The sequence below is a fragment of the Gymnoscopelus microlampas genome (assembly GCF_963454915.1).
Source record: "Gymnoscopelus microlampas genome assembly, chromosome: 12".
Classification (NCBI taxonomy): Eukaryota; Metazoa; Chordata; class Actinopteri; order Myctophiformes; family Myctophidae; genus Gymnoscopelus; species Gymnoscopelus microlampas.
The window spans coordinates 11,344,241-11,456,740 of record NC_139949.1 but is presented as its reverse complement, the minus strand read 5'-3'; the positions used below and the strand labels follow the sequence as shown (position 1 = coordinate 11,456,740).

Sequence of the window (112,500 nt, the reverse complement as noted above, 5' to 3'; positions counted from 1 at the left end):
AACACCCACATCTTGAACAATCTGATGGTAGAGAGAAGTGAGTTAGAAACGTGTTAGAAACATGTGGTTAAGTAATGGAAGTACACCCTTACTGTGCTTCCAACTATTTTACTATCAGTGAAAGTCCTATATGTATGAAGTGTACAGGTACAGTATGTATCAGAAAGCAGGTGTGTTGTTTTGTCTGTCACACAACCTCACAGGGCCAGTGCAGGCTTGCTTGCAGGGGAGGTGCCACACCCACACTGCTCCAGCTGATTTCACAGTTTTCTCCTCTGGCTCTGTCCTGTTAATACCATTTTTAAACACCAGTGTCTTTTGTAGAGATTCTCAATTCTTAACTCCCCCATACTCCCCGTCTTCAAATGAGTGCAGTGACTCTGATTGGTGCAGGGCTGAGTATGTATGAACTTTTGACTCAGGAGTTTCTATACAAATATTGTTAATTCGTACATACCATTACCAATACATTATTTTGTGAAATAAAGAGCTTTTTTATTTATGTATTTCACTGATAGCTATACTATTATGTGTTAAAAAAAGAAATATACATTAAATTAAAATGATTATTTCCATGGACATATTTGATGGCCATCCTGCCCTGACATTTGGCCACTTTTGCCCTAAAAAACTAAAACAAGACATGACACAGTCATGTATACCAGCTAGCTGCACACTTTGTTTTGCCCCGATCCAATCTTTTTTCTCTCTGTGAGAACTGTGTGCACGTGCGTGCGTGCGTGCGTGTGTGTTCTGTGTATGCACGGCTTGTTTTCATAGACCTGGTCGGTTATTTCTCTCGCAGAATCTGGCAACACTGCTAGGGTTCTGATACCACCATAGCATGGGAGGACGAGACCGCCGTATGCCTGCGGTAAAAGTAACTATAAAGTACATTTACTCAAGTACTGTACTTAAGCACAATTTTGAGGTATTTTTTACTTTCCTGGAGTATTTCCAATTAACTTTCACTTAAGTAAAAAAAGATAATAGTACTTTTTAAGCCACTGCTCGTCTGTGATTACTCTGTTGGGGCGGGGGGAGCAATATGGATACCGCTGTGATTTTAGCAATAAATAAGGTGGCTATTTTCAAATAGCCGTAGCCTAGTCGCTTCTTTTGGGCTTGTTTTCATAGACCTGGTTGCTTATTTCTCTCGCAGAATATGGCAACACTGCTGAGCTATTATAATGCCATAGCATGGGAGGACGAGACCGCCGTTCAGAGTATGGGATGTCTCCCCATTGGCTTAAAGGACGGCCAATGATCGAAAACATGTTGTATAGGTGTTGAATAGTGCTTTGTTTGTTCCTAGACCGGCTGCTCTTCGAGCTAAATGGTAAAAAAGTGTGTCCGTGCCCCTAAAATTATGGAATTACAGGCCTGCTTTGGTGTGTTTGGTATGGGATGGAGTGGAGAGAACGAAGGTGGCGAGGAATTCTGCATCAAGATGTTGAGGCAAAACAAAGTCACAGGCATGTTGTATTTCTGAGATAGAAGTTTTATTACATGACCAGTATAGTTCTCCAGACCATCGTTATATTGCACAGTACTCACAACAGCATAATACAGCATGAAGGGCCATTTTGACTCTATAATATTCAGCTTGTCAAAACATGTAAGGCCAATGATGATCATCAGCATGTTGTGCATCACGTGCACACGCTAGTCTGTTAGGCTAATACAGTGAATGGAAAGACAGTAAGGCTGTACCTAGCAGTATATGAAGACATTTCACTTAATGACAATGAATGTAAAACAACAAAGCAGTGGTGGGAAAAGTACTCACATTTCTTACTTAAAGGGATATTTAAGTAGGCCATTACACTCGTATGACGGGATACGAGCGCGATACAGTAACAGGCTCTGTTAATAATAACCATGATACTTCATGTTATTATTCATACTGTACTGTACTGTGTGTTATTCTTTAGTGTCAGGGCTAGTCTTCTTGGTCTCGTTCTCCGGGATGTCGGTGACCGTGATCGTGATGTCAACATCAGAAGGAGCTCTGCTTGGCGACGCAGGATGGGGGCCTGCAGGAAAGAACGCAGTTTAACCCATTGGTTCTCAAAGGGGGGGGGGGGGGGGGGGGTCGCCAGCTAAATGTCTTATCATAGCTTTTAGTGGTGGAAGAAATACTCAGATATTTTAGTAGCAATACCACAATATAAAATTACTCTGTTAGAAGTAAAAGGCCTGCATGTTCAGAATGTTACTTGAGAAAAGGAAAAAAGTATTGGCATCAAAATATACGTCCCAAAGTAAAATGTTTGAAAATAGCAGATCTACAAGCAGATCTACAAGCTCATCTACAAGCAGATCTACAAGCAGATCTACAAGCAGATTGCATGGCGACGTGTTGTGAGCTTGTAGATCGGCTATTTTCAAATATTTTATAATAATTATAATATATTCTGTTTACTAAAGAGCTGGAGAGACCCTTGTGACCGAACAAACGCTCTGTAGCAATGATTACTATCAGAATATAGTACTTAACATTTTTAACAAACAAAAAATATCACTTACCCTACCTTTAATTTACGAGAAAAAAAACACAGGTTTGACGAAATGTTGTCGAACCCCAACAGTTGTAAAATACGTACTTGGAACCTCTGGGTCATCAGACCCATTCACAGATGGGGAAGGGTCCGATTTAGTGTCAGGGTCAGAAGGCACACGGCCTATTAGGGGAAAGAGAAAGAGAAAGTACAGTACTTGAGTAAATTGACTTAGTTACTTTCCACCACTGTACTCAACCGAACCCAAACAGCCTAACAGTGACACAACAAACACAGTCGAAGCTCCTAAAATACGTACCGCATGATGGATAGAAAAGCCAAGGCTGTTCCTCACAGCAGGGGGCAGGGTCTAGAGAGGAAAGAGTCCAAACTGTTAGCTTTCAGGAAATGGGGAAAAATAATTCCTCCAGTGGATCCAATGTAGTTATTATTTAGTCACAAGCTCTTCTTAATACTTTTCATTGGTTCAACATTTATAAAACCCACACACACGCTTAAAGGGATAGTTCACCCAAAACATTACTTTTTTCCTATCGATGGTCATCAAACTATTGGCTTAGGAATGTGACAAAAACTAATGTACTAAATCTATGGATTCAAGTCTCCATGAGGTGACTAATCGGTAGAAAATAAGTCATTTTGGGGGTGAACTATCTCTTTAACCACTTTCACATTCACTTAAAAAATAGCAGATCTACAAGCGCCACATCGATTGTAGATCAGCGTTTTTTGCTACTTTTGTGTGACACTGTAGTTAGTATGACAAAGTAAGGCATTCATTTACAAGAAAAGTTGTTAAATACGTACCTTTAGGATGCGTGCATGGAGGTTCATAATACTGGCCTGGAGGAAAGACAGCAGTTAAAAAACACAATTTAGTAGATGCGTGCTGGTGTCACCACGCACTGAAAATAATAGATCTGCAAGCTCAAAACACTTCACACTGCTTTTGAGTGTCTTATAAGCTTCGAACACAATTGAGTGTGTGCTGTGTACATCTGAAGGTGTAAAATGCTTACCGTTGCTGTTGCTAATGCTGATGATAGACTGATGTCCAATCCTGAGTGACAGAGGTTATACACTGTTAGATTTCACAACCAGCAGCATTAAAAAAGGTCAATGGTGCATTTATATTGCGAAGGAAACCATGCAAGGCACCAGCCTGGGAGCAGTTTAGGGGTTCCGTGTCTTGCTCAAGGACACCTTTGCTCTACCTCCTGAGCTACTACCGCCCAAATGGTTCAAATGTGACCAAAATGTCAGCTATATTGTTGGTTAAAATAGAGCCTTGTTGTCAATAGTCTTATAGCCAGGCGATCGGATCTCTCCACCCCAGAAACCCCAGGCGGAGATCTCTGGAAGTCTGGCTATATGTGATACTATGTTGTCACACACGTACACAATGTTTTAGCAGGTGCTTTTGTAATGAGTAGCACTGCCTAAAGATCATAAGCCTAACATCTCCCGGGGCAGATGGGGGGATTCCCGTTTGGTGTGAGCGGTCGGTATATGGTCTTCCTACGCAGGAGGACTGGGTTTTTTTTAGTACATGTTTTCAACTTCTTTGTTTACTGCATTGGCTCACAACATGGCGGCCCCCACCATTGAGTTCAGTGGACAGGTGGCGCCATCTTGTGAGGTTCGCCGTTATTACTTCCAATGGTGTGACGTCACGTCGCCCACCACCCCATGTGATACGATATGTATCTCTGGGACTTCAATCTAAACTGTAAAACCCTCCGTGGTAATTTAACTTTGAAACTGAACAAAATGGAGCCAAACGGACCCGTAAGCGCACTCTCAGAGTTACAGATCCTTAAGGGTTTTTTTTTGGTTCCTAACTATCAATCATTTACCTGGGCCCCCCCCCCCCCATGGGACCCCACGTTGAGAACCAGTGGTCCATTGAACATCGTTAACCATTTAAATTCCAGGCCAGGCATTCACCTCCCCTCCTCTCCCTCCAGGAGTTTCCCGTAGGTGGCGATCTCTATGTCCAGGGCCAGCTTGGCGTTCATCAAGTTCTGGTAGATTTTCATCTGTTTGGCCATGTTGTATCTGTCGGTCTGCAGACCCTTCTGAAGTTCCTCGATGCGTGTTTGTGCGTCCTTCACCGCTTTCTTGCCGCTCTCCTCTGCCTCTGAGATCTTGTCGCCCACCTTCTTACACTGAGGACATTGGAGATGCAACGGTGCAACGGTTAATCGAAAGAATCAATTTAATCGATTACAAAAGAAATATGAATAATCGATAATTGAATTCAAATAATCTATGGATTAAAGGATTGTTGGGAAATGTACTTGTTTCTATGTTAGTAGAAACACCAATACTGCAATATCAAAATACTCTGTTACAAGCAAAAGTGTAGAATTCAAAATGTACTTGAGTAAAAGTACAAAAGTATTGGCATCAAAATGTACTTAAAGTACCAAAAGTAAAAGTACTCAAATATTTGAAAATGGCAGATCTACAAGCTTTTCAAATAGCCTATGTATAAAATAAAGTGGTTAATGTATGTTTTATAATATAATAATTTATATTTCAAAAGTAACTAGTAACTAAAGTTTTCAAATAATTGTAGTAGTATTGGGAATTGGAAATACTCAAGTAAAGTACAAATACTTCAAAATTGTACTTAAGTACAGTACTTAAGTAAATGTACCTAGTTACTTTCCACCACTGTCCTGTACACAAGACATAACAATAAAGAACTTTGAACCCTTGACACCGTGAAGTCGTGTGACATAAAAAACAAATACAGACTAAAGGGCCATTCACACCATGATACCAAGCACTATAACTATAACTAATTTATAAAGATATCGTTTTTTAAATAGTTCCAACAAACCAAACAAAGACAATGGTGAACTAAATAGATTATAGTTATAGTTCAGTTGTTCAGATACCAATACGGAAAAGCTGCCGATACTCCCTAAAATGCTGATATAGGTATTGTGAAGGAAAAAAATGGTATTGATACATTTCTAGTTATAGTTACAGTGCTTGGTGGGAAAGGCCCTTAACCGTATGCATATACTGTATGATTTGATCACATCCCTGTCACTACTCCCATGTTAATCATCAACATCATCAACACAAGCATCATTCAGTGGCGTGTACGGTACTCACCTGGACCTCCACATATTTGATATCGTTCTCCTTACGCTTGATCTGGTATTTGATCTCCTCGATCTCCCTCGTGGTTTCACTAAGTTGACCGTCGGTCTTGACGGTCGTGGAGGTAATCTGGTCAAACTGGTGCGGGCAGGGGATTGAGTAGAGGAAGTATAGAGGAGGTTTAGTTGGTTACTACTAGTCTACACACACCTGAGGTTTGTGTAAAAAAAAAAGGTACAAACAACACAAAAAACCTCACATCGGCTATTTTCACTGCATTTGAAACAGGGCTTAAGTGGTTAATTCACAACATATTTGTGTATAAGTTCCTAAGAAATGTAGTGGAGTCAAAAGTACAATATTTCTATTTGAAATGTAGCGGAGTGAATGTCATGCCAAAATGTGCTTTAGTAAAGTACTCCAGTAAATGTACTTAGTAACTGTCCACCATTGCTCTTCTCCTCACCTTGACCTTGTACCAGCTCTCGACTTCCGTGCGGCTATGTGCGGCGATCTCCTCGTACTGGACCTTGACTTCGGACACGATCTGGTCGATGTTCAGACCGCGGGAGTTGTCCATCTGGACGACCACGGACAGGCCCTTCAGGTGCTCCTTCAGCTCACACAGTTCCTGTGGCAAAACCAACAACGTTGTGAGCAGTGGTGGGAAAGGTACTAAAATGGTTTACTTAAGTAAAAGTATCAATGCTGCAATGTAGAAGTAGCCTACTCTTTTACGAAGTGAAAGTCCGGAATAAGTAGTGAAGTAAAAGTACAACATTTGCCTCTGAGATGTAGTGGAGTAGAAGTTAAAGTATAGACAATTGGAAATACTCCAGTAAAGTAAAAGAACCTCAAAACTGTACTTAAGTACAGTACTTCAATACATGTACTTAGTTACTTTACGCCACTGGTGAATTGTGTAAAGATGCTTTACCATGTCATAGAGTGTCCTGAAGATTTTGATATCCTCCATCAGACTAGTGACCTTCACCTCCCGTTCCACCTGGGCCATATAGTCCTTATCCACTTCCTAGAAGAAGACACCATTTCATCAGATGAATATGTGTTACATCAGGGGTGGGAAACTTTGATGATGGAGAGGGCCACTATATTTCCACACTCATCAAAAATAGCAAAAATAGCAGATATACAAGCTCAACGCATTTTGAGCTTGTTGTTTGAGCTTGTTGTTTTTGCTATTTTTTTAATTGGAATCCTGTTTTTTTTTGTTGCTATTTTTCTTTCAAATGCATTTAGTTATACTTATGTTAACTTTATGAACTTCAATAAAAATACATTGGACATAAAAAAGACAATAGAATATTATTACTAGTCATTAAGCTACTAATATAGACTGAAGTAATTAAAGCGGGTCATGTTTGCATGTTTGGAATTGTAACAGCTGAAATCAATAATCTATCAGTATTCCGATATAAACCTGCAGGCTGCATTAAATGAAGGTCGGGGGCCGCATGTGGGCCCCGGGCCACCAGTTGCCCATTTATGTGTTACATACATATACATCATGTCACACTTTTTTGCTGTGATGGTGTCTGTCACATTTTATGTGAGTTGATTGACTCAGTGGTTCTCAATCTTTTTCATGTCAAGGACCCCCAAGAAGATTTATGTTTGAAAATTAAAAATTATTCAAAATGTCAAGAATTTATTTTCCAAAAGAGCAGATGTACAGTACACGCTCGCAGCACGGCACAAAGTGATTTTTAGGTTAAAGTGGTTAAAATAATTGTGATGCTCCATTAACACATTTAGCTGGGGCCCCCTGGAAACCCCCCCCCCCCAAGGACCCCTGGGGGTCCCACTTTGAGAAACAATGGGTTAATAAACATTGCAAACGACACACAGTAAAATCCTCAGTTTTAATTTGAACCCAGAGAATGTAAAAATGTATGCAAATAGATCTATTTTTTTACACTATGCAGATATTTGAATCTTTCCTCTCAATGAAAATTGTCTGCTTGTTGAGGTTAAGAAAGTGGTTTAGCTGTTATATAACTAATGCACTTTCCAGTACTGTATAACAATGATTACCTTTTTAAGCTTTTCAAACTCTTCCTCTTTTTTTGCCCTCTTGATGACCTCCTCCTTATACCTGAAACCAGACACAGGAAAACAAAAACACACCTGTTAGTGTCATATTTACTTACATTTATGTGACTAAGAATAACGTTACAAACATACAATTCTGTATATATGTATTTCAAAGCGAACATTTTTAACTCAAATCTTTGCTTCTGGGGGATTCTACAAATGTCTTAACAGTTTTTTGAAAAAAACGTATGTCTTGGAATCCACCCTGGAAGATGGCAGGTTTCTGAACCGTTCACACTTCACAGCCCTCCTCTGAGACAGAGGGAGTAAAACACAAATGGTACCAAGTGAAGATAAGCAGTGGTGGAAAAAGTACTCAAATGTTTTACTTAAGTAAAAGTGTCAATACTGCAATGCAGAAATACTCTGTTACAAGTAAAAGTCCGGTATTCAGTACAAAAATATTGGCATCAAAATGTACTTAAAGTACCAAAAGTAAAAGTACTCATTATGCAGGGTTATCACAAGTTTTCAAAAATCTTTTTAAAATAGCATATCTACACACAATGTGTCGCATCGTGACCCACTGTGAGCTTGTAGATCGGCTATTTTCAAATGGCCAAAATAACATAGAGGGCTGAAGTGGTTACTGTATGGTTTGTATTAACAATCTAAATCTACAAAGTAACTAGTAAATTGTATACAAATAATTGTAGTGGAGTAAAAGTACAATATTCGCCTCTGAGATGTAGTGGAGTAAAAGTAAAACTGGCTCAAAATTGTTCTTAAGCACAGTACTTGAGTAAATGTACTTAGTTACTTTACACCACTGAAGATACAGTTGAAAATGGGGTGAAGTGCTCCCTTTCTTACTTTTTCTCGTAGTCTTCCGCACTCTTGTTAATGCTGAGGCTCTCCAGGTCCAGCCTGCTCCTGTGCTCCCTGACCATGTCCAGCTTGCTTTTCAGGGTGGAGATGTAGACCTTCTTGGTGGGCTCGATGTCGGACGAGGCAGTGTCCAGCTCCTGCAGCAGCTTCCATTTGGTCTCCAGCTCCTTGTTCCTCTTCTCTAATTCAGGAAAATCCTGGAAAAACACAAACAAACAAACAAACAAACAGTGGTGGTAAAAGTTACTCAAATGTTTTACTTAAGTGAAAGTATCAATACTGCCGGGTAGAAGTACTCTGTTACAAGTAAAAGTCCGGAATTAAAAATTTACTTGAGCGAAATTACAAAAGTTTTGGTATCAAAATGTACTTAAAGTACCAAAATGTTTGAAAATAGCATATCTACAAGCTCATATGTACAAGCTCACAACGCGTTGCGGTGCGATGCATTGTGAGCTTGTAGATCAGCTATACTTGACCATAAATCGATGCACAAATCGACATTCAACTTTCTCAACTCGTGATAACATCGGTGGAACAGGCCTCTTACATTAACAATTAATCCAAGAAATTCGCTGTTGAGTTTCCCGATCTTGTCCTTCTCGCCCTCGTGGAGAGTTTTTTGGGCTTCGTCCAAGTCCAAGTTGAGCGGCGTCAGTAGGGTACGGTCGACCGATACAGGAGTGATGTGACACCCAATGTAGGGTCCACAGCTGACCTTGGTCCTGTTCAAGGACCCCAGAGACATACTACTGAAACCCGCTGCCCTGTACAGGCCGCTGCCGCTGCGCTGGTTCCCTTTGGAACACATGGTTGGTTGGTTGGTGGTCGTGGTGTGTGGTGCTGCTGGAGAAAGAGTCCCTGTTTGTGTGGAGAGAGGATAGAGTGTAGGTGAGAGCTGTCCTCTTTTATACACACAACACAGGGTGTGGCATTATGGTGAAGGTACGGTATGTGGCCCACCAATGTGGAGGAACCTGTCAGTCACATACCACTCATGGGTGGTAAGTGGCCCACCAATGTGGAAGAACCAGTCGGTTTGTCACATACCACCCATGGGTCAGCTGTCTGGCCCCCAGCTACCCATCGCTCTACAAACAGGTTGCATTGTTCCTGCCGCGGGCCAGAAGGAATTTAACCACAGGTGTTTCCCAAAACCACTTAAGCCCTATTTCAAAAACAGTGAAAATATCTGCATATCGGCTATTTTCAATATATCTTAAAACAAATAATAATTAACTATAATATTTATTTTTTTTCAATTGTAGGACACATAAAAAAAAGAAGAAAGATTTAATCTAATTTTGGGAAACATTGATGTAACCAACATAGACTGAATTCTACATCACTCGCTCATCACTTCGTCTCTCTTACAGTAAAATCCTCAACATTAATTTAACTCTGATGGTACAAAATGTAACCAAAAGGATCCTTAGGGGTCTATTTGGTTACATTTGTACACTCTCTGAGTTATAAACGGATGAATTAAGTTAATGTGACGCAAACAAAATGTATGGTAACATTTATGTAATATAAAGTGGGGTCCACGCGCATATGGTGGACTTTTTTCCACCACCTGGTTTTTATAATTCCTTGAAGTCTGTATTTTAAGATTCTGCCAGGTAACAGGCTGGAATAATGTCCCATGGGGTCATTTTAACCCTTTATTACACATTATCCTGAACCCAAACCAGAAAATGGAAAAAATAGAAAAGAGCGCAACCTTTGAAGGAAACAACCTACAGAGACAAATTATTTTCCCCCTACAATTTGGACCCAAGGAATTGTGTGTGTGTGTGTGTGTGTGTGTGTGTGTGTGTGTGTGTGTGTGTGTGTGTGTGTGTGCGTGTGTGTGCGTGCGTGCGTGCGTGCGTGCGTGCGTGCGTGCGTGCGTGCGTGTAGTGTGTGTGTGTGTGTGTGTGTGTGTGTGTGTGTGTGTGTGTGTGTGTGTGTGTGTGTGTGTGTGTGTGTGTGTGTGTGTGTGTGTGTGTGTGTGTGTGTGTGATAGAGCACTGCCTTCCAAGTAGGCTATGAAGGCTTACTTTAAGGCTCCTAGAATCTCCAAGAGAGAACTTTCAACTATATCAGGCACTTCTCCTGTGGAACCATCTTCGAGGTTTGGTCCAGGAGGCAGACACCCTGAGTTTAAGAGCAGGCTTAAAACTTTCCTTCCATTTGGGGAACAACAGCACCATCATCATCCATAGTCTCTTCTATCATTAAAGCCAGTGCAGTGCCACGTTTGATTACCTCAATAACAAATGACATGACCTGCCCGGTTAAACATGTTTACAATTTACAATTTAGCTGATGCTCTTAATCCAGAGCGATTTACAGTAATCAAGGTAAACACAAGGTAATACATCAAATGCATAGAAATAGGAATCTAGGATCATATAGGTAAACCAAGAACCTATAATCAGTCAGTATAATATAAAAAAATCTATAATCTGGATATTGAAACTATACACACTACTGTATATGCCAGGTCTATCTCCCTTTGGAGTTGGGTGGGCTCGGGATTCCCAATATGAAATCATGAAATATGAAATTATTGGGTAGCACAATTAAAGTCATTAAAACAATGGTTTAGTGAACCATGTGCATGGGTCAGAATAGAAAATTACAATACTGTATGTCACCGCTGGATTTGAACTATGCCTTGTACTGTGGAATGAACAATTTAAAGAAAATAACAAATAACCTGTGTAGTAGTAGTAGTAGTATATCTTTTTTTCGGTTCATTTAAAAAAGCAAATTTACATACATACATTTGCGCCCACTAATGCTAGTGGCACCGAGAAGGATTAGGCTGAAGCCGAGGCTTATTTTGCCTTCCCTTTTTGAAACAAACTTAAGTTTAGAAAAAGTAGTAACACTTTTTCAAATATGGGTTTAACTAAGCTGAAAACATTGGACAGATTGATAGAATAAAAAGATAAATCTAAGCAAACATTGTTTTAACAAAACTGAAAGCATTGGGTAATTCAAAAGGATTCAAGCGAGAGACTGTCCAAGAACAGAGAGAGGAAACAAGTCAGGTTTCACTTAATACAATTTGTTTCCATGGTTCACCATACTGTATGGCTTTTTGAACACAGAATATGGGTCCATATCTACATACAGATGCACCTTCGATGCTTCACCATACTCTGTGGCTAATTGGTCACAGAATATGGTTCTAGCTCTACACACAGATTTTCATACACATACACACCTAAGCACATACATACACCCATACCATGCTTACACACTTATACACATACATACAGTAGATACACTCACACGAGCACGTAACTTTGTAAAAAGAGAAGCACGTTATACATACACATTACTTACATTCCGTACATATACATGCATATACATACTATTCATATATCCCAAGCTGGTGCCAAGTTTAGTTTATACAAATGAATGCACCTATTACTCCTTAATAATAGATGCATTAATCCCTGTAGTAAGTTAACTTTGTCTACTGTGCATTGATATATTTAATTATTACGAACTATTGGAATACTTTATCATAATATTGTTTTATTTTGGTTTTTTTTTTTTTTAAATGTAGTGACTGTTTTGCACACAAATTATTCCATAAGTTAACCCCCTTTACTGATATACACCTGCCTTTTGTGTTGTCCTTGCACTTCTTTTTTAAACATACACGCCCCCCTAAGTGCATACTGGGACTCCCTAACTTTGAACAGCTCCTGAATGCTTGGTGGAAGTATATTATTATGTGCCTTATGCATGATTACAGCAGTATTTAGATCCACTAGATCTTCTAGTTTTAGAGTTTGTATCTAAAACCGTGTATACTCCACTCTGTGAAAGTATGGGATTCTGTTCAAAAGTTTCTGAATCGGAGAAGACCTCTATCACCCTACACTCCCATTTGGAAAAACCCTACATTACCTTTTATTTTCAATGGTAGTATATTTAAACAATTGGTGGACAACGGTATTTCAACTTTCACAAATGTACATAAAAACTGAATTTTGCTTTCTTTTAGAGAGATTCAAGAAGAATTGGATATCTAATTGTTTTAGTTTTCCACAACTAAGATTATTCAGTTGTTTTTGGAGGATATTTGTTCCTTTATGTTATCTTGTCTTGACCTTAGGCTGATACCCTCCTCTTGTGTCTGTCTGATCGGTTTCTAATCACATTTCAAATGCGGCGACAGACAGTTACCAAAGAAAATTGAGCAACCTGGCATTCATCGCTGCCAAAAAAATGTATCGCTGTAAATTGGAAGGCCCCTTCCCCCCCAACACTGGCCCAATGGAAGACAGAAATATCAAGTTATATACCTCTAGATTACTTGCATTTCAAAATTAAGGGAAAGTTGGACATTTATGATAAAATATGGACTCCTTACATATTCTCAGATGGACTGATGTGAGGACAAGACCCTAGAAAGTGTTAGAAAGGCAGCTGCGTCCGTAAAACCTAGCAATGTGTTTGTGTTTGGTGTCTTTTCTTTATTATTGTAATGGTTTGTCTGTTTTTGGTAGTGTTATGTTTTTTTTGGTATCGTCTGCTATACATTGTACTCTATACAATATGTATCTCTAAAATAAAAATAAAAAACTATTATTAAAAAAAAACGTGTTTCCAGTTAAAGTATTGGAGTAGGTGCTTTTAAAAATGCATAAGTATTAAAACGTACATTTTCTTTTTAACATCAAAGCATGCTGTATTAAAATGTAGACACTTTAGGCACTTTTTCAGAAATGTAAACTGCCACAAGCTTTAACTGTGATGCGTTGTGAGCTTGTAAATCTTGTATTTTCACATTTTTTTAAATAGGGCGTCAGTGTCTAAATGTCCCTGAGCAAGACACTTAACCCCTAACTGCTCCTCCCTCCACACTCCTCTGTGGGCAGCACAAAAAGTTATGGAATGCCCTTCTACAGGTCTTGCAAGCTGCAGCCTCAGTGGACATTTTTAAGAACCACTTAAAAACACCATTGTTTAAACAAGCATTTGTGGAATGTCTTAGATTTTTTGTTTTTTGATGTTTGTGTTTTTGTTGTCTTTAATCATTTGAATGCTTCGTGCTGTGTCTTTGTTTGTGTTGTATGTAAAGCACTTTGAGTTCTCTCTGTGAGAAGTGCCATACAAATAAAATGTACATACTTACTTCACCACACTACACGTTCGTAAGAGTTGTTTCACCAAGCAGGTGATGTCATTTGTTAACGAGGTCATCAAACGTGGCACTGCACTGGCCATGACGACATTAGAGACTATGGATGATGATGGTGCAGTTGTTCCCCAGATAGAAGAAAAGTTTTAAGGCTGCTCTTAAACTTAGGGTGTCTGAATTGTATAAATCTAGGGGGAAATTAAACGTATCAAAAGCTGAAGAATTCCTAAACAAAATATCTCTACCTAGGTTATCGGACAATTTAAAAGAAAAGCTGGATGAAAGGATCACAGCAGATGAAATTATAAAACTAATGGAACACTTACAATTGGGAAAGGCGCCGGGACCGGACGGGTTTACAATAGAGTTCTTAAAAAAATTCAGAGGCAGGTTACTCACACCATACTTAAACATGCTTAATGACTCCTTTCAAACAGGGAGACTTCCGCCTACACTCGAACTGGCAACAATCAATGTTTTTCACAAACCATCGAAGGATGAAACCTTATGTGGGTCATGCAGACCGCTATCACTACTCAATGTTGATTTTAAAATAATTTCTAAAATGTTGTCTCTAAGACTGGAAATGGTAATAAGCTCACTTATTCATGAGGACCAAACGGGATTTATCCAACAAAGACAAGGAGCAGATAATATCCGCAGACTTTTTCACATTATAGAGCTATCCAAAAATGAAACGGAGCCTAGATTAGTTATGTCAATGGACGCCTGAAAGCCTTCGACACTGTGGAATGTTTTTTTTTAATTTAGTACAACATATGAATTTTGGCGAAACATTTATTAACCATATAAAATTATTATATAGAGCACCCAAAGCACAGATTCTTACAAATGGGATTCTATCAAAACCTTTTCCCTTGGCAAGAGGAAGCAGACAAGGCTGCCCATTATCACCATTACTATTCGCTATTGCTATTGAATCATTGGCAGCCGCTATTAGAACAAATTCAGAAATTAAAGGGATAAAATTTGGTATGGAGGAGACTAAAGTATCTTTATATGCGGATGATTTATTGTTATGTATTTCAAAACCAGATCAGTCTCTACCAGAACTATTTAACACAATAAAAGAATATAGCAATCTATCAGGATACAAACTTAACTATGAAAAAACTGAAGTAATGCCACTAAATAGCCACACCCACCTTAATAATTATCAACTGTTATCCTCATTCAAATGGCAACCAAAGGGATTAAAATATTTAGGAATAACTGTCACAAATGAATTGAACAAAGCCTACCAAGCTAATTACATACCGCTTTTGGAGAAGGCTAAAAGTGACCTGCACAGGTGGAAAAACCTACCTATATCGTTAATCGGAAGAGTTAATATAATCAAAATGAATGTCTTGCCAAAATTCATGTATTTTTTTCAATCAATCCCGTTAAAATGTCCTTCTAAAATGTTTATAGAAATAAATAGAACCATCTCACGGTTCTTATGGGCTGAAAAAAAAATCTGAGTAAAGATATCAACACTGCAAGCCCCAATCTCAAAAGGAGGATTAAATTTACCTAATTTTAAATTATATTATTTGGCATCACAACTACGAACCGTCTGGTCCTGGCTCCAAAGAGACAATACAAATCCAGCCTGGTTAACTATAGAACAACAACTGGTGAAACCAATTCCATTGAGATCAATTCCTTTTTTAGGCTCATTAAAAAATTTGCATAGGATCACAAAAAGCCAAATCATTAGCCACACATTCGAATGTTGGCAGGAAAGCCATAAAATGCTAGGACTTCGGCCTGTCTTATTCAAACACACACCTTTATGGAACAATCCTTTAGTCCCAGATATGGCATTATTGCAAGCTGGAAAGACAAAGGAATCACAGAACTAGGGGATCTCTGTGTTAAGGAGATATTTGCGGACTTCACATTCATAAAAAATCTGTATCAGATACCCGGAACACACTTTTTTAAATTTTTGCAAATAAGAATCTGGGTGAAAACCAATATAAATAAGAATTTTCCTAGTATTAAAGAAACCCCAATTGAAAATACTATATGGAATGCAAAATCACAAAAAGGATTAATTTCAAAATTATACACCGCTATGAATTGTGAAATAAAACATAACTCTGGACAGCATAAACAGAAATGGGAAAATGATATTGGATATGTATATACGTTGAAAGAATGGGAAGATCTACTACAGAGCTCACAGAAAACTCTGGTTAGCACCAATCACAGACTTATACAATTTAAGATACTCCATCGTGTGTATTACACCCCACAGAGGATGCATCGATTTAGCCCCAACACACCACCTACATGCCCACGATGTCAATCAGAGAATGGGGACCTCATACATATGTTTTGGAAGTGTACACATCTGAATAGCTTTTGGAATAATATTTATAAATATATGTCTGAGATTTTACAAAAAGAGGTTCCCCCTGACCCCCGAATATCCATATTGGGAGATGTAGAGATGCTCAGGGAATTTAACAAGGATGAGAGGAAATCGATACTATTAATAATGACAGCAGCAAAAAAATGTATATTGACCAATTGGAAAGCTAACCAACCGCCCACACTCACACATTGGTGGAGAGAACTCCTGTCATACTCCACCTCAGAAAAAATAATACAATGTACAATGTGAAAGGGAAACCAATGAAATTTGATAGGATATGGGGAAACATTATCAATAACATAAGAAATATTGAAGGGAAGTTATCCCAATAGGAAAAGAAAAACTACAAAAAAAAAAAAAAACTATATATAAAAAATAAATTAAAAAAATCCATAACAATAAAAAAAAAAAAAGAAAGAGAAAAGAAAAATAAATAAATAGTGGTATCGATCTTCTCAACATCCAGGTCCATGGGCGACAAACAGCATACAAAGTCGAACAATCATGTATAAACAATTAAGTACGAAATGATAAAAATGCTGATTTCGAATGATATCTGTTACTATGCTTCTGTTTTTTTGTTGTTTATTTACTTTTTTTTTTTTACTTTTTTTTTTTTCTTTTGCTTTTTTCTATGTACCTGGCTTTTGTTTTGTTACGTATTATTATTATATCACTGTTATTATGGCTATTATCATTAATGTTATTAGTTAAGTATTATTGTTATTAGTATTATCATTTGTTATTGATTTTTTTATTTTATTTTTCCCTTTTTCTTATGTAAAATAACTGAGGGTATGATGAAATGATAAGTTAAGAGAACAAAAAGACAAAGAGAGAAGAAAAACAGTTAACTTGTATTTGTGCTGGGGGGAAAGGAATGGGGTAACGAAATGTTTTTAATGTTGAAAACCAAATAAAAAGATATATAAAAAATAAAAAAAAACTTAGGGTGTCTGGCTCCTGGACAAAACTTCGAAGATGGTTCCACGCGCGCGCACGCACCCACACCCACCCACCCACCCACCCACCCACCCACCCACACACACACACACACACACACACACACACACACACACACACACACACACACACACACACACACACACACACACACACACACACAGACAAAGACACACACAACCTTATTTCAGCCTCCAAGGATTATGAGAAAATAGTAGGCAAGAAAACAATCAACAACAAATATTTAGTAACATTTATATTTATCTATTTTGAAATTCACTGGAGGATAAGCCCCTTGAGATGCAGCATCTCGTTTTCGAGATGCACAGAACAAAGCAAGTCAAGGACATTCACAAAGGCTCTTCCACCATCTCAAACCCCACCTTACGTCAGTTATATATATATTTTTTTTAATTTGAATAAAATAACATTTAAATACAATTTAAATACAAATAAAACAATCAATTCAAATAAACAAACATGATGCCAATATAGGATCATCTTAGAAATAAAATAAATAAGTAAATAAATACAAGCAGAAACAGGAACAGCTAGATGTAAGGTGAGCCAGCAATGAAGTCTTGTAAGCGTTAAAAGAATAAATTGATCTAATTGAGGGCAGGTTGTTCCAGTCTGACAGTGCTTTGAACTTAAAAGCTCGTCTCCCAATTTCTTTAGAAATGCTGTGCACATTGTGTGCACAGTGACTGCAGCGACACATTCCCTGTGTATGTCTAAGAGAATATGTTGATGGCTGATGGTTGATGATTTGAAGACGAAAAGCAACCAATGAAAATGTCTCCTACTGTAGCTTGGGGTGATAACCAGTTCAATGAATCATACATAACACAATGATGCTACGATAAGGACGCCTCAAAACAAATCTACAAATGCTATTACAGACAACATTTAAGGAATGGAGATGTGTTTCAGAGGTGTTCTGGTAAATGATGTCCCAGGTATTTAAATGAGTCAACAGAATTGAGGGGAGACCGATCTGCAAAATTGCTTGACAATTGATAAATGACTGAGATTACTTCTAGTACCAAACAGCATGCTGCAGGACTTCTGCTTGTTCAATATAAGATTGTTATTTGAAAGCCATTCCTGGACCAAATTCTGACTGCAAAAAGCTTTGAATTTGAGCTACATCAGAGTGAGATGAATGTGTGGATAACCGTGTCATCTGCAAATAAATGCATAGAACAAAGTGACACCATTTTGGGAAGATCATTAATAAAAATTGAAAAAAGTAAAGGACCTAATATTGAGGGATCCCCTTATCGACCACTAGAAATTCTGAATGAGCTTGGTGAAAAGAAACACACTGACAACGTAACCTTAGCACATTTCCAGACAGATGGAAGCTAACAGGTAGATAATGACAAACTAAACAACTCAGCTAGGGGATAAATAAGTACTTGAGAAGCTAATTTGATACATTTTGCATCCAAACCACCAGGACCAACCTTTAGGTCAGAAATTACTTGTGAAATTTCTGTGGGTAAAATAGATCTAAAGGTAAATGATCCAGGAATAGTAGGATTGCTATCATAATGTTTTAAGTAGGGTGAATGTTAAATGTATGTTTTCAAATAGTTTTTTATCACTTGAAGAAGAACGAGCAAGCTAGCTGATATTAAAGTTCCCTAAAATAATCAGTTCTGAGGGACAATTCAGAGAGTAAATTGTAGACACTATATCCCTCAGGGTTATAGTGGTCAGGGACGTGCTGGCCACTGGGAAATGTGGGACAACTCCCAAACGGCCGGTCCATTCCACCCAATCATATTACAGCTGATCTACAAGCCCATAATGTGCCGCTGACTCGACGTGTTATGTGCTTGTAGATCTTCTATCTTCAGCACACAACAGTACGAGGGATACATTACACATGAGTCTTTGAGCAGGAAGAGGGAGAAAAAGCATACGGGACACTTGTAGAAAGGACAGTTTACCATGTGAAGGAAGGAGGTAATGTGGTAAGCAAACAGAAAGGCTGTATGCCTTTCTTGTCCAACATCATTAAGCAGGGATAAACTTTTCAAGCACAAACTAGCGACGCATGATCGCATCACGTTGTGAATGTAGGCTGCTGTAAAAAATGGTTTCTATCACAAAAGAGTTCAGAATGATTGCTTAGCTATCTGAAGAACGTTAAACTGCAAACTGCATGTTGTTGGTGTGTTGCAACTGATAACTATGAATTATTGCTTGTTTGTTAATGATTTGTTGGTATAGGACATATTATGCATAAAGGTTTTTAACATCACGTGAAGGCCATCTTACCACCTTGGACATTACACAAAGGCCAGACTGCCCCAATCCCAGTGTGCAGCCATGAATTTAAAGTTGTGTCTAACCCATCATGAGACCCTGTCTTGTTATGGATGAGGTTAGGGGGTAGGCTCCCCAATCCCTTGTCCATAACAGGCGGCAGCGGGGTCGCAAGGCTCCCAGAGCACGTTAAAGACAACATATAGTGCTGGGGAGAGGACTGAAGGGCCCCCGTGTTCTGTCAAGGATGAATCAACATCCTGCTGTGGAACCGTCTAGTCGATGTGCCGACTGCCGCTCTCTCCTAGGGTTGGCAGCACATGGTGCGTGGATGACAGTCCACACCTAACCGGAAGGGAGTTCGTGACTCACCGGTTACAGGCAAGGCGGGTGAAAACGGTTAAAATTCTGGTTCCCGTAGCGAAGCGGGGCCAGGACAAGACCGTCGGTTTCCTTCCTGGGGCGCCAACCACGCCAACGGGTAAGGGATCGCTATCGACTGGGTCACCCGCCGGTCGGATCGCAAAAAGCATTAAATCCATGGCGTGCTCCCCGACAGGAGGCGGGTGTGGTTGCTGCGTTCGGCTCAATGTACAGTCAGGCCATCACAAGCTCAAAGCGACCGCCGGAGTGCAACAGTTATGTAAGCGAGTGATGCTCCTGTGATCGGTGGGCTTTGAAAAGAAGACGCCGGGAAGCAGGAGACTTGAACTCTCTATCCAGGGTGACCTGGGTGTAGACCTCAAGTGGAAAGGGGTCTAGCCTGGGACTGCGCCCCGGTGGGGAGGTTCGAAAGACTTAAGTGTCCTGACTTCTGCTATCAAGTTTTGCCCCGAATCATGGATATGATTCACAAGGCCTTCTACAGCAGCTACCAGCCTGGGTCCTCTGACGTCAACCTACTGCCGGGAGCTATAGGAGATAGCTTTGAAGCGATGCTGCAGGGTCAAACATGCCCCCTTCCTCCTCCTCCTACTGGAAGATAACAGACTATTGCTCCTTTTATATATCTAAATCTCTCTCCCATAATCCAGTTGTGACATTTTATTCTAACACTAAGGAGCTATTTTTGTTTCGCCTCTATATCTCGCAACTCTGTGCAAATTCAATATAACTGTAATTAATAACTGTAATTACTATAACTCATATTTAATAAGAATGACCCTATTTTGATCTGTCGTTGTCGTCTCATTTATTATAACTATACCTTTATAGTCGATCACCTTTTTACTAATTACACTTTCACAGGGTCCGGGTTTCAGTGATAGCTTGGGCTAATTAGGGCATAATATTGCCATAATTATTCTAAGTTATCAGCAACTATGTCTAGTTATCTAAGGTATGGCAATAATTCTGGCGCGTGGCCTTTGGCCTGAGCACCTTAAGGGCCTCTCTATTTCATTTGGCTCAGCTGTGTGCATGCAAGCGACTGTGGTGACGTCACGCCACCTACAAGTGTGTGTGGGGTGGATACGCTGCATTTGTATGATTGAATTTGTGTTTATTATGTACTTGAATATTATAAGATAAAAACTAAAAACGAGTCAAACAACCCAAAGACTACATTTCCCATGAACGCTGCTGCTGTGGGGACAATGATTTCAGACCCGGAAGTAGTAATAGTTAAGGCAGAATGAATTCAATTTTCGCCAGAAACAGGCTGTATCAAATATGAATGAATATCATAAACGATGCAGAGCCAACCCCCTGACAAAAACGCCAGGGTGGTGTGTTTATGTTTGGAACACAGTTCTTATGACGTGATCTAAGATTCCCAAATGGGGATTTCAACACAAAAAATAAAGCCATGAACCCGTGGAACAGCGTGGCAGTGACGTCAGACTTCGGTGCTCTATTGGACGTCAAGTCCGCTCTGCTTTGTGTATTCTTAATTATTGAGCCAGGTAATAGAAATCTGATGATTAAATAAAGGGGAGACAGGTTTTTAATAGGCTATCACAACACAATGAATGTGTAGGCAGAGGCTTCAATACAAATGATCTCGTCTTGATTTCGTTGACCTGTGTGATTCCCATAGCGGTGCGTTCATCCAAACACAGGCAGCTGATTTTAATTACAGAGGCAGCGCTAACTCCGTTTTGAATCTCATTCAAGATGACATCCAGACAGTGTAATACTCATTGTAAACTTAATCAGCACACTAAAATATGTATGTGAAAACATTTTAGATTAGAAATAAGCAACTTGGTAACAAATATTCTGCACAGTGGCCATTTCTCTCCCTTGGCCAGCTGCACCTGCAGGCTACAAACAATAACATTGTGCACCATGTGAGTGAGATCCCACTGTGCCATAGCCTGAAGGGATGGAACCTTCTGATTGGTTGTGAGGCCGTTTCAAAATAAAATGACTAAACATGTCATTGCACTGGATATTTAAGAGCTGATTTGATGGGGTATTGTGTGTTGATCAGAGTATGACTATGAGAGACAGCCAATTTGAGCCAAGGTCAACAAAACGAGCAAAAGCTGAGACCAAACCATTATTTGATTCTCTCTCTCTCCTTCGCCCTATGAATAACTTATTATTTATCTTATCTTGTCATATTGCTTATTTTGTATTAAGTGCATGACTGCATGTACAGTGAAGTACATGTCTAATTGTTTTCGCTCTTGTTTTCTACTCTTCTTTATGTGAATGTAACAATGCATACATGTTTTCGGGCAGATAGTTTGCCTTTGCATGTTGTTTTTTTACGTTTTCGTTTTTACGTCATAGTTTTCGCGTCACCAGCCTTTCCACCACGGAGGAAAAGAAAGCTCAACACATCTCTGGTTCAGCCATGATTTATTTATTGTATGATTCACACTTTATCTTTAATCTTTGTATCTTACCCCCCCCCCCCCCCCCCTTTCTTTTTATTTGTAATTGTGTTTGTCTGCATAGTTGTCTGTTTTGTCCATGCACTTTTATGTTTTAAAATCAATACAAAATAATTAAAAAACACAAAAAAATGAGCTAGAGGCTGTAAATTCCGGGCTGCGGCGAACGCACCTCCCTTGCACTCCACCGTGCGTCAAAAAGAACAGATATACAAGCTGTCAACGCGTTGCCACGCAACTCGTTGACAGCTTGTAGATCTGTTCTTTTTGACGACAGCTGACGCACGCGCAGTCTGCGGCGACAGCAGCAGGAAAGAGGCTGTTGTTTACATTCATTCTAGAAAGTCGTCCTTGAAAAAACAAAGACAGGTGAGAATGAATGTAATGACGTGCATAAACGCCGTTCTAAAGTAATGACGGTAGTCAGAACGCGTTGCTGTTTAAACTCCCGTCAGTTAACTAGCATGTATGTTTAATGCAGCTATGTTATTGTTGTGTAGCTTAGCATTGTGTAGCTTAGCCGGCTAAGCTATCAGTGGGTGTATACTGCATTTCTAGCTCGAAATAGGGTTGTTTTGGTACGATATACTAAGTAATCCTACCAGTAAACCTCAATGTAAACATGTATTTACTGTTTGAACCCACACAAAACAATAGGCTCTATTCACAGCAGCCATATTATGAAGAAATTCACAGGTGTTACCAATGATACTAATGAAGGCTCTGGTCAAACAGAGTCAGGGTGCTGATGTTGTGCATGTTGGCTCACTGGAAACACTCTGCTACACCAGTGGGTCTAAAGTTGGGGTCCAGGGACCCTCATGGGCTTCCAAATGGCCCCCCCTTACGGGTGTGTAACTCTGAGAGTGTACAAATGGAACCAAATGGACCCATAAGGGACCATTTGGTTCCATTTGTACACTCTCAGAGTTATGGGGGTCGTGGAAACCACTGTGCTACACTAAATGGAACAGAGCCTTCATTGGTAACACCTGTGAAGGAAGTGATAATATGGCTGCTGTGCACAGAGCCTATTAACCTCATGTTAAGTCTACATGGGTTGGTTGAACACCATATGGGTTTAAAAACGTGGTTATAACTCCCTTAAGTTGCTATGCAATGTATAAACTTGGATCAAGACTATCATAGATGTACTTTAGCGAGTCTGACTTTTCCTCTCAGATCATAATGTCAAAATCTGTCAAAATATATCTATAGTCTTGATTTGTATTGAGAGGAACACATTCGGGCAGGGATGCAACATTTGCACCTGTTGACCTGCATTGGGGGGGAAACAGGGAACACATTTTGACAGGGATATGTATTTGGCACGCCAATGGGACCGTACAATGAAAGCATTATATTCTAGTGTAAAGCAGTTTTGCCTAACCCTTGGCTCCATGGCCTAGTACAGCTCTGGGTTTCTACCATGCCAGCTAGATAGTTAATTACTAGCCCTGAAACATGACTGTCATACTAGTTAATTACCTGCTTGCACAAACCAACAAAATCCAAGCCAAACTCAACTAGAGAGGGGTGCTCTGCAGAGCTCGGATCTCCGCCAGGTGCACTTATGCAATGTGTCACTGCGTTTAACCAGTGAAAACATATATACTTACAGTAGTTGAACAGGGTTATCCAGGTCTCTATACTAGGTTTGCTCCTTTTTTGCCATCAACACCAAATGTCCTCGCTGAAAAAGCCGATCTACAAGCACACCCACACCCAACCCCCAGCTTTTAGATTGGCTATTTTCTGCGAATGTTCGTCCCAGAATAGGAATCCTAAGGTTCATGTGGTTAAGCCCCAGTTATGTCATTGTACCGCAGCATTGCAGAAAATAGAGATCTATAAGTTCACAGTACATCACGGATAGGACACGTTGTGAGCTTATAGATCTGCTATTTTCTGTCCACGACGCCATCATATGATCATGGAGTGGTTCATTGGTCTCATTCAGATTTAATGAGAGTGAGAGGAGAGGGAACTGGGAGTACTGTTTCTAGTGTGTGCAGTTTCAACAGTTTTTAAAATAGACTTAATGTTGTCTTTGTCTGAAATGGTTAGTTGGCATGTTTGGTATTGTTGGCTATTGCGCCCCATTGTTCTATTTGATATCTGATAACTATGAGTTGCTTATATGTATTGATTATTGAGTGATTTTTCTATTTATGTGTAGTTATACATTAACTAAGGGTCAGGATGCTACATCCACTGGATACACTGGAGTTTACTGAGTACAGAGCTTGTAAACACTAACTTTAAACCAGGGGACTTCAATGTTTTTCAGGCCAAGGACTCCTTAGCTGAGACAGAGATGAAGCAGGGACCCCCCACTACATATTGTATAAAATTGTGTTGCAGATTAAACTTTTTCATAGATGGCTTCATAGACTTGTTTGACAGCACTACAGTATCATCAGTGTTATGTACATTTTCGAATGTTGGATTTACAGTATATTAACGAGGATTGTTAGACATTAACCACTTAAACCCTCAATACTTGGTAAAGATTCTGATTCTAATTCTGAATCTGAACTTGACGTTTGGGTGAATGTTCCCCCCAGAATAGGGATACTAGGGTTCAAGTGGTTAATGTAAAAAAATAAAATAAATACTATCACACAAAGGTTTGGCGGCCGCCAGTAGTAACTCCGAGGAACCCTGCTCTAAACTAAAGATAATACAGTCAGTCACAAGAATGAATAATTATCATTACAAAAAATGCATTAATAACTACAGTATGTATATAGGTTACTTCTTTCCAAAACAAAGTCACAAATGGCTTTGTGGCATAACTAGAAGGACAAATAAAACGGTACAGTTTCTAAATGGTACTTTTCAAAGCGAATAAGCAATCAGAGGATGTGAGGATTGTGAGCTAATGGTTTTCCCTCACCAGGCAGGCTATCCAGCACCATGAGTCAACGGACGGAGAGGCGTGGGATCCACGTGGACCAGTCGGAGCTGCTGTGTAAAAAGGGTTGTGGTTATTATGGCAACGCGGCGTGGCAGGGCCTGTGTTCCAAGTGCTGGAGAGAGGAGTACCAACGGTCCCGCCAGAAACAGATCCAAGAGGACTGGGCCCTGGCCGAGAAGTAAGACCGGCTTCCACATGTACACGCTATGAAATTGTGTGATTAAATATGTTGTGTTATATCTGTTGTGTTTTATTTACAATAGAGCACCGAAGTCTGACGTAATATACGCATCCTACCTGGGTCGCGTTTTGTCCCCCCAATTGAATGAATTCCCATAGAAGTGTCTAATAGCGCGTCAAATAAGATTTTTTCAAATAAGGTTTGACTCTTATGGATATGAAACATCAACTGACGGTGAGAAAGCGCTAATGTTACTTCCGCCGAATTTGTAAAATCTTTGCCAGAAACAGACTGCATCAAATATGAGCGACTGACTGTCATAAACGGTACGGAGCCACCTCCCTGACAATATCGCAGAGACAAAACAATAAGCCCTCTAGAATTGGCAAAACTAACTGTAAAGAACGTACTTGATACAGTATTTTTTTCACTTTATATCTCTTTGCCAAAATGAATATTTGCTATTTATGGCAAATGTTCCACCTCCAGACTATGGATGCTGGGGTTCAAGTGGTTAACAATAGTGGCATTTTAAGAGTTTTTAATAATGGCGCGATAATATCGTAAATCGAAATGATTTTGGTCACAATAATCGTGACATGAAATATATATCGTCCCATCCCTACTCCACACAGGCTGCAGAGGGAGGAGGAGGCAGCCTACGCCAGTATCCAGGGAGCCCAGGCTCCGTCCCAGGCCCCGCCACCTCAGGCCCAGCCCAGCCCGGCCTCTCTGGGACCCTTCTCCAAATTCGAGGAGAAGAAGACCAACGAGAAGACTCGCAAAGTGACCACTGTCAAGAAGTTCTTCAGCCCGTCGTCCCGCACAGCCCCCAAGAAAGGTAACCGACAACTTTATCTTTTGACATGGGTACAAAAATACCATGCGTGACAACTTCATTTATACACACAGGTACCAAAATGCCAATTCTGAGAACTTAATTATTACACATAATGTATACCAAAATGCCAAGCCAGAGAACTTACTGTATCCGCAGATCCTTAAAATGGCTTAGAATGGCTTACATTTTTTATTCAACAAATATTAGGCTTTCAAAGTTAATACATTGTCTTACGTTTTACCTGAAATTATTTATTAATTTATCTTTTATTTTTTTTGTCAGAATCAGTCAAATTCTTCTGCAGAAGAATGAGGCTTTATAAAGTCCTAAGCCTGCCTAATGTAATGCTGTACCTAATATATTGTTTTCTGTAGGGAAAAATGCCTTTTCTACATAAACCCAACTCCCTTTTTACTTAACTGTAGAGAGGAATCCAAGTGAATAATCACAGTTCCTTTGGGGGGGGGGGGGGCTAACCTAATTTTTTCTACCTAAATTCAATGTTGTAACTCTCTGATCCCTGACTTTAACTCTTGGGTAGCTAGCCTGGGAACTTACATTTGGGTACCAAGGTACCAAGCATGACAACTCAAAGCGGCAATACTTAAGGTCCATCTCCGTTGTCTCCCTCTCCCGAAGGAGAGAGGTAATTGCAACGATGTTTACTGGATTACAATAAGCTCCCTGGATAAATGATCTAACTGCTGGTCAGTGCTGTCTGGGCATGGTCCCCAACCAAAGTACAGGGGCATCAGGGACAAGAATGAGAAGAGATTTGTCAAGGAGTAGTTGGTGCTAATGTAGCCTGACTGCAAACGGTAAAAGATATCTGATGACATTATTTAGTAGGGTACATTTATCCACCATTCATCACATTTCACCTTTGCTTTCATTCTTCCTTATTTCATTAACATGCATTCAATTTTTTTTTTACTCATGTCTTCCTTGTGTATGGTTTCCATTCTTTCTTACTGTTGCATCTCTTCACTTTTAATGAGTTCTAACCACCTCTGTGTAATTCATTCCAATCCCAATTGTGTGTGTGGCTTGACCATTGTAACCGTTCATTCCCGTTATCCTAACCCACCTCACCCCCGTCTCAAAAAAACCTGTCTCCTACTTCGTCCCACATCATGCTCTTTGGCTTTCCCTCACGTCTTTCCTCTCCCGGCCCCTCCATTCCTCCCATTTTGTTCTCAGCCCCCTCTGAGAGAGAGGAGAAGAGCCATAGAGACTGGAGAGGAATATTTACCCCCTCCTGGGAAATGGGTTCCCCCACTGAAGGTAACGGCTTAACCCCCGGAGAAAGGGAGACACTTTTGAGAAGCTCTTGTCCTCTCAAAGGTTTACTTACAGTAGCTGGAAGACTATTGGTTCTGCTGTAACTGCAGTAACTCTTGTTTATTTAGATGGCTCGGTGTAGAATGTCATTCAACTTTGCAAACGAAGCTGAATGGCATAGATAGACGGATTGCTGGTGCTTCCTATGGTTTGCAGTGGGTTTGGCGTGATTCAGGCCTGCCGGCTAGAGTCCTGGCCGTGTACATAACATAAGCTTATGTGCAGTAGTGTGTCACTTTGTTTTGTGTGTTTTCTGTTTTATTGATTTGGATATGGCTTACTTATCGTTTACTGTCATTGTATCCCCTCACATTGTGGCTGTACTGGCAGCGTTGGTGGCCAGACTAAGAGGTGGGTGTTTGTTGCACTGGATCTCTTTGTCCCTGATTAACCCGCCGTAGGAGTATAGCCTCTTGACAAAAATACACCACACGATGTCCTAGAGGCCTTGAGTCATTCTACAATATTTCTTCCAGTTAGCTTCCTGTAATAATGTGTCATTATAGGTGTGAAGTTGCCGAAAAGACCATGTAGTGCATACAGTACATAGCAGCCATGTATAACATCTACCTCGCTGAACTAGTCTGACTCACTAGAGCAGGAGTCTTCAATGTTTTTCTGGCGAAGGACCCCCTAGCTGAGAGAGATGAAGCAGGGACCCCCTCTACATATTGGATTCATGTTGAATCTCACTCTTTTCCCTTCTACACTTCTTTGCCGAAAATAGCAGATCTACAATCTCAACGTGAGCTTCTAGATCTGCTATTTTCGGCTAATGTTCCTCTCAGAATAGGGATGCTAGGGTTCAGGAGGTTAATGTAAATAAATAGGTCCTTTTACAGAAAGATTTAGCAGCCCCCCTTTAGTATCTCTGAGGACCCTCTAGGGGTCACGGACCCCCTGTTGAAGACCCCTGCACTAGAGTATTAGACCCCAGATCATCCCTCTGTGAGAAGCCATTAGTATGTCATCAATTTGTCTCCATTATTATTTGTTTTTCCTCCAATATTATTTACTTAGTGCTTTATTAGAGACGGGACAATAGAGAGAGATAATAAATCAGGGGGCAGGGGGGCATGACCTTCATCATAGGTCTCCAACCCAATTTTTTATTTTTTATTTACACATTTATTATACATGTGGCTCTCAATTGCACTCCAGCAGTTAGCAATGAAGAAAACCGAATCACAGTGTAAATTGCGTACTTATGACAGTCCAGGAGATTAAAAACATCACAATAAAAAGACATATTTTAACGATTGGCATAACCCTTGGATACACACACCCACGTACAGTAGCATCTTTAAGCCACCCCTCCTTGTTATTTCTGTACACTTTAACAGATTTTTTTTTTTTTAACTCCGACCCAAATTTGATCCAGGGATGTTGGGATTATATGATGGATACACTAGGTCTAGGGCGGGGCAATATATTGATATTATATCGATATCGTGATATGAGACTAGATCTCATCATCTGGGATTTCGTAATAAATATGATATTGGATTCAAATAGCCCCGCCCCAAAGTACAGTCCCATGTAAACAGAGAACAAACCCCACCCATTGATTTGAAAATATCCCTTAACAAAGACCATATACTGTATGTAGTGTATCGTGTCATCGAACACTGACAGTTGAATGCTTGGTGTTCTGCTCCAGACATCTCATTAGCTGCTTTGTAAGTCTTGCTAATTCTTCTGCTGTGAACAACATCCCATCCCAGAGGTCTCAATAATGTCATACTAGCCATCCGTGAAGATGGACGGTTCGAACTAAACAAGCATTCCCCCTCCACAGAAACCCAAGAGGGCAAGACACCGAGCCCGTCCATCAGCCGCCAGGCCAGCATGGAGACGGACCGGGTCTCCAAGGACTTTGTGGACTTTTTGAAGAACCTACAGAAGCCTGGCCGGGAGATCCACAAGCAGTGCCGGGCCTTCATCGAGAGCATGGGCAACAAAAAGGTCTGCCCTCATGCAAAACTAGCCACTTAATCCCTATACACTTAGTTGACCGGGGTCCCCCTCCCCCAGGGCCCTTTACTTGTAGAACTTTCCAGTAACATAAGTATTGTTGTTGTTATTATTTGTTAGTTTTTGAACCGAAGTTATAAATGAAGAGGTAAATGTCTGCATATGTAGAATAATCCATTATTATGATGATGTAACGGTGGCGTTTGTATTGACATGTTACCTGCACATGTGGCCTTCTAGCGCCTTCCTGTATCTTATTTTCAGAAGGATATTTAGTCATAATAGATACAAATATATACAATTCTGGAGACCGCAGCTCTGACCTGTGGTGTTGGGGTCCACAGTGGGGTACTTGATTGTGTTGATTGATTAGGTCAGATGAGGAGCTGGGGGACTGTGGCTACTGTTTTAGAACAGTGCTAAAGCCTGTGTTTCCACATTTAAGACGATACACAAGTCACATGATTAATCAACAGAAGGTTACACCCACATGGGTAGACCAAACCCATATAAATGGAGAGAATGCTCACTAACAGGACGAAGTGTTCTATGCATGCATCAGTGTTACTAGTTACCAGGGTGTTATTGCTGCGTTCGTCATTTTCCATTGCTGACGGTGAGATATGAGAGCGTGTTTACACAACGATAAATGTACATATTTCTACATATGTTTTATAGTTTTGTGTGTATATTTCATGTCAGTAATTTGTCGTTGTGATGGTCTGTGTTTCCCTTTTTAGATTTATAACCTGGCCTAAAATTGCTAGTGTGTGTTTGTATTGTGTGTGAGTGAATAATAAAACCATCAAAGACACAGGTCTGAGTTGTCCGCTAACTCGGTTTGCTCAACAACCCTTTTTCATGGGAGATCTATTTATGGCATAGTAGGTGTGATTGGTAGATAATTGTACATGACTAGATTACATGAAACTTGCCTTGTGAAGTTACACCTCATAATGTAATATTTAAAGTTATGCTATTTAACATGTTTTATCAATGATCTGGTCATTATTTTGGTATTCAATACAAAATCAACTAATCAGACCGATGTTGAATTGAACTGCCCATAACTAGTGTGTTTTTGATTGTTGACCAGAAGAAAGAATCAAAGAACAGAGGCATACTGTTACCTTTTTTACGCCTGTCTTGATGCTATGTCTGACTGTCAGTCTGTATGTCTGTCTTGACATGCACATCAGGGTAATATTAAGTACAATGACAGTGATTTACCAGTACATATGGCTCATATACTTGTGATCTTTTGTCTGGTCAGGACCTTGGTGCTGATGAACTCTCAGAGTGTGTTCAAGACTTCTACCAGAACATGTCGGACCGCTTGATGACCCACTTTAAAGGTTGGTGCTTTAAGGATTCTCACCTTCTGACTCAACCAGGAACCGTACCTATCACATGATTAATTATTACTAAAGCTGATAACAAGGATACACTATCGGGTAAGGTAAGGTAAGGGCGGACATAGCTGAGAGGGTAGAGAGGCTGTCTGGTAATCGGAAGCTTTCCCTGTTCGCCCCCCAGTCTGCACTGTCTTAAGTGTTGAAGTGTCCTTAAGCAAGACACTTAACGCCTGGCATTGTATTAATAGAGCCTACTGCTCCTAATAGTTAGGTTGGGTAAATGTAGAGCAGTAGTTCTCAAACCTTTTTGTGCCAAGGGCCCCCCTAAAATTAACATGTCAGACCCCCTCTGAAAATATATTTGTGCCGCAGCTTGGTACGAAGTGATAAAGTAGACTCACTTAAACAAAATTCATCTCCCTTGAAACAAACAAACGTAACTCACCTTCTATCATGTATAAACATAACCCACGTGTGTAAAACTCATGAACGTGCACAAGCAGACAGGCACGGGCATGTTCCTACAAAGCCACGGCCATTGGCTCATTCATACAAAAGACTCAAACATAGAGTGTTACGTCACTGGCGTGACTGAGCAGGGACGCAGAGAATCTTGGGTAATGAAGTCAAAGACGTTGGCAATGGCTGCCATGTTATTTTGTGTCCAAAGCTACATAGTTGCGACTTTAATATGATGTAATATTACAAATAATCACTCATGAGCCATAATTACAAAGGTTACTGTACACTGTTGTCTTTTGTGTGTGTGTATTTGTATCTGCATCTGTTAAGCTTAATGATTCTCAATCGAACGGCGGTGTCGCTTTCCGCAAGCTAACAACATGTTGCGTGCGACGTGTTAACTTGAAAATCTGTTCATGTCGGCAAACAACACCATTGTACTACAGAGTATAAATTAGGCTTTACGCTTATCTGATATGGTCAATAGAGCAGGGGTCTTCAATGTTTTTTCAGGCCAAGGACCCCTTAGCTGCAATAGAGATGCCACCGCCACTACATATTGTATAAAATTGTGTTGCAGATTAAACTTTTTCATAGATTTCATAGATAGCTTCATAGACTTGACAGCACTATCATCAGTGTTGGATTCATGTTAATGTTTATTTTCAGACAGTTAACCACTTAAACCCTCAATACTTAGACAACTTGTACTTGGTCTGCTCTTTTTTCCCCCTACACCAAATCTCTTTGCCGAAAATAGCCGGTCTCACAACGTCTCGCAGCGCAAGGCGTGTGAGCTTGTAGATCTGCTATTTATGGCTAATGTTCCCCTCCAAAAAGGAATTCTAGGGTTCAAGTGGTTCATGTAAAAAAAAAAGAAGTTCCTATCACACAAACATTTGGTGGCCCCCCTGTAGTAACTCTGAGGACCACCTAGGGGTCCCGGACCACCTGTTGAAGACCCCTACCATTGAGACTTTGATAGAATAAGTCAGTAATATGGACTGTGTGATCCCTAAGGCAACTCAGAGCGTGTGGAGCGAGTCATGGACCAGGTGGAGAAATACATCATGACCCGTCTGTATAAGACTGTGTTCTGTCCAGAGACTAGCGACGATGAGAAGAAAGATCTGGCCACACAGCACAGGATCAGGTGAGTCGCCTTGTAGAAAAACACAGTTCATTGCTATTCGCGCGCGCGTGTGTGTGTGTGTGTGTGTGTGTGTGTGTGTGTGTGCACGCACGCACGCACGTGAGTATGAGCTCAAGAACTAATCTTCCACAACTACAAGGTGGTTGTTTTTTTTCCCTCATATGTGAATACCATGGACTGACTACAAAGACCTGAAACTTACAAGCTATTACAATATACTGTACTAGTTAATTTCATTAATACAACATTTTAGCATTTTAGCACGCGCGTGTCAAACCGTTCCAAAGGAGAAAAGCGAAGTAAATTATATATATAGCCCTTAAATGGTTATTAATCCCTGTGCTGTTTCTAATCACACTCAGAGATTGTGACTCAGCAATGGCTTTGTGCAAAACATGCCATAATATGAATATGTAGATGACAATTTGTGGCTGTATTTTATCTAACACATCCTCTGTGTGTGTGTGTGTGTGTGTGTGTGTGTGTGTGTGTGTGTGTGTGTGTGTGTGTGTGTGTGTGTGTGTGTGTGTGTGTGTGTGTGTGTGTGTGTGTGTGTGTGTGTGTGTGTGTGTCCAGGGCGTTGCACTGGGTGGACATCCAGATGCTGTATGTACCTATGGACGAGGAGCAGCCAGAGGTGTCTGACAACGTGGTCAAAGCAATAACAGGTCTGACAGCACAGTGCTGGCGTTACTTGTCATACTGTATGTCAAGGGTTCCCAACCTTTTCAGGCCGCGACCCCCCCCAAATAATCATATTTGAACTGGGCATTACATTTAGTTTGACTCGGTTCCACAGATAGATATTGTGAAAATAGCCGAACGACAAGCTCACAACGCCTTGCCTTGCAACACCAATGCAAGGCATTGTTTGATCGGATCATTGTAGATGGGCTATTTTCACAATGTCTTTTCTTATGTAATATTTGACAATTTGGCCAGTTTGGTATTAAAAAAGGTCTTAAAAGTTACTACATTTTAACTTTAGAAATGTGCAGATACCCTGTATACACTTATACTGTATGTTGGTTTGTTTACTGTTGAGTGAGATAACAACGTTGCACATGTCATGTCATGTGTAGAAAGTGGCCTCAGGACGAGGCTAACCATTCCTCATTGAATGTCCATAGCATGGCATTGAATGCTGGTCCATTGTTATTCTACTCCTTGTAAAAAGACACAGTTTGGTTGCAAGTTTCCTGACCACCATCCATGTCATTCCGGCTTGTGACTCAAGGACTAATTCAATCAAGTGAATGTAATTAACTATGTTGGATAGAAAGCCAGCAGTATTATCGGTCCTGGTAGGATAGAAAATCAGCAGTTCTAGAGGTCCAGGTAGGATAGAAAACCAGCATTACTGGGGTGCTGGATGACCAACAATTTTGGGGATCCTGGTCAAGGATAGACAACCTCCCTGAGGGCCAAGTGATGTGATCAGCCAGCTTCATTGTAGCTACTGATGTGCGTGAACCCTTCACTTCCTCCTCAGACATCATAGAGATGGACTCCAAGAGAGTACCCCGAGATAAGCTGACGTGCATCACACGCTGCAGCAAGCACATCTTCGCCGCCATCAAGATCACCAAGAACGAGCCGGCCTCCGCCGATGACTTCCTCCCTGCCCTCATTTACATCGTGCTGAAGGCCAACCCGCCTCGTCTGCAGTCCAACATCCAGTACATCACACGCTTCTGCAACCCCAGCCGGCTGATGACTGGCGAGGATGGATACTACTTCACCAACCTGGTCTGTATGTGTGTGTGTGTGTGTGTGTGTGTGCCTGTGTGTGTGTGTGTGTGTGTGTGTGTGTGTGTGTGTGTGTGTGTGTGTGTGTGTGTGTGTGTGTGTGTGTGTGTGTGTGTGTGTGTGTGTGTGTGTGTGTGTGTGTGTGTGTGTGTGTGCCTTCATGTCCTTTTAAGTATATATACTAAACTTCAATATATGAAAACAACATTTAACTTAAAGGTAGGGTAGGTTAGGTTTCTTTGGTTAAAATAAGTGTTAAATAGAGCTATATTCTGATAGTACTCATATAGAGTGTTTGTTCAGTAACAGGAGTGTCCATGTCTCTCCCCCTCTTTATTAAACAGAAACATTTTCAGGTCGGGATACCAATTTTATCCAATCAGGATAGAGAACTCAGACCGTGAAATTGGAAGTGATGACACAAATAAATGAGCAGACAAAATTGGAACTGGAACACTATAAAAATGAAGCTGATACTCTCCTGATTGGCTGAGATTTTGTCACCTACCTGAAAATGTATTTTCTGTTTATTAAAGAGCTGGAGAGACAGAGAGACTCCTGTTACTGAACAAACACTCTATAGCAATGATTACTATCAGACTATAGTGCTTTAACCTTTTAACAAAAACCTTTTGTTTTAATCAAAAAATATCACTTACCCTACCTTTAAATTATACAATGAACAAGCAAACAAGTAAATATAAAATACACATAAACTGAACTTTTATTTCATTTAACCACTCAAAAAAAGATCTAATAAGCTCTACAAGTTTACAAGCTCACAAAGTGTCAGGACAATTTACGCCTATAATGACGTGACTCCAGTTTGAAAGTGGTTAAAAGCCAGGACATATCGGCTGCTTAAGTGCCGATTCCGATGTCGTCAAAAAAGTTAAATAATAATAATAATTATAGATCGGCTAAACCGATATATCGGTCGGGCTCTAGTCATAAGATCCTAATATTTGTAATGACATGTTTTCGTGTGTCACACGTCAATGCAGTGCTGTGCCGTGGCCTTCATCGAAAAGCTGGACGCCCAGTCTCTCAACCTGTCCGAGGAAGAGTTCGAGCGCTACATGTCGGGCCAAGCCTCCCCGCGGCGGCCCGAGTCGGAGGACGGCTGGCCGCAAACCGCCCCGGCGGCGCCGGACCGCGCCCCCGTGAACCCCGCCCTGGCCGAGCTCCACCAGAACCTGGAGCTGCTGTCGGGCCTGGACAGGCGGCAGGAGAAGCTGACGGAGGCCGCTCAAAGCCTGCAGAGCGACCTCCTCTCCTGGCAAGAGAGCGTGGAGCGGGAGGTGCAGGGCATCCTGGAGAAGTACCCCCTGGAGATCCGGCCGCCCGCCCCCTCGGCCATCGACGCCGACAACCCAGAGAACGACCGGCTGCCGCCACCTCTCACGCCCCAGATGTTCGCTGGGTAAACAAGTTCACAGAGTTAACGTCTTTTTTTAAAGATGTAACCACTTACACCCTAGCTTCCCTGTGCTGGGGGAATATCTGGGCAAAAATATGGAGTGTAAAGCGAAAACAGGAGGGAGCCTATTATAGAGCCCTAAGGGACTCCAGTCAAATAAGTATAGGGTTTAAGTGGTTAAAAAGCAAGGGGGTCGATGGTCTTTGTATTGCACTGAACCAAAATATTAACAGGACCACAATGCCTTTGAATGCTAAAATGTTGTAATAATGAAATTAACTAGTACAGTATATTGTAATAGGTTTCCAACAGCCCCGACATTAGGCTGCAAATATCCACAGCTCGTTCTTGTCCTAGTTCATTTGAATTAATTTCTGGCCTAAATCTTGTAAGTTTCGGGTCTTTGAAGTCATTCCATGGTATTCACATATGAGGGAAAAAAAACAACCACCTTGTAGTTGTGGAAGATTAGTTCTTGAGCTCATACTGCTGAGGGAAACTGGGTTATTTATTTTTAGACAGACATTTTGAGAAATTGCTGACTGCCAAACGATGCAGTATGAGCTCTGCAGAATGTAGTCGTCTTCTGCTGGTGATTTCAGTTTGTATCACTGACGAGGGAAACAGGTTTCCCTAACACGTTTACCATTTGCCGCTGTTCAAAACCGCAGGTTTGTCAAACCTGAATACTCTCCGATCATTTGAACACTAGCATCCCTATTCTTGGGTTGAACTTTCACCTAAAGTAGCAGATCTACAAGGTCACAAGACGTCAAGTTGGTGTAGGGGGATAAAAAAAAGCCAACCCCAGACAAATGTAACCCTAACTCCAAGTATTGAGGGTTTAAGTGGTTAACTTGACACTTGCAATTTTACAGTGTTTAGCCTTAAGAAATCAGGAAAGGGAATTTATTGTCCTACAGTATATTGTTGACACTGTATACGCATATGATGTTTAACACTGTGTGTGTTTACATGGACAATATTTTCATTCTGAATGAGCTATCATCATTCTGATTATTAGTTGAATATTGTGGTCCATGTAATTCATTCAGCCCCAGAACACTCCTTGTTTCTTTAATGTTGCTGAATTGTTTTATAATTTGATTATTTTCTCAATATTGACTTGAGATATTGCCCACACTGAACATTACTCATATACTGTACAAAGTAACATTTTAACTTATTTTAATAATATGAGAGAGAGAGAGAGAGAGACCAAACAAAATTCAAAATTGGAGTGGAATTAATCACTGTTTTCATGTTTATGATTCTGTTTCTGGTCTGCTCATTGATGACAAATTGACCTAAATTTAGGACACACGGGAGGTTATAGGATTAAGGAAATTTGAAGATCCATAAATATCTCTGTGTACAGTATGTGTGAAATACAGATAGTCTGTGATATTATTAGAGAGGAGTGCATAACTCAAAAAACGTATTTTCAACTACATGAGTTTGTCACATGTCTTCAAACAATATCATCTATGTGTTTTCAAGAATATGATACAATATGATAGGATACACAACTAAAACCCATGAACATAATACTGGGCTGTACAAATAATTCACAACTTTAAAAGGGATACAATGTCACAGAGTCACATAGTTGCTATAAGCTAATGCTAACAGGTACTCCACTAAAGACACTTTGAGCCTCAGTCCATAACTGCCTTATTAAGCAGTAGTAGATACTGTATGTAAGCCTCTTAGTCACTAATACTATTGGCTTTGTTAATTTTTAAATAAAACCATTTCCTTTCTTTGTTCTTTTTTAAAATTTTAGTTTAGTTTTAATACAAGAACTGACGGCATCAGACAGCTTAAAGTTGTTCACCTATATGTGTATAATCCGTACCTGAATTGTGGGTTGAATCGTATTATTGTTATATTATTATACGGTATATCTGTAAAAAAAATCTGTTTGTGTTTTGGGACTATACAAATATATGTGTATTTGTCAGGTTATGAAATCACTATTTATAATGTACTCACCACAAAATGATGTGCTGAATGCTTGTGCTATGAATAAAATGTCTTGGATCCAGGGTTTGCAGTCTTACCATCTTTGTCATATTGACACCTTGTGGTGGTATGGAAATACTACAATGCATTGATTTATTATTGAAAAGGAATTGATAAAGTACTTGTAAGGAGGAAATGGTTCACTGATGTACATAATGTCTTGCAAATTGTCTGTCTAGCCATTTTGGCCAAGTTTGTTTTCCCAAACACTGATGTGTTCATGCTTCTCCGGGCACATGAAATTAGGCATCTCTGTTTTATACAGTAAGCTCTATGAGTTTAATTTTACCAACATGTCTTTGACTTCACAGTGATTAAAAACAGACAAGATGAATTATCACTATATATATATATATATATATATATATATATATATATATATATATATATATATATATATATATATATATATATATATATATATATAATTTTATATAATTTTATATATATATATAATTTTATATAATTTTATATATATATATAATTTTATGATATATATATATATATATATATATATATATAATTTTATATATATATATATATATATATATCATTTTATGTATGTAAAATGTTTGCTGTATATACACCGATTTCTTTAAGCTAGGTTGAAGTTCCTTATGGCCTAAAGGTGGCGCTACAGGAAAGGCCATGGGCTGCCAAAATCAGTCGGGACATCCTCCTCTGAGGAGCGTGCAGGTGCATAGTGAATTGGTTGCTTGGGACCAAAGTGAGCAGACCCGACCCGACCGACATTGCAATCCTTAAAAAAAATTGCCAAGGTCAGTATGGGATAAAAGACTGTTTCAGGACATTATTTTGGTTAGGGTCACTCTTTAACACTTCCCTAAAGGAGACAGCTTATGTTAAAGGAAAGATGTAAACCATGTCTCAAAATATAGCCTACTTTATAGCCTTTTGCCTGGTCTGAACCAAATGCATCTGTGACTGTTGTCTGTGTGTGCAAGTGATCTTCCAACCTTTACCAATGCACTCTTTCTATCTTTGTCGAATTAGATTATCCACCTAAGAGGATGGATTTAGGAAATCCTTTTGTGCCTTCTGTGAAAGAGTTGAGGGAGAGGAGGCTTATCCTGATACTAAAGTGCACTGTGTGAACTAGGACAAGGGCCTCTCTCTCTCTCTCTCTCCCTCTCTCCCTCTCCATCTCCCTCTCTCTCTCTCTCTAGCTAGACTCAATCTATTCGGGTTCACCAGGGACATGAAAAATGAAAGACATTCTTGATTGTATATGTAGGTCAGTTCCACCAGTGGTTCTAGTGCCTTATGATGAGTTATTTTACTGTGCTGCTCCTTGCAGTTCTGTAGCCTATTGCAGTGGTTCTGAAGGTGGGGTCAGGTCAGGGGTGCTTTTTGTCAACACAAATGTTCTCGTATGGGGGTTCCTGGCACCACATAGTTGTGTCCGCAACCAAATACAAATACATTTTGTGGTCTTTGACATGAAAAGGTTTGAGAACCACCATATTTCTCAGGGTTTCTTTTTTCTTTTCTTTTTTTCCATTTTGCATCTTTAGCCTCCACTTGTATAGTACCACTTTCATCTCTGTCTGATCACCAAACAAAATGCCTTACAGCTCCATACTGTTGGGTCAATCAATGTTACTGGAGATATGATGATATACAAAATCCTTAATACAAGGCATAACATTAATGTGTGGATGGTATCAATATGTGATCTTATCCAAAGAATCACTATTCAACTACAAATTAGGTACAGTAGCTTGTGATGACTGAGACAGTGGATATGAATTGTTTTTATGCAAAAAAAAAACGTCTAACAAAGGGCACATATTACAAATAAAGCAAGAATTCACTCAATTTAAGTTATAGTAGCAATTATAGCATTGAATGCAATTGGATAAGTATCCATCAGACTTGCCTGTGGCAATGGCATTGCTTTGTATTACATTTACACCAGCTCTTCAACGTTTTCAGGCCAAGGACCCCCTAGCTGAGAGAGAGATGAAGCAGGGACCCCCTCTATATTGTATAAAATTGTTTCAGATTCAAAACATTTTGTTTTCGTGGTCTGCTCTTTTTTCCCTCTACACCTATAGCCTCTTTGCCAAAAATAGCCGATCTACAAGCTCACAACGCCTCGCGCTGCAAGGCGTTGTGAGCTTGTAGATATGCTATTTTTGGCTAAAGTTCTCCTCAGAAAAGGGATGTTAGGGTTCAAGTGGTTAAGGTCAAATAAAAAAATCCTATCACACAAAGATTTGGCGGACCCCCTGTAGTAACTCTGAGGACCCCCTAGGGGTCCCGGACCCCCTGTTGAAGACCCCTGATTCACACACACACACACACACACACGCACACACACGCACACACACACATACTCTTATTGTGGAGGACCAGGTGGTAAAAGCCGGAAGTATTGCTCCTAACTAGCTGCCTCGTGTTGTTGTGACAGTTGATGTTGCTGACCTGTTATTATCAAAGCATAGAATGCGTGCCTGAACACTGAGGGGACCCACGGCTAAGTGTGTGTGTGTGTGGAGGACATGATGCAGCATTTGTGCTGATGATCTGATGCTCAGGGGTCAGGCAGCTCGACAGAACAACAGAGAGAGAGAGAGAGAGAGAGGAGGGAAGAAGAAGAAGCAAGAACAACTGAGAAAGGTAACCTAGCTACCTGGCTAATGGTGACGCCGCAAATAGTGACCTATAAAATTATGTGACGCGAGATGTCGCTGTGTCTTTGTAAAACGGTCTAGTACCAGTGAAGTACTGTACTTTAATATAACTTTTTAATTTTCAATACTTTTTACTAATACTCTACTACATCTCATGCCATCTTAACTTTAAGGCCGTTGAGTAATGATATTATTTCTAAATAATGTTCTGGCACAATTCTATTCACGTCAACCCCCATCTTTGAGCCATTGTGTGTTACTGGACCTAGCTAGCGTTAACCGGTAACATAATTCGATAGGTCACCAATTCAGGTGCAACACAGCTTCGTGCTAATCAAGATTTTAATGCGATACATGCAACATTTCTCTAATGTTTTCCTTTGTGATGTACAGTAGAAACCCATTGCTTTGGCTCCATACAAACATGAACAACATGAGTTTAATGTGGAGCTGCTGTAGCAGTGGTTTCCAGACAGTGTCAAGGCTGTCAATGCGTCGGATGCTGCAGTCTGCAGGGTGATGGTGATGTTTGCAGGAGGTAACCAGCAGTGATGTAAAGTAACTAAGTACATTTATTTACTCAAGTACTGTACTTAAGTACAATTTTGAGATGCCTTTACTTTACTGGAGTATTTTCAATTTTCAGTACTTGTACTTCTGCTCCACTACATCTCAGAGGCAAATATTGTACTTTTAGTCCACTGCATTTATTTGAGAACTTCAGTTATAGTTACTTTGTAGATTTTGATTATTATTACAAAACATGTAACCACTTCAGCTCTATGCATACTTCGGCTATTTGAAAATAGTAGATCTAAAATGTGAGCTTATCTTAGATCCTAGATTTCTTCCCAATTTTTTTGGGGAAATGGGACATTCTGCATAATGAGTACTTTTACTTTTGGTACTTTAAGAACATTTTGATGCCAATACTTTTGTACTTTTACTTAAGTCAATTTTGAATTCCAGACTTTTACTTGTAACAAAGTAAATCCACATTGCTGTATTGATACTTTTACTTAAGTAAAACATTTGAATACTTTTTCCACCACTGGAACCAGGTTATCTGCAGGGCCCAGTGATATAATTTGCAGGTAACCAGGTTATCTGCTGGCCAGGGCCCAGTGATGTTTGCAGGTAACCAGGTTATCTGCAGGGCCCAGTTATGTGTGCAGGTAACCAGGTTATCTGCAGGGCCCAGTTATGTTTGCAGGTAACCAGGTTATCTGCAGGGCCCAGTTATGTGTGCAGGTAACCAGGTTATCTGCAGGGCCCAGTTATGTATGCAGGTAACCAGGTTATCTGCAGGGCCCAGTTATGTTTGCAGGTAACCAGGTTATCTGCAGGGCCCAGTAATGTGTGCAGGTAACCAGGTTATCTGCAGGGCCCAGTTATGTTTGCAGGTAACCAGGTTATCTGCAGGGCCCAGTTATGTGTGCAGGTAACCAGGTTATCTGCAGGGCCCAGTTATGTATGCAGGTAACCAGGTTATCTGCAGGGCCCAGTTATGTTTGCAGGTAACCAGGTTATCTGCAGGGCCCAGTAATGTGTGCAGGTAACCAGGTTATCTGCAGGGCCCAGTGATATAATTTGCAGGTAACCAGGTTATCTGCAGGCCAGGGCCCAGTTATGTTTGCAGGTAACCAGGTTATCGCCAGGGCCCAGTTATGTTTGCAGGTAACCAGGTTATCTGATCTCATCTGTTAACAAAAGAAAACAATGTAACCTAATTTTGCATCATGGTGGTGCAGCGCAAATGCAGGAGAGCTAATGCAGCTCCCACAATAAATTCCATTGTGGGCTTTATTGGGCTACTGTACACAATAAAACCCATGCACCACGACAGCAGTAGAGTGGTACTCTACCCAATAAAAACCATGCATCACCCACGGCAGCAGTACAGATAGGCTAGTCTAAATTGCAATACATTATCAGGCTTTGAAGTAGAAAGGAATGGGAAGTTTAAATTGGAATAAAGAAGTTACTGGTATGTACGCAGAATTAAACCATTCATGTTTAGATCGAATTGAAGTATTGAGACAGAAACATGGCTCGAAGACAAATCTTTTCAAAAATAAAATGCTCAATGCTAATGTGTATGAAACACGAGATTAGCACTGTAGAATATGTTGGCCATCACCCCTGGCCCTCTCCGTGGAGGAACGTAAACAGTTGTTGAACTCTTTGTTGACATTTGGTGCAACCAAGGGAACAAGTGGTGGGAACAACATTGGGGCTTCCCCGATGGATTTAGGCCAAATCTATGTCCATGATGGCAGCGGCACCTAATTAAATCGTAGAACCGACTGTTGCCTATTATTTCTATTTAACAGTCAAGGTGTAGAGCTGTAGCCCGATAACCAGGACCCAGTCACACTCCTGGAAAAGAACTCGGGGAAACCAAAACACAGCGCCTGCTGTGTTCTCAGCCAACTCCCTCCCCACACTGTTGGGAAATCCCCGTAGGATTACCATTTTGTTCACTGGGGCTGGGGCCGTTTTTCATAGACAGTTAATGTATTTATTAACTAAACATTTTGATCAAATGCTATTTTCTTGTTGTCGTTAAGGCTATGGGTATGTAATTGTGTTTATCCCCTGACGTCCGTCATTGCCCTCATTATGTCACACATGGCCACCCACGGTTGCTGCAGTGATGGAATGCTATCTATGTGATGAATAAATTATGTCTTTGCCTGCGGTCATACAGTTTACAAAATACACTCTGCATTTAGCAGACGCTCTTATCCACAGCAACTTACAAAGTGCAAGATCAGAGTAAACTGTTACTGCATGAACCCTAGTCAACAAACGATGGTCAACTCAATTAAATGCAGTGCAAAGAAAACAATTAAGTGTTCAAAACTAAAGTAACTAGGATACCAACAACTGTTTAAACATCTAAATCAGTGGTTTTCATCCTTTTTCATGCCAAGGACCCCTAAATTGATATACATTTGGCCGTGGACCCCCATCTGAAATGTTTTGTGCCAGGGACCCCCAGAAGAGAAGATTTCTGTAAAGAATTATACAAAATTCTTCAAACAATTCAAGATTAAAAAAAAAAAAATCGAAAATAGCAGATCTACAAGTGACGCGCTGCAAGCTTGTATATCTGCTATTTTTGAATAGCCAACGTATACAATATGGATAAAAGGAGTGAAACTGTATTAACACCTTTTGCTGGGGACCCCCTGGAACCCCCTCAAGGACCACTGGTGGTCCCCGGACCACTGGTTGAGAACCACTGATCTAAATAACATTCAACTTCTTAGCATTTGTGGTCAAGCAAACGGTATCTATCAGTCTAAATAACACATATTAACATTACCAATATAGCTTATATACTCTGATCTCACAGAATGTAGTATACATTGCACGGACCCAGTGCACCTCCGTGCATAGTTGCCTAGAAAACCTGAAGATCTGTGCATATGTACGGCGAGTCCCACGGTGGGCGTAACCAGTTGCAACCCGGAAAAACCCAGAAGCAGAGCATTCCCCACAACAAAAATGTACGATTCTGTGCCTATCGGTACATAACTCAAACGGCGCCGAGTAGGCTCAAGGGAACGTCGCAACGTTCGGGACGGCAACTTGGTCGTTCGGTGGTCCCTTACGTGGCTCCAGTTCCTTTGAGACTGCACGCCTCCGATATTGTTTAGTCACAATGGGGGAGATACGAGGCGGCTATGCACAGATTTTCGGGTTTTCCAGTTGTCTATGCACGGAATGACACCTCCGTGCAATGTATACTAAGTCGTGTGAGATCGTGTTGTATATACTATGCATACTGTACGTAGGCTATTGGTTGCAATATATAGCTTTACAGTCAGTGAGTGAACTATCTTGTCACCTTTTTAATGCTGGTTTTTAACTTTTGCGCTGAAGCCACAGGAGCAGTGAGGAGTTCTTGGAGTGTTCAGGGCTGGTGTACAGATACAGAACAGAACAGAACATTACACTCAGTTTCATAGTATGTTCACCCAACTTAACTTATCTTATCCTTCTTTCTAGGCTCTTGTTTGAGACAGCCTTCGATTTCTCCTCCATCAAGAGAACCAAAGTGGCGGAAATGGACGAACAAAGCGTTGAGGTATGTGTCACATATGTGACATCCTATTATGATGGAGAATTGTCACGTTTTTAGATTATGCCTAGCGGAGTTGATGGAGAACCAATCCCTTAGGTACTCCAGAAGTAGAACATGTAAAACAAACGCAGTGTAGCACGTTTTATTATGGGACAGCTTCTCTCTTTTTGTGGTGAAGATCGGTAAATGAATCTTAAAACGATCCAACACACATCTTTCAGAATTCTATTTCATACATAAATGTTAAACGATCTGCATTTCTAGAGCACCTTCATCCAAAGCGCTTTACAACGTGCTTTGACATTCACCCACACACCAACAGCACAGAGGCAACCACGCTCATCAGAAGCAGTTCGGGGTTCAGTGTCTTGCTCAAGGACACTTCAACACTAAGGAGGAGCCAGGGATCGAACCCCAAACCACTGCTCTACCTCCAGAGCCATTGCTGCCAGTCACCAGAATACTTTCATGTTCTATTATTCCTGCTGTTGACTGTTAGAATTTGAATGACGTGTGTCTTCTCTGTGTCCTGCAGAGCATTGCGGAGGTGTTCCGTTGCTTCATCTGCATGGAGAAGCTGAGGGACGCTCGCTTGTGTCCACACTGTTCCAAACTCTGCTGCTTCAGCTGCATACGGGTGAGAATCAAGTCAACACTCTTCTACACAACTGCTATGCTACAGTATGTCTTAAAGGGACACTTCACCCCAAAAAAAACTTTGTTTCAATGGATTAGTCACCCCTTCCTAAGACAATCATTTGATGACCGGCAGCGGTTCCGGTAGGAGACACAACGACTCCTACCGGAACCGCTGCCTACCGGTCCGCTGGTCATCAAATTATTTTCTTAGGAATGAGACAAAAACAAAAAAATATCCATGAATTCAAGTCTCCATGGGGTGACTAATCCATTGAAACAACGTTTTTTTTGGGGGTGAAGTGTCCCTTAAGCAGCAACTTCACACAAAAACACTTTTTTTCCCGAGTATTCATTGCAAAGGCACAGGAGGTCTCACTGTTCCCTGTACAAATGACAGTAGTCCTGCCCTCACACCTGCCAGTGGTGTGTTCTAGGTTTTTTCGGAGGGATACGATAATCATTCCCTGCACGGCATGCGCGTGGTTGTGGAGATACGCTAGCGTGTTTTCAATGGATGAAATGGTTAGTAGAGGGCTACGCACTATGTATATAGCATAGTGTAACACACCACTGCTCTATGGATTGATAATGGTAATGCCCTTCTATGGTTTGAGTTGACTGTTGGCTCATTTAGCTTGGTCTGTTTTTGGCCTTTTGAACTTGCATCTAAACTAAATGCCAAAGTTTATTCCCCAACCCCCATGTTTAAAAATGACCAGTGCACATGTGTGTTGATTAATATTTGTCGCCATCTGATGTTTTACTCATGTTGAATTTGAGTATTGATGTCATACAGTGTTTTTTACTACAAGGTCCCTGGTGTTGTTGACATTTGAATTGGGGCTACACGATTAATCGGTCATCATAGCATATCGCCGATGTTTACTTAAACTTATGCAATATTGAAAAATCAGTAAAATAATCCCTGTTTTGGCCAATATTTTATTTTATAATATTTGTGCTTAATATTTTGTGATGATTGAAGCCTGCAGATTAAATCAGTGTTCCTTGGGGAGGCTTTCAAAAGGGTCAACATGTAGAATGAATAACATCATTTTTATACTATTTATTTAAAAAAATCTTTAATTAAAACATAAACAGTTTTCAGTTGTTTAAAAAGAGTGCACCGTTTTATAAGATGTCTGCATCTTCTGGACCCAGAATATCAGACAAAATTTAAATATTGTGTAATGTGTATCCATGATTCAACATTTGGCTATATTATGCTCAACATCATGTATACATGAACAACAATGCAGTGTCATCTTCATGAAAGGATTCATGCAACCTAACATTGTCCTTTTGACAGCGTTGGCTGACGGAGCAGAGAGCACAGTGCCCACACTGCCGGTAAGAACCAGTTGATGGTGACCTCTCCCTCAAACTCACTGCAGTCACACCACAATACAGCTGCACCTGTAAAGAAGCATTGATGCTCAGTTCACCATAGGTCACAGTCATGAGTTGATCTGTTTATATCCAATGCCATCCATCATAGGTGCACTAAAGCCTGAGTCATGCTTGGTTGCGTGTGGGTGTTGAGCACGGACATTGCCAATCTACAAGCTCGCAATGTGTCACAGCGCAACACATCGTGAGCTTGTACACAGTGGTGTAAAGTAACTAAGTACATTTACTGAAGTACTGTACTTAAGTACAGTTTTGAGGTACTTTTACTTTACTGGAGTATTTCCAATTGTCTTTACTTTTACTTCTACACCAGTAACTCCACTATATCTCAGAGGCGAATATTATTTGAAAACTTTAGTTACTTTGCAGGTATAAATTATTACATTATAAAACATGCATTAACCACTTTAGCCCTACTTTATACCTAGGCTATTTGAAAATAGCCGATCGCGGCGCGTTGTGAGCTTGTAGATCTGCTATTTTCAAACATTTTTGTACTTTTACTTTTGGTACTTTAAGTACATTTGGAAACCAATACTTTGGTCCTTCTACATTGCAGTATTGATACTTTAACTTAAGTAAAACATTTGAGTACTTTTTCCACCACTGCGTGTACAGCTCTGCTAAGCAGCAAAGTAAATAAATAAATATGGCATAAAGCTTATAGCTTTATCTTGTGGAGAGTACTTAAAACGTACGTCTGTCTGTCTGTCTGTCTGTCTGTGTGTGTGTCCGTCCATCCCCAGGGCTCCACTACAGCTGAGAGAGCTGGTGAACTGTCGCTGGGCAGAAGAGGTGACACAGCAGTTGGACACGTTACAGCTCTGCAACCTATCCAAACATGAGGAGAATGACAAAGACAAGTCAGTGACCACTGATCTGTTTCCTCCCCCTGCTATTGTTCTTCAATAGATCCTCTTTTCCGCTCCTGTCATCCACCATTACTGCATCTCTTATCAGGAAGCACATTTAGCGTGTTTTAGTCAAATTTGTGTTGGGATTTGTACAGTACATGTGTGTATATAGATTTCTATTTATACATGTAATTACTCTGCCCACAGGGATGCTTGGCAGGGTATTGCCCGCTACGTGTGTGTGTGTGTGTGTGTGTGTGTGTGTGTGTGTGTGTGTGTGTGTGTGTGTGTGTGTGTGTGTGTGTGTGTGTGTGTGTGTGTGTGTGTGTGTGTGTGTGTGTGTGTGTGTGTGTGTGTGTGTGTGTGTGTGTGTGTGTGTGTGTGTGTGTGTACAAAATAACGGGCAGATTTCACAAAACATGGTGTGAATGATCATTAACTTGAAAATGTCAAAGTTACAAATCAAGATCAAAATGACAGAATCAGTACCTGTCCCAGGTATAGAAAACAATGAGTTGATGTTCGGTGGTACGAACCATGCCTGCACTAACGTGTATGATGCTTCATTCTTGAGATATGACAGATTATGTCATTTTGACATTGACTTTCATTGTGGTCCTAACCTTGTGTTAAGACCACAATCTGCTCTTGAGTTGTTGGGTATCTCATGCTTGCAGCGTAACGATCAACCAAGTTGGTGCATAGCAAGAGATATTGGTGCGGCAGCACGGTTTGCACCCCCCAGGTGCATTTTTAATTAATGTTCCTACCAGCAGTTTTTCCCTGAGTGGAGTTTAACCCATTAAGAAATCAGTAATCAGTAGTTCCCACACTCAAGATTTAAAAAAAAGAAAAAAGAAAGAAATAGCCAACGCAAAACTCTAAAATGACACAGATGCCTTCTTGGTTTTAATGGGTTAATATCAAACCTGATCTGAACCATAAAATGTCAAATAACTTAAGGATAGGATATGGCATATTTCCCTTTGCCCGCACTATATTGATAATAGTTTCAAATTAGTGTGCACTGTATTTTCTATCACCTAGAAACATCTGTTGTTGTTGTTTTTAGTTTTTCTGGCTATCTAAGTTGTTTATGTCACTGTAAGACAAAGTATGAAATGGGGTTTAAGTGGTTAATCACACTAATCGATTCAATTGATGGAATGTTTTTGTTTACTTGATTAAGAAAAAGAAAAGGTAAAGTGATCGCTAAGAAAATTACCGATAGTTGCAGCCCTAATTAAATACAATTTTCCTGTTGTTGGTGACTAAATACTGTGAGCCTGTAGTAGTTATATGATTAACGATCGATACATTTATCTCCGGGGTTTCGTTGTCTGTAAGTAAAACTCCACTCTCTACAAGTGTGTATTTCTATATTCTTTTTATTCCAGATGTGAGAGCCACCATGAGAAGCTGAGCGTGTTCTGTTGGACGTGTAAGAAGTGCATCTGCCACCAGTGTGCGCTATGGGGAGGCATGGTAAATGCACACTCATTCCTGTTACTAAAGTGAATGCAGGACTTGTGATGAATTTGATTCGGTAGACTGTACTGAGGAGAAGTGGTGTGCATGAGTTATTGGCTGCTTAATAGATACAATGTATAGTTTAAAAAGATGGTAATTTCTTTTTCATACAGTAGTCTAGAAGCATAGCACACATAAAACTGAATTGGGGCAGACTGTTATCATCTCTGTATGGTTAAAGCAGTTTGTCTAGCTGACAAATGTGCCACGGTTAATGTCTTGATTTAACTGATCATTGTCTTTTTAGGACCTTAATACTCCCTCCCTTTGTCTCTCTCTGTTCCTTTCTGTTCTTCCATTTCCATTTCTCTTGAGAGTATGCATTACTTATCGTTACTTACTTGTCGTTATCCATTATTTGTTTTCTCAGTCTAGCTAAATGTTTTGTCCTGGACATGAATTTCAAACACATTTCCACTGAACAAACCTGTAAACAAAAACCTTTGTCCTCATACTAAGCAGCAGAGCCTGATCCATATACATCAGCCTTTTATTTGACCTTTTGACAACAGCCTTATCGGCAATTATACAGATTTCCGTCGATGTGTCATGATTTTTAACCACTTTCATATGTCTTCAGAAATGTTCTGTTCGTCTATTTTTGAAAAACAAAATGTCATATTGATTAGACTTCAATTAGCACTTTCTGACAACATATCGGTCCAAACAGCGTTAATAGGCTCTATGCACAGCAGCCATATTGGAAATAAATTGGGCCTCTTCTTACTTCCTCCACAGGTGTTACCAATGATACTAATGAAGGCTCTGTTCCATTCTGGTCAGACAGTCAGGGTGCTGATATCGTGCATGTTGGCTCACTGGAAACACTCTGCTATACCAGTGGGTCTCAAAGTGTGGTGAAGGTTCCTCATGGTTCCTTGAGGGGGATTATAAATGGCCCCTTATGGGTGTGTAACTCTGAGAGTGTACAAATGGAACCAAATGGACCCGCATTTGTACACTCTCAGAGTTAATGGGGTCCTTGAAATTAAAAAGTTTGAGAACCACTGTGCTGCACTAAATGGAACAGAGCCTTCATTAGAATCACTGGTAACACCTGTGAAGGAAGTAAGGAAGAGGACCAATTTCTTTCCAATATGGCTGTTGTGCATAGAGCCTGTGCATAGATCGGTCGGCTAGGACTCTCCACGATTGGCATCGGTCAGACTTTACTTAACAGTTTGACTGCAACGTAGTAACCGTCATCGAAGAATGCCCTCCATTTTGTTTACGTTTGCGTCTTGTGTTGTCTCGTACGTCCAGCATGGTGGTCACACCTTCAAGCCTCTGGTGGAGATCTACGAGCAGCACGTGACCAAGGTCAACGAAGAGGTCGCCAAACTCCGCCGCCGCCTTATGGAGCTCATCAGCCTGGTGCAGGAAGTGGTGAGGAACCCCAAAACTTCATTTATACGCCATTACTATTGTTTTCTGCAAGCGCCACCGACAGCGTTTTCTATACAAATGTATTTTACATGATTACAGATGTCAATATACATCAGATGTATGACCTAACACAATGCCTTTTATAGGGCATGTAATGTGTCTGTCCTCACAACAATACATCTTCCCCTCTAATTGTACTAAACGTGAATTTTTCTTCCTCTGTGTCATAGCCATAATTTGGCTAATTGTTAGAACTAGAAGTTTGGGCTCTGCGGCCCTCACACCAATATACCATAAATGGATGTCCATGTCCCTTTTATTCCCATATATGGAGATCCCTGATGTCGTCAGTGTATGCCGACATATGGGCATGCCCCCTTTAGTGCCTGTATGTAGCTGACCAATTTGTTTGCGCCTGATGCCTTGACAACACATTGAGGTTAGACAATACACTCCAAAGTGACTTGAGCGACGCGTGACAACGTGGTCCCCAGGCCCGCTGGCGTCCGCCTTTAAGCCAATTTTAATATAGGATAAGCTTTCCTACTAAAGTAGCTTCCCTACTAAAGAAGGATTAGTAAAGTACGTGTGAAGTTGTGGTAGACTACGCCAGGGGTCTTCAACGTTTTCCAGGCCAAGGACCCCTTACCTGAGAGAGAGAGATGAAGCAGGGACCCCCTGTCGGTGTTGATTTCGTCGACTAAAACTATGACGAAAATCTTTCTGTCAAAATCAACACTGCCCCCTGTGCATATTGTATAAAATTGTGTTGCAGATTACACCTTTTCATAGATTTCATAGATGGCTTCATAGACTTGTTTGACAGCACTATCAGTGTAAACTTCAACTTTTGGCTCTGTACTTGGTCTGCTTTTTCCCCCTCTACACCGAATCTCTTGCCGAAAATAGCTGTGACGTGTTGTGAGCTTGTAGATCAGCTATTTCCAGCGAATGTTCCCCCAGAATAGGGATACTAGGGTAGGGTACGGTTAGTAAAAACAAACGAACAGAAGGACAATAAAAAGTTCCTATCACGCAAAGATTTGGTGGACCCCCTGTAGTAACTCTGAGGACCCCCTAGGAGCCCTGACCCCCTGTTGAAGAACCCTGTTCTACACCAAACCACCCTCTACCCACCCTGGGCAAGACCTGGGATGTTGGTTGTCTAGGAAGTTGACAACCGGAAATGGTTGAATTTGGCGGAAGTGCCGCCCAAGGAAATGACGTTGATGCTTTACAAATCTGTTACCATTCTCCGTGAATGAAACGAGTGTTGTGATTGGTCAAAAAATATTGTTTCCGGGGGAAACGGAAATCCTGTCCACTCAGGACTTCCTAGACACTCGCTGCTTTAGGTCGTGACCAGGCTCTTCTCTTCGCAGATGAGTGAGGCTGGGACCGAGGTTACCCTCTACCCGGTCTGATTATTATGTTGCAATGCTGACAGTTTCCACTAGATGGCAGTAAGTTATTACTTTTCAGACATATTAAAGGGCTTGTGGTTTACATTGATTTTAGAACAGCTAAAGTGTGTTGTTAGGCACACCACAGAGCGGTGGACTGTCAGTCATTTTTTTTTTTTTTTTCTCTGTCTACAACTGTCTACAACATTGTTGTAAAATCACTGTAAAGAACTTCTTCCTGTGGCCTATTGCTTTCCAAAACGGTTAAGAAATGCAGCAGCTGTAAATCAGACGTATCCAAATAAAAAAAAAGTCTTTAACACATTCCATGCCAGAGGTTAATCTCATAATGTACTCACCAGTGCCAACGTTTTATTGTTGTTTTTTTGTTTTTTCACGTCGCCATAGACCTCTTTAAAATCCTTAAGATCGATCATTAAAGTGTTTGTAAACACATCCGCGATGTGTCTGCATCGAGCAGTGAAATCCATTTGATAAACACGGTCGCCATCTTGTAGTTAGAACGGTTAGAGCGAGGAGAAAAACTACAAAGAGAAAATGGCGTTTCAGATTCGTCATTAGAACGGAGGCCGACGGGATCGGCAAAACCGGATCCCGGATAATTCCGTTTCCGGTGGTGCTACAATGAAATGTGCCGTATCGAAAATTGAAAAAAGTGCAATGTGAACTTTTTTTTCGAAAAAAAGAAAAAAACACCACTTCGCGTAGGTCTATGCGACTGGCACGTGGCGGCTTTAAATAGGTTCGCGTAGCTCTACGCGATTGGCAGTCAATGTGTTAATAAATGTCAGAATAGACAATATAATATGCCAATTAAAACAGTTTTGAATAAATATCATGCAAAAAGAATGTCTAAATGTGGTCCAGATGTGTGTTTTATAGAGAATTGTACAATAGGACTCAGCCAATCAGAATCAATCAACGGAAATATCTGTTTTATAAGTAATAAAAACCTGAATAAAAAATATAGCGCAATGAAACCAAATGGACCCTTACGGGTCCATTTGGTTTCATTTTACGCTCTCAAGAGTAAAATGAATGTTAAACATCTGCATTACTTAATTTACAAGAAGTCGACACAATTAGGGAATGTAGAAGAATTGTTATTTTTGATCAATGTTTGCCTGTAATCTCTCCTATGGTATCAACATGCAATACAGCATGGAATTGTGGACAAAATCGTATCCAACGACAACAAAATATTCCAAGTCTTGGGTCTGAGAGGCCAAATCTCATCTAACTGTGGTCCGTGGCTCAAATGACAAATAAATAATGGACCTTGATATGAAAAGGGTTGGAAATCACTGTTTTTTTTTATCATCCCCCATGTCACCCGTCCGTCCATCCGTCAGGAGCGGAACGTGGAGGCAGTGAGGGGAGCGAAAGACGAGCGCGTGAGGGAGATCCGCAACGCCGTGGAGATGATGATCGCTCGCCTGGACAACCAGCTGAAAAACAAGCTCATCACCCTCATGGGTAAGGTCGCTCGTCAATCTCACCGCACATTCACCTTCCTCCTCCAGAGTCTGACCAAACGGCGGCATCGCGGTTCATACTACCTCTCCCCTCTGGGACGGTGTAGTGGGCAACGTGATTGAAGCACCATCTAGGAGGAAAAACAGAGCACTCTGAACTCCCACTCTCCCACACACTCATCCACAGATGCCCCTTTGATGTACACGTGTGCGCACACACACACACACACACAAAATCCACACACCCACACACTTGTGCACAGCTTCAGTTCAATATCGTCTCTTTCGGGTGGAAACCTTGTATGTCCAAAACCATTCCTTATTATTTTAAAAACATTTAAAAGAAAACGAGTATGGTGAAGTAAGACATTAATTTACAAAAGATGCAAAAACATAAGTTGAAGCCCGACAGCGGCGATATAAATAACAGTATGTTGGACTGTGTATTTGATCTATATGTTTGATCTTGGTAATGTGTGTACGGGGCCTCCAGGCTGGCTGCGCTTAGCTTACAATAGGTGATTGGTCGTTTGCTGTTTGAGTAGGGGGATGTCGATTTAACGGATAGTTTTGCAACAATTATTTGGTTAGTTAACATTTAGTAGCATAAGGCAGCAATACAGTTATGGCCCACATGCCCAACCCCAAATGAAAGAAAAATGCACTTGTACACAGATTAAACGTTTATCAGAATGGTTGCTATTTCTTTTGGCTCCTTGCGAAATGCATCATTTAAAATGGAAAAATGAAAAGGTTTAGACCTAATGATAATCAAATGCAGTAGCCTACACACACAGCTGGATTGGGGGCGTACATTGGGGGCGACCAGTCATACAGTGACATGTCAGAATGTGTTCTAGTGCGTAGTCTGTTGCACATAAGCCCAATGTATACTCTGTAGTACGATTGTGTCGCATGGCCAAAAGAACAGATTTACAAGATAACAATACATTGCGATGCAACGTATTGTTAGCTTGTACATTGTTAGCTTGTACATCTGTTTATACATCTATTTTTTGGTGCACGGCACACTTGTGCAATGGAGTATATCCCCATTGGAGTGTATCCCTGCCACACACAGATAACATCTGACTACGGTAGCCAATCTGGCTATTTGTTTCCACGTGTGGGGAAACGTCTCTTAAATAGCCCTTGGCTTCATTTACTAGCCCATTATCCCCGGAAGTAATGTAGTTATATCAGAGGAGCAGCTGCATGGTGTTCTTCTCTAGGTCCGGTCCAACCATGTCTGTGTACAAATGGAACCAAATGGACAACACTAACACTGAGCATTTCACTGTATAGTTAAACTACTGGTGCAGAAATGCAGGAAAACCAGCTGCGATTTCTTTTTGCGCCTATTTTCATTTATATTTTTATTGGCTTTCTATCTCCCCCATTACACTTTGTCAGCAAAATGCATAATGTGTTATTATTATGCAAATGAACCAATAAGCTGTTCAACTAAGGATGTCAATGTTTAGCCGAAAATACGCTAGAAATATCCAAATATCCTTGAGTAACCTGGACTTCAGAATAGATTCCGAAATGTGTTCGTTGTGTTTTAGTAGACAGTTTGTCTGTCTTATTTGTTTTTCTTTGTGCCTTTTTTGAATTGTGAAAGCATGCTGGGACTGTGTGCATTGAAAGTGGCTCTGTAATGCTGTGTTCACACTAGAGGTGACAAAACAGGCTACAAGTCATTTTCAATATGAAGACCGCGCCACCAAGCTACAAACTGATGCCCGACACTTGTCGCTGTGTGACAAGTGCTTTTTTCAGCATTCCAATGACGCTCAATCAATCGTATGTTTTTCTGTTTCATATCGTCGGGTGGAAACCTCATATGTCCACAATTGTTACTTTTCAGGATTGAAATTCAAAATTAGCAGATCAACAAGCTCGAAACGCGTCGCTTCGCGCCGCGTTTTGAGCTTGTGGATCTGCTACTTTTTGATACTTTTGTGTGAAGCTGTAGTATGATCTAGTAGGGCATTCATTTGCGAAAAAAAAAGAAAATGTATATGGAGGTGAGAGGTTTCCGGCAACGATATATTTTAGCTGTTAACCAGTTCCCTCTGCTATTAACCCGACCCTTTTAATGTACCCGGTATGGCTTAAGCAACACTTCAACTGCATCTCGGCAGCACTGTAGTTGAACGCAGCATTAGTAGATGTACTTCATTTCCTTTCTCCCTACAGGTCAGAAGACTTCTCTGACCCAAGAGACGGAGCTCCTGGAGTCTCTCCTACAAGAAGTAGAACACCAGGTTTGTAGCCAAGGAGTTGTAGCTTAACCTCTTAAACCCTATACTTCATTGACCCGGGGTGCCACAGGGGGCTTTACTTGGTCCACTCTTTTTTCCCCCCCTTTACGCCAAATGTCTTTGCTGAAAATAGCACTGTATCTATACTGTACAAGCTCATAATGCGTCGCGTTGTGAGCTTGTAGATCAGCTATTTTAGCTGAATGTTTGCCCAGAATAGAGATGCAAGGGTTCATGTGGTTAAAGGGCAGGCAGTATAACATTAATACCAATATTGCATAGTGCATAGCCTGGTAAACCCTCCCTCCGGAAATCTCATTTCCATTTGATTTCAGGAAGGAGTCTGGTCTGAAACGCCTTTCTGCAATAATCGCTGTGGGCTGGAGTTGGGCGGGAGTAATACCGTTGACTGACAACCCCTTCAACCAATGATCGTTTTTCCCCTTCAGCCAATGAGCAGTTCATTTTGACGAGCTCCAGACTATGTGACGCAACGGGACTTTTGGGACGGCCATGCCGAAAATAGGTTGCCTTATTGGGATACATGCGTGTCACTCCCCGCCCCTGCCGGTTCTCTAAATTTATATTTTTAAATAGGCTCTGTCATGATTAATTGACCACATATATGAAGTTAAACAACTAAATTCTATCCAAACGATATGTTAATAGTAAATTCCGTGCCTCAAAAAAGAAGTTTGAGACCGTTTTAAGAACGAAACTAAGAAGTGACGGCACTCGGACAACAACAATGGCTGCCGTTCGTCTTTTGTCGGCGGCTCTCAGGCTGCACTCGGGTTCATTCGGGCTCACTCGAACTCGCCACCTGATTGGCCAACTGTCGCTGTCAATCACAGAACAATGAGCGACGACGCAGATAGGCTCGTCGGCTCGGCGAGCAGAGCGATTATTGGAGAAAGGCGTTTCAGACCAGACTCCTTCCTGAAATCAAATGGAAATGAGATTTCCGGAGGGAGGGTTTACCAGGCTACATAGTGCATGCATGGTATCATATATCCCATTTTCTGCCGTTGGGGAGCGGTGAAAGACTCCATACTCGGCATCACTATTTGGCCATTTCTTCTACCCACCCCTCTCCTTTAACCCATTCAGACAGGGAAAGGGTCTGTGTTATTAAGATTTATTTGGCTATTCAAAAATGGCAGATATACAAGTTCATAGCTTGTATATCGAGTGCCGCGATATGATTGGTAGATCTGATATTTTTGAAAATGTGTGCAAATCTTTGTATTTTTTTAAACCTATTTTTTTTACTCCAATCTTTGCTTCTGAGGGGTCCCTGGAACAATATATTTTGAGATGCGGGTTCCGCGGCCAAATACATATAATTTTGGGGGTCCTTGACATGAAAAAAGTTTGAGAATCGCTGATATTATAGCAACATAAGTGTTTATTTTTTTTTAAATAGGATTTAGAAGACATTTGCTGAATCCCCAGAGGAAAAGATGGTAAAAATATATATATTCGAAGATTTGCACTCATGTTCACAATTTTTCAAAAATAGCAGATATACAAACTCATAGCGCGGCACTCTCTGTGCTGCGCTTTGAGCTTGTAGATCCGCTATTTTTGAATAGCCAAAGAAATCTTAAAATGACACGGATGCGTTCCCGTATTGAATGAGTTAGCATACATGTATTAGTGTAGGAGTTCATCTATAATGTTGTGTTTCTGTCACATTATTAGCCTGTATAGGCTGTCCCAAATGATGTTTGTTTGTTTTGTGTGTGTGTGTGTGTGTGTGTGCGTGCGCGCGCGTCTGGCAGCTCCACTCCTGCAGTAAGAGTGAACTGATCTCCAAGAGCCCAGAGATTCTGCTCATGTTCCAGCAGGTCCACCGCAAACCCATGCAGTCATTCGTCACCACGCCTGTCCCTCCTGACTTCACCAGGTATTAACTGTAACAACTGGCTCTTTTTGACCCGGAACCTTCCATAACCTGCAACTTTAGAAACTCAAAACGACACTTTTTTGAGCTTGTAGATCTGCTACTTTTGCTATTTTTAAATTTGAATCCTGAAAATTAACCGTTTCCACCCAATAGACTTAAAAAAAAAAAAAAATGTTTTCCATCATAACCAGAACCAGGGACATACTTCATTTAAAAAAAGGAAAATAGCTTGTGCTGTGAGCTTGTAGGTCAACTATTTTGTTCATACTTCACTGAACCCGCCACAGTCAAATCCACAGAGTTTAATCTTGCAATTAAGTTATATTGTTGTACCATGCTATACACGTGTGTGTGTGTGTGTGTGTGTGTGTGTGTGAGAGAGAGAGAGAGGGGGGGGTTATTCTGGTGTGGTGTAGGTACTGTATAGTATATCCCGGTGGACTTTTAACACTTCGATGACGGCAGTTTCTCTACCTACTACACAACCAGCCTAGCGATCAGATTGACCCTTTTTTCCCTGCGATTTCATTCGCCACCGTCCTCCCTCGGGGTCTAGCACTTCCTCCCCCACACAGCTGGATACCAGCGGGGATGCCATTGTTTTTTAAATGTCGATAAGCGTTGTTTACACAACAATGGAAAACACAAATCCAGAACCTGTGAAATATGTTGAAAGGAATAATGAATCGTTAATGAGAGAACTATTCGTTTGAGTTATACTTGTAGTTGTACGATGAAAAGTTTTGAAAAATAACTAAATAAATAAATAATTTTTTTAAAGTTTGTGGGGGCCTAGTATAGACAATGAAGTACATAGGGTTTAAGTGGTTATGGCCCTCATTTGTCCCTGTGATCCGTTTTGTATCCGCTGCGGTTGCATGTGGGTGGGGGGAGCTCTATGGCTGCGATGGGTGACATTTCCATTTAATATGGGCTTCTCAACATTACATGGTTCTGTATGAAATAATTATAAGCTATGTATGTGCGGATGTGAGTCTATAAGGCGGAGGAAATGATTAGTCTGGGTGGAGGATCTCTGCGTACGTACGGAATCGGATGACGTCGGTGCTGATTCGTGCGTCTCTACCAGTGGTGGAAGTAGTACTCAGATTTGTTATTCAACTAAAAGTAACCATACCACAGTGTAGAAATAACTCTGTTAAGTCAAAGTTACTTGATTAAAAAGTACAAAGGCATTGGCATCAAAATGTTTTTAAATTCCCAAAAGCAAAGTACATTTTTTAAGTCATTTGTCAAATTATCATTGTTTGGAAAATAGCAGATCTACCAGCTCAAAACGTGATGCATTATGAGCTTGTAGATCGGCTATTTTTGAATAGCTTAAGTATAGAATAGGGGCTTTGTATTAATAATACAAATGTGAATAGTTTAAGTATAGAATATCGGCTATGTATTAATAATACAAATGTGCAAAGTAACTAGCAACTAAAGTTCACAAATAATTGTAGTGGAGTACAACGTACGACATTTGCCTCTGAGATGTAGTGGGCTAGAAGACTGGAGATACTCAAATAAAGTAAAAGTACCTCAACGTTGTACTTAAAGTACAGCACTTGAGTAAATGTACGTAGTTACATTCCACCACTGATCTCTACTATGGCTGTTTCCTCCTACGCTCCTGTCTACAAGGAAGTGAAGATGCTACAAGAGACTTTACGTCAAGCATGAATGAGTCATAATGCACAGGAGATATTTTTATGCCCAACGTTAACCAGTATCCACAGCTACCGTGAATGTCTCATTTCTGTCACTTTAACGCCTCTGTCTCCATCCCTCTGTCTGTCTGTCTGTCCTCGCAGTGAACTGGTTCCCGCCTATGACTCAAGCACTTTCGTCCTGGCCAACTTCAGGTAAATCACGTCTTGTCACTTCCACCGTGGCTGAGTAATGGCAAAGGTTATATTTTGGCCAGAGAGTTTCTGATTTGCTGATGCAGACCAGAGAGATATCATACCCAGCAAGCTTCTTGTTTTTGTTTTTTTTAAGCAGCAACGTACATTTCTCTCCTCCAAGATAGTCGCGTAAAACCAAAAGTGGAGATGCCAAGGACACAGCCACAAAGTCAAAGACATATTGTGGCTGTCGGGCAGACACCTTATATCTCCATATTTCATGTTTTTACGTAAATTAAAGGTAGGGTAAGTGATTTGCGTTGGTTAAAATAATTGTTAAATGGCTCTATATTCTGATAGTACTCGTTGCTATAGAGTGTTTGTTCAGTATTAGGAGTCTCCTTGTCTCTCCACCTCTTTATTAAACAGAAAATGCATTTTCGTTTCAGTTTCAGTTTCATTTCCAATTTTATCCAACCAGGACAGAGAACTCAATCAGGATACAGATTAAACAAGTGAAATTGGAAGTGATGACACTAAGAAATGAGCATGCAAAATTGGAACTGGAACACTATACAAATTAAGCTTAAAAATGGGTACTTTCTCCTGATTGGCTGAGATTTTGACACCTACCGAAAAATGTATTTTCTGTTTATTAAAGAGCTGGAGAGACCGGGAGACTCCTGTTACTGAACAAACACTCTATAGCAATGATTACTATCAGAATATAGTATTTTAACCTTTCAACAAAATACTTTTTGTTTTAACCAAAAAATATCACTTACCCTACCTTCAATTCCCCTAATTTGTCATACAAAACCGTGATGCGATGCATTATGAGCTTGTAGGTCGGCTATTTTAGCTATTTCTAAACAATTTTGAAAGTGAATGTGTGTTGTGGGTTTTATAAATTAGACTTTCGGGCTGCTATGCTGCCTTTAAAATCTAGTCCTCTATTGCGCTGATCAGAGGAATGGTCACCAAGTTATGGCCAATTGAAGTGTTAAACACTGCTGTAACGCTGCTGTTGCACCCCATATGTGTTTTGGTGTGACTAATCTCATGCCAGACCCCTGAACAGTGTCAGTGCCAAATGCGGTGTAGATTCGAGCATCTTGGGCCCATGCATGGCCCCATGCATGGCCCCTAGTGTGACTGATCTCACGGCAGACCCCTGAACAGTGTTTGTGCCAAGTTTGGTGCCGTTTGTAACAACGGTGGCCCCCAGGGGCCACATATGGCTCCTGGTGTGGCTATTGTCGCGGCAGAGCCCTGAAACAGTGCATGTGCCAAGTTTGGTGCGAATCGAAGCAACGGTGCAAGTCCGTATGTTATGTTTGTGACATCCACCGTCCACCAAATAGGCGATTTTAATATACTAGATTTGAAGGCCTTCAAATAGACATATATTGCGCTGATCAGAGCAATGTTCAACGAATTAGGGCCATTTGAAATGTAGTGATACTGCTGTTGTGCCCCATATGTGTGCAAATTTAGTTTGTTTTTGTTGTGTATTTCTCATGGCAGACCCCCAAACAGTGAAGGAAACTAGTTTTCCTTCACCCTCTGTTCAACACATGGTAACTTGTGGTAGGCGCTTGTTGCACTTTGCTGTGAGGTCGCAGGTGCATGGCAGTGATTAAATACCACATGGCTCTCTGCTAATTAACCTGTGACTCATCATGAATTACTATCATTTTCATTGACAACACTGTGTGTGTGTGTGTGTGTGTGTGTGTGTGTGTGTGTGTGTGTGTGTGTGTGTGTGTGTGTGTGTGTGTGTGTGTGTGTGTGTGTGTGTGTGTGTGTGTGTGTGTGTGCGCGCAGCACTCTAAGGCAGAGGGCTGATCCAGTGTACAGTCCTCCTCTCCAGATCTCTGGACTCTGTTGGAGACTTAAAGTCTACCCGGTGAGTAATCAGTGTAGTAAAATGAGGTGCTGTTAATTTAACTCTGTTCAATTTTCCGAAATGTATCCCTGATTTTACTGATGTTACCCTTTTTACACTCTCAGACTTAAATTAATATTATATTAATTAATATACTCAATGAAATTTAGCTTCGGAACATATTGTAGTTCCTGTTCATCTGTACTTGACACCAATTTAAGAGCAGTTAAATCCTGCTTCATTGGCGTGTGCATAATAAGGCAAAAACACCAGAAATACGTTTGCTTGATGTCACAGAATTGAACAAATGTAGCACATCATCGTTAGATGGATGGTCAGACATTTACAGTAAATGGTAAGGTTGAAACATACATTAGATGGTCAGGTATTGAAGTGGTCAGATTAAAGCACTATTGCAATAATAGTATAAAGGGACAGGTGCCTACAGTAATAAATACATTATACTATAAACCTTATAGTTTCAGGATGGGATGTAAATATTGTACTCTGAGTTACTGATGCATATTGAATTTCTTCTCATTACAGGTCACATAATCAACTCTCCATTCTTTAGTTTCTATCAACGTTGTAAAGGCTACTACTATAGGCTACTACTGTACTTTGTAGTTACACTGTTGATGTGGGAAATGACCCCAGAGGCGGGGGCGTCACGGCCATTCACTGTGCGCACAACGCGACAACCTCACTCTCACAGATCGGTGATTTCATACCCCCCACTTTTTGAAAAAATAAAAAATATATATATTTTTGATAATAAATCGGTAAAATCTGGCAAAAATAAGAATTAAATAACCTAACCCTAAAACCAAAATAAACTAACCAAAACACGAAAAAAAACTAACAAAATCCGCCCAAAAAGCAAAATTTGTTTACATTTGACAGTTACAAATGTTTTTCACGCTTTTTCAAAAAAAGCAGATCTACAAGCTCATAGTGCGGCACTCGGTGCCGCGCTATGAGCTTGTATATCTGCTATTTTTGAATAGCCAAAGTGTAAAGTAAGGGGTATAGTCCACCGAAAGTCCATCCCCCCCACCTTCTGAGAGCCTGTGACTAGGGGTGTGCCGATATATCGTCCCGCGATATATCGCGATACGTTTTCGCGACGATATGTATCGTTTTGGGAAAAAAAAATATCGTTTTTGAAAATTTTTTTTTTTTTTTTTTTTTTTTTTTTACAATCATAATAATCAGGCATGCAAACGGCCCCGAAGTGAAAAGAGTGACAACATGTTTTTTTTTCGGGTCAGGTGTCATACTATTTGGATTCAAAACGGCTATTGTAGCTGAAAAGCTAAATAGATGAATAATGAATAATGCAAAAACAGAATTATTTGTTTGCATTTTCTTTTTTTCTCCTCCATATATTTTCATAATAAAAAAAGTGCGTATCGTATCGAAATCGTATCGAAGTTGTGAGCCAAATATCGTATCGTATCGTTTCGTGAAATTAGTGTATCGGCACACCCCTACCTGTGACGTCCCTGCCCAGAGGAAATGTGTTGCTGGCTAACCTTACGTCCCCCCAAAGTGAAGTCCAGTTCAAACAAGGGGAGGGGAGGAGAGACATTGGTCAGAATATATTTGTTGAAGTGAAGTCATCAAATGTAAAGTGTGTGTGTTTGTTTTGTGTGTTTATCCAGGATGGTAACGGTGTCGTTCGAGGAAACTACCTCTCTGTGTTCTTGGAGCTGTCTGCCGGACTTCCTGAGACTTCAAAGTATGTCCGTTACATTGTCAAAAAATTTAAAGAAAATCAACTGACGGCAACCAGTTGAATTGTTTTGTGTGTGTATTACTCATTTACTTACTGTATTTGTTAGGGCCAAATGTCCCCACAAGTATAGTAGAATTTGAGTAATAGACATTGTGAGAACAAGTTCGCTGGTCCGCACAAGAAAATGTGTTTTTTGGGATTGAAAAGAGTTTGGTTGGGGTTAGGTTTAGGCATCTAGTTGTTGGGGTTGTAGTTATGGCAACGTATATACTTGATTCCACACTGGTGTCACGTTGTGAGCTTGTAGATCAGCGAAGTAGATTAGTAGAGCACCTAAGTATAATTCAGGGGTAGGGATACAAATTAAGGAAGTTTTGTAAAAAAAAAATGGCATTGATAAAATTGCTGTCGTTTTGTGTGTGTGTCTCTCAGGTATGAGTACCGTGTGGAGATGGTCCACCAGGCGTCCAGTGACCCCACCAAGAACATCATCAGGGAGTTTGCGTCGGACTTCGAGGTGGGAGAGTGCTGGGGCTACAACCGCTTCTTCAGACTGGACCTGCTGGCCAGCGAGGGATACCTCAACATGCAGACTGACACCCTGGTCCTCCGGTAAAAATCTGAGTGTTTTACAGTGTTAATTTCGTAGACTACCTTTTTTCACTGATGAAAACTCAATAACAACTAAGCTATGATGATTAGCTCATTCACTGCCAGAATTATTTCTGGCCGCGTTTGCCCACTGCCAAGATTTTTCATTGAAAAAAAAAAGTACTCAGGAGCCGAGATACAGCATTTTTAAGTTTTAAGTTAACAAAGAAGTGGATGGGAGTCTAGATCTTCGAAAAATCATATCTCCTTGGTCTTTGGGTGAAATAAAAAAATAAATATGTAAAAAAAATATATATATATATATATATATTTTTTTTAAAGTCGTTTTAGTCGTTCTAGGCAGGCATGGCTTAGGGACAGAAGTCGTTTTAGTCGTTCTAGGCAGGGAATGAGTTAAAACTAACTGACTAAATATGCGTTTTTTTAACTAGACTAAATGTTAGGGAGGGATGAGTGGAGAAGAGATCCAGTAGAACTAAGAAAAGTCATTTTATGTTGGCTGCGTGTGGGTGTCACACTCCGAAAATAGCTGATCTACAAGCTCACAACGCGTCACAGGCACGCTGTGAGCTTGTAGATTGGCTATTTTTGTCACACAGCTAAGAATAAATCGGGCATTACGACACCATCATGGCCCACCAACATACATTTTAGTCGACTTAATCAACTGTAGATTTAGTTGTAAAACCGTATAATGTTTAGTCAACTAAAACTAGACTAAAATGGAACTAAATGGAATTTTATTCAAAAGACTATGACCAATTATTTGTGGTCCCACTTGCAATATCCTCACGTTCCACCAGTGGGCCCCGGCCCAAAGGTTGAGAACCACTGTGCTAAAATAATAACTTTTAGAGCAGTTTTCACCATGCAATGTAAAGCAATGAGAAGGCTATTTTTGGAACACCAATTTTAAACTCAACGGAGCAACTTGTGGAGTTACATCGTGGCAAGCTAACTAACCGTACACAACCCAAACCTCTACCACTGTGTGATTTGGCTTTTAAACCGTGGTAAGCAACGGCATGGGGAAAGCACATTTCAATGTGGTAATCATTTCAAACTCAAACAAATTGCAGTATGTTTTGGATAATTGTCAGCCGCAATGTCAAGTATATGGTGAGTCATATTCAGTGGGTAAACATGCCGGTATGGTCTTTTAACACAGTTGAAGGCTTTATGCTCTCATTACTGTAGATGTGAAATGATGCAGTGAGTGTTAGAACTGATGTAAATGCAAACATAATGTAAATAACCAACACAACTCAACATTTATTATGCAGAATTGGAATCGGTTAAGCATCTAATTTAAAAACCTATGTAAAAGGAAGCAGTCAAGGAAACAACAAGGTGGTGGTTTATCAACTATGTTCATACATTTTTGAAAGTAACATTATTAAGGATATATGTTGGTCGTGATTATTGGTACCGGTCATTGTCAGTCATGTATTTGTATATTGTTGCTGTTGGGCAGAAAGTTCTCATCTGTTAGTCATTTCCATCCACGAAAATATATTTTAAAATACATATTTTAATTATACTAAGAATAGTGCGTTTAAGTGGTCAAGTCACGACATGCTGTGGTCTGTTACTACTCAGCAACGCTGCTGCTCTGCCTCTGTTAACGTTGCTATGGAAGCAGGAACTTGTAAGCCAATAAAACGTAATATTTCATGTCAAATTATTGATTTTGTTCATAAGCAGCCATGTAATAAGTGGGATAATATACAGCGAGGCAGTTACTGCGAAATGGACCGCTTCAGGGATAAAGCAGGACCTCGGCTCATAGCTGAGAGTGGGGCTGGTGCAGCTCAAACAATCAACATGTCCCTTTTTTAAACTACACAGTAAAGTCCTCGCTGTTCATTTATCCATTTGTAACTTTGAGAGAGTGTATGTTTGCTGCATATTATCTGTAAATGTAACCTAACCAAATGGGCATACGTATGGTTATATTGTACTCTCAGACATAAATTGACACTTAACAATGTTTACATACACAGTAACATGGTTGCACGTTCAATAGCAGTAGAGGTCTTCACAGGTAAAAATATAAATACCCAAACCCGAATGGACCCGTGGAAATTTTACCCGGAAACGAATGGACCCGGCCTATGGTCCAATATGAAGGACCGATACCGGAATGGACCTGCGAAAATATTACCCGGAACCGAATGGACCCGGGCCATTATTAGAAATCTGAGTTCTGAGGGGGCACGGTGGCGCAGTCGGTAGCGCTGTCGCCTCACAGCTAGAAGGTCCTCGGTTCGATTCCCGCCAGGGACGCTGTGGGCGCTGGGGGCGTGTCTTCTCCTCCGCGTCATCAGCGCCCATACCCTTGGTGGGGTTGGCGAAAGGGCCTACTCTGTGTGGAGTTTGCATGTTCTCCCCGTGTCTCCTAGGGTAGTTAATACCCTCACAAAAACATGTAGTAATCCTGGTCACTATACTGCCTCCCCCTGGTCAGCCGGGGCGCCTGATGGAGGGGAAGGGAACTGGTTGGAATAACGTGTTCCTTCCACGCGCTACGTCAAACCAGGGAAACTCTCCCCTGTCGGGTGACAAGAAGGTCAGTTGGCTCTCATGCATTGAAGGAGGCATGAGCTCGGCCCTGGCCTCCCTAGGCTGGTGGGGGGGGTGTAGTGCCCAGGATCACTTAGCAAATTGGCACCGGGTGTAAAAAGGGTTACAAAATCGTGGGATAAAAATGTGTTAAAAAAAAATAAAAAATAAATCTGAGTTCTGGGCCCGAACAGTACCGAGAGCTGTCGGACCCCGACCCGGGGTCCGACAGCTGGATTTTTAACAGCAGATACTGTACTCTATTGTTCCGATGGGAAATTTGGATGGGCACAAAGTCTATTCTATCATAATGGTGACTTCAAGGTCGTTGTTGTTGCAGGTGCCAGGTGAATTGTCTGCTTGTATCGTGTAACTGTTGCGTTGCAGGTACCAGGTGAATTGACCGTTTGTGTTGTGTGCCCATTGCAGGTATCAGGTGCGCTCACCCACCTTCTTCCAGAAGTGCAGAGATCAGTACTGGTACATCAGCCAGCTGGAGGCCGCTCAGTCTAGCTACATCCAGCAGATCAACAACCTCAAAGAGGTTTGTGTGTGTGTGTGTGTGTGTGTGTGTGTGTCTGTGAGCCTGTGTGTGTCTGCACCGTACCATGATGATGAGTGAGCAATGTGAACCCTGCTTTTATTTCGAGCTTGGAAAATGAACCCATAGCATTTTGATTATGCAATGATTTTCAGTTTAATTTGCCAGAGACTCTGCAAAGTAGTGCTCTGATTAGCCTGGTTAGGATTCTGTTTGAAACATCATCTTCCCTAATAAAAGATTACAGTCTCTGGTGATTTGGAATTGGCAGTGGGCTGTAATTTAGTGTTTTTCAGACCTTCAAGCTACTAAGCTTAAATTATTCCATATCCCAGCCCATTTTAGAGTAATGTAAAAATGAATACACGTGTAAAACGATTGAATTCAATAATTCCATTATTCATTTATTTGTTGAGGTGGATTCTGGTACGTTTTGAAAGTTGCTCTGAAAGCGGTAAAAAAAGAAGTAGGCATTACCTGGCTTAGCATGACTTGATGTCACCATTGCTACAACATACATTTCACAAGCTTTCCTCTCCCTTGGCCTTTATTAGTGACGCTTCGCTTTGACGACGTAACATCTGCACCATGGGTTGTTGGCTAAATATAGATATATATATTTTTTTAATATAGTCAGTTGTCAGTCATTAACTACATGAACACTAGCGTCCCAATTCTGGGCCAAACATTCGGCGGATCTACAATCTCCAAACAGAGACCTTGTGTATCCACGTTTCAAAATGTTTTGTCGTTAAGTGAATGCCCTACTTAATCATACAAGAGTGTCGGACAAAAGTAGTGAAAATAGTCGATCTACAAGCTCATAACTCGAGAGCTTGTAGATAAGCTATTTTCATATTAACATACAAGGACAATACACATTGTTAATTGCAATTATTTGTGTGACAATTAATCATCATGTAAAATATCATAATCGTGACAGCCCCTAGTTACAGTGTTTTTTTTTTCTTTTTTCAGAGGCTGGCCATCGAGTTGTTTCGCAGGCAGACATCTCGCAGCTCGTCCCCTCCCGACATGAGGCCGGGGACGGGGTCCCTGGCCTCTGAGAGAGACCCCCGCACGGGGAAGAGTGAGGACGCCGTCCACCCGAGCGCCGGAGACGCCAAAGAGGGCGAGGAAGAGGAGGAAGACCAGAAGACGCAGCACGACGACTCCAACGTGAGTAACACCGCTGCTGTGTTACCACAGCTAACCAGATGAACCAGATTTAGCGAGAGAAATGAGCAACCAGGTCTATGAAAACGAGCCCAAAAGAAGCTACATGAGTCACAAGTGTGAGCTTGTTGACCGGCTATTTTGGGGAAAAAGTGACAACTTTGAAATATCTTTGAAACAATTTAACACTACAAATCTGGTATGGGGGGTCCCTGGCACAAAATGTTTTCAGATGGGGATTACACATTACAGATTCATTTGGGGGTCCTTGACATGAAAGTGTTTGAGAACCACTGGTTTAAACAACATTTAGGAAGCAAGCCCAAATAAGCAATAAGCAACAATTGGGCCGCAACTACCAATATTTACAAGCAACTTTACAGAAAAACAAGCCCAAAGTGCGGGTCAACATACTGTGCTGGTAGCTCCTCTCTGTCTCCATCCATTCTGTCTCTCTGCCTCTCTCCTCCTCTCCTGTCTGCTCTCTCCATTTCCTCCTGCAATCGATCCGAGCTTGCATTCGTTGCTTAAGTTATGTGCAGCGGTGTCTGTCACTATCCTCTCGTCAACTTCATCTTTGAATATGCCTTGTAATGTTGTAGTCCGCCCTTCTATCTACTTAATCCTTTAATGTTGGAATTTAAAGATAAATGTGTATTTGGCAAGGTTTTCCGCTTGCCTAACAGCATGTTGGCCTTTCGCTGTCTGTACGTCGTCGGTGGTGCTGAACCATTCACCAGTCTGTGCATGTAGTTCAGCGCGGAAATTTTATTGTCCAGTGCAGGGAGGTTCTACAGTGAGTGTGTGTGTAGAGGGCTCTGAATGTCATGGCCAGTGTGTGTGAAGTCCAACCGCCCCGAATACATCAAGTTTGTTCTCCTATACGGCTGTGAATTCCAGACCTTGAAGTCCTATTAGATGGGTGCTACTCCAGACAGCTGCGTGAAGTGCTGAACATAAACCAGAACCAGAGCACGTTACCAACACGCATCTGTATTTGGGTTTTTACCAAGAGTGAGTAAGAAGATAGACAGCCAGGGAGCTCCCAGCCAGCAAGCCTGTGCTGTGGGAGCCAACACACAGGCATCGATTCGGCACCTACCTACGTGGACGTGCTAAAGAAAGATGCGAGGGAGGAAAGATCAGGATGACTGGAGACACCGCCGGAGGGCTCGTCCGAGGATGACCCAGAAATGTCGGTTTCACGTCGGGCGAGAAGCACTGCTCAAAATGCTTTTCTGGGGTATATGCTTAGGATAATGCTTAAATAGATAATACTTCATCGTTCGAGGAAAATGTCATATATATTAGCTGATCTACAAAAATAGCATATAATTTATTTATTTTTTATTTTATTTTTTTTGGGGGGGGGGGGGGGCTATCTTGGCTGTTTTGGTGAGAGTATAGTATACATCAGGCTTAACACATTGAGTGCCAAAAACGGTCCGGACCGTTTTTCATAATCCTAACATGGTGTGCCAAAAACGGTTATGGCCGTTTTTGGCCAAAAATATGAAAAAATAAATATTTTTTTCTTTTTTTTTTTTTTTTTTTTTCAATTTTTTTTTTTTTTTTTCCTTCACAGCACCAGGAGATATCATTTTACGAAGATTTAGACTCCAATCCACCTCCTGGTTGAGTTATGACTTCAAAAGCCTGTATCTCGGCTCCTGTGTACTTTTTGTTTTTACGATGTATTTTCGACTATTTTCAACTGGCTGCAACTATGGAACGGATTACCGAATGTTTTTAATCTTTTTCCCCGGATTGTACGAGACCTCTATGTGTGTAATGAGGGTATCACCGTGAGGACGGTGATCACTGAAAATGTTTTGTGACTACTTGAAAAAGGTCCAAAAATGGTTAAAATTCCAGGCACTGGAGGTACCCTGTTTTGAAAAACCCCTGATAACGTTCAACCTGGTGTCCCTAATTTGGACATATCAATGTAGGCAATCATTTTCAAAAATAAGACTCTTCAAGCGTCCTTTTTTTTTGCAATTATCACTGGCAAGTATTAAGTATAAAATAAGGCCTTAAAGGTAGGGTAAGTGATATTTGTTGGTTAAAACAAAACGTTATTTTGTTATAAAGGTAAAAGCACTACATTCTGATAGTAATCATTGCTGTATAGAGTGTTTGTTCAGTAACAGGGGTCTCTCTGTCTCTCCAGCTCTTTAACAAACGGAAAATACATTTTCAGGTGGGTGGACACATTTCAGCCAATCGAAGAGAGAGTACCCATTTATCAGCTTCATCTTTATAGTGTTCCAGTTCCAGGAGACTGCTGTTTCTATAGCAATGATTGCGATCAGAATATAGAGCTATTTAACACTTATTTTAACAAAATAAATCACTTCTGTGGTCAGATTGAATAAGTGCTGTCCAACCAGCTGGACCTTCAGAACACCACGCTGCTGCAACAGGCCTTCAAGATGGGGAATGTCAAACCTGAACACTGCCGTTTCCCTCCCTGTATGCGTTTCCTTGTCTTTTAAAAAGGGGATCAAACACCCGCTGAAAGCAGGCATTGATCCCAGTCTTTAACTGTGTGTGTGTGTGTGTGTGTGTGTGTGTGTGTGTGTGTGTGTGTGTGTGTGTGTGTGTGTGTTGTTTAGGAGCTGTCTGATGGGGACCTGGAGGTGGACTTCCTGACAGAGGAGGAGGTGAACCCGCTGGACGGCAGCAGCACATCCGGAAGCTCCACGGCCACCAGCAACACGGAGGAGAACGACATCGACGAGGAGACCATGTGAGTTCTGGTTTTTGAATGCTTTATTAGTCAGAAATGTAAACGGCACAGAGGTGCAGTCAGACATTAAGGCTAAAAGGATAACACAAACAAGTCCTGGGAACTTGTTTCCTTTGTGGTCCTATGTATTCAATTCATCAACAAAACATTTTTCAGTTTTTTTTTTTCAAGCTCACAACACTGCGACGTGTTGTAAGCTTGTAGACGGCCTATTTTCGGTTATTTCATTATTTTAAGATTAAAGCGTTTTTTAAGTGGTCAAGCTAGCAATAGAATGCCTTTTCAATCTTGCAGACAATCCTAATCTCAGATCTCAGATACTTCATAAAAGCAATGGTTAACCCTCTGGCGTCTGGCATTTTGTTTTAAATGCAAACTGGCCTATAACCGTTAAGTTAGTTTGGCTGGTGCTCTTTTGACACGTTAAATCTTTTATGCAATGTAGGTCCTCATTAATACAATGATTCAGAAACGGGTCTGTTATAAATATACGTGTATATGTATGAAATTAGAGTTAAAGTAGCAGGGTTTTTGCCATGTGTGGAGGCAGTGCTTACACAACGTTAACCAGCTGTGTGACATTTTGATTTAATTGACGTCCCTCCTCCCACGAGCACATGAGCGTCTTCCAACAACGAACAACCAGGCGAGGTGTGTGACATTCACCGCACGCGCGCACACACACACACACACACACACACACACACACACACACACACACACACACACACACACACACACACACACACAGACACAGACACAGACACAGACACAGACACACACACACACACACACAGGCGCGCACCGGAAAGAAAATCGCTGTAAATGGATGTTATTTTAGAGTGCGGCGCCCTCAGGCCATCTGTGAGGGAGTCCCCCCCCACCCCCACCACTATCCATCAGCGCCACTCTAGTCTCTATCTGTCCCTCCCCACCCCCCCACCCCTCTCTCTCTCTCCCCCCCCCAGATGATGGGCGGGCAACACACACACAAACACACCAAGTGCCTTTTTGCCTTTTTATATCTGTGGAGTGAGAGAGCTGTGAGTCATTCTCCATGGGCTCCACTGGCTGAGACAATGGCTCCGCAGACATTATCAGCCACCCACCTAGCATGAAGGAAAAGAGAACCATTATGATACATCTGGGGAAAAAAACCTGCCCGCAGTGCTGCTCTTCCAAACATTTAGATGTTGATGGTAAAGCATCTGCTGTAGAAATCACTTAAACGTTGTTGGTGATACATTAGCAAAAATCAGTATTTGTGATTATTAAATCTAAATGTTTTTTGGAGTTTGTGTGAGATCAGGCATGGCATTTAACAGAGATGAAGACGATTCCCTTAACGATTCCCTTGTATCAGTCCGATTACTTAATGGTTCCTGTATGCTTTTAACACATCGGGTGCCAGAGGTTTATTAAAATATTATACGTTCAGTGCCTGCATTACGTTTCGTGCTGTAGAAGCCCCGACGCGGAAGTGCATGTAAACAAGCGTGCGTGCGAGACGGCGGACGGTCCTGACTAACGCCTGGAACAATAATATTTCCAACGCGATCCTCCATTGCAGCGTGATCGCCGATCGAAAACGGCTCGCTTCCACCACGTTAAAAAGAAATGGAGATATTAAGCTTTTAGTCAAGGAGTTAACATTGGAAAGGCCGACCGGAAGGATTTTTGACATGGATCCACATCCGGCCTCTCCTTCTCAGAAACTCCTTGGATAAAGGATAAAGGATAATTCCTTTTAACAGGTCGTTCATGAAAGTCCTTGCGGTCTTGTTTCCAATGAGAACCTGTGAGCAATTAGGGGTTAAGAGTCTTGCTCAGGGACAAATTTCATTTCATCGACGCATATGCTGATCTGGCCTGGAATCGAACCTGGGGCAACCAGGGCCTCTGGCTCCCTAGGCGGGCTCACTAACCATTCAGCTTTGGATGATCCCAAAGTTTCGTTTTAGCGCCCCACGTGGGCCCCACGTATAAAATTGGGTCAAAAACGGTCCGGACCGTTTACGGCACTCCTCGTTTGGATTATGAAAAACGGTCCGGACCGTTTATGGCACTCATTGTATTAAATCTATATAATTTTTGATAAACACAAATTCCCAAAGTGAGGTCCAGGGAGCCTCTAGGTTCCTTGAGGGCGTTCCAAATGGACCCTTACAGGTCTGTAACTCTTGAGAATGTACAGATGGAACCAAATGGATCAAAACTGTTACTTTTCAGGATTCAAATAAAAAAAATAGCAGATCTACAAGCTCAAAACACACCGCAATGTGACATGTTTTGAGCTTGTAGATCAGCTATTTTCATGACTTTTGTGTGACACTTCACTATGACAAAGTAGGGCATTAATTTAGGACAAAAGAACATTAACTCAATAGGTGCCAGAGGTTTATTAATACAGGGTACATCTAGTGCCAGCGATCTCGCCGTTTACGCTGCGCTGTTTAGAGCTGTTGAATCGGCGACGAGCACCTAGATGTAAACAATGGAAGCGTGTACGACGGTGGATGGTCCTGGCTAACGCCTGGAACAATAACATCTCTCACGCGAGTCGCCATTACGGAGTGATCGCGCATCCTTTTTCACCACTGTAAAAAGTTAAGGAGATGCAGAGGTTTTTATCAAGGAGAGCGGACGGAAGGGAGTTTTTTTGGCACGGTGATCCATCTGTCCCTTCCATTTAAGAGGCACCCTGGGTGATTCCAAAGTTGCGCTAGCCCGCCCCTTGTGGAAAAGAAAAAGGAAAAAAACAATTTCACGGAGATCTCCGGTTATGGCACTCAACGTGAGTCTTTGCAAAACCGGAGATTCCCGTTTTTTGCACCCAAGGAGTTAAAATATGGAGATTTGTTAGATATATTCTTGATAGATTTTCGTGAAGGCGTGAATATTCTTCAATTTCACAACTGGGACGGCTTGGTGAATTGTCCTTTATGTGCATCCTTGATTCCTTATTGGAGTTAGATCAAATGTATAATTGTTATAAATAATTAACTTAATTGTACTACTTGTATATGTGTTCATGGGAAATATATTCTGTGGTACATATTGAACCAAATGTTTATATCTAAAGCCATGGCCACGCAGCTTTAACAAAGGAGTAAAGGAAGCGTGACATAACGTCAAGGGATTCAAAGTCATTTTAGGTCACCGGCCTGATTGGGCAAAGTGCTAAAAAGGCAAAAGTTAATCCAGGCCAGACCGGTTGTACACAGGCAAATGCGTGTGTGAGCGCCTGGCCTCATGTGTGCCAGTCTCTGCTATAATTCCAAAATGTTTCACTTTTTTTTCACAAATTTAGATTATTATGAAGGAGATTGCCTAGCAAGCACAACTTGTATGAACAGTATTAACTTGGTCATAGGCTACAAGAAAGTTGTGATGAGAGAATAACATCCGATGCTATTTGGCTGCTCCACCCTTGCCACTAATAAACCATTTGAAAACAAACATTAGCAGACACAGATGTAGAACTAACGAAACAAATTGTAAATGTTGGATATACAACTAACTTTATATTAGAGTTGAAGCACGCACAGCTTCCAATTCTTTAAACTACAACAGGTGCATGCACGGTTAAAACGCAGACCACCAGCGCTCAAAGGCGAGAAAAAAACGAATGCGTTTCACCTCGCGTGTGTTTGTCAGAGCGACACCGATTGTGGCGAATACAAGAACGCTCGCCCCAAAACACACTCGCCCGGGTCAAATCCGGCGACCTCGGAACGGTCGCTACCAGATATTCCTAAACTTAACCTCAGTAAAATTATGCCTAAACCTAATCTTATTCCTAAATGTAACTTCAGTCAAACTATGCCTAAACCTAACCTACAAGAGTACAAGAACCGCTGGGGGCGAGCAGTCCACGGAAAAAATGGGGGCGAGCTTTCTAGTTACCATTGTGGCTTCTGAAAGGAAGTCCCAGATCCACATAGAAACCAGGCTGTTATTATACCCCGTGTTTTAAATCACTTAATACTGTATAAGAACTGTGTTTCAAAACAAAACTCCAAAAAATGAGTCTGGGCGTTGTGCCAGGGAGCTGGCTTTGTATCGTTTATGATCATTTAGTTATATCTGATACAGTCTGTGATTTGTAGGCGGGCTTGTATTTTTGGCCTCTTTGGATAACTTAGTCGTTTTTTAGGATCAGTTTATGCTTGGTAAGCATGAGAGGAAACTGTCTGAACTATTGTTATTTTTGGAACACAAGTTATATTGTGTCTGTCGGGTCGAAACCTCATATGTCCAAAACAGGATTCAAATTCAAAAACGGCAAAAGTAGCAGATCTACAAGCTCAAAACCTGTTTTAAGCTTGCAGATATACTACTTTTGATGCTTTTGTGTGCCGCTGTAGTATGATCAAGTAGTGCATTCATTTACGAAAAAACACAAAATATGGAGATAAGAGGTTTCTGCCCGACAGCAACGATGACCCAGGGGTGTGGTTTTGATGTCAGGTCTTGATACTCTATCAAGATAATTTTTCTTCCTATCGATTTATAGTCACCCCGTGGAGACTTGAATTCATGGATATTGTTTTGTTTTTGTCGCATTCCTAAGCCAATAATTTGATGACCAGCGGACCGGTAGGCAGCGGTTCCGGTAGGAGATACAAAGGAGACTCTTTGTGTTTCCTACCGGAACCGCTGCCGGTCATCAAATTATTGGCTTAGGAATGCGAGGGGGTCATTTTTTTTCCCGTCTTGGATCAATGGAACCAATATAGCATATAAGTTGGAGCTTACTAATTTTGCATGACGTTTTTATTTATATATACTATATTTCTTTCATATTAATGTCACATTATCATCTTAGTGTTTTGCCACTCGCAGTATCCTCAACCTTAATCCTAGATCTGCTACTTTTGCTGTTTTTCAATAGGCTCTATGCACAGAAGCCATATTGGGAATGAATTGGGCCCCTTCCCTACTTCCTTCACAGGTGTTACCAATGATACTAATTAAGGCTCTGTTCCATTTAGTGTGGCATAGTGGTTGTCTTATTTTCAAGGACCCCCATAACTCTGAGAGTGTACAAATGGAACCTTACGGATCCATTTGGTTCCAGTTGTACACTCTCAGAATTACACACCCACCATAAGGGGCCATTTGGGAACCAAAATGGAGTGTTTCTAGTGAGCCAACATGCACAATATCAGCACCCTGACAAGAATGGAACAGAACCTTCATTAGTATCATTGGTAACACCTGTGAAGGAAGTAAGAAGAGGCCCAATTTCTTTCCAATATGGCTGCTGTGCATAGAGTCTATTGCAATCCTGAAAAGTAACTGTTTTGGACATATGAGGTTTCCACCCGACAGAGACGATATAATGGTTTGGGAAGTTGCACAGAGACAAATGTCTTGCATTTCTCCCACATGTACTTTTGTTAAGAGGATTATGACAGTGCTGTCAGAATAGGATGAATGCTACATTACATATTCCCCTGGTAAATCCTTCAGGAAATGATGGGGAGTCTACTTTGTATGATTTCCATCTACGTTATGCCTGCTTTTATTTCAGCTTTATGCTAATTGAACACATTGACAAATGATGTGTACAGGTCTTTGAGGTGTGTGTGTGTGTGTGTGTGTGTGTGTGTGTGTGTGTGTGTGTGTGTGTGTGTGTGTGTGTGTGTGTGTGTGTGTGTGTGTGTGTGTGTGTGTGTGTGTGTGTGTGTGTGTGTGTGTGTGTGTGTGTGTGTGTGTGTGTGTGTGTGTGTGTGTGTGTGTGTGTACTTTAAGAATTTGAGAAATGGATATTGTGATGACCGTTTTCTTGGTCCTCACAAGAGAGCGTTTTTTCTTTTTCTTATTTTGTTAGATTTACAATTAGGAAAAGACTCAGATTGGGGTTAAGACAAGGCACTTAGAGGTTAGGGCGTTGTGCACCAAAAATAGCCGATCTACAAGCTCACAGCGTGTTGCGTCGCATCGTGAGCTTTTAGATCGGCTATTTTGGGCTTTAAAGGTGGGTTATTTTTTGGGGGTTAAAGCTTAAAAAGGCAAAGGTTTGGGAGAAAATCCCTTTCATTTACCACTTAAAGCCCAGCATCTGTATTGTGGGGAAAGCTTTCACTGAAAATAGCAGATCGACAAGCTCACAACGGCACACGTTGTGCCGTGTTGTGAGCTTGTCGATCGGCTATTTTCAGCGAAAGCTTTCCCCTCGATAACGGAAACCAGAAAAATACACTAGTATAGAGCCCTGAGGGTTAGGGGCTTAACCATGTGGGCTTTAAGTGGTTAAATCACCATCTTAAAATGCTGATGTCCTCACTAGTACAGTAATACTTACTAAGGTGTGTTTTGTAGGTCGGGGGAGAACGACGTGGAGTTCAACGGGGCGCTGGAGCCAGAGGAAGGGGAGCTTTCTGAGGACCTGGCAGGGGCCACAGGTAACACGTCCTCGTCACCTCTCTGTTTACTATGAAGGAACCAGCTTCATCAACACATTTAAAAAGGCTCAAAATGTCATGAAATATAACCAGTAAACCAGGTTATGGTTTGTTTATTTATATAAGATAAGACCATTTATTTGATTGAAACCTTTTATTTATTCTCGAAAAGAGCGTTGAGGTTTACCCTCAATTTGCAATGCTGTCAAAAATCAACAATTAAGACGCATGCAGATATAAAACACAAACAACAAAATAAGACCAAAACAGAAAACTAGTGAGGTAGGGAGATTTTTGAAAGCAGGTTAATAAATTGTCCATAGAATTGAGGCATTATTTTTTTCACACAAGTTGTAGATTGTTCCATGAAACTGTAGCAGCATAGCAGAAAGCAAATTTGCCCAGTTCAGTCTGAGCATGTGGAACCCTCAAATGTAAGCCAGTTGTAAGAGTGGAAAAACAGCACTTACCAGAACCCGCTCAAACAGCAGTGTGATATATGGTGGTAACTTCCCATCAATAGCCTTAAAAATAAACTGGTACCAGACCAGTGCCTTGTTCTCCTCTCAAAGAGGGAAGACCAACCTATTCTGTCATAGAGGATACAATGCTGAGTGCTGTAGCTTTCACCAGTAATAAATGTAAGTTCTGAGTGATAGACTGTATCTAGGGATAAAAGAGTGGTAGGGGCAGCATTTCTATAAATGGCATCACCATAGTCCAATAGATTGCTGTGGGGGAAATTCAGTAACCTATAGGCCAATATGTACTCCTTCCAACGTCCAAACCTTTCTTCGGATAGGGAGGCGATTTAACTAATTTGACGTCATTGTGAGCTTCGGAAGGACGGTCCCAGAACCTTCCCTTGGAACCTGCCATGACGTGACTCTGAATTCTGTCTGAATTATAGTTCGGAAAGCCTGAAAGGAGTATGTTTTGGCCTTAAGGCAGCACAGTAGTTAAGATTACCGGGCAAGAAAAGTACTCTAGATACAGCAGGTGAAAATACATCACACTCAAAGAAACGCCCTCAATAAAATGTATATGATCCTGTTTCTGGTTATGCCAGTATCAGACAAATTACGTGGGCATGTAAAAGCATCCACTTTCTGAAATGAATAACCTACTCTAGTACGCACTACCTCTAAAATACATCCTCTTCATGTCAATGTAAAATATATAAAATACATAAAAAACATCCAATCATGATGATTGCATGGCTTTTTATATTCCACAGAATGTATGTAGGTGTGAGATGAGAGGAGAGGTGCTTTGGGTGAATTTCATTCCCCTTTAAAGGTACTATGGGAAGGGTTTCTGCTATGTACCTTTTTAGTACTATTGAGTTTGATTTCGGGTTTAATTATTATTCTTTTTTTTATAAATGAATGCCCTACTTAATCGTGCACCACCATAAGTAGCAAAAATAGCCGATCCACAATGTGTCTGTGACGCATTGTGGATCGGCTATTTTTGAGACATTTTTAAAGAGAAAATCTAAGTGATTTATTTCTGTCTGTGGGCTTTATAAATATTGAACAAAGAAGAGCTTGTGATAATAACTACATTGGAACACAGGTTCTTTTTTTCCACTGGACAGCAACGATATCCTTTATGGTGAAAAGTGCTTCTTTAACTTCAATCTTTTATGTCCGATAAATCGTTCTCTTGACCATAGACTGACTGACAAGGCACTAACTGGACACTGCAGCAGTCAAACACAGTGATATGAAAACGTCGGTATCAAGATATCCAAGACACTTTATAACAGTATTTTCATTTTATCTTTTGGTAAAGACATGTACTCCTTGTCTCTCTCTCTGTTGCTTCCCTTTTAACCTGTTATTCAGTAGTCTGATTTCAGTAAATAAAGACTTATTTTAGGTACATTGTTAAATGTAATTAAGTACTGTATAGAGAAATGTGGTTGTTATGACACATCACTATTGATCATCTGACACTTTGTGTCCATATTATGCCTAATAATTATGCCTAATTAAAAGTCTTAACACAGCGGGAACATTTTGTTCATGTGATTAATTCGCCCGAAAATATATTATTTCGAGACGTTCTTCCTGCCATTAGTACAGTACGTCCAGAACACAATTATTATGCAGCGATTTTAAGTAACCATTCTTTTCGGAACAAGAGTGAATTTTCACTGCAGATAAAGGCAACTTCAAAAGATTTTAATCCATATTTATCCCTATTTTATATGTTGGCTATAAAAAAATAGCAGATATACAAGCCCACAGCGCGGCACGAATGCAAGCTTGTACATCTGACATTTTTGAATCGTGAAAATGTTTGGAAGATTTTCTCTTCCATCTCTGCATTAGTTTTTTACACAAATCCTATCTTTGGGGCTCCCTGGCACAAACCATTTTCAGATGGGGGTTCGCAACCAAAATACATATGAATTTGGGGGTCCTTGACACAAAAAAAGCTCAATAACTAAGTGTAACTCAGTCTTCATGGTCTATAAAATGTGTCGTCTCGTTGTGGCAGGTGGTCCGAGCCCCAGCGTGTGCTTGCTGCATCGTAGCTGCAGCGCTGCGGGGGGCTGCGGCGCCGTCGGGCCGGGCGGCGGCACCACCAACAGCCTGCTGGACATCGACCCGCTCATACTGATCCAACTGCTGGACCTGAAGGAACGCAGCAACGTGGAGGCCCTCTGGGGGCTGCAGCCCCGGCCCCCTGTCTCACTGCTGCACAGCCAAGGTACACACACACACACACACACACACACACACACACACACACACACACACACACACCCAGTGGACGAAGAAGTATATGGTTTGATAGAGGGGTAGAAGGCTGGGTAGACTAGAAAAAGTGCTCCTCGGAGCACAGGTCTCCGCCAGGTCAGGTAGGTTATTGTGGGCCAGCAATGTTCGGAATTCCCCAATCAGGATGGAATATGAAAAATCGGACGGATCTGTCTTGATCACTTGACTACAGACATATTGTGTACCGATTTGCGGTGATGTTTGAACAAAGTTTACAGGAGTAATATAATTTAGCAAAAATCTGCCTCCTGGTGGCGCTATAATAGGGAAATGTTAAAAGGGTGACATTTGTTCCTCAACATAGTGCGAATGTGCGTGCAAAGTTTCACCACCATCGGACGCTGCGTTCATCATTTGCGGCATTTTGTTCAAAACGGGCCACTCTTGCAAACGATATATGGGTAGGTACTACTGTCGGTACATTATAGAAGCTGCGATCTGGAACTCAGTATTTGAATGAATTAAAATGTTATTCTAATGTAATCATAAGTGCAATATCTCTCCTGGCCAAGCAGGGATTCTGTCTTGAAAGAGTGGTAAAAATGTGATCTCTCATGTATAAAGGTTTGAATCTCGGATAGGCTTTAAAAGTTACGTATTGCTGCTTTAACACTCTGGATTTTCCTGTGCTCTAATGTATTTGTTCCATCAATCTTCTCCAGCCCACCCCCACCACCCCAGGAAGGAGCGAGGAGATCGGCGGCCCCAGGCGGTGCGCCGCTCGGCCCCGGACTCCGGGGTCCTGATCCGCCTCAAGGCGCAGATGGCTGAGGTGCGCAGCAAGATGTCCGACATCAAGTGTCAGGTGATGGAGGCGCGGGGCACGGGGCCCAACGACCCCCGGCCGGGACCCTCGGGGGTCTCCTACGGCGTGGAGCAGGGGCCCTCGCTCCTCTTGGATCCGGAGCTGGCGGCGGCCTTCCACAAGAGCAGCCAGCTGGAGATGCTGAGGAAAGGTTCCGCCGCTCGGTCCAAGCACTGCCGGCCCGGTGAGGAAGACCTCCGTTTCCGTAACAAACACTTTGTAGCAGTGGTTCTTTTTAGCTTCAGACCCAAAAGAGAAATGTTATGTCTCCCCGGTACTCAAACTGGTGAAAATAGCCGATTAGCTTTGTGAGCTTGTAGATCGGCTAGTTTCACTATTTAACTCATTGAGTGCCATTAACGTGTTTCACATGTTTTAGCGCTATGGTGTTGAGTGCCATTAACGTGTTTCACGTGTTTTTGAAAAAAAAATAGAAAAAAAACCAACCCAAGATATCATCATCTGAAGATTTGCAGCTCCATCCACTCCTTGTTTAACTTATAAAAGGCTGTATCTCGCTTCCTAAGCACTGTTTTTTTACTTTGAAAAAACAAAACAAAAAAAATTGTAATGGCCAGAAATAGATAATAATAATTTGGGCACTCAATGAGTTAAGTTGTTGTTTTTTTACATTACCAAATGTCTTAGATTTTTTAATTCAGCTACAGTATGAAATTATTTTGAAAAAAAAAGAATCTTTTGAAATAATAGATTAATCATTGAAAACAAAATCTAGGAAACAAATACGTATACATTTTGGGGTCCTTGACACGAAAAGGTTTGAGAACTACTGCTTTGTGACACTGAGACTTGCTGTCGATCTGCAGCCAAGAAGTGCGTGTCCCCCAAGCTGGAGGCCAGCGGTACTCTGGTGCTGAGGAGGGGGAGCAGCACAGACTGCCTGGACAAGGAGCTGAGAGGAGCAGAGGGAGGTCAGAGTGGAGGAGAGGCAGCCATGGAGAACCCTCTCTGTCCCAGAGACACTGTGGCAGGAGCAGAGGGTCAGTAACACTACTGGAACCAAACCACGAAGCTTGTAGGATAGAAACTCCACTACGCTAAATTCTCAAGTCTCTTTGTTTATTTTTTGTTAACGTTAACTTAGGTTTTTCCAACATATTATATTGTCGCTGTCGGGCAGAAACCTTGTACAGTATCTCCCTATTTCAACTTTTTATGTTTTTTAGTTTTTCTTTTGTAAATGAATGCCCTTCTTTGTCATACCAGAGTGTTGCGCAAAAATAGACGATCTACGAGCTCACAACGTGTCACGTTGTGAGTTTGTAGATCAGCGATTTTGGTTCAAGTCAATGTGAAAGTGGTTAAGTTTGTGTGTGGGTTTGTATAAATATTTAACCAATGAAAAGTATCAACAAGAGCTTGTGAATGATAACTACATTAGTTATAAGTAGTTAGTTCTTTGGAGGGTTTTGAGGTGGGATAGTTTTGGATAACACTGTTTCTCACCTTGGCTTATGCTCCATCCATCCAGATTAATAACCAAAGGCAACGGAGCCTTTATGTCTGTAACTCCCATTCTCAGAAATGCTCTTCTCAGCTCCCTGAGAGCTGCAAGCGTCTGTGCTGTGGGCATTTTTAAGAACCACTTAAAACACTACTGTTTAAACAAGCATCTGTATGCGTGTCTGCTGTTTTTGTTTCTGAGTTTAATTGTACAGTTTGTGTTTCTGTATCTAAATCAAATGTACTTACTTAACTTACATTGCCTCCTGTGGTGTCCAGCAGCAGCGTCCCTGAAGGCTGACGGTATCCGCATCCCTCCTCCTCCTCCTCCCTCCCTGGTCCCCCCCTCCTCCTCCTCCTCTTCCTCAGACAAGCATCAGCAGGCAGCCGAGGAGGCCCAGGTCCAGTCGTACCGAGCCCAGGGTCCCTCCTCTGCCGTAGCCGCGGCCAGCAACGGCCACTATGCCCTGCTGCTTCCCAGCACCACCACCACCACCTCTGCAGCCAGAACACTGGGGTATGTATTAAGACCCGGGAACGCAGCCGTGTCATTTTAAGATTTATTTTGGCTATTCAAAAATAGCAGTTATACAATATATTTTTCTTTTTTTGTCATGAATTTGAATATATATATTTTTCAAAGTGAACATTTGTAAAATATTTTGTTCCAGGGACCCCCAGAAGCAAAGATTTGAGTTACAAATGTTTGCTTTAAAAATATATATATTCAAAGATTTGCACAAATGTTCAAGATTTTTCAAAAATAGCAGATCTAACAAAATAGCAGTTCTACAAGCTCATAGTATGCTATTTTTGTATAGCCAAAGAAATCTAAAATGACAGAGATACGTTCCCGGATTGAATTATTTTCTTTAATAATTCTATCAATTCGTTTTTCGATAAATCGAATAATTGAGAAGCAAATTTGTTTTTAATGTATTTATTAAATGTTTTATAATATATCAAAGAGTCATTTAACCACAACACTATTTTATATTGTTTCTGTCGGGTGGAAACATCATATGTCCAAAACTGTTACTTTTCAGAATTCAAATGCAAAAATAGGAAAAGTAACAGATCTACAAGCTCAAAGCGCGCCGCTTCGCACCACGTTTCGAGCTTGAAGATCTGCTACTTTTGATCCTTTTGTGTGACGCTTGTAGTATGATCTAGTTGGCCGTTAATTTATGAAAAAACTCAAAAAATAAAATCGGACAAAAAACAGTCATTGCTTTGTTTTTATTCTTAATGTTATATTTATCTATTATAGGCATTGACAATTCCTATACTTTCTTTTGTGTGTTTTTAAAGGAGTAGTTCGCCCCAAAAATGCCCCTTTTCTTCTCTATCATTACATCTCCAGGAGAGTTATTTTTTTGTAAAACTACTGTATATCAAACATCTGTTTATAAACTCCAGAACAACGCTTGCAGTGTAATCCAAAGTGTCTTGTATCCAGTCGGATGTTGGCACTTCCAAAAATACAGCTGAAGAAGAATATTTACTTCTTAAACAACTAAAGTAATGCTCCTTGTATTCAAGCCATCGCAGGCTTGAATAAGTAAATGAATAACTACTTTAGTTGATTTTAATTGTGGCATTTATTGCATGTGTGTACAGTACCTTGGCACGTGACCGTGGCACCTGCGTTGTGCGTTTTCCAAGGTTTTCGATAAATAGAATGGTGATGATTGGTGTGTTTCTCTAAACCACAGGGTAGGGCTGTTGACGGACCGCTCTCCAGAGTGTGAAGAACCCGGTAGTGTCCACCTGCTGTCCATACAGGAGGGCCCCTCCTCGTCGCATCTCGAAGACGGTCAGTTCACTCACCACACGTTTCACATAGGCACAAAAAAGCTCGGTAAAGCCATGGTCAACTTTTTTTAGAACCTTTGATTCAGAGGAAGTCCTGGAAGGTGCTAGAGTGGCCGTCACGGTCTCCTGACCTTAATGGCATAGACAATCTCTTGTGGGATTTGAAGAAGCTGTCCAAGAATATTAGTGAACTGCAGGCCATTGCACATGAGGAATGAGTTAGGATTCTTGCCAGAAGCTGGTGTCTGGCTATGCATCACGTTTTCAGCAGGTCATAACAGCATAAGGGTGCTCTACTAAGTAATAAACACGCTTGTCATCATTTTTGAAAGTGGCAATTTGTGTTGAATTTGGAGAAACCACTTATATTAGTTAGTTGATGTCAGTTGTGTTGAGCTATTTAAATTGTTCTTGTTTGGTTTGTTTATTTTTTTCTGAACGTTTCCGATACGTTTGAGAAATGTTCATAAATAGCAGATGTATAAGCTTGCAGTGCAGAAAGAAGTGACGCGCTGTGAGCTTATAGAACTGCCATTTTTGAATAGCCAACATATAAATGGATAAAGTGGTTAAAATGATCGTGACACTGTATTAACTGCTTTTGCTGGGGACCCGCTGGAACCCCCTCCCCCAAGGACCCCACTTTGAGAACCACTGCTTTAGGATGAGACTGCACCACTCAAAACAACCACGGTTAATGAACTCAGTTTTGCAGTGTAGTCTTGGTTATAGTTATCCAACTTATGTGTGTGGTTCGTGTGTGTGTGTGTGTGTGTGCGCGCTGGAGCAGGCCAGAAGCAGTGTGTGCGCCTGCTGCCAAGCATGAGCAGTGACAGTGACATCGACTGTGACACGGACAATGAGGACGAGGCCAACGATGGCCACTACGAAAGCCAGCTTCAGGCCTCAGCAGGTAAACATTAATATTATAATTTCTTACAGTATGTGTTGGGGCTTTTAATTGTGTAAAAACACACAGTAGGTAGCGCTATTAGCTCCTTGACTAGCCTGCTATTAACACATTCCCTGCCAGAGGTCTTTTTTTTTTTTACTTCCCCCACTGCCAATGTTAAAAACAAAAAACATAGGAGCCGAGATACAGGATTTTAAAGTAAAAAGTTAACCAAGGAGTGTATATATATATATATCTATACTGTATCTCTGGTTCTGTGTGGATAAATTGAAAATTGTTTTTTTTTTTTTTTTTTTCATTCACGGTTATACTCGTGATTGGTAGGTAATGTGTTAACAGCAAGCTGAAACATTGTGAAGGTACAGGAAGAGTTCATATCGTTATCTCCACATCTCACATCTTATCTCCACATCTCAATGGGTTTCTTTTATGCCCCGCGTCATCACACTACAGTGTCACACAAAAAGCAGCAAAAATAGCCGATCTAAAAGCTCAAAACCCGTTTTGAGCTTGTAGATCTGCTATTTTTTTCATTTGAATCCTGAAAAGTTATCATTTTGGACATATGAGGTTTCCACCCGACAACAATGATACTGACACAGACATGAAATGAACAGTGTCTGGAATTTGATACGTTTGTTGTAATCCCCCCCAAAAATGGATACTATCAGCCATTTTTGCAGGGACTGGAAGAAACCTAAAAGCAATGTTACATTTAGAAAAAGACGAGATAGAGCCAGTTCAATTCATGAGAAATACAAATGACAGACGATGAAATGTATGTATTATTGATTGACTGTGAATATTTTGCCCTATGCTACGTGTAAAGGCACCGAGTGTCTAGACTGTACAGTACGTCAAGATTTGTACTTTGCTCACGTCTCACGTCTCACGATCTGACTTGACAATAAGCACAACATGATCAAGGTCACACGGCTTGCAGAGGGCTGTTTTATATGCGCACACACACGCACGTACACACACGTACACACACACACACACGTACACACACACACACACACACACACACACACACACACACACACACACACACACACACACACACACACACACACACACACACAGACTGCTGAGACTGCAGGTCTGTGGGTTGCACAAGGAAATAAGTGCAGTGGAATGAATGGGGGGAATCCAGGGCTTAATTTGTGCCGGAGCTGGGCTCCGGAAGCTGCCTGCGCCTGCCTGCGTTCTGGGAAATCTAGAAGGTGTTCCGTCACCTCAGATGCACATACAATACCTTTTTATTTTAGGCCATTTATTATTATTCAACTTTCACATTTTCCCGTCCCTTCCTGCAATGGAAAAGGACCGTGGATGAAAGGAAACCGAGTTACGTTTGTAAATCGCCACAATTTAAACACTATTCGCTGTAAGAAAAATGGTTGTGCCCATGAGCCGGGTGCTCTGACTCCTACGCACGCTCACTATGTTAGTTGCAGAGGACGCCGCAAATAACGCAAAGGCCCCGCCTTCCCCGCACGACTTTTAGTCGGATTCATGAGCTCCTGCAGCTAATGATTGACTAATTAAGCACTGGGGGGATCATTAACCACATGGACCCTACAGCATCTCTATTCTGGGCATGGCATAATGGGTGAATAACTACAAGCTCGCAACACATTGACTTGGTGCACAGGGGAAACAAATTCCACATCATGTGGATCTCAGACTTCCTGTGACGTATTATGACTCCAAATTTGGGCAAGGTTTCAAGGGATCAGAGCCCCACTGTCCACTATATAAAATTCAAGTTAAATATTTCAAAAAGTATTGAAATGATATGGCCTACTAGTAGGGGTGTGCCGATATATCGTCCCGCGATATATTGCGGGACGTATTTTTTGTATATATATTTTTTTTTTGTTCATTTTTTATTGATTTTTACATACAAACAAATATGCCTTTCAAGTACAGAACCTTCATAATTGAACTCAGTATCCCCCGCCCTTCTCCCTTTTCCCACTCTTCATCCCCCAATCCCTTCCCACCCCGCCCTCCTTCCACACATTCACACAACACATCCACAGCATCATCGAGTCAGCAGATCTTTCAGATCTGATATCAGTGTTTGTCCACAGTGAAATTGCGCTCTGTTGAGCATGGTTAATCCTGGCCGACGACAATTCTAGATACAGTAGGCAATGTCCAAGAAGCTCCTTAGCCAGTGTGTTTTGGATAAGTCATGTGGAGGTTTCCAGCGTTGGACTATAATGTTTTTGGCTGCTGTAACTCCTGTAAGTCCTGCCAGACAGATTTTGCGTGTCTTTCCAGTAAGAGACCGTTTAGAGTCATCATTCAAAAGATGTACAAATGGGTCCATTGGCAGTTGTACTCCCATTAAGTCTGTAAAAGTCCCTAACACATTTCCCCAGAACTCCATAATCCCCGGACATTCCCATACCATATGGACAAAAGTATTTTTGTATTTCAAAAAATATATATTTTTTGCAATAATAATGCAAAAACAGAAGCATTTGTTTGCATTAGCTTTTTTTTGCCCCATATATTTCTAATAATAGAATAGTGCCATTTATCATATCGATATTGTGAGCCCAATATCGGCACACCCCTACCTACTAGCAGAGTGCATTAAAATTTTGGCTCTAATTAGTCCAATGGTTTGCACGATTTAGCTCCACACACACACACACACACACACACACACTCCGTCTCATAGATGGCTAGCCTTATTGCAGAGGACCCAGTACAGAACCCTGGGGGACCCCGGTCAACGAAGTACAGAGGGTGGTTAAAGGTTAATTATTGTAACTAAAGCTTCCGTGTCCTCCCCAGGAGAGCAGCTCCTCCTCTCTGACGACCTGGGCCTCGGCTTCACCGTGGGAGAGCCTACCGAGAGGTGATCTGTAAGGAGAGCCCACCGAGAGGTCAATCTGGACGGAGAGCCCGCCGAGAGGTGATCTTGATCCGTCTTCTCCAGCCTGCCGCCGCCTTCTCACCGGTTGCCACAGCAGTATGAGAGGAGAGCAGCAATAACCACCTTTAGAAACTAGACCTAGCTTGGGATTTTGTTGCTGTCGGGCAGAAACCTGTCTCCATAACACTTTTAGTGTTTTTTTGTGCATTAATGTCCTACTGGATCATACTACAGAGTTACTCGAAAGTAGCAGATTCACAAGCTCTCGCGACGCGTTTCGAGCTTGTCGGTCAGCTACTTTTGCTGTTTTTGAATTTGAATCCTGAAAAGTAACAGTTTTGGAGATATGAGTTTTCCACCCGACAGCGACGATTTGCATGCAAATACCACTTTGGAGACGACATTACCAACTGCATAATGCTATTATTTTTGTAAGTGAAACGGAACAGACTGAAAAGCAGAGACTTGTGTGTGACATGTTGTGTTTTGGTATTTTCGACGTGACTGAACCCCCGAAATGTACTTTTCATGGCCACTTTTATTTAATTAAGGTCTCACTAATATAACCACTCACATCTAATAGAACTGAAGGGTTGTTAATTTAGCTGGTACTTACAGTTACAGTCTTAACACGGACCCTTGAGGGGGCCGTACACAGACTATTGCAACAACATTGGCGGTGGCTACATGTGACTAGCAGGGTTGGGCGATCCTTTAGGACGTCAACGATTCCCATTCCGTAACGGTTTCCTTTTTACGATTCCTATTGGGGGTTCCAAATGGACCCTTACATGGTCTGTAACTCAGAGAGTGTACAAATCAATGGAACCTAATGGCCCCGTGACCCGTAAGGGTCCATTTGGTTCCATTTGTACACTCTCAAGAGTTATGGTGTTCTTTGAAATTAAGAAGTTTGAGAACCACCAGAGCCCAAACCCTGTCCTACATGTGACTATACTGTCTGTAAATAACTGAACTGCAGTTCTCATCAACTACATGTTTGCTTGTGAGTGCCACCATATCCCAACAACGATATTTTGAGGTGTAACGTTGCCATCAACATCAGTCGGCACCTCGTGTGTCCGGTTTGTTTGGGCGAGTCTGCTGAGTGTACTTTTGTTCTTTTGACCTCCGGTGTTTGGATAGCCACCTCTAAATCAGTTTCACAGTCAAAGGAACTTTTTTTTGTTAAATCAGTTGACTAAAAGGAAGGACACTGTTGACATCACTGTACGTGTGTTTGGAGAGTTCTCTCGTTTGCACTGTAAATAATCTTAATTTGCGAGTAGAAGCTTTTTGGCGCATAGAGATCCACGAAGGATGTTTTTTTCACCGTTCATTGTGCCTAAAATACTGCATGGCTTTTTTATTGGCTGGATTCAGAGAGGCTTTTAGGCTTAGTCTAATAAACGTAGGTCGGTGTCGCTCGCCGAAAATAGCCGATCTACAAGCTCGCAACTCGTCAGCGCGTTGTTGTGAGCTTGGAGATCATACATTTTTGGCGCGCAACACTGACACACAACAAAGTAGAGATCAGACTTATGCGTAAAACGCAGCTGTGTTCTTCAAGCTTAATGTCACGATTCATCAATACAGATTTCTTTGGGTTTTTTCTTGCACAAAATCCGGTGTTACATTAACGCTCCAGATTTAGCTGACCAACATTTTTTTTTATATTGCAAAGTATGGAAGTGTGTGTACTACACAGTGGGTACATGAGCATGAAATGTGATTAATAATAGAGTATCTTTGGTGTTTGTTTTTACTCTACTTGCGTCTGTGCTATTTCTGTCATGTTTGCTTTATTTTTTATTTCATTTTATTTTATTTTATCAGCAGAATGCACATTAGGATTTTTACTTGGTCGTGTACATTTATTTCATGTAACTAACAGAGTATGAACTAATAAATTAAATATTTTATGGTTTACTGCCAAACTGACCACTGTCCCACAGTCATGATTTTTGAGATGAGATTCAATGTCTGTTTCATTGATATACTTATTTTTTTACTTATACAGTGAAATGGATATTCCTTTTCTCTTGAAAGCTGCACTTGCATCTTAGGTCTTACTCGTGTTACTAGAGAGGGGGCCGCCAAATCGTTGTCTTTTTTTCTTCACATAACCACTTGAACCCTAGCATCCCTGTTGTAGGGAAAACATTAGCCTAAAATGGCTCACAACGGGTCGTTGGTGTAGAGAGGGGAAAAAAGATCAAACCAAGCACAGAGCCAAAGGTCCAAGTATTGAGGGTTCAAGTGGTTAAATACACATGAACAAAAAAAAAAATTTACACAACACTGATGGTAGTGGTGTCAAACAAGTCTATTAAATCTATGAAAAAGTTAAATCCTAGTTAAAGTTCAAACATAATTGCATACTTGCGTTAAAGACCCCCGCTCCAGTCTGTCTTGATGCAACTGGGCCTGTGTGTGCGTTCTGTGCGCACACGCACATGATGGCATATGGAAGACAGTGCTTGGCATGCTGAGCCAGCAGTCTAGACATTACGTGGGTGAGTGAACAGCGACAGAGCCCTCATAAGCGCACACACACCCATGCGTTCTCTTCCTCTGCCAGGTAGAAGCAGGCTTTGATACTGGCGGCTTTGAAGAGAGAGAATGGTGTGTGTGTGTGTGTGTGTGTGTGTGTGTGTGTGTGTGTGTGTGTGTGTGTGTGTGTGTGTGTGTGTGTGTGTGTGTCTGTCTTAAGGCTCCACAGGCAGTGACATGACGTAGCTAATGACGTTTCTTTTGCTCTGGGACCCCAATCTACATTGTAAAAGTGTTAATTTAACAATGGGGATTTGACCGTATTACACTTGATTTTATTACCTTTGTAAACATTGGCATAAATACTTTATGCATTCAGTCGCTAGTTTAAAGTCTTCTTTCAATCACCATGATATGTGTTTTTTGTCAATTATGGTCCCATTCATTTTTAAATGTTTCATAATGTAGGGCTTCTACTGAGTGAAGACCCGCCCTTCCAGCCAACAGCATTGGTTTCCGTTTTCTTTTCGTCACCGGAAATTCCAATGCTGGTGGATTTGAATTTGCTGAAAAACATGCTTCAAAACGGTCTGTAGAAACTAATGTTCAGGCGAACATTCAGCGAAAAAGTTGCGATTTGCCATGCGTTTTGAGCTTGTAGTGTATTGGCTGTCTTCAAAGAGATTTGGTATAGCGGGGGAAAAAGGAGCGGGCCCCGGTCGACAAAGAATATAGGAGTTTAAGTGGTTTCATGCTGTGTGACGCTGACACGATGCCATAAATGTGTGAGTAACAGTAACACTCAACTGAAAAAGCATCCCGCCGCTTCCAATTGCCTAAAAGCATAGGCGGGAGGGCAGCACGACCTGTCAGACTGACGTTGTACAACGGGTCGTTTGGGGATTCTACCCACTCTGCTGTCTACCGCCGCTGTCGGGCAGAAACCTCTCATCACCATATTTGAACTTTTTGTGTTATTTCGTAAATGAACGCCCTGCTCGATCATACAGCGCCACACACAAGCATCAAAAGTAGCAGATCTACAAGCTTGAGCTTGTCGTCGTTGATCTGATACTTTTGCCTTTTTTTTTTTTATCCTGAAAAGTAACAGTTTTGGACATATGAGGTTTCCACCCGACAGAGACGATACGTAACTGTGTGTGCATGCCAGCCACTGTGTTTGTCAAGCAGAACAGCACCGGTTCTCACACACAGTCACGACCAGTGCGGGGTATGAGTCATTTAATCACTGCAGTCACGATTCTCTACATTTTACATTTCAAGGACCCTTGATACAATTCTTATGATTTATTATCTCTGGGACCACGGTCTGTAAACTCTGAAAAGAATGTTACCTGGGTACAAAATAGACTACCCAAACAGGCAAATAAATGACTGGAATACTCAACTGTGTCTGCACATTTGTATTAATTTGCAGGGGTGACTGACGTTTCTACCAGCGCCCTCCTCAGAGTCAAAGCAGATATGGGAGCCCAATGTGCACTGTAAGCTCTTGAGTGTTGGAACCAAATGGAACCAAAAGGGTCCATTTGGATGTGTACGTTCTCAGAGTTACTGACCCATAATGGTCTATTTGGTTCCAACCATCAATCATTTAGCTGGGCACCCGCTGGAAGGCCATTTATCGTACACAAAAAGACCGTTTTGCCATTTCATTTTTAGAGGTCGCGGTTGTCAACATCTTGTCTAAATTCATTAAAACTACTAAAATTACCTCAATATCTTGAGTGAATGTTAAACCAAACCGCACAATAATATTTTTTTTCAGCAGGGATAATTTTCGGCTTGCACTTTTTGAATCTATTTGTGCTTTAAAATTAATTAAAGCACAACGATAATAGACTAGCTGACACACACAAAAAACAGTGCATAATTATATTTTGTTTATATTGTAGCCTTTCATGAGTTTCAATTCTCTGCATGCGGCTGTGGCTCAGGAGGTAGAGCAGCCGCCTGGGAACCAGTTCGATCCCGGGCTCCCCAGAGTTGTGTCGAAGTGTCCTTGAGCAAGACACTGAACCCCTAATTGCTCCCAATGAGCTGGTTGGTGCCTTGCAGGGTTTCCTCCGCCGTCGGTGTGTGAATGTGTGTGTGAATGGCTTCCTCAAAGAGCAAATGAACCATGGGTATGCTTTGGAAAACGGCCCACACCGTGAGTCATAGTCAATAGGCTGAACCAGTGGTTTTCAACCCTTTTCATATCAAGGTCCATTATTTATTCGGCATTTGAGCCACAGACCACCATTTGATGATATTTAGACTCTCAGACCCAAAACTTTGAATATTTTGTTATCGTTGGATACGATTTTGTCCACAATTGATGTTGGTACCATAGAAGAGATGACAGGCAAACATTGATCAAAATAACAATCCTTCTACATTCTCTAATTGTGTAGACTTCTTGTAAATTAAGTAATGCAGATGTTTAACAATAATTGAACTCATGAGAGCGTAAAATGGAGTTAAAGATCGATGGAATCCCTTCAAGGACCACTGGTGGTCTCGGGACCACTGCTTAAGAACCACTGGGCTAAACTAAAGTACTGCCTATCGGGGTATTATTGTCCTTATAGGAACAGCCCCTATAGATTGCTCTAGGCTCATCCTCATTGGCTATTAGTGAGTACATTTTGATTATTCCGCATGCTGAAACAGTTTTGATCGCTGGTTCACAAAGTGGGGTCCAGGGAACTTGAACCCTATAGCATCCCTATTCTGAGGGAAACATTTGCTGAAAATTGCAAATTTGAGCTTGTAGATCAGCTATTTTTACAGCGTCAAAGGTCAAGTTTACTAATAGGGTTTTAAGTGTTTAAATGTTGTGTTTTACATGAATCCAACATATTGGATTCATGGAAACAATAATGTGCAACTAAACAAAACATAAATTAACACAACTCTGATATTAGTGCTAAGTCTATGAAGCTATCTATGTTGTGAAAAAGTTGATTTTATCAAAAAACAAATATTTTTGTAACACATTTTTCCACTCAGTGCCAATTGCCTAAACTGTAATCCTGGGCGCTACTCTCCCTCTGCCAGCCTGGGGAGAGCCCCGAACTGAGCTCATGCTTCCTCCAATGCATGAGGAGTTAGCAGACCGCTCCTTATCACCTGACAGGGGGGAGTTTCCCCGGTTGGACGTAGCGCGTGGAAAGAACACGTTATTCCAACCAGTTCCTTTCCCCTCCATCAGGCGCCCCGGCTGACCAGGGGGAGGCAGTATAGAGACCAGGATTACTGCATGTTTTTTGTGAGGGTGCCCACCGGGGACACGGGGAGAACATGCAAACTCCACACAGAAATGTTATATAATAGTGGTGGTCCCTGCTACATATCTCTCTCTCTCTCTCTCTCTCTCTCTCTCTCTCTCTCTCTCTCTCTCTCTCTCTCTCTCTCTCTCTCTCTCTCTCTCTCCTCTCTCTCACCCCCACCTAAGGGGTCCTTGGCCTGAAAAACATTGATGACGCCAGCCCTAAAGTCATTGCATTGGTTCTGTGATGTTATTTATGTATTTATTTATCTATCTATAGTTTTACCCGCATTCACTGATCAGGGTGAGTAGGCCAAGGTCTCTGATCGGCTAAGTGATACTAACCTACACCAAATCTCTACACCTAAAATAGCTCAAAAAAGCGTTCGTAGATGGTCTATTTTCACCAAATGTCCGCCCACATAATAGGGATGCTAAGGTTCATGATGCACAGTAACTGTTGGCAACTGTGGTCATTAACTGGAATCAATGCACTTCAATTTAATGGCGTTTCAGATAGATAGAGAGAGAGCATATGAAAATCAGTAAACCGGTTCTATGCTGTTCAACGTTCAGCATCAGCCTAAAGTTCTGACATTGCGTGTTCCTAATCCGCCAATGAAGGTTACAGCCATGGTTTCAAAAGGCAACCTTCACTTCCTTGTTTTAAATCCTCTGCGTCCTCCATCTCTCTCTCGCTCTCTCTCTCTCTCTCTCTCTCTCTCTCTCTCTCTCTCTCTCTCTCTCTCTCTCTCTCTCTCTCTCTCTCTTTCGTCACTCTTTCGTCTACAGGCTCCAACTGGCACAACGGATGGAGTAAAGCTAGATTAAGTGTGGAAGACTGATGAGTCTTTTTATAGGGAGTCTGTAGAGGACCGCCTGCTCCTATAGTGCACTGGCAAATCCACGGTGTTCGCTCTCAGAGTGCACAAATGGAACCAAATGGACCCGTACGGGTCCATTTGGTTCCATTTGCGCACTCTGAGAGTTACATTAACGCCAAGGCTTTGTACTGTGTGTGTGTTTTACGTAACTGAGCAGGATTCCTCTATGTGGGAGCAAGCCACTACTTAACTAAATGAGAAAACAGGTTCATTCAAGGGCCCCACCTCACACACACACACACACACACACACACACACACACACACGCACGAGGTTGCGAAAGTAACTTTAACGTTACGTAATTGAATTACAAAATAAATGTACGTATAATCAGTTACATTTGCAACCGAAAGATGACCCTACTGTATGATTACACTAATCATAAGTGTTTGTGATTGTGAAACAGCGCTGTAATTGTAAAATTGAAAACAATAAATTAATCCAAAAATAATCTAATTATATTACAATTTGAGGAAGAACCTATATGAGATGTTCCTCTGGCATACTGTGTTTATTTTCAGATCGGTCAATAGAGAGACTGGAACCAGGGGGTCAGATTCAGACCCGGGTCCTTGCACTCACTAGGAGCATTATGGTCTGTGTGCTGACAGGCTGAACCCAGAGTCACTGGAACTGGCTGTGAACGTACTCAGGACTTTTAGTTTGTCACTAGTTTAGGACATTAGAGCTTCCCCTGGGTTAGTGTCAAAGTGTCCTTGATCAAGACACTGGACCCCTAACTGCTCCCGATGAGCAGGCTGGTGCTTCCTATGGCGCTTCCCTGTCATCTACGGTGCTTCCTATGGCGCTTTCCTGTACTTCTTCCTATGGTGCTCCCCTGTCATCTATGCTGCCACTTCAAACATGCTGCATTCCACTTCAAAAACGGTTGTGTTCCACTTCAAAGATGTATCGTTCCACTTAAAAAATGTTGTGTTCATGTTGCATTGATCTTAGAGATTAACCAGAATCATATTTTCTTTCCCCTTGGATGATTACGATCAACCCTCAAGACCCTTGACCAGCTCCCACCGGGAGAGAATCCAGCACCTTTCGTACGAGCCAGGATATTTGGCCTTATAACCCAAATACCTCTGCATTGTGCAGGGCTCTTTAGATCCATACTCCTTCTTAATCACAAGGGTTGACAACTCGGTTAAGTTCTTATCGGACACCACTGTGGCGGTTCCTAGACTTAGACAACAAGTCCCCTTGTTGTCTAAGTGATTTTGTGCTAGGAGAACATTTGTCACTTTTTTGAAAGTAGCAGATCTGCAAGCTATCTACAAAATCAGCTATATTCGAATAGCTGTTCTTTATTTTACTGGGGACCCCCTGGAACCCCCTCAAGGACCTCTGGGACTCCCCAGACCCCGCTTTGACAACTAGTGGTCCAGAATGAATCTATCTTATTAGTTGGCACTATTGACTGCCTTGTCATCATTGCTGTCACTGCGTGCAGGCTGACATGCGTGCGTCACCCACAGTGCGAAAACTAGCCATCTTGTCCGTACACGCATATCACCACAGGATAGGTGTAAAGGCTTGATTAAAAAGTATCCTGGGTAATTAAAAAGGGCCGTATAGCACTGCCAGGACAAGGCAGGTGGAGGAGGGCGTAACCGTTCTACTTAAGACTCTTGGCTTGAGCCTCCGGAGACTCGGCACGGGGCACCACACCCACCTGAAGAACAGATAAACAGACCCTCACCAGGGATCATCAGTGTGTCCGTGGCAAGAATAGGCTCTATGCACAGCAGCCATACTGGAAAGAAATTGGGCCTGGTCCGTACTTCCTTCACAGGTGTTACCAATGATACTAATTAAAGCTCTGTTCCATTTAGTGTAGTGCACAGTGGTTCTCAAACCTTTTTATTTCAAGGCCCACCATAACTCTGAGAGTGTACAAAAGGAACCAAATGAACCCGTAAGGGCCCATTTGGATCCCTCTCAAGGAACCATGAGGGTACCTGGACGCCAATTTGAGACCCACTGGTGTAGCAGAGTGTTTTCAGTGATCCAACATGCACAATATCAGCACCCTGACTCTGATTGACCAGAATGGAACAGAGCTTTCATTAGTATCATTGGTAAGACCTGTGAAGGAAGTAAGGAAGAGGCCCTATTTCTTTACAATATGGCTGCTGTGCATAGAGCCTATTGTCCATGTAATGTCCGTAGCTAGTCTTTGATTAACATTCGTTTTTAATATGAATTTCTTTCCATTATAATGTTCTTCTTTTGTTCATGTCCGATGAAAGCACCAACTGTACTGATAAGGGGTGCAGTACGTTAGTCCGACAGCGCATTCCTCCGACAGCGCAGCGCTCCGACGTTTCCAATACTAAACCCGAACCAAACCCGCACCCTAACCCTAACCGCACGCGGATGCCACATAGTCGGAGAAAAGGTCTGTCGGATTAACGCATGCCTCCCACTGATAAGACCCTATTACTGAAACCCAAACACAGAATAGACTTGGACCATGCTGCATTCATGCCTGCATACAGCTATACAGTGGCTGACTATCATTGTCAGTATCATTTCAGTGTCATGGTCAGTATCATGGCCAGTATCATGTCAGTATCATGTCAGTATCATGGTCAGTATTAGCCTGGTAAACTCCCCCCTTCCGGAAATCTCATTTGCATTTGATTTCAGGAATTGGGTCTGGCCTGAAGGCTTATCTGGGCGTTTCTTGCCCGTCCACCAAATGGACTCGCCTATGAGCGTCGCCGCTCATCGTTCTGTGATTGACAGCGAAAGTTGGCCATTCAGGTGGCGAGTTCGAGTGCAGCCGACAAAAATGGAACGGGCCGCCATTGTTTTCTGTGCAGTGTTTTTGAAAACGCTCTCAAACTTTTTTTGATGCACGGAATTTACTTTTAAGATATAATTCGGATAGAATTTCGTTGTTTAACTTCATATATGTGGTCAATTAATCATGACAGAGCCTATTTAAAAATAAAAATTCAGAGAACCGGCAGGGGCGGGCAGTGACACGCATGTATACGAATAAGGCAACCTATTTTGGGCATGGCCCTTTCAAAAGTCCCTTTGCGTCACATTAGTCTGGAGATGGTAAAAACTAACTGCTGATTGGCTGAAGGGGAACCACTGCTGATTGGCTGAAGGGGTTGTCAGTCACGGTATTACTCCAGCCCACAGTCAAAAACACACACAAGTTCTCATGCCAGACTCCTTCCTGAAATCAAATGGAAATGGGATTTTCCGGAGGGAAGGGCTTTACCAGGCTAGGTCAGTATCATGCCAGTATCATGTCAGTATCATGTCAGTGTCATGCTCAGTATCATGTCAGTGTCATGCTCAGTATCATGTCAGTGTCATGCTCAGTATCATGTCAGTATCATGTCAGTATCATGTCAATATCATGTCAGTATCATGTCAGTATCATGTCAGTATCATGTCAGTGTCATGCTCAGTATCATGTCAATATCATGTCAGTATCATGTCAGTATCATGTCAGTATCATGTAAATATCATGTCAGTATCATGTCAATATCATGTCAGTATCATGTCAGTATCATGTCAGTGTCATGTTCAGTATCATGTCAGTATCATGTCAGTATCATGACAGTGTCATGCTATGCTCAGTATCATGTCATGTATCAGTATCAGTATCATGTCATGTCATGCTTGTCATGTCATGTCATGCTTAAATCATGTATCATCAAAATCGTCCCCCCAAACACCTGTTAGGAGTACGTTTCAGGCAATTTAGAGTTGATTGGTAATTTTCGTTTCGGTAAAATTTATTTTACCGAAACGAAAGTTAAATCCGAAAAAATCACTAAGTGTGGAGGCCAAAATCGTCCCCCCAAAAACCTGTTAGGAGTACGTTTCAGGCAATTTAGAGTTGATTGGTAATTTTCGTTTCGGTAAAATTTATTTTACCGAAACGAAAGTTAAATCCGAAAAAATCACTAAGTGTGGAGGCCAAAATCGTCCCCCCAAAAACCTGTTAGGAGTACGTTTCAGGCAATTTAGAGTTGATTGGTAGTACTTTGTAGTGACTTTTTTTGGTCCCTAACATTCATCGAGCTCTGGACTTAGTAAATTTATTTTTTCACCATTGTGTCACTACCGAAACGAAAGTTTGTCACTACCGAAACGAAAGTTAAATCCGAAAAAATCACTAATTGTGGAGGCCAAAATCGTCCCCCCAAAAACCTGTTAGGAGTAGGCCTACGTTTCAGGCAATTTAGAGTTGATTGGTAATTTTCATTTCTGTAAAATTTATTTTACCGAAACGAAAGTTAAATCCGAAAAAATCACTAAGTGTGGAGGCCAAAATCGTCCCCCCAAAAACCTGTTAGGAGTACGTTTCAGGCAATTTAGAGTTGATTGGTAATTTTCGTTTCGGTAAAATTTATTTTACCGAAACGAAAGTTAAATGCAAAAAAATCACTAAGTGTGGAGGCCAAAATCGTCCCCCCAAAAACCTGTTAGGAGTACGTTTCAGGCAATTTAGAGTTGATTGGTAATTTTCGTTTCGGTAAAATGTATTTTACCGAAACGAAAGTTAAATCCGAAAAGATCACTAAGTGTGGAGGCCAAAATCGTCCCCCAAAAAACCTGTTAGGAGTACGTTTCAGGCAATTTAGAGTTGATTGGTAATTTTCGTTTCGGTAAAATTTATTTTACCGAAACGAAAGTTAAATCCGAAAAAATCACTAAGTGTGGAGGCCAAAATCGTCCCCCCAAAAACCTGTTAGGAGTACGTTTCAGGCAAAAGTTAAATCCGAAAAAATCACTAAGTGTGGAGGCCAAAATCGTCCCCCCAAAAACCTGTTAGGAGTACGTTTCAGGCAATTTAGAGTTGATTGGTAGTACTTTGTAGTGACTTTTTTTGGTCCCTAACATTCATCGAGCTCTGGACTTAGTAAATTTATTTTTTCACCATTGTGTCACTACCGAAACGAAAGTTTGTCACTACCGAAACGAAAGTTAAATCCGAAAAAATCACTAATTGTGGAGGCCAAAACGTCCCCCCAAAAACCTGTTAGGAGTACGTTTCAGGCAATTTAGAGGTGATTGGTAATTTTCGTTTCGGTAAAATTTATGTTACCGAAACGAAAGTTAAATCCGAAAAAATCACTAAGTGTGGAGGCCAAAATCGTCCCCCCAAAAACCTGTTAGGAGTACGTTTCAGGCAATTTAGAGTTGATTGGTAATTTTCGTTTCGGTAAAATTTATTTTACCGAAACGAAAGTTAAATGCGAAAAAATCACTAAGTTTGGAGGCCAAAATCGTCCCCCAAAAAACCTGTTAGGAGTACGTTTCAGGCAATTTAGAGTTGATTGGTAGTACTTTGTAGTGACTTTTTTTGGTCCCTAACATTCATCGAGCTCTGGACTTAGTAAATTTATTTTTTCACCATTGTGTCACTACCGAAACGAAAGTTTGTCACTACCGAAACGAAAGTTGAATCCGAAAAAAATCACTAATTGTGGAGGCCAAAATCGTCCCCCCAAAAACCTGTTAGGAGCACGTTTCAGGCAATTTAGAGTTGATTGGTAATTTTCGTTTCGGTAAAATTTATTGTACCGAAACGAAAGTTAAATCCGAAAATTACCAATCAATTTTGTGTCCCCGAATATTACCAATCAACTCTAAATTGCCTGAAACGTACTCCTAACAGGTTTTTCGGGGGACGATTTTGGCCTCCACACTTAGTGATTTTTTCGGATTTAACTTTCGTTTCGGTAAAATACATTTTACCGAAACGAAAATTACCAATCAACTCTAAATTGTCTGAAACGTACTCCTAACAGGTTTTTGGGGGGACGATTTTGGCCTCCACACTTAGTGATTTTTTCGGATTTAACTTTCGTTTCGGTAGTTTCGGTAGTGACACAATGGTGAAAAAATAAATGTATTTGTCTTGTTTGTTGTTCAAGTCAAAGCACCAGAAAGGCTGTATTTCTTGGCCAACAGTTAGCTCAACTGGTAGAGCGTCTGTCCAATAACATGACTTGACTTGAGTGGGTTCGATTCCCACTCGAGTGAAGTGTCCCCGGTAACTTGGGGCAACGGATAAATTGACTGATATCCTTAGGGATGCTTCCCTTTGCAGACTAACTTCTAGAAAAACAAGTTAAAACCACAAGGAAACCTGTAACTCTCAGCCAACAGCATAGCTCAACTGGTAGAGCGTCTGTCCAATAACATGACTTGACCTGACTTGAGTGGGTTCGATTCCCACTCGAGTCAAGTGTCCCCGGTAACTTGGGGCAACGGATAAATTGACTGATATCCTTAGTGATCCTTCTCTTTGCAGACTAACTTCTAGAAAAACAAGTTAAAACCACCAGGAAACCTGTAACTCTCAGCCAACAGCATAGATCAACTGGTAGAGCGTCTGTCCAATAACATGACTTGACTTGACTTGAGTGGGTTCGATTCCCACTCGAGTCAAGTGTCCCCGTTAACTTGGGGCAACGGATAAATTGACTGATATCCTTAGTGATGCTTCCCTTTGCAGACTAACTTCTAGAAAAACAAGTTAAAACCACCAGGAAACCTGTAACTCTCAGCCAACAGCATAGCTCAACTGGTAGAGCATCTGTCCAATAACATGACTTGACTTGACTTGAGTGGGTTCGATTCCCACTCGAGTCAAGTGTCCCCGGTAACTTGGGGCAACGGATAAATTGACTGATATCCGTAGAATAACTTGTAGGAGTGTACTGGTTCAAATCCAGTTCAACGCAGGACCGAGCGGTCCTGGGTTCGATTCCCACTAACGTCAAGTCCCCGGTAAATTGGGGCAGCGCATAAATTGACTGATATCCGTAGAATAACTTGTAGGAGTGTCCTGGTTCAAATCCAGTCACCACCTTAGTAACTGAAACCGAATCTGGCCAATTCGGTCTCAGTTACTGAGATAGATAGAGGGTGTGTAGAGTAGGCGGAGTAGAGTAGTGGGCAGAGTAAAGAGGGAATATAGTCGGGGAGTAGTGGGAGGACTAGGACTAGGGGGAGGAGTAGGAATAGGGCACAGAGTAGGGGGAGATGTAGTGGGAGATGTAGGAGTAGGGCCCAGAGTAGGTGGAGGAGTAGGGCCCAGAGTAGGATGAGGAGTAGGGCCCGGAGTAGGACGAGGAGTAGGGCCCGGAGTAGGGCCCGGAGTAGGACGAGGAGTAGGACGAGGAGTAGGAGGATATTACAAATGTTTAATAAAATTTCACCTCCATACAGAAACCATAACCCTCTCCTGGCCCTCTACTCCTCCCCCTACTCTGGACCCTACTCCGGCCTCTACTCCTACTCTTCTGGGCCCTACTCCGGCCCCCTACTCCTCGTCCTACTCCGGGCCCTACTCCTCGCCCTACTCCTCGCCCTACTCCTCCCCCTACTCTGGGCCCTACTCCTACATCTCCCCCTACTCTGGGCCCTACTCCTACATCTCCCACTACATCTCCCCCTACTCTGTGCCCTATTCCTACTCCTCCCCCTAGTTCTAATCCTCCCACTACTCCCGACTATATTCCCTCTTTACTCTACCCCTACTCTACTCTGCCCACTACTCTACTCCGCCTACTCTACACACCCTCTACCTATCTCAGTAACTGAGACCGAATTGGCCAGATTCGGTTTCAGTTACTAAGGTGGTGACTGGATTTGAACCAGGACACTCCTACAAGTTATTCTACGGATATCAGTCAATTTATGCGCTGCCCCAATTTACCGGGGACTTGACGTTAGTGGGAATCGAACCCAGGACCGCTCGGTCCTGCGTTGAACTGGATTTGAACCAGTACACTCCTACAAGTTATTCTACGGATATCAGTCAATTTATCCGTTGCCCCAAGTTACCGGGGACACTTGACTCGAGTGGGAATCGAACCCACTCAAGTCAAGTCAAGTTATTGGACAGACGCTCTACCAGTTGAGCTATGCTGTTGGCTGAGAGTTACAGGTCTCCTGGTGGTTTTAACTTGTTTTTCTAGAAGTTAGTCTGCAAAGGGAAGCATCACTAAGGATATCAGTCAATTTATCCGTTGCCCCAAGTTACCGGGGACACTTGACTCGAGTGGGAATCGAACCCACTCAAGTCAAGTCATGTTATTGGACGGACGCTCTACCAGTTGAGCTAAGCTGTTGGCTGAGAGTTACAGGTTTCCTGGTGGTTTTAACTTGTTTTTCTAGAAGTTAGTCTGCAAAGGGAAGCATCACTAAGGATATCAGTCAATTTATCCGTTGCCCCAAGTTACCGGTAATACTTGACTGGAGTGGGAATCGAACCCACTCAGGTCAACTCATGTTATTGGACAGACGCTCTTCCAGTTGAGCTAAGCTGTTGGCTGAGAGTTACAGGTTTCCTGGTGGTTTTAACTTGTTTTTCTAGAAGTTAGTCTGCAAAGGGAAGCATCACAGTAAAGACACCAGTGGGATTTGAACTCATGGCCTCCGGATCATGAATACTGCGTCTCAACCCATTGAGCTAACTGTTGGCCAAGAAATACAGCCTTCCTGGTGCTTTGACTTGAACAACAAACAAGACAAATACATTTATTTTTTCACCATTGTGTCACTACCGAAACGAAAGTTTGTCACTACCGAAACGAAAATTAAATCTGAAAAAAAAAGTGTGGAGGCCAAAATCGTCCCCCCAAAAACCTGTTAGGAGTACGTTTCAGGCAATTTAGAGTTGATTGGTAATTTTCGTTTCGGTAAATACATTTTACTGAAACGAAAATTACCAATCAACTCTAAATTGCCTGAAACGTACTCCTAACAGGTTTTTGGGGGGACGATTTTGGCCTCCACACTTAGTGATTTTTTCGGATTTAACTTTTGTTTCGGTAGTGACCAACTTTCGTTTCGGTAGTGACCCAATGGTGAATTTACTAAGTCCAGAGCTCCATGAATGTTAGGGACCAAAAAAAATGTCACTACAAAGTACTACCAATCAACTCTAAATTGCCTGAAACGTACTCCTAACAGGCTTTCGGGGGGACGATTTTGGCCTCCACACTTAGTGATTTTTTGGGATTTGATATCCATTGCCATAGACAATGCATTAGGCGCTTAAAGTTAAATATTTCAAAAACTACAAATCATTTCAAAGTAAAACATCTCAAGGATGCATGTTCACAGTAAGGGGGAATTTTTGAACTGTGAATGGAGTTTCTAGGTGAAAGTGTTTTTTTGAGGTCCCAAAACCTTCCATCCGCCTCCATTATAAATCTCTGAACTTTTAAAGGAGTACAATTCTAAAACTATGCAACATTTCAAAGATTCCTTTTCAGGCAAACATGTCCACAGTAAGATGAACATTTTAAAGTATGAATGAGGTTACTAGGCGTAAGTATGTAGTTGTAAGCCTGCCTTTAAATGTCCATTGCCGCATCGACAATGCATGGGGCGCTTAAAGTTAAATATCTCCAAAACTACAAATGATTTTCTTTTTTTAAATATCAAGGATGAATGTCCACAGTAAGGTGGGTTTTTTGAACTGTGAATGGAGTTTCTAGGTGAACGTGTTTTTTTGAGGTCCCTATACCCTAACCCTAACCTTCCATCCGCCTCCATTATAAATCTCTGAACTTTTAAAGGAGTACAATTCTAAAACTATGCAACATTTCAAAGATTCCTTTTCAGGCAAACATGTCCACAGTAAGATGAACATTTTAAAGTATGAATGGGGTTACTAGGCGTAAGTATGTAGGATTAGTAGCCTGTACTCGTTTCCCATTGCCGCATCGACAATGCATGGGGCGCTTAAAGTTAAATATCTCCCAAACTACAAATGATTTCAAAGAAAAAATCTCAAGCATGCATGTCCACAGTAAGGTGGAGCACAAATGATGTGAATGGAGTTTCTAGGTGAAAGTGTTTTTTTGAGGTCCCAAAATCTTCCATCGACCTCCATTATAAATCTCTGAACTTTTAAAGGAGTACTATTCTAAAACAATGAAACATTTCAAAGATCCCTTTTCAGGCAAAAATGTCCATATTAGGATGAACATTTTAAAGTTTGAATGGGGTTTCTATTCTATATATGACATTTTGAATCTTTACAGTCAGTTCACCTTCTTTTGGGTCTTGAGTCGAACCAATTACTCCCACGGAGACATCAAATTTCTCTTTTGGGCCTTGAGTCCAAGACTCAAGGCCCAAAAGAGAAATTTGATGTCTCCGCGGGAGTAATTCGTTCGACTCAAGACTCTTTTGGGTCTTGAGTCTTGGGACTCAAGACTCAATTCTTGGAAATCAAATCCTGGAAATGGCAAATCAGCATGTGTGGGATTTGAAGGTGCAAGAGTCAGGTAAAAGTTGGAAAAATGTCCAAGTTGAATTTGAACTAGGAACCTTCCGGTTATAAGCCCTGTATATTAACCACTGCACTACAGTGATTCTTACTGACTTTGTTCACTTGCGTATTGTTCACTAAAAGATTAGATAAAGGTGCAGGAGTCAGGTAAAAGTTCAAAAAATGTCCTTGTTGGATTTGAACCAGCAACCTTCTGGTTATAAGCCCTGTATCTCAATCACTGCACCACTGTAATTCATCCTAATTCTGTTCACTTGTATGTTCTTCATTGAAAGGTTAGATAAAGGTCAAACAGCCACGTAAAAGTTGGAAAATATTCCTTGTTGGATTTGAACTCAGAACATTCTGTGTGCAAGGCCTGTATCCTATCCACTGCTCCACCATGGTTCATAGTTTCTCTGGTCTCTTGCAGGCTCTTCACTGAAAGATTAGAGACGGACCACAAGAGTCAGATAAAAGTTGGGGAAATGTCCTGGTTGAATTTGAACCGGGAACCTTCTGGTTGCAAGCCCTGTATCTAAACCACTGCACCACAGAGGTTCTTATTATTCTGTTAACTTGCGTGGTATTCACTAAAAGATAAAGGTAAAAGCCCCAGGTAAAAGTTGGAAAGATGTCCTTGCTGGTTTTGAACTCAGGACCATCTGTGTGCAAGGCCTGCATCTTAACCACTGCTCCACCATGGTTAATACTTTTTTAGGTCTCTTGCACATTCTTCAGTGAAAGATTAGATAAAGGTGCAAGAGTCAGGTAGAAGTTGGAAAAATGTCTGAAAAAAACAAATCTGAAATAAAATTAATAAAAAATCCAAAACTATAATAACCTTGGCACAGACAGACAGACCCCACCCCAAGTTGAATGATGAAGAAGACAAAAAGCAAACAAAACCAGGCAAGCCGAAAACGATTGGGTCTAATCTTTATATACATGATAATAGTCACCAGTTAAGATACACATATTTATATACTATCATAACACAGACATTACAGGTACAGAGTAATCTTCTTTTTTTTTTGCCTTTTTTGTTTTACCATAGTGGTTGTTAACCTAACCGGCACACTGAGGAACAGAACGTGGAATAACATTATTTGTGTGAGAAACCCCTACGACAGGACTCTTCAAACTGAGGAGGAGGTAATGGCTTGGTCTGGTGGCCTGTGCCCACGCATCGGCGTCAGGTCACCTTGCAGGCACTGGCATACACTTCTGAACGGACACGTCTCTAAAAAAAAACATGTTCAAACCGTCCAGAAATAGACGATCTACAAGGTCACAAAGTGTCTTAGGGTTGGGATTCGGAAACCTGGAGGAACCAGGATTCAACCTTGGTTCACAAACTATTAATTTCATAACTCTGAGAGTTACAGACCTGCAAGGGTCTATCTGGAACCCCCTCAAGTAACCCAGAGGGTCCCTGGACCTCACTTTGAGAACCACTGCAATAATATATCGATTTAAAAAAAATACAGGAATAGGTAAAGGAAACCGTAATACAGAATCGTACCGTTTAAAGAGAGAGAATCGTTAAAGGAACCGGAATCATTAAAATCATAAAAGATCCCAACCTTAGACGCGTTAATGTATCGCAACGCGACCTTGCAGACCGGCTATCCCTATATTCGTTGCATGATGAAGTATATAGGGGCTTTAAGTGGTCAATGTCTCGGCCCGGAAACGCGTGGACACTCGCGGGCAAATCTTTTCAGATCTAGGGCAGGTATAGGCAGGGGTCACGAGGTGAGAAGGCGGGGCGGGGGGGGGGGGGGGGGGAGGTGTTTCCGAACCAGGGGCTTTTCAAATATCAGTGCAAAGTGTGAGTGAGGCCTTTTTTTCTCTTTTCTTTTTTTTGTTTTCAGTGCGCTGAGCCTCGCTCCCTGGTTTGTGAAGACAGACCCTTTAGAAAGGGCCTTTCCCCGTTTAACGGCATCAAAGAGTTTCATTATTGCTTACAGAGGTGCGGGGGGGAACACTTTTGTGTACATAAGACACAGTGCAGAGTCATTGGACAGCCTCGGTGATGCGACGGGGAAAACGCCAAACGCATTTTTTTTTGTTTTCGTCACGAAAAGGAACGGATGGGGGAGGAGAGCGCACAACGAGAAAACCTTGCGCTGAAAGCGGTGCGTGACAGAGAGAGAGAGAGGAGGAATTCTCGATGGTTTTGGCCCACGCGTGTTTGGTATTTGACCTTGAGGAATGAATGACGGAAACCTTTCTGCTTTTTATTGCTTCTATGGGTGACTGGCAGATTATATGTACAGTACACAACATAACAGCCGTGTGGGAGTCATAAACGGTGTATTGCAGTAGTTTAGCCTCCATACAGTAGGACCCTGCCCTGACTTTACAATGGTGACTGAGCCAGAAGACTATATGGGCTCTTCAAAGGGGTAAAACCCAGAACCTTCCGAAAAAAAATGGAACTTTCCAGAACCGTGAAGTTCTGTGATGATGTTTTCTATCATAACCAGAACCACCCCCAAAGGGGGAGGTACATCATAATAAATAAATTAAATAAAAACGTATAATAAAAAAGCAAGATCTCTGAGCTCTCAAAGCGTCTTCCAGATTGAGTATTGATATATATATATTTCAATTAAATGTGTTTGTTTTTTAAAGTATACATACGTTCTGAGTTCTAGGTTCCCAGAACTGAAGGTTAGTACCACCTCCCGGGCAGGGCCCAAATTAGCTTCTGAGAACCTTATCTGAAACCGAGTCGCGCTGTATGGACACAAATCCAGAAACCGTGAAATACTTCACGTGCGGTTCACTTAGTTCTTGCAGTCGAAAAGAACTGTTTGAAGACAGGCCGCACAGCTCAGAGCGGATACAAATCACATACAGTACAGATAGGTGAATGTCTTCTTTTTTCATTTACACAACTGGGTACAGAAGCACAAGGCAATGGGGGGAACACAAATGTGCCGCCTTTCTTGCTCTCAAAAATAGAGTCTGGAAAAGCTGGCTGAAGTGACAGGATGTGAAGCAATGGCCACATTTTTGTATGTTTGACTTTCCAAAACATTCAGGACTATATCAGAAAGCGGCAATGTGTGTGGTCCAGGTTTGGAGAGCAGCAACATGTCGCTGCGGCGTACACATGACATAGCAGTCAGGAGTGTGACACACACACACACACACACACACACACACACACACAACTAGAACCTAGAATGTGGAACACGTCACCAGAGCAAATGGGAAGGGAAGGGAAGCCGAGTTGAAAACACTGCATGATGATTCCTCTGTAAACAGTGACTGCGGTGGTCCTCGCTTTCGCGAGGCAGTTGGGTTTTTTCCTTTCTCTTTTTTCTTTGTTGACGTTTTGTGTGACAGCTACATTCCACACAACTCCCCCCCCCCACCCCCAAGCCCAGATGGCTAGGAAAGTAGACTCTTCAAAATAAAACAAAACAAAAAACAAACAAAATCCAAACTAATTTATAGTCCGTCGTGCGACCGCGCCGCTTCACAAATAAATCTTTCGACTGAAATATATGCTTCGAAAATAGCTATTTCCGGCGAGCAACACCATCATGCGACGGAGCATAATTTAGCCAAATTTAGGCGGAAGTTGGCTATTTTTGCCGTACGATGAAGACTGGGCTTTAGTCTCCCTGATTCCTCGCTGAGGCCAACAGCTATCGTCCGTCGTACGTTCATAGCGAATGAGATACATTCTGCTGGAAGGCTTCGCGTCACCGTCTCCGCAGCCCGTGGTGTGACCTTCAGGGCAGAGGTTAGGACGCGGCGTTTGTCAAAGTAGCGGGAGGGCCATTTGATTGTGAAGGGAAGAGAAGAGCGGGTTTATTTAATCCATTAAGACCCGAGGCCGATTTTACAAATGCCCTTCTAAATCAGTAGTTCTCACACTTTCACGATTTTTCAAAAATGTTCAAAAATAGCAGATGTACAAGCTCGCAGCGCGGCACAAAGTGATGCGTTGTGAGCTTGTACATCTGCTATCTTTGAATAGCCAACGCGAAAAACTAAAATGACACAGATGCTTTCCCGGTTAAACATACGTTTTCCATGACTAAAAGTAAAAGACGGTTCAAATACGAGGGCAAGGTGATGGCACAGTGCGGTCGCTTTGTCAGGGATGGTGTTACACCCGTCAATAATTTGGCATCACAACGGTGTTGAATGAATAAAGACTTTCATTTTCGCTGTGATTCACAGGCGTCAGACCAGTCAAGCCTCCAAATGTTTGCCTCTGGTTATTTACAAAAGTGGTTCTCAAACTTTTTATTTCTATTTTAAGGACCCCCAGTTTGGTATGCATTAAAGTGGAATTTTTCCTACCTTTCCTATGATGTTACGATATCCTAGGACGAGTGGTACAGTAGAAACATGTCTTAACTCCATCCCGGGTCCGCCGCAGCAAAATAACACGCGCCTATGGGCCTAGATGGCGTATTTTAATAGCTTATTTTTTTGGTGAGATCTGACGTTCATAGTGATAGAACACTACGCAACGTGATTGTCTTGAATCGCCCCCACCGGAAGTCTCGCTACACGAGATTCCGTGAAATCTTGCGCACCGCCTTGCCCCTTATCCCTAAACTTTTCTCCCCCATTTTTGACTATTCTGAAAAACATTTTCAAATAGCCGATCTACAAGCTCACAACGTGTCGATGTAGATCGGCTACTTGAAGTAAAATGTTTTTAAAAATAGTAAAATATGGCTAATAAGTTTTGGCATGAGGGGTAAGGCGCAAGATAGGGCCCTTAGTGTAATATCACTTATATGCTGATTTATATATATCTGCTCATTTGGCTGACCAATTGAAACACTTTTAAACCCTTTTATCAGTTAAATAATTTGCGTAGGCTTTGAGGGTTTTAAGTGGCTAAGAGCCGTTGTCTGGGCCAAGAAAAGAGGAGGCACATTGAGGGCTACTGAAACCCAGTTGCTGCGAGCGGGATCACATTTAAAACAAAAAACAACATCAATTCGACATCGGAAGCGGTGAGGTGAAACGTGTTACAGGTTTGAACCGACGGCGTGTGCAACTGCCTCCCCAGCGACGAAATACAGCATTATGGCTTTACGTTTGTTGATAGATAAGTGTATAAGCGTTAAAAGGGGACACACGGTTGGGAGTATTACCACATGGAAATACATACATCTTGTTATCAGTGACATAAAATGTCCTTAACAGTGTTTATATATATATACAGAGTGGAGTTGAAATGGAGCTCCTGTTTTTCCTTGTTGGGGAGGGGACAATACATTAGGCTGGAGTGACAGACATGGAAGGCACGTGTTCTGCGGGGGGGAGGGGGGGGGGGGGTTGTCTGAACTGTCCTGGCCCGGTTACAAAAATGGCAACACTTTAATGGCTCTTTTCGACTGAATCTTTCCATAAACTCTGAAAAAAGTTCTGCGATGGTCTCATTTCGTTTCCGTTTTCCATTACAACCAGAACCAGGGAAGGTACTTTAAAAAAATAAATAGCTGATCTAGAAGATCAGAGAGCGTGTCACGACGCTCCACGCTGTGAGCTTGTAGATCAGCTATTTTCGAAAAACATTTGAAATGATCATTTCTGAAGTTCTTGGGGAACCCAGAACCCAGAAGGATTAGAGCCACCTCCTGAGCAGGGACCCAAATTAGGTTCTGAGAGAAACTGAAACCGAGCCGTAGTGCATGGGAACAAAATACAGAGCCTGTGAAATACGTTTTCACGGCACGGTTCCCTTTAGTTCTTGCAGTCGAAAAGAGCCACTACTTTAAAAACAGGGCACTTACACACATACAGTATCAAGCCTGTTGGAAAGTCACTCCTGCTCCGTTTCTCTTTCCATGTAAACGCAAACTCGCGGCAGGCATGTCCAAGAAGCAAGTCTACGCAATAAAGAGAACCATGTGATCCGACAAAGACTATAAATAGAATATAATTTCTTAATAATATCCCCCACCCCCCCTACTCAACGCCATTATCCCCCCCCCCTGTCCCCCCTTGGAATACATATCGCTCTACATGTTGCTGTGATTCAGGTAAAGTGACTGCTAATCTTATAATCCTGTTTTAAGCGCTTTTATCTATGGACAGAGAGAGTGGGTGGGTTGATGGGGCGCGTTCGTCTCTTCCGAGAGAGAGAGAGAGAGAACAGAGCAGCGTGCGTCTGCCGCCCTGCCTGATTGTTCTACCCCCACCCCCCACCCCACCCCTCCCCGAGTTACAGTGCATGTCTGTGGGGGCGGGCGGGGGGCGGGTGGATGGGTTCGGGAGAGGTCGAGGAGGCAGGATACGCTCTACAGCTTGCAGCCTTGGGCATCACAGCGCAGACTGCTGCTGTTTCACCGATCGACAAGGGGGGGAGGGGTGGCTTTTTTTGCGCTCTTCGCCATGATGCCAAATGATGCTTCGATTAGCTCGGCCCGTCGCTATGGCCGCTGTTTGGGAACTGGCCGCCGCCGGCAGGGTAACTTCCAACCGGGGATTCAGTCAGTTGTAACAGGTGGACAACAGCGGGAGCCTAGCTGCTAACACGTGAAGAGGTGTTTGGGGGGGGGGGGTGAATACAGAGCAGATGCAGTGAGGGGGGGTGAGCGGGGGTAGGCAGGGTGGTTCAGTGGATGGAGGAGCTTGTGGGAGGGGCGGGGGCGGGGGGGGGGGGTGTTGCGTCTTCAGAGGCAGGTGTCGAGGTGGGCTGAGTGGGCCGCCGCCACCCCGGGCCTGGTCTCGGTGCGGCGCTGGGAGCAGCAGGGCACGTTGGGATGGGAGCCGGGGCGTCCCAACAGCGGATCCCTGCGGCCTCTACCCATCCTCCTCCGGCTCCACCTGGGATCCGCGCACGCCATCCGCCGATGGCGTCTCCCCTGCTGCTGCAGCAGGCCGGCCGCCAGGGCCCACAGTGGATCTGACGGGCCCGCCGGGGGGAGGCTGGCGGGCTCCTCCTGGCAGGCGGGGACGCAGGGCTTGGGTCTGGGCCTCCGCGGGCATTCTCCCAGGTACGGGTGGCAGACGCGGCCCGACCCCCACCCCCCGGGCGCGGGGCTGTCGTCGGCCCGCGTGGAGGAGGCGGAGGCGGAGGCGGAGGCGGCCGGGGTCAGCGTGACCCTGCCCTCCTCCCCCAGCAGCAGGGGTCCCGGCAGGCTGAGGCTGGTCCTGTCGGTGAAGGAGTCCATGCGGTCCTCGTAGCCCAGGTCGGCCGGCGCCGAGCACTGCTGCAGGGGCCAGCCGCCGCGGCCCTTCCCCCCGCCGCCGCCCACGTCGGCGGTGCTGCCTTTCTCTCCGCCGCCGCGCCGCGCCGCCTCCTCGTCCTCCTCCTCCTCCTCCTCGGCCTCCGGCTCGGTCATCGCCGCCTCCTCCTCGTCCAGCTCCACCTCGCCCACGCCGACCCCCCCGCCCTCCTCCTCCCCCGCCTCCTCGTCCACGCCGCCGCCGCCGCCCCCCGCCATGGGGGGCGGCGGGGGCGGGCAGCGCGGGTCGCGCAGGAACACCACGATGACGGAGATGTTGTCGCTGGAGCCGGCGTCGCGGGCCGACGCCACCAGCTTGTGGGCCACCATGGCCGTGTCGCCGGCGTTCTCCAGCAGGTGGTCGCTGACCGTGCGCACCGCCTCGTCCGGCGTCACCGTGTCCCAGAAGCCGTCGCAGGCCAGGATCAGGTAGTCCTCGGAGCCGTCCAGCGGGAAGTCGCCGTGGTCGGCGTCGCCGGAGATGTAGGGCTTGTGCTCCGAGTCGCCTGGAAAGATCGACATAAGGCAGGTGGTTCTCAGACGTTTTCATGTCACGAAAATGATTATGTATTTGGTTACGGACTCCCATCTGAAATATTTTGTGCCAGGGACCCCCAGAAACAAAGATTTGAGTTTAAAAAAAATTGCTTTAAAGGGTCTACACCATGAATTTTAACTTTTTCTTCATTTTTGTGTGTTTTTGGCCTCCCCCACCTCTCTTCTGTTCCAACAAATACCCGACTTCGAGCATGCAGGCTTTCATAGGCTATCTGTGGTTTTTATGTAAATTGGTCTGAAAACAGTCCGTCAGATTTGTTCCCCCACCCTACGTCACGTCTGGGAACAATTCCTCCCGTTTTTCAGTTCTAAC

At 41.9% G+C, this 112,500-nt stretch overlaps 4 protein-coding genes across 7 annotated transcripts in view; 2 read left to right on the top strand and 2 right to left on the bottom strand.

Moving 5' to 3' along the window:
- Window positions 1-1,923: 1,923 nt before the first annotated feature.
- LOC311057193 (keratin, type II cytoskeletal cochleal-like) lies at window positions 1,924-9,581 on the bottom strand (the record flags this gene model as incomplete). Its single annotated transcript, XM_084074143.1, has 13 exons — window positions 1,924-2,036; window positions 2,607-2,684; window positions 2,821-2,871; window positions 3,330-3,365; window positions 3,542-3,582; window positions 4,470-4,690; window positions 5,652-5,777; window positions 6,106-6,270; window positions 6,577-6,672; window positions 7,695-7,755; window positions 8,568-8,779; window positions 9,133-9,443; window positions 9,575-9,581. The coding sequence occupies 13 exons, from the start codon at window positions 9,579-9,581 to the stop codon at window positions 1,924-1,926; spliced, it is 1,518 nt and encodes a 505-aa protein (XP_083930269.1).
- A 12,905-nt stretch (window positions 9,582-22,486) lies between these two features.
- Window positions 22,487-37,639, top strand: rabgef1 (RAB guanine nucleotide exchange factor (GEF) 1). 2 transcript variants are annotated; one of them, XM_084073264.1, is made up of 10 exons: window positions 22,487-22,569; window positions 25,103-25,298; window positions 25,937-26,142; window positions 27,343-27,426; window positions 29,282-29,448; window positions 30,731-30,812; window positions 32,295-32,427; window positions 33,004-33,095; window positions 33,920-34,176; window positions 35,181-37,639. In XM_084073264.1, the coding sequence occupies exons 2-10, from the start codon at window positions 25,120-25,122 to the stop codon at window positions 35,601-35,603; spliced, it is 1,623 nt and encodes a 540-aa protein (XP_083929390.1). In that variant the 5' UTR covers window positions 22,487-22,569; window positions 25,103-25,119; the 3' UTR covers window positions 35,604-37,639. The 2 variants fall into 2 exon arrangements, with proteins under 2 accessions (XP_083929390.1, XP_083929391.1); XM_084073265.1 differs by lacking the exon at window positions 27,343-27,426.
- A 2,441-nt stretch (window positions 37,640-40,080) lies between these two features.
- trim37 (tripartite motif containing 37) lies at window positions 40,081-89,423 on the top strand. 3 transcript variants are annotated; one of them, XM_084074006.1, is made up of 25 exons: window positions 40,081-40,264; window positions 44,296-44,374; window positions 44,907-45,008; window positions 46,320-46,360; window positions 47,167-47,283; window positions 48,672-48,759; window positions 50,068-50,190; window positions 52,967-53,090; window positions 55,292-55,359; window positions 57,141-57,265; window positions 59,086-59,136; window positions 60,946-61,027; window positions 62,671-62,747; window positions 63,177-63,356; window positions 66,348-66,462; window positions 67,438-67,638; window positions 70,254-70,387; window positions 76,715-76,797; window positions 79,306-79,518; window positions 80,252-80,578; window positions 81,222-81,395; window positions 82,228-82,375; window positions 83,574-83,674; window positions 84,464-84,586; window positions 87,401-89,423. In XM_084074006.1, the coding sequence occupies exons 2-25, from the start codon at window positions 44,354-44,356 to the stop codon at window positions 87,466-87,468; spliced, it is 2,886 nt and encodes a 961-aa protein (XP_083930132.1). In that variant the 5' UTR covers window positions 40,081-40,264; window positions 44,296-44,353; the 3' UTR covers window positions 87,469-89,423. The 3 variants fall into 3 exon arrangements, with proteins under 3 accessions (XP_083930132.1, XP_083930131.1, XP_083930130.1); XM_084074005.1 differs by having other exon boundaries at window positions 82,141-82,375; XM_084074004.1 differs by having other exon boundaries at window positions 82,138-82,375.
- Window positions 89,424-110,371: 20,948 nt separating this feature from the next.
- Window positions 110,372-112,500, bottom strand: part of ppm1e (protein phosphatase, Mg2+/Mn2+ dependent, 1E) — a 76,558-nt gene continuing 74,429 nt past the window's right edge. The window contains exon 7 of the mRNA XM_084073811.1: window positions 110,372-112,135. Within this exon, the coding sequence (XP_083929937.1) occupies window positions 111,075-112,135 (1,061 nt within the window). The 3' untranslated portion in view covers window positions 110,372-111,074. The remainder of the gene's footprint in view (window positions 112,136-112,500) is intronic.

Bases quoted from the DNA above. Each gene is read 5' to 3' on its own strand.
- trim37 (XM_084074004.1), top strand. From the start codon at position 44,354: ATGGACGAACAAAGCGTTGAG. The intron at 62,748-63,176 runs GTATGTCCGTTA...TGTGTCTCTCAG, and splicing joins GGACTTCCTGAGACTTCAAA to GTATGAGTACCGTGTGGAGA. The intron at 79,519-80,251 runs GTACACACACAC...AATCTTCTCCAG, and splicing joins CTCACTGCTGCACAGCCAAG to CCCACCCCCACCACCCCAGG.
- rabgef1 (XM_084073264.1), top strand. From the start codon at position 25,120: ATGAGTCAACGGACGGAGAGGCGTGGGATCCACGTGGACCAGTCGGAG. The intron at 29,449-30,730 runs GTCTGCCCTCAT...TTGTCTGGTCAG, and splicing joins AGAGCATGGGCAACAAAAAG to GACCTTGGTGCTGATGAACT. The intron at 32,428-33,003 runs GTGAGTCGCCTT...GTGTGTGTCCAG, and splicing joins GCCACACAGCACAGGATCAG to GGCGTTGCACTGGGTGGACA.